The sequence below is a fragment of the Callithrix jacchus genome, chromosome 8, assembly GCF_049354715.1.
Source record: "Callithrix jacchus isolate 240 chromosome 8, calJac240_pri, whole genome shotgun sequence".
Classification (NCBI taxonomy): domain Eukaryota; kingdom Metazoa; phylum Chordata; class Mammalia; order Primates; family Cebidae; genus Callithrix; species Callithrix jacchus.
Genome location: NC_133509.1, coordinates 83,550,851 through 83,695,029, shown reverse-complemented (window position 1 = coordinate 83,695,029; position 144,179 = coordinate 83,550,851). Strand labels below are relative to the sequence as shown.

Here is a 144,179-nt window from a genome sequence, read left to right as displayed (position 1 = left end):
GTGATTTGCTGTCTTCCTCCCCTTCACCCACATCTGGCATTTCTCCCCATGCTATCCCTCCCCAGCTCCCCCACCCACTGTCCCTCCCCTATTCCCCCCAATAGACCCCAGTGTGTAGTGCTTCCCTCCCTGTGTCCATGTGTTCTCATTGTTCATCACCCACGTATGAGTGAGAATATGTAGTATTTCATTTTCTGTTCTTGTGTCAGTTTGCTGAGAATGATGTTCTCCAGATTCATCCATGTCCCTACAAACGACACAAACTCATCGTTTTTGATGGCTGCATAATATTCCATGGTGTATATGTGCCACATTTTTCCAGTCCAGTCTATCATCGATGGGCATTTGGGTTGGATCCAGGTCTTTGCTATTGTAAACAGCTGCAATGAACATTCATGTGCATGTGTTCTTATAGTAGAACGATTTATAGTCCTTTGGATATATACCCAGTAATGGGATTGCTGGGTCAAATGGAATTTCTATTTCTAGGTCTTTGAGGAATCGCCACACTGTCTTCCACAATAGTTGAACTAATTTACACTCCCACCAGCAGTGTAAAAGTGTTCTTATTTCTCCACATTATCTCCAGCATCTGTTTGCTCCAGATTTTTTAATGATCGCCATTCTAACTGGCGTGAGATGGTATCTCAATGTAGTTTTGATTTGCATTTTTCTGATGACCAGTGATGATGAGCATTTTTTCATATGTTTGTTGGCCTCATGTATGTCTTCTTTTGTAAAGTGTCTGTTTGTATCCTTTGCCCATTTTTGAATGGGCTTGTTTGTTTTTTCTTGTAAATCTGTTTGAGTTCTTTGTAAATTCTGGATATCAGCCCTTTGTCAGATGGGTAAACTGCAAAAATTTTTTCCCATTCTGTTGGTTGCCGATTCACTCTGGTGACTGTTTCTTTTGCCATGCAGAAGCTGTGGAGTTTGATTAGGTCCCATTTGTCTATTTTGGCTTTTGCTGCCAATGCTTTTGGTGTTTTGTTCATGAAGTCCTTGCCTACTCCTATGTCCTGAATGGTTTTGCCTAGTTTTTCTTCTAGGGTTTTTATGGTGCCAGGTCTTATGTTTAAGTCTTTAATCCATCTGGAGTTAATTTTAGTGTAAGGTGTCAGGAAGGGGTCCAGTTTCTGCTTTCTGCACATGGCTAGCCAGTTTTCCCAACACCATTTATTAAACAGGGAATCCTTTCCCCATTGCTTGTTTTTGTCAGGTTTATCAAAGATTGTATGGTTGTAGGTATGTTGTGTTGCCTCCGATACCTCTGTTTTGTTCCATTGGTCTATATCTCTGTTTTGGTACCAGTACCATGCTGTTTTGATTACTGTAGCCTTGTAGTATAGTTTGATGTCCGGTAGTGTGATGCCTCCTGCTGTGTTCTTTTTGATTAGAATTGACTTGGCTATGCGGGCTCTCTTTTGGTTCCATATGAAGTTTAAGGTGTTTTTTTTCCAGTTCTGTGAAGAAAGTCAATGGTAGCTTGATGGGGATAGCATTGAGTCTATAAATTACTTTGGGCAGTATGGCCATTTTCATGATACTGATTATTCCTAACCATGAGCATGGAATGTTTCTCCATCTGTTTGTGTCTCTCTTATTTTGTTGAGCAGTAGTTTGTAGTTCTCCTTGAAGAGGTCCTTTACATTCCTTGTTAGTTGTATTCCTAGGTATTTCATTCTCTTTGTAGCAAAATGTGAATGGCAGTTCATTCTTGATTTGGCTCTCTTTAAGTCTGTTATTGGTGTATAGGAATGCTTGTGATTTTTTGCACATTGGTTTTATATCCTAAGACTTTGCTGAAGTTGCTTATCAGTTTCAGGAGTTTTTGGGCTGAGACGATGGGGTCTTCTAGATATACTATCATGTCATCTACAAATAGAGACAATTTGGCTTCCTCCTTTCCTATTTGAATACCCTGTATTTCTTTTTCTTGCCTGATTGCTCTGGCTAGAACTTCCAGTACTATAATGAATAGGAGTGTTGAGAGAGGGCATCCTTGTCTAGTGCCAGATTTCAAAGGGAATGCTTCCAGTTTTTGCCCATTCAATATGATATTGGCTGTTGGTTTGTCTTAAATAGCTTTTATTATTTTGAGATACATTCCATCAATACCTATTTTATTGAGGGTTTTTAGCATAAAGGGATGTTGAATTTTGTCAAATGCCTTCTTTGCGTCAATTGAGATAATCATGTGGTTTTTGTTTTTGGTTCTGTTTATGTGGTGAATTACATTTATAGAGTTGCATGTGTTGAACCAGCCTTGTATCCCCGGGATGAATCCTACTTGATCATGGTGGATAAGCTTTTTGATGTGCTGTTGCAATCGGCTTGCCAGTATTTTATTGAAGATTTTTGCATCTATGTTCATCATGGATATTGGCCTGAAGTTTTCTTTCCTTCTTCGGTCTCTGCCTGGTTTTGGTATCAGTATGATGTCGGTCTTATAAAGTGATTTGGGAAGGATTCCCTCTTTTTGGATTGTTTGAAATAGTTTCAGAAGGAATGGTAACAGTTCCTCTTTGTGTGTCTGGTAGAATTTGGCTGTAAACCCATCTGGACCTGTGCTTTTTTTGTGTGGTAGGCTCTTAATTGCTACCTCGACTTCAGACCTTGTTATTGGTCTATTCATAGTTTCAGCTTCCTCCTGGTTTAGGCTTGGGAGGGCACAGGTGTCCAGGAATTTATCCATTTCTTCCAGGTTTACTAGTTTATGTGCATAGAGTTGTTTGTAATATTCTCTGATGATGGTTTGAATTTCTGTGGAATCTCTGGTGATTTCCCCTTTATCGTTTTTTATTGCATCTATTTGGTTATTCTCTCTTTCCTTTTTTATCAGTCTGGCTAGTGATCTCTTTTCTTGGTCTTTTAAAAAAACCAGCTCTTGTATTTATTGATTTTTTGAAGAGTTTTTTTGTGTCTCTATCTCCTTCAGTTCTGCTCTGATCTTAGTTATTTCTTGTCTTCTGCTAGGTTTTGAGTTTTTTTGATCTTGCTCCTCCAGCACTTTCAATTTTGATGTTAGGATGTCAATTTTGGATCTCTCCGCTCTTGTCATGTGGGCACTTATAGCTATATATTTTCCTCTAGAGACTGCTTTAAATGTATCCCAGAGATTCTGGTATGTTGTGTCTTCGTTCTCATTGGTTTTGAAGAAATTCTTTATTTCTGCCTTCATTTCATTATTTATCCAGTCAACATTCAAGAGCCAGTTGTTCAGTTTCCATAAAGCTGTGTGGTTCTGAGTTAGTTTCTGAATTCTGAGTTCTAACTTGATTGCACTATGGTCTGAGAGACTGTTTGTTATGATTTCAGTTGTTTTGCATTTGCTGAGTGATTTACTTCCAATTATGTGGTCAATTTTAGAGTTGGTTTGATGTGGTGCTGAGAAGAATGTATATTCTGTAGATTTGGGGTGGAGAGTTCTGTAAATGTCTATCAGGTTTGCTTGTTCCAGGTCTGAGTTTAAGTCCTGGATATCCTTGTTAATTTTCTGTCTGGTTGATCTGTCTAATATTGACAGTGGAGTGTTAAAGTCTCCCACATTATTGTGTGGGAGTCTAAGTCTCTTTGTAAGTCATTAAGAACTTGCCTGATGTATCTGGGTGCTCCTGTATTGGGTCCATATATGTTTAGGATCATTAGCTCTTCTTGTTGTATCGATCCTTTTATCATTATGTAATGTCCTTCTTTGTCTCTTTTGATCTTTGTTGCTTTAAAGTCTATTTTATCAGAGATGAGAATTGTAACTCCTGCTTCTTTTTGCTCTCCATTTGCTTGGTAAATCTTCCTCCATCCCTTTATTTTGAGCCTTTGTGTATCCTTGCATGTGAGATGGGTTTCCTGGATACAGCACACCGATGGGTTTTGGGTTTTTATCCAATTTGCCAGTCTGTGTCTTTTGATTGGTGCATTTAGTCCATTTCCATTTAGGGTTAATATTGTTATGTGTGAATTTGATAGTGGCATTTTGATGCTAGCTGACTGTTTTGCCCATTAGTTGATGCAGATTCTTCATTTTGTTGATGCTCTTTAGCATTTGGTATGTTTTTGGAATGGCTGGTACTGGTTGTTCCTTTCTATGTGTAGTGCCTCTTTCAGGAGCTCTTGTAAAGCAGGCCTGGTAGTGACAAAATCTCTGAGTACTTGTTTGTTCACAAAGGATTTTATTTTTCCTTCACTTCTGAAGCTCAGTTTGGCTAGATATGAAATTCTGGGTCAAAAGTTCTTTTCTTTAAGGTTGTTGAATATTGGCCCCCACTCTCTTCTGGCTTGTAGGGTTTCTGCTGAGAGATCTGCTGTGAGTCTGATGGGCTTCCCTTTGTGGGTGACCCAACCTTTCTCTCTGGCTGCCCTTAGCATTTTCTCCTTCATTTCAACCCTGGTGAATCTGACTATTACGTGCCTTGGGGTTGCTCTTCTTGCAGAATATCTTTGTGGTGTTCTCTGTATTTCCTGGACTTGAATGTTGTCCTGCCTTGCTAGGTTGGGGAAATTTTCCTGGATAATATCCTGAAGAGTATTTTCCAGCTTGGATTCATTATCTTTGTACATTCAGGTACACCTATCAAACGTAGGTTAGGTCTCTTCACATAGTCCCACATTTCTTGGAGACTTTGTTCATTCCTTTTTGTGCTTTTTTCTCTAATCTTGGCTTCTTGTTTTATTTCATTGAGTTGATCTTTGACTTCTGATATCCTTTCTTCTGGTTGGTCAATTTGGCTGTTGAACCTTGTGCATGCTTCACGAAGTTCTTGTGTTGTGTTTTTCAGCTCCTTCAATTCACTCATATTCCTCTCTAAGTTGTCCATACTTGTTATCATTTCCTCAAACCTTTTTACAAGGTTCTTAGTTTCTTTGCATTGATTTGGAACATGTTCTTTTAGCTCATGGAAGTTTCTCATTACCCACCTTCTGAAGTCTGATTCTGTCAGTTCATCACACTCATTCTCTGTCCAGCTTTGCTCCCTTGTTGGTGAGGAGTTGTGGTCCCTTGGAGGAGGCGAGGTGTTCTAGTTTCAGGTGTTTTCCTCCTTTTTGCACTGGTTTCTTCCTATCTTTTTGGATTTATCCACCTGTCGTCTGAGCAGTTGCTCATTTTCCAGTTGGGTCTCTGAGTGGACATCCAGATTGTTGATAATTAAGTATTTCTGTTTCTTAGTTTTTCTTCTAACAGTCTGGGCCCTCAGCTGTGGGACTACTGAGGTCCATTTCAGGCCCTGCTTGCCTCGGGTACACCTGTAGCAGCTGCAGAACCATGAGGGTTGTTACCCGTTTCTTCTTCTGCTATCTTTGTCCCTGAATGATGCCCGCCAAATTTCAGTCTGATCAGTCCTTTGTGAGGTGACCATTTGGATATACAAGAGTCAGGGAGCTGCTTGAGGAGACTGTCTGTACTTTATAGGAGCTCAAGTGCTGAGCTATGAGCTTTGTTGTTCATTCAGGTCTGCTAGGCAGGTATGTTTAAGTCTGCTGCAGCAGAACTCATAAAGCCCCTTTTTTATTCCTCATGTGCTCTGTCCCAGGGAGTTAGGGCGTTATTTATGAGTGTCTGTTGCACTGTCCTGCCCAGCAAGGAGGCAGTCTAATCACTGCCTGCCTGTAGTGGCTATGCTGAGCTGCTGTGGGCTCCACCTTGCTGCTGTGTGTGATTCCCTCTAGTCCTGTTTATATGGGTGTGGTTAGAGCTGCCATGGTGATGATGGCCCACCTCTGTAGTGGCGGACTCTCTCTGTTATGACAGGTTGCCTCAGCAACGACAGGCTGCGTCAGCAATGGCACTCCATAGGGGTCGAGCGCCTTGGTAATGGTGGACGCCCCTCCCCCTCCAAGCTGCACCATCCTGGGTTCAGCTCTGCTTGCTGTGAAACTCTCAACCCCAAGCATTTCCATTGCTGTTTTGTTTGTTTTGTGGGGGTGGGACCCGCTGAGCCTGATCACCTGGTTCCCTGCCTCAGAGCCCTTTTTGTTTTTTTTTTTTTTTAAGTTGAAAGGTTGACTCTCTCCCAGGTGTTCCAGTCACCTGCTGAAAGGACGCCGGGATCTGTGTGATTTCCCATGCAGCTACCCACTGCGCTGGCTGGAACCACATTGCTGCCCAGGAATCTCCTGGCCTGGCTTTCTGTTTAAGTCCCGTTTAATCCGATGAATGTGCTAATCTGCCTTCCGAAATCTCCAATTGCCGGTTTAACAGGGCAACCAAACCAGTTTATTTTGTATGGAGTGCCGCTGTGGTGTGGCCCTGGCCCAAACAGCTGCGCCAGCCCAAACAGCTGCGCTGGCAGCCTGTGCGGCTCCTGCACCTGGGAATCTCCTGGTTTGTGGGCAATCATGATCCTTCTGGAAATGTGGCATCCACTCACCATCTGCGGTTTCACTGGAAGCTGCAATCCTGAGTTGGTCCTACAGTGCCATCTCTTCTTTCTCCTTGAGCTGGATCCGGGTTGCAGCCAAGTCGCCTCTGCACTGCGTGGGATGCTATCTCCGAGGCTTGCAGGGAGAGAGCAGGCAGGCGTGAGCCCCACTCGTCAACTCCAAGAGTGATCTGGGTGTGTGCCTCCCTGACCTTGTCCTCTACTCTCCAGGTTAGTCTTAAGTTTTGTGTTGTGTTTGCCCAACTAGAATAAAAGAACTTTTTGGACAGTGATAATCATACAGCAGCAATAATAACTAGTACTTCTTAGGATACTCTGTATTTCTGTGAATTATCTTATGCAGTCCTCACAACAGCCTTATGATGAATAACCCTATGATACCTCTAAGCTATAGATGAACAGTGGAGGTATGGAGGGGTTAAGTAGTCATGTAGCCAGTAAGTAAGTGCTAGAGCAGGGATGTGAATGGTGGCAGGTTGATCCTAGGACATACTCATAGTTATTAATCTGTAAGTATCATTTGACATTTTATAAATAATACTATTTTGTATTCACAGTTCACACAGATTATAATTCTTTGATAGCTCACAAAAGGAAATAAAAACATGAGACAGAAGTAAACAGGTCACAAAGCAGCACTATGAAGCCTATAAAAAGGATCCACATTGTTGGCTTTCTAAGAGGAGTGGGGCTTGAGCCAGGTTTAAAAACAGATGGTCTCTACATCCTTGTGCAAAAGAATTGCTTGAGAATGCTGGTCAAAAATGCAGATTCTTAGCCTCCATCTCCCAGAGACTGTAATTCATGTTTGGGAGAAACCTGGGAATCTGCAGTTTGACAAACAACCCAGTGATTTCTGATTCCAGTGGCAGGCGGCCCATATTTTGCGAGACCCTGTCTTAAAGACTATGTAGAACTTCACTAGCAAAGGGGAAGAAAAAGGAGGCATTCAGGCAATGGTGATGATATGAGTCATGCCAGGAAGCTGAAAAATGTAACATGAGTAGAGGGAATAATGGGCAGGCCTATTTGCTCTGAGCAGTCAATTCTGATTTTGTTGCTGTTTCCCTTCTTCCAAATATTTTTGAGCACCAACTGTGTGCTGCTTACTATGAGCTCTCTAAGAATATAAAGATGGATAGCAGCGTAGTCATCTTCCTCAGGGAGCTTCATATCACAGAGGAGATGTAGACATGCACAGAAAGAAATAGCAATATAACAACCACAGCAATAGGCGCATCAATAGATGTAGCAATAAATGCATCAATAAATGTAACAATAGATGGCGGTGCAGCAAAAAATGGTCATAAATATAGTGACAATTAACTTTGAAAGACGAATGGGACTTGAATACAGAGAGACAGGGGCATAGGGTGGTCCAGACTAAGCATACATGTGTACAAAACCTTCCCCACAACGGTGGGGGTGGAAATGGAGAAATTCTGGAAATGACAAATGGTGTATTTTGGGTATAAGGTATGTGTTAAGTAACAATGGGGAAAATGATTGGAAAGATGTGTGTCGACTAGATTGCGGAGGGCTTTCAGTGTTAAGCAGGTATTGGGACTTTGATTTTGCCAGCAACGGGGGCCAGAAAAAATTTTGCCTAAGGCTCTATATTAAGTCATTCTGGTAGTACTGGTTATAGGAATCATCTGGGAATACTTGGAAAAAAATAAGTTCCCAAGTCTCTCTGCTATAGATTCTCACTCAGTAGGTCTGAGGGAAGGCCTGGAAACTTTTCTTTTAAAAACACAGCGCAAACCGATGTAATTTTCATGATCAGGATTGTATGGGCAATAATGGAATAAGGAAGGCCTGAAAGTAGGGAGAGCTGTTAGGAGCCCATTGCTGCAGTTTGATGAGGGGGTAATGGGCAGATCTAGACTTGGTGACCATCTGGATTATACTGGAGCAGATGGACTCTATAGCTATCACAGAGGCCAAATTAATAGGGCTTAGTGCCTGCATGTGAGAGAAAAAGAAATGATAATGACTAAACTAGTTTTTGCCTCAATTCCTGGAAGATGTTGGTGCCATTAACCTCATTAGGGAATCCAGAAAAGAGAAGAAGTACTTTTTCACCTTGAATATAGGAATGCTGGTTTTGAGATGCGAGTGGAGATGGAGATTTCTTCATGCAATTGGAATGTGGGGTCTACATGGCCAAAGGTTTAGAAGTGATGGTACAGATTTGGGAGCCACCAATCAGGAGGTATTAATTGAGAACTGTGGTTAAATACCAAAGAAATGAGAACCATCTACAGAACCTGGTGAAGACCAGATGGTGAAAGAAAGGAACAATCTGAGAGGAGGGAAGGTTGTAAATGAATTCAGTGTCAGGAAACCAAGAGAAAGAACATTTTAAGAAAGAGAGAACAGCCAACGGTATGAAATGGTGAAGGCAAACACTTCTGTTTCATTCTTGTTGGCCTTGTAATGTAGTTGTGACTTAATTCTCAATTTTGTGGTAGACAGGAACAATTTTAATGTGAATGCAGCTGGATCACTATGATTGACAAGGAATGTTACAGAGACACCAGAATTATAATTTCCCTTCTTTCTCACAGTCCATTGAGGATTAGAATTGTATATATCTCTTTAATTGCCTAATTCAAGATGGTTTATTTTTGTGGTATACTTCTTTCAATTGGCCAGTCATTTTCTTATATGTAGTTTTAAATGGCTTCTTGTAATAATTCAAATTTATGTAATTTTAAAAGCTTGTCCTATGAGTTGCTATGCCATTTTATATCTTGTTGTTGTCATAGCAACTGGTTATATTCACCTCCCTTACACCTGAATCTCTCAGTCTGGTCACTGAAAATTACATGCAAATGTGAGCTTCTGTATTTTACAGGAAGGGTGGGATGAATGGGGAACTTCTGATTTGCTTTTTGTCTGATAAGAAGGTTAAAATTCAGAACACTAAAGAACAACTTCTATATTGTGGAAGGTTAGAGAATAGTAAAACCCTGACTGGAAGCAAGAAACAGTGGCAGTGGAAAGGAAGGAGACAGGTCAATCCGTGGAGCCTGAGGAGGGACAGTAAGAAGGCGGTAGGGGCCATCCCAGATGTAATCATGTCCTGGGGCTTTAATGTGGCAGAGGACTGTTAACCCCCAGGGTTGCCCACTCAGAGTGTTGAAAGTGTCCATCGTTACTCCTGCCTCAGCTTGTGGCAACAACTCCCAGCACAGACTTGGAGCTAGAGGAGTCTCCTGTCCTAGAGGTAGGAAACCATGCTGGGCTGAGAAAGTCTCTGCCCTTATCCCCTGCGGGGGTAGAAAAGAGGAACGAGGGTGTCTGTCTAACCTGAACTTGGAATCCATTTTCCCATTTTTAAAAGCTGTTGGTACAATGACAATACTGTATTCAGCTACATTTTGGGTTTAATTGGCTTTTGTAGACCAGTTTGACAGGGGCAGTATAAGGATTTAAAGCATGGACTTTGGAGCCATGTGGATCTGACTTTAAATCCTTACAGGATTCTACTCATAGTATGACCTTGGGCAAATTACTTCACCGTTTAATGCCTTAGTTCTCTTATCCATAAGATTTATATATTTCTCATAGTGTTTCAATGATTTGCTGAGATTTTATGTGTACAAAGCACAAAGCATAGTGTCTAACATGTAGTAAATGGTTACTAGAGTAGTTAATGTAGTAAAATGCACTTTCTGTGTAACAAATGACTGACAGGGACTTTTTTTTGTGAGCTGCATCTACATGCAGTGGGTGAAAGGCTAGACTGAAGCACATTGACGCCCAGGATTGGCCCACCCTTTGACAAGTATTTAAATGGACATTGCTTATTCAGCGCATCTTTAGTAGGGTCAAAGAAAACTCAGTTTTCTCTTAGCAAAATTATGCCATGTTCTTTATGTTCAAACTAAGAAGATTATTATTTGTATTTACAATTATACAACATTTTAAATTTACTTAAAATTGTCTTATTTTACAGTTTTCAATAATATGTAAGTAGATAACATTAATCATATTCACCATGAATAAAGATACCTTTCATGAGTTTAGTTATATAATTTCTATAAAAATATGTACAGCAGGTCAAAATGATTTTTAATTACATATCTTCTGGGGTTATGTGGCTATGAATGTGTGTCCCTTTATTTTATCTCTAATGCATCTGGCCCCTCTCATGATCCCCCACTTTATAACAATTAAAAAAACCTCACTGTTGATTCTATGTGATGCTTTTTCAACTCTGTCTGCCTTCATGATTTAAACAGTTTGTTTGGGTAAACCTTAATCTCAAGTGGTAAAAACGATCAGTCTCTGATATTTTACATCTGTTTCCCCTTTCTTGTGTCCTTTTGAGATTGTGTCTGGATGTTTGAGGAGAGGAATATGAGGCACAACTGAATGGGGTGTGTGTGTGCGCGTGTGTGTGTGTGTGTGTGTGTGTGTGTGGTGGTGGCGGGGAGTGTCTTATGGCTCTGTGGTCTCTGAGATGATGGTCAGCATGATCACCCTGGTTGTTATTTGTCCTGCATAACCCACAGTTTGCTCTTTCCTCTCTGCTGGTTAGAGCCCACCGTGGAGAGCAGATCCTAGGGAGACCTAATATACCAGTGTTCACACCTTTGTGTAATCCCCTCTCCTTGATTTGGGGTGAGACCTGTGAATTGCTTCTAACCAACAGAATGTGGCAAATGTTATGGGATGTCACTCCTGTGAGTAGGTTACATTATATGGCAAAGGTGAAGTGATTTTGCAGATATAATCAAGGTTCCAAATGAGTTGGTTTTAAGTAAATCAAAATGAAGATTATCCTGGATGGGCCTGATTTAATCCAGTGAAAGTGCTTGAAAGGACTGGCCCTCCTTGAGGTCAGTGCTCCAAGCAGCAGAGACTCTTTGTGGATTTGATGAGGAAGCCCATGTGGTAAGGACTGGGGGTGGTCTGTAGAACTGAACGGTGGCCTGAAGCCAACAGACAACAAAAATTCGTGGCCCTCAGTACTAGACCACAATGAAATAGATTCTGCTGGCAACTTGATTGAGCTTGGAAGTGATACTTCGAGCCTCCAAATGAGACTACATCCAGCCAACATCTTGTAAGATCGTAAGTGGAGGACTCAAACTGTGCCTGGACTCCTCACCATAGAAACCGTAACATAAAAAATGGGTGCTGTTAAAACAGCACTAAATTTGTAGTGATCCATTATGCAGGAATAGAAAGCTGCTATACCAGGGAAGACCTGTCCTCCCACCAGCAGTTTCATATCTGTAAAGTTAGCTGTGACTCTATTTAGTTGAGACCTGATCTTGGCTCTGCAGCCCTGGCTACAGGACACCTTGTCCCTCACCATGGTGCTTCCTTCTGCCAGTCTTCTTGGCAGTTCCTTCAGCTACTTCTGTTGTCTCACCTGTGCCTCAGCAGAATCAGATAGCACTATGCAGACTTGTGAAATCTCAGCACCTCTCTATCTGACCTAGCTACACTGACAAGCTGATATGGCAACTCAATTTATTGGGTTGAAAGCCACACAAAAGATAATCTTTTTCAGGAGTCCTAAAAAGAAAATATGGCAAATATTTTTCTTCTGCTTTCAGTGTATCTTTACCTGTCTAATGCACAGAAACCAGGGCACGTGCTTCTAGTTGTCTTGTTCCCTCTTTCTTTTCTTCCACGATCTCCATGGGGAGGTTACGGTGGAACCTCTCACCTGCCCTCCAGCATTGCATTCTCTTTCTTTAATGGAACAACCAGTGACATGCCTTTATTATAACAGAAAGTTGTATATTCTACCCTGTCGGAGAATTCTGTGAGTTTGGCAACTCCAGTCTGAACTAGGAACTCCAGACTTGATTTCTGATATGCTAGAGGAGGAGATAAAAACGTTTATACAACTCCTTCTCATTCATTCATTCACTCACTAAATATATATTGGATGTCTGCTATGTAGCATGCTCTGTTCATAGGGGATGCAGCAGTGAACAAAACGGAAAAGAAACCCTGTTTTCTTAGAGCTTATATTCTCTAAAATGAAAGCCTGACACACAGGGTTATTTCTTGCTGCACAATTTTATGCTGCAGATCAGAAGTTGGATAGTGCTTCATTCTTTCTCTTTGCATTCTTTCCATGAAAACTCCTTTTTTGTCTCTAGCCAGATGCCAATTAAAGTGATGGTTTCATATTCAAAGGCAGAAGAAAAAGTCCATTAATAATTTTCAAAATATTCCTGGGATGGTTAATACTGAGCGTCAACTTGTATTGATCCTGGGTGTGTCTGTAAGGGTCTTGCCAAAGAAGGTTAACATTTGAGTCAGTGGGCTGGGGAAGGCAGATCCACCCGTAGTCTGGTGGGCACAAGCTAGTCAGCTGCCAGTGAATGTAAGCAGGCAGAAAAATGTGAGAAGACAAGACTGGCCTAGACTCCCAGCCTACATCTTTCTCCCATGCTGTATGCTTTCTGCCCTCAAACATCGGACTCCAAGTTCTTCAGTTTTGAGACTTGGACTGGCTCTCCTTGCTCCTCAAGCTTGCAGACAACATATTGTGGGACCGTGTGATCATGTAAGTTAATACTTAATAAATTCCCCTGTATATATGTCTGTGTGTATATGTACATATCCTATTAGTATATATACACATCTATAGTATGTATACATGTGCATGTGCACATATATAGTATGTATATATGGGTATATACAATTGAGAGGTATATACGTATACATATATAGTATGAATATATGTGTATATATACATATAAAGTATGTATATCTGTGTGTGTATGTATATATCCTATTAGTTCTGTCCCTCTAGGGAACCCCAACTAATACAATTCCCATCATTGAAGATGTTTCAAAATGGTTATTTTTCTGAATTTATTGTTAGAAAGTTAATTTTTTTTCTGTAGTTCTTTTTCACCTTTCTGGGTTTTTTTGGGGGGGTTGCTTTACAAGCAAGACAATGTATTAGAATAAAATTTGAATAATAAAACAAGTGATGTGTTTCCAGGAAACCGCGCTGTGTCATTCCGTGTTTCCTCAGAGTTCAGCTGTTTGACAACATTGGTCCAAAGTAACCATCAGCTGGCAAGTCCCAGGTTGCTTCTGTGGCTGTGGTTGCATCATCAGTTTTGCACATGTATGCTGCAAAAATAATCAAGGTCAAGTGGCTATTGATGAGATGCTTTTTGTTTCAGATTAATTTTATTGAAAAAAATTTCACTTAGGACAATATTTTGGCAGGAGTGAGGCCAGTTTCCATGTCATCAATTGTATAATGAGTTGTATGTAAAAATGTTAGATAATGGGTATGCTATTTTAATTTATTCCAGTGATGTTTTTGTACTCCCAGAAGATTAGTGCTTGAATGAGCCATCCTTTATTTGTCCTCTGTGTGCATTTACGTGGCATTGTAAAAACAAGGGAGATTGTAAAAACATGTTGGGGATTCATGTGGTGATTCCATTATTACATTTCATCTAGTCAGTAACTCAACTAGAATATTGTGTTGGCATATATTTGTGGATTTATTTCTATTATCTACTGGATACTATACTATTTTTGGCAACATGATAGCCTTTATAACTAGTCTAGCACAACATGTTATAGGATGATATACTTAATTGGGAAAAGAAGGAAAATTTGGTGAGGACTCTAGGAAATGTAAGCTTTCTTTATACTTTAAGGTGTGTGCCAGGTACCTTTTTATGTAAAAACATGAGTATGGAAAATTCAGGCCAGAGTTTTAAAAAGTGAAATGGCAAAGTGCAACCCAATGCCATTCAGAAAACTTGGAACACTCTAACTCAATTATATTGTCTGCCATGGGTTGGAAAGTTCCAATTTTCACATTCTTCACTGGCATAGCAACTGTGAACAGAAGGTAACCAAGGCGGCTTATGTGATATGCCAAAGTGTATTTCCATCTGGAGTAATATGGCAGATAAGAGAGACCTAGTTGGTTTTCTAAATATACCACATCAACACCCCATCACTTGGGGACTATTAAATAGGTAAATAAACATCTAGGGCACAGATGGAATGAGGAAGAGAAATAACTGAATAAATAAAACATAGACAAGAAGTTGTGGTCTTGTTAGAAAATTAACCATTATTTGGAAATAAAATTTCAATTATAGCACAATATTTAAAAACTGCAGTTATAAGTAATTAGTTTTCTCCCAGTTGGAATCTTCTCTAAGCTCATGGTTTAGCAAATACAAGAGTTGTGAATGTGTGGATGGTGATATGTACCAGAAACAGGCAAAAATCTGACAACTTCCAGTAATACAATGTGAAGACAATTTGTATTATTTGGTGTTTAGGGAGGTTTGTGTGTTGCTTTTATTATACGTTGTTTAGATAGATGTTGGATTGTGGAAACTCTGATGCTACAGTAACGATGGGCCAAGATAGATAAACTGATAGTGAAACAGAGAGAGCCAAGGTGGCAACTACCAACAGAAAGAATGGTTTTCCGATTCCTGGGAATGGAGAGGGTTTGGTTTCCGATATGCCTCAGGTGGAGGGCAGGTAAGACCGTAGATACTTGCTTCAGGACGATGTGATTTTCCAGAAGGGGAGGCACAACTGGCCAAGTTTTCATGGAGGAGAGCCAGCAACAAAAGAAAAAGGAAATGGCTGTTTGAAGAGGAGCTGACAGATGATTTCTGGTTATTTTTAAGACTTGGCATAAAAAGTGAAGTCCTGGCAAAGCTGAGAAAGAACACAGAAGCAAATCTTGCTGCTGGGTTTTGCATCAATGTTAGGAAAGAAGGAAAAGCATGTGGTCAAGGACAAAGATAATGGTTTTTACAGATTAAGGTCACTTGAATTCTCAAGGCTGAGAAGCAGTGTATCCACATAATGTGTAATATGCTGATATGAAGTATTTTCAGCTATTTAAGCACTCATACTTTTCTAACTTCTTAATCTGTTTTTTTTTTACATAGTACTTACCACAACCATTATATTTATCTGTTTACTATCTTTATAAGAGCAGGATTTGTTTCCGTTCATTTATATGTGTTGAATAGTATCTGACACACAGTAGATACTGAAATAAGTGCATTTATGTATAATTGTGATTAGTGCTTATCCTGTAAGTCCAGTACTTTACAGAGTTCTGAGAAAGAACAGAGTAGTTCTGGAAAGAGCAGAGAAATATGCTTAGGAGGTGTAGTGGTTTTGAAAGATGCCCACAAATTCTCAGATACTTCTCTCTTCAAAATATGGGACCTAATTCCCCTTCCCTTGAGTGTGAGCTGGAAAAGACATTGTGGCTTTTCCTTATTCTCTCTGTTTTACTCACTTGCTGTTTACTCATCTTGGGGGAAGCCAAATGCCATGTCCTGAGGATACTCAAGCAGTCTTATGGAGAGGCCCAGGTGGCAAAGAACTGAGGCCTCCAGCCAACAGCCAGTGAAAGATGAGGCTTCTGCCAGCACACACATGAGCAAGCTCAGAAGTGGATGCTCCTGCTTCAGTGAACTGACGGCTGACTGCAGTCTCTGCCAGCAATTTGTCTGTGACTTCATGAAAGATCCTGAGCCAGAACTACCCAGCTAAGGTGCTTCTGAATCCCTGCCCCCTACAGCTGAGATATTAAATGTTTGTTGTTAAGCCACTAAGTTTGAGGGCAATTTGTTATTCAGCAAATAACTGCTATGGGTGGAATCTGCCACTTAGAAACAGTTCATAAAACTGTTTTTGGGAGATGAAAGAAAAATTGCATGGACAGAAATGTACACATTGATTCCTGCATATTTTAATTTGTTTTCCTTTAGTCTTTTTAAAGCAGAAGACTACTTTCTTACATTTTTATAAGTCTGCAATGCTCAGAATCGTGTACATTATGAATGGCTAATGAATAATTATGATAAGTTTTGCATTTTTATGATAAAATTCTCAGAAAGGACGAAAGGCAGTTTCTATATCATGATGTCCTTCCTTTTTTCAGTTCAGTTCCATTTATGTAGATCAAAATATGTCACATCTGGGGAACAAAGAAACATGATTGTGTGTGTGTGTGTGTGTGTGTGTGTGTGTAAGAGAACAACCTCCAACAAGCATGTCACAGCTTCTTTCTAGAGCTGCTATTCAAACTCATATCACACACATACACAGCTTGAAGATATATGCACAAAACCCCAGAATTAAACAGCTTCAAGATGATTAGTGTTTTTTTCTTAAACATCTGCTGAAAACACAATCCTTACCTGATATAGATTAACTCCTGGTCAGATATATTTGGTGCAGAAATATGTTTTGTTTTAACTAACAAGACATTTCAAAATTTGAATGCAGAATTTAAAATGATTTAGATATTGTTCATAAACCTGGAAATAATTTCCCTTAGATTTTTGAAGAAAAAATGCTTTCTGAGAACTTGTTATGCCATGATCTCTTTCTCAGGAATCAGAAATGAAAAACTCCCATGAAGTCATCTATCTTAAATCTGGGCAGTGTTTGGCTCTGTGGTCACAGAGATCTGGGTCACATCATTTACAAGTTATAGGACCCTGGGCAAATAATTAAGCCTTGCTGATACTTGGTTTTCCGATCTGTAGCACCTCTTCTCTTCATTCACTCTAACAGTTCAGTGGATGATGATGATATATGCTGTATATTTGAAGCCAATGCACATGGAGATGGGTTGTTAGATCGACACTTAAAATGATCTTTAAATTGGAAAAAATGATTCTATTTCTTCTCCTGCCGAAATGGGATTATTCTAAAGGGGCAAAAGATCATGGCTTCAATTATAGGCTAATAATTCAATAATATAAGCATGATATGCAGAAAGGCTAAGTGGGCCCAACAAGAACTTGGGGTTAGCTTTGGCTGCTACTGGAATGTGTGTGCACTGGCATGGCACAAAAGAGCATGGCAGTGTTCCATCACTCTTGGTGTGTGTCAGGCATGTTTTAGGGTACAAATCCAATCTAGGTTTAGTTGTACATTTAAAAGTTGTTGTTAAATATGAGTGACACAGATGGTATGTATGTGTATGTGTACTGGCGATGCAGATGGTATATATGTGTATGCTGCTAAAGAGAGGGGAATTGTTTAAAAAGCTGCTACTGAGTCCTTATAGGAAAGATGATATTGACCGGGATGGCATTTCTCAGCAAAAGTTAGATGGGTATGACTTAATTATATCTTGACAAATCTAGGTTTTCCAGATGGAAACATGTCTGTGCTTGATACTTTCCCACCTGTGAGGAGACAAGGATTTTCCTCTCGTCTTTAGGCTCATACCCTGACTAGTTAGTGTGAAATGGATTTAGGAGTGATGAAGTTGCCTTAGCCTCAGTGGCTCTGGGCCAGAGCAATGTGAAAAATATATTTTAAAAAACACTCACACCAGCTAACAATTACTCAACACTTAACTATGTGCCAGGCCACATTGTTTACACAGAGCATGTTGCCTGACACACCCCACCTCCTGCCCCAGCCAGCTGAAGGGGGAGGTGGTATTTGTGGCTACCACTGGCAGGATGGCAGTCATGCTATGCATTACTGTTTCACCTCACTGACCCCAATTGCCTCACGTTTTACTAGCGTTAGCATTGTAGAATCTCTCTGTATTGGATTTCCCCTATAGTTCACTCTGGACCTCTTCCATCAACTATTTTTTTCTTTCTGCTTCTTTGTACAAATGACTCACTGTTATTGAAGAAAGTCATTTAACGTTGGTGTCTCAATCTCATGCAGAAGCAGCCCTGCATTGAAGGCACCTTGTTCTAGGCACTGCAGACAGGGCGTAGTGAACAAATAAAAGACGCCTGCCGTAGTTGAAATTCGAGTAGGGGGAGACAGGCAGTAAGCAATCTAACAAAGTAAAATCTACAGCATGAGAGAGAGTGGTGAGTACTGAGGAGGAGAAGAAGGCAGGGAGCAGGAATAAGAGGTGAGGCCGCTGGAGAAGGAGTTGCAGGTTTATGTATTAATAGCATGACCAGGGAAGGCCTCACTGAGAATGTAGTGTTTGAGTACACAGTTGTAGGTGGTATAGAACAGATCGTTGCAATAATATCAGCTGGGTCTTACTTATGAGGAACATCATCTAGCATTACCTTATCTGCCTCATTTTGACTCCGTATCACACACCGCTGAGCTTTCCCGAACTCCCTTCTTTAAGCCTCTATGTCACCCCTGCATCATCCCTGCCAGCTCTTTATCTTGAGATCAGCACACTTCTTTCCTTACCTGGTAGGGTTGACTACACGGAAATTATTCTGCTGATATTTATTAAAATCTAGTCACACAGAATAATCAAATACTCCTGATCTCCTGGAGCTAATATTTCACTGATCTTCTATTCTAGCATCACTCCCTATTCTACTTTACTCCTCTCTTCTTGAGAATGTCTCCATATTTATCTGTTGCTTACTTACGACTGTTTAAAAGAAGTACCTAACCCTTTTCCACCTATTTGTGCCATTGGCCCCAACTTGTTCTGTCTTCTTCTGGAAACGAGTGTCATCAATAAAGCTCTTTTCGTTTGTCAAATCTTCAGTCTCCTGCTTTTGCTAGCTGCTCACTTCCATACAGCTTACAGATGTGCACAGGACACTCCACTCCTAAAAAACCTTCTGATTCTGCTTCCATTTGTAAGTACATAGTGCTCACTTTCCTTCCCTTGGCAAGTATCTTGAAAGTCTTAATGGCATTGTTTTCATCTCTTTTTCATTAGGTTACTGCAGTTTCAAGTGGAAAATCAGAACACATGGTGTGTATGGGACAGAATGAACTATAACTGGGAATGATCCAGGGAATCCAGGGCTTCCTATTTATGAACCGAGCCCACCCATAATTTTACTGAAAATACTCCCTCAGTATTCCTCAATACCTTCTATTAATGACTCAAAAACATTTTTCTTACCTCATTGCCCTTGAACACTGTAAAAAATATACAGTTGTTGATGTTATTTATTGAAATCTTTTTTTCTCAGTATGTGGCAGCAAACCATCTCAACTAGCCCTCCTCTCACTTTTTTTTTATGGCTTCCTTTCCTTCACTGGCTTCTTTTGCTCTTCCCCAACCAGATTGCACATTCTTTAGTGTTTTGCTCATGGTCCGTTTCTCTCTGCTTGATGAAGAAATCTAATTTCATGTCTTTAAGTGGTTGCTTGACACTCTGCTTTGTATCAAAAATCCTGACTTTTCTCTAAAAGTAGGCCAACATTTCCAATTATTTGTGGAACACTTCTACAAGTATCTGCAATTTAACACATCTTAGGTTAGATCACTATCTGTTGGGTCCTCTCTCAAATTGGCCGATCTTTGTTTCTGTCGATGCCTTTACCTGTTCAGGCATCCAGGCTTTAATCCTTAGTGGGAATTTTGACTCCATCCTTTGCCTTTCTCTTGACAATTTACCATTGCCTTGACCCTCCATCACTCCTCCAGGTGAACTTTTCTCAATATCTTGTTTGTTTCATTGACAATTTGTAAATGATTTTAAAACTTGCTTGTAAACTTATTTATTCCTTTGTTAGGATGTAGGTTTGTGAGATTACAGACAATATCAATTTGAATGTATTCAACATAATTTTAACTCCAGCTCCTGGCACAATGCTTGGTATGGGATAGTTCTCAATAAATGTCTGTTGAATAAAGAAAGAAGTGGGATCTTGCTAATTATTTCTCAGGGATGTCTCCAATATTTGTTCCTTTGAATTGGCATCTCCACTGCTTTATTTCCGCCCTTATTACTGACTGCTGAGATTATTGCAATACCTTTCTAAATGATCTTTGGCCTCATTCCTTCCTCTGAGCAATCCCTGCTACAAATAATGACCAGAATTCTCCCCCTTTTTTAAAAAGCAAAACTTCTCAAAAAACTTTCTTAGAGAAAAAAACTCAGTACTCCCCTTTAGCTGAGCACTGAAGGTCTTCTACACTTAGTGCCAACTTACTTTTCCATTACTCTCTCCATTAGTCTCCCATTTACACTATTCTGTATAGCAAGAGTTCATCGGTGTAGGACCAGTTATGTAATTTCTAGTTACCTTTGATCAAGAGTTGTTATTCCTCCTGGCACGATAAAAACCCTAGAAGGAAATCTAGGCAAAACTATCCAGGACATAGGAGTAGGCAAGGACTTCATGAACAAAACACCAAAAGCATTGGCAACAAAAGCCAAAATAGACAAATGGGACCTAATGAAACTCCACAGCTTCTGCACGGCAAAAGAAACAGTCACTAGAGTGAATCGGCAACCAACAGAATGGGAAAAAATTTTTGCAGTTTACCCATCTGACAAAGGGCTGATATCCAGAATTTACAAAGAACTCAAACAGATTTACAGGAAAAAAACAAACAAGCCCATTCAAAAGTGGGCAAAGGATATGAACAGACACTTTACGAAAGAAGACATATATGAGGCCAACAATCATATGAAAAAATGCTCATCGTCACTCGTCATCAGAGAGATGCAAATCAAAACCACATTGAGATACCATCTAATGCCAGTTAGAATGGCGATCATTAAAAAATCTGGAGACAACAGATGCTGGAGAGGATGTGGAGAAAAAGGAACACTTTTACACTGTTGGTGGGAGTGTAAATTAGTTCAACATTGTGGAAGACAGTGTGGCGATTCCTCAAGGCCTTAGAAATAGAAATTCCATTTGACCCAGCAATCCCATTACTGGGGATATATCCAAAAGACTATAAATCGTTCTATTATAAGGACACATGTACACGAATGTTCATTGCAGCACTGTTTACAATAGCAAAGACCTGGAATCAACCCAAATGCCCATTGATAATAGACTGGATTGGAAAAATGTGGCACATATACACCATGGAATATTATGCAGCAATCAGAAATGATGAGTTTGTGTTGTTTGTAGGGACATGGATGAATCTGGAGAACATCATCCTCAGCAAACTGACACAAGAACAGAAAATGAAACACCGCATATTCTAACTCATAGGCGGGTGATGAAAAATGAGAACACATGGACACAGAAAGGGGAGTACTAAACACTGGGGTCTATTGGGGGGAAAAGGGGAGGGCCAGTGGGAGGGGAGGTGGGGAGGGATAGCCTGGGGAGAAATGCCAAATGTGGGTGAAGGGGAGAAGGAAAGCAAAGCACACTGCCATGTGTGTACCTACGCAACTGTCTTGCATGCTCTGCTCATGTACCCCAAAACCTAAAATCCAATAAAAAATTAAAAAAAAAAAAAAAAAAAAAAGAATTGAGAGCAACCAAAATGGAAAAAAAAAAAAAAAGAGTTGTTATTCCTGGGAAAGTGATTTTGACAGAGTCTAAAGACTGAATGATCATTACTAACTCTGTAATTATGAGGAATTAATAATGTAAGCTAGAACATTATTTTTACATTCAGACTCTTTTTTAGAATCTGTTTTACTAAGATGGGGAAGGAGAAGTATTGTAGGATTAGAATTAAGGAAATATCCTATGAATACACTGTAGGTATGGAGGAGGAGCTATAAATACAATTGCAAAACTGACAGAAAAGGACATAAACTTAGCTCCACAAATAGCAGGCAAGAAGCAAGTCTGTGCACTTGGGAGGTTGACTGGAGCAAGTAGGAATAAACTTAAAGTATACTTGGATAATTATTTTTTCTTGTGAAAGTAAAATTTCAGCACCTCATTAGTTTCATTTAGAGTAAGGTTACTTGAATATGGATGGAATTAATGATTTGGCATATTGCTGACCAGAAATGGTCCTACAGTAGACGTGGAATAAATGTTTGTTAAATAAATAAAGGGCTTGTCTAGGAACATTATTTCGCATGGCAATCGAAGATAGTTAATTGTGTTAGTTTGTTCATGCATTGCTATGAAGAAATAAATACCCGAGACTGGGTAATTTATAAAGAAAAATGTTTTAATTGGCTCATCGTTCTGCAGGCTGTATAGGAAGCATGATTCTGGCATCTGCTTCGCTTCTGGGGAAGCCTCAGTAAATTTACAGTCATGGCAGAAGGTAAAGGGGGAGCAGAAATGTCACATGGTCCGAGCAAAAGCAAGAGAGAGAGTGGGAAGGTGCTGTACACTTTTAAACAACCAGATCTCATGGGAACTTAAGATCACGACAGCAGTAAGGAGATGGTACTGAATAAACCATTCATGAGAAATCTGTCCCCATGATCCAATCACCTCTCACTGGGACCCATCTCCAAACCTGGGAATTACAATTCGACATGAGATTTGGGCTGGGAAAGTATCCAAACTGTATCAAAAATGTGATTGGGGAAGTCAGTGATTTGCAGTTCTGGGGGGGGGGGGCAGATTAAAAAAATTCAATGGCACGCTACTATGGTACATATATAACTGATACATAAATTGAATATTGAATGAAGAAAATGTAGAGAAGATGTTGGTTGGATAGCAAGACTTTGAAAGCCTGTAAGGCTGGTTGGGATACTGATCTGCCATGTCCTTTCTCTATGGCCTTGGAAACCACCCAATCTAGTGCCTAGTACTGTTCATTTCACCTTATATCTGGTCAGCAAATGGTAACTAATATTTAGCTGAGAATTCCAGGGATTATCTCCTTGGGAATATTCAAGCAGAAAGTAAATAATTGATGACATAGGTAGTTTAGATTTCCTCACTTCTCTGAAGATAATCCGGGTAATTTTTTATGTTCCATCACAAGTATAAAATAGCATTTTAAATGAAATACACAAGCCAGTTTCAAATAGCAGGGCATGATTATTGTCTTGGTGACTTTATCTAAATTTGGAGACATGGAATTAAATTGTGAGTAAAACATTGCCTGCCAGTTGAACCACACACACAGAGTAAAAGAACATCATTAGGATGGAAAGAGACAGGATGATATTTCTGTTTTTACAGAAAAGCAGTGGGATATGGATGAGGGGTGGTTACCCAGATGACAGCCTATGGGATGACTCTTAGTGGTTCATGGTTCATTTCCAGAAAGCTCTGTCATTAATGACTGATTTTCTTTGTTTTCATCCTAGTAGATTGTTAGAAGTATTTGCTTTCCTCACATTCCAAAGAGTAATTACTGAGTAAAGCTAAGGAATCTTGAGATATACAATTTGAACTTTTTGGGAAGCATTTTAAAATAGCCTTATAGAATAATAATTTTTTTCTAAATTATTTAATATGCTTTAATGGTTAATAAATCACATTCGCCTGAAAGGATGCATACAGTGAGTAGCCCCTCTACATGGGCTTAAAACTTCTTTTATTTGGCTATATAACCTTCACTAAAAGGTTAATGATATTTCATGACCTTCCAGTAAAGGTACTCTCTACAGTTCGTGTCTATACCAACAATATAATTATACATGTTTCAGAGTAAAATGTAGGAGACTAATAGTTTTTTCTTTACTACAACATACTTTTGTAAAAAAATGTGTTGCACTGTAGGTTATGGGTTCATGTTCAGAACATGCAGGATTGTTGCATAGATACATACATGGCAATGTGGTTTGCTGCCTCCATCCCCCGTCACCTATATCTGACAATTCTCTCCATGTTATCTCTTCCCAATCTTCCTACCCCTTGCTGTCCTTCCCCTAGGCCCCCCCAACAGACCCCAGTGTATGATGCTTCCCTTCCTGTGTCCATGTGTTCCCATTGTTCAACACCTGCCTATGAGTGAGAACATGCAGTGTTTGATTTTCTGTTCTTGTGTCATTTTGCTGAGAATTATGGTTCCAGATTCATCCATGTCCCTACAAAGGACACTAACTCATCGATTTCTGTGGCTGCATAGTATTCCATGGTGTATATGTACCACATTTTCCTTATCCAGTCTATCATCAATGGGCGTTTGGGTGGGTTTCAGGTCTTTGCTATTGTAAATAGTGCTGCAATGAACATACATGTGCATGTGTCTTTATAATACAATGATTTATAATCCTTTGTATATATACCCAGTAATGGGATTGCTAGGTTAAATGGAATTTCTATTTCTAGGTCCTTGAGGAATGTCCACACTGTCTTCCACAATGGTTGAACTAATTTACACTCCCACCAACAGTGTAAAAATGTTTCTATTTCTCCACATCCTCTCCAGCATCTGTTGTCTCCAGATTTTTTAATGATCACCATTCTAACTGGCATGAGATGGTATCTCAATGTAATTTTGATTTGCATTTCTCTAATGACCAGTGATGATGAGCATTTTTTCATATGTTTGTTGGCCTCATATATGTCTTCTTTTGAAAAGTATCTGTTCATGTCCTTTGCCCACTTTTGGATGGGTTTGTTTGTTTCTTGTGAATCTGTTTTAGTTCTTTGTAGATTCTGGATATTAGCCCTTTGTCAGATGGATAGATTGTAAAAATTTTTTCCCATACTGTTGGCTGCCAGTTCACTCTAATGATTGTTTCTTTTGTTGTACAGAAGCTCTGGAGTTTAATTAGATCCCATTTGTCTGTTTTAGCTTTCGTTGCCAATGCTTTTGGTGTTGTAGTCATGAAGTCCTTGCCTATGCATATGTCCTAATTGGTTTTGCCTAGGTTTTCTTCTAGGGTTTTTATGGTGTTAGGTCTCATGGTTAAGTCTTTAATCCATCTGGAGTTAATTTTAGTGTAAAGTGTCAGGAAGGGGTCCAGTTTCTGCTTTCTGCACATGGCTAGCCAGTTTTCCCAACACCATTTATTAAACAGAAAATTCTTTCCCCATTGCTTATTTTTGTCAGGTTTGTCAAAGATCAGATGGTTATAGATGTGTGGCATTGCCTCTGAGGCCTCTGTTTTCTTCCATTGGTGTATATCTCTGTTTTGAAAGTAGTACCATGCTGTTTTGATTACTGTGGCCTTGTAGAATAGTTTGAAGTCAGGGAGCATGATACCTCTAGCTTTGTTCATTTTGCTTAGGATTGTCTTGGATATGTAGGCTCTCTTTTGGTCCCACATGAAGTTTAATATGATTTTTTCCAGCTCTGTGAAGAGGGTCATAGGTAGGTTGATGGAGATAGCGTTGAATCTATAAATTGCTTTGGGTAATGTGGCAATTTTCACAATATTGATTCTTCCTAACCTTGAGAATGGAATGTTTTTCCATCTGTTTGTGTCCTCTGTTATTTCCTTGAGCAGCGGTTTGTAGTTCTCCTTGAAGAGGTCCTTTACATCCTTTGCTAATTGTATTCCTAGGTATTTTATTCTCTTTGTAGCAATTGTGAATGGGAATTTGCTCTTGATTTGGTTCTCTTTTAGTCTGTTATTGGTGTATAAGAATGCTTGTGATTTCTGCACACTGATTTTGTGTCCTGAGACTTAGCTCAATTTGCTTATCAGTTTAAGGAAATTTTGGGCTGAAATGATGGGGTCTTGTAAATATGCAATCATGTTGTCTGCAAATAGAGACAAATAGAGGCAATCCTTTCCTAACTGAATACACTTTATTTCTTTTTCTTGCTTGATTGCTCTGGCTAGAACTTCCAATACTATATTGAATAGGAGTGAAGAGAGAGGACATCCTTGTCTAGTGCCAGAATTCAAAGGGAATGCTTCCAGTTTTTGTCCATTCAGTATGATATTGGCTGTGGTTCTGTCATAAATAGCTTTTATTAATTTGAGATACATTACATTGATACCTAGTTTATTGAGAGTTTTTAGCATAAAGTGCTGTTCCATTTTGTTGAATATCTATTGAGGCAATCATGTGGTTTCTTTCTTTGGTTCTGTTTATGTGTTGGATTATGTTTATAGACTTGCATATGTTGAACCAGCCTTGCATCCCTGGGATTAAGCCTACTTGATCATGATGGATAAGATTTTTGATGTGCTGTTGCAATTGGTTTGCCAGTATTTTATTGAAGATTTTTGTGTCTATGTTCATCATGGATATTGGCCTGAAGTTTCCTTTTTTCTGCTGTGCCTCTGCCAGGGTTTGGTATCAGGATGATGTTGGTCTCATAAAATGATTTGGGAAGGATTCCCTCTTTTTGGATTGTTTGGAATAGTTTCAGAAGGAGTAGTACCAGCTCCTCTTTGTGTGTCTGGTAGAATTCGGCTGTGAACCCATCTGGACCTGGGCTTTTTTGGTTGGTAGGCTATTAATTGCTGCCTCAACTTTAACCCTTGTTATTGATCTATTCAGGGTTTCAACTTCCTCCTGGTTTAGGCTTGGGATGGTGCAAGTGTCCAGGAATTGATCCATTTCTTCCAGGTTTACTGGTTTACGTGCATGGAATTGTTTATAGTAATCTCTAATGGTAGTTTGTATTTCTATGGAATCGGTGGTGATATCCCCATTATCATTTTTTATTGCATCTATTTGATTCTTCTTTCTTTTTGTTATTACTAATCTGGCTAGTGGCCTGTGTATTTTGTTAATCTTTTCAAAAAAACCAGCTCCTGGATTTATTGATTTTTTTTTTGAAGGTTTTTTTTTGTGTCTCTATCTCCTTCAGTTCTGCTCTGATCTTACTTATTTCTTGCCTTCTGCTAGCTTTTAATTTTTTTGTTCTAGCTCCTCTAGCTGTTTCAATCTCGATGATAAGATGTCAATTTTAGATCTTTCCTTGCTTCTCATGTGGGCATTTATTGCTATAAATTTCCTTATTGGCACTGCTTTAAATGTGTCCCAGAGATTCTGGTGCATATTGTCTTTGTTCTCATTGGTTTTGAAGAGCATCTTTATTTCTGTCTTCATTTCATTGTTTATCCAGTCAACATTTAAGAGCCAGTTGTTCAGTTTCCATGAACAACTGAATGAATTTATTAATCCTGAGTTCTAATTGATTGCACTTTGGTCTGAGGGACTGTTATGATTTCAGTTCTTTTGCATTTGCCAAGTAGTGATTTTCTTCCAATCATGTGGTCAGTTTTAGAGTAGGTGCGATGTGGTGCCGAGAAGAATGTATATTCTGTGGATTTGGGGTGGAGAGTTCTGTACATGTCTATTAGGTGTGCTTGATCCAGATCTGATTTCAAGTCCTGGATATCCTGATTCAGTTTCTGTCTCATTGATTGGTCAAATATTCATAGGGTGTGTTAAAGTTTCCTACTATTATTGTGTGGGTGTCTAAGTCTCTTTGCAGGTCATTAAGAACTTGCTTTATGTATCTAGATGCTCATGTATTGGGTGTGTATATATTTAGGATCATTAGCTCTTTTTGTTGCATTGATCCTTTCACCATTATGTAATGCCTTTCTTTGTCTCTTTTGATCTTTGCTGCTTTAAAGTTGATTTTATCAGAGACTAGGATTGCAACTTCTGCTTTTTTTGCTCTCCATTTGCTTGGTAAATATTCCTCTATCCCTTTATTTTGAACCTATGTGTGTACTTGTATGTGAGATGGGTTTCCTGGATACAGCACACCAATGGGCCTTGACTTTTTATCTAATTTGCCATTCTGTGTCCTTTGATTGGAACATATAGCCCATTTACATTTAAGGTTATATTGTTATGTGTGAATTTGATCCTGCCAATTTGATGCTAGCTGGTTGTTTTGCCCATTAGTTGATGCAGTTTCTTCATTGTGTCGATGGTCTTTACCATGTGGTATGTTTTTGGAGTGGCTGGTACTGGTTGTTCCTTTCTATGTTTAGTGCTTCTTTCAGGAGCTCTTTTAAGGCAGGCCTGGTAGTGACAAAATCACTCAGCAATTGCTTGTTCATAAAGGATTTTCTCTGTCCTTTGCTTATGAAGCTTTGTTTGGCTGGATATGAAATTCTAGGTTGAAAGTTCTTTTCTTTAAAGATGTTGCATATTGGCTTCCACTCTCTTCTGGCTTGCAGGGTTTCTCCTGAGAGATCTGCTGTGAGTTTGATGGGCTTCCCTTTGTGGGCAACCTGACCTTTCTCTCTGGCTGCCCTTAGCATTTTTTCCTTCATTTCAACCCTGGTGAATCTGATGATTATATGCCTTGGGATTGCTCTTTCTGAGGAATATCTCTGTGGTATTCTGTGTATTTCCCAGACTTTAATGTTGGCCTGCCTTGCTACTTTGGGGAATTTCTGGGTAATATCCTGAAGAGTGTTTTCCAGCTTGGATTCTGCTTGAGGAGACAGTCTGGCTCTTACAGGAGCTCAAGTGCTGTGCTGGGAACTCTGTTGTTCTATTCAGAGTTGCTGGGCATGTATGTTTAAGTCTGCTGCAGCAGCACTCATATTGCCTTTTTTCCCAGGTGCTTGTCCTGGGAAGGTGGAGCTTTATTTATAAGTTCTTGATGTGCTGCTGCCTTTTTTCAGAGATGCCTTGCCTATCAAGGAGGTAGCCTAGTCACAGTCTTCCAGGAGTGGCATTGCTGAACTGCTGTGGGCTCTGCCCAGCTGCTGTGTGAAATTCCTTGCAGTTTTGTTTACAGAGGTATAGTTAGAACTGCCTTGGCAATGGTGGACTGCCTCGGCAATGACGAACTGCCTCAACAATGGTGGCTTGCCTTGGCAATGGTGGACTGCCTCAGTAATGACAGACTGCATCATTAGTGGCGGACTGGCTCAGTAGTGACAGACTGGCTCAGTGGTGGACTGCCTTGGTAATGGTGGGTGCCCTTCCCCCCCCCCAGGGTTGGACCATCCTGGGTCCCGCTGTGCTTGCCGTGAAACTCTCAATCCAGAGCATTTCAGATTTCTGGTCTTTGTGGGGGTGGGACCTGTTGAGCCAGATCACCTGGCTCCCTGTTTCAGCCCCCTTTATTTTCAGTTGAATGGGTAGCTCTGTCTCCCAGGCATTTCAGGCACCAGTTGAAACGACTGCCCAGATTTGTGAGAGTTTTTTTTTGGAGAGACCCACTGTGTCGGCTGAAACAGCCATGCTGGAAACTCATGGCACTTTTCAGCCCGGGAATCTCCTGGTCTGTGGGTAGTAAAAACTCATTTGGAAATGTGGTGATCACTCACCCTCTGTGCTGTTCTCACTGGGAACTGCACTCCAGAGTTGTTCCTATTCAGTCATCTTGGATATGCCCCCTACTGCAACATACTTCAAGCCACAGAACATTTTAAAGATTCATATACTCTGGAGAATATTTTATATCATGAAAGAAAATGCATAAATTTCCATAGCATTCATGATATGTGGAAGGGTAACTACATTATTTGTTTCTTAGATCTACAGTATGGCTCCCCTCCTCTTGTATAATAGCTTGAGGTTTGGAAAATATGTTTTGCTTTAGGAAGTTATGTTTTTTAAAAAAAACCTGTATTTATAAATTTGGTACATTCTGTACAAAAGAATATACCATAAGTTACATGATATGAATCTGGGAGTCAGAAACCCTTCTGGTCCTGCTTCTGTTAAATATTGGTTGCCTTAATCAAAGAAAATAGCCTAATTTATTTGTGTCTCATTTTCTAATCCATATAATGGGGATAGTAATATATTTATTTATCTTACATAGCTAGTATAAAGATAATATTAGACATGATTTGGAAATGCTTTGTAAAATTCAGGTCTCACCGAATTAATGGTGCCTTTTATTTTACTTGTCTTAATTTAAATGCAACTTCTAGTTATCTGTATTTTAAAGAGTAATGTTATAATAGTAAACAAGTTTTTATTCCAATTGAAAGTGACCTGGAGCCTTGACTCCAAACTGTAATTTAGTTCCTGTTCCCATTGTCTAATGAGTAAGTGATGAAATTACATGTTATGAAGGAGTTCTGGATTTGTTGGTATCAGATTTTGTAGAAAATTGTATAGGGACTGTTTTAATCGGAGTTTTCCAGGGAGACAAAACTGATAGAATATCTATCAATCAGTCAATTAATCAATCATCTATATCTGCCTGAGGGGGAGAGAGAGGAGAAGGGACTTATTACGGTAATTGGCTAATTTGAATATGGAGACAGAGAAGTTTTATGATAGGTGGTCTGCAGCTCTAAAGGCTTTAGAACCAATGAAGCTGATGGTGTAACTCAGTCTAAAACTGAAAGCCCAAGAGCCTAGGAACTGCTAGTGTGAGGCCTGTAGTCCAAAAATGCCAGAAAGCTCAGAGTTCTGACATTTAAGGGCAGAAAACTAGGAGTGTCTGGGCTCAGTTAAAGGCAGAACAAGAATATGTTCCCCCTCTGCCTTTTTGTTACGCTTGGGCCTCAGCCTGTTGAATGATACCTGTCCACATTGAGGGTAAAATTTCCCCACTCAGTTCACTGACTGACATGCCAGTCTTCTCTGGAAACACACTCTTAGAAATTCCTGGGGCAGCCCAATCATGCTAATTCAAATGCCAGACCACCTAAATTTCCATTTCAGCAGAAGAGGGGTGGGCCCAGTGCCTGTTTAAGCATTGCGAATAATCAATACAATGATTGAGAATAAATAATAGTTTACTACTTATCTTGGTATTAATTCAAGTTGACACCAAAATTAACCATGACAGGGACTGAGGATACTCTTTTTGATATTCAAATGACTAAAATATCTTTGATGGATGTAAGTAGCCCCAGTGAAGTTCAGCTGCAAGAAAGTACCAGCTCCTAAAAACAAAAAACTCATTATATAGCAAGGCGGCTCTGAAGTAGTATCTGGGATTGCTAGCAGGTCATTGGCTGTTGAGGAGGAATGGTTTCAGGTATCAGATGAGAATAAGAATGTGAAGCTTTTTTCTTACCAATCCACCTTGCTGTGAACACAATCTGAGGAAACTGGCTGTCTGTGTTTGAAATTAAAGATTATAACAATCAGGGAAAAAATGGCCTCCTTCTGCAGCCTGAGGAACCCATGCTACCTGGGCAAGATCTGGACCAGCAGCAGGTGGCAATGATCAAAGCAAATATCTTAGCCCCAACTAACCTCCAGCTCTCTAGGTGTTGTCAAGTAGAGACGCTGGTACATTGGCACTGGCAGGGATAAATGGAGGGATCTTTTCTATCAACATTTTGACTGCCTCTAACTTGTTCAGTGGCAACAACATCATCAGATGATTCATATCTATAGATAGGCAGTACTTGCTAGATGTTAATTTGGTTATGAATCATCTGGAGTGCTTTTTAAAATACAGATATTAATTCTTTGGATATGAGGTGAATTCTGAAATTCCAGATTTCTAACAAATTCCCAGGTGATGTGAATACAGATGGTCTGAGGACCACACTTTTGATTGCAGGGTGTGGTAGATATCTTTATGTCCCTCAAGAAGATCCCATACCCTAATCTCCAGGACTATGAGTATGTTACCTCACATGGCAAAAGGAACTTTACAGATATAGTTAAGTTTGCTAATTTATTGATGGGGAGATTCTCCTGGATTATTTGAATGGGTCCAATGGAATTATATAAACTCTTGAGAACAGAGAGCAGAAAAGAAGAAGTCAGAAATTTTATGTGTCAGAAGGACTTGACATACCATTGCTAACTTGAAGATGGAAGGACCATGTGGAGTTCTGCCAACATCCTGAATGAGCTTGGAAGTGGATTATTTTCCAGGGCATCCAATAAGGAACTCAGCCCTGCTGACACCTTGATTTTGGCCTTCTGAGACCCAGGGGATCCAGCTGAGCTATTTGCTGCCCAGACATCTGACCCATAGAAAGTGTAAGATGGTAAGTGAATATGGGTTTAAGCTGATAAATTTGAAGTGATTTGTTGTGGCAGTAATAGAAAACTATACACAAGGTAATCTACAGCACCTTTCACAGAATCATCCAGGATGAATACAGTGAATCTGAGTTTCACATCCAGGAAGGATGTGAGAGCAATCGGAATTGGCTTTTGCCTTGACCAGGCCTCTAGGGTTCTCAGAATTATTAAGGAAGGCCAGGCCCTCGGAGAACAAAGACGTTTTCACAGTAGAGAGAGATAGGGCCTTGGAGCTCTAGTGAAAGAGAATATTTAAAGAGATAGGAGGTTTTCCAACAAAACTGTGATTTATAGGTTACAAACAATATATATATAGGTTACAGGTAATATCAGTGTATTGGGAAACAGCTCTTCAAGGGTCTGTTGTATTTCTCTGTACTCCTGTGAGAAGCACTGACAACTTTTTGTTGCAGATGATCCTTCAAGGATGTTTGTAAACAGCCTTGCAAGACAGATATAGAGTCTGGCCTTCTCTGGACCAAGGGTAGGTTTATTTACTGCTAGTGTAATAAAAAGCATATTTCCTTTGGGGGTGAAGGTTGGTGGATTTGTTTGCTGCCCATTGTAAAAGATGGAGTTTCCTTTAGCCTGGTGTTCCTGTGTTCCATGGCTGTGATGCAAACCCACTGTGTGCTCAGCATCCACCTGGGCTACTTGAGACTACCCCTTTGGGCTTTGAGGGCAAGGGGAACCAGTATAAATGTGAAGCTTATGCTTGTTGTTGTGAGTAATAAAGTTTTTTGTCTCTCACCTTGGAGGCGAATCTCTTCTGCCAGCATCCATTAACTACGGCAGGCTCCCTTGTTAGCTTGCAAGAGGTTAAAACCTCAGTCCCTTTGCAGTTCATGACTGTATGCATAAAATCTGTGTGTGTGCGCGCATGCGCGCCTATGGTTCCACATATTAAAACTTAAAAAAACGATTAAAAAAGTCGAAGAAGATGTACTTATTATGAAATAGTAAGAAGTTTCTCAGTAGCATGAAGTAAATTGGTTTTAGGCTCCAATGCTGTCTTCTAAAACCATGCCCTTTATAGTGCATCTCCTGCTAACAAAGAAATATTATATTCAATCAGCAAGAAGTCCAGAAGTTACACTGAAATAAACAGCTATGCTTAACTTTTTAAAATATTTATTTTGCTACCATGGCTAGCATGTTTAATTAATATAGACCTTTCCCAAATATTACTTTATTTTATGCAAACTTTTTTTCGCATCCTTCCTGGGTTTTTAAAATATCTTTGCTTAATTTAAATAATAATAGTGGTAATGGTGACCTAAGTTCTTGATAAAAAATTTTAAAATGCTGTAGTTTAGGCTGGGCGCGGTGGCTCATGCTTGTAATCCCAGCACTTTGGGAGGCCGAGGCAAGTGGATCAGCTGAGGTCAGGAGTTCAAGACTAGCTTGACCAAGATGTGTGAAACTCCATCTCTACTAAAAATACAAAAATTAGCTAGGCATTATGGTTGGTGCCTGTAATCCCAGCTACTCTGGAAGCTGAGGCAGGCAAATTGCTTCAACCCAGGAGGCGTAGGTTGCAATGAGCAGAGATTGTGCCAATGCGCTTCAGCCTGAGTGACAGAGTGACACTTCATCTCAAAAAAAAAAAAAAAAATGCTATATTTTAAATTTTGGGAGTTGACATGAGCCTTTGGTAAACATTGCAAGAGATTATAATTATTTTCAACAACTTTTAAGAAGATTTAATTTTGTAGGAGGGCCTCAGTGTTAATAGTACTTCATTAGAAAAAAAATCAAAGTTAAGTAGATATTTATTGCTCTTTCTAGAAAGATTGAGAAATTCTGTGAACTATTGCAGCCCTGTTTTCACCTTTTAGATCCATCAAGGAGGAATGTAAGTGTGAGTGTGATCTGAAAACACTCTGTGAGTTTTATTTTTTATTTTTCAAAAATGTGTTACTTAGAGACCAGGCAAATTTCCGGTATTCAAAGTATAGCTTGTTTGGTAACGGATACCACTTGATAGTCCTCTATATCAAATTTGTCTTTTTCTTGACTCTGCCTGTTGAATATTCATTGTGTCTACCAAGACAGATTAAATATTTGCATGCAGGACTGTTCCGATTTTTATAAAAAGACTGTAAGTGTGTTGTTTTTTGTTTTGAGTCACCACTATTTCTCCATCTGCTTTTCATAGATTTCTGCCAAGTGAAAGAACGGGAAAAATAATCTAGGCCAAATGCTACCGTTTTGTGGTTGAAATTTTGTGTTTGTTTATATCAGAAAAACAATAGGAAGTAATTGTATAATAAGGAGTTCCTGTTTGCTGAGTGGAAGATGATTGCCTGGTAGGCCTGGTTAAAAGCAGATGAGTGGTGATGAGGAAAAGTATGATGACAGGTACAATTCCCTCTTATTATACAATAAAAAAGGTACCGATGTGAAGTGAGGGCTAGGCTAATTAGCTTATGTTCATCATCTCACAATGCATACATATATCAAAACACCATGTTGTACATCCACAATTGTGATTTGTTAGTCGTACCTCAATAAAGCTAGAAAAAAATTAAAAAGACTTGTTTTTATTGTATAGTCAAGGCCGATCTGATTTTTTTATTTGAAATTTTCACAGTTAAGTTAAAATAATTAATTGCTCACTGTTTTCTGAGCATCTCCTATATATAAAATACTTTTACCTAAAGAGTGCAATTATTTTTTCTCTTAAAAACGTAGCAAGTCTTGCCAAGCCCCCTTTTTATTCAACAAAGAAAAATGCCAATCTCTTTTTTTTGCAGATTTGTTTTTAGTATTTTGCATCTAACTCTTGAATAAGATAATTTGGGTTTTCCAGCAGCTCGCTGCCAGAATGCAGATTGTTTTTGCTCTTATATGATATTTTCTGTGAGAACTGCTCCTTTAGTATTTCCAGGTTACTAAAGATCAACTTAGAAGATTAGTAAAAGGTCCCTAAAATGATCTGAAAGGAAGAAAAAAACATCTCCAAGGAGAAGAGTTGTTCTTGTTTTGATAAAATGTTAGAACCGTTAACTTTATATTCGAAGTTCTCTCTCCCACTGTCATTCCCACTGAGTTAGTAAAGTGTTATGACTTGATACTGAAACCTCTTTTAGCTGATAAGACACGATTTTAATATTATGTCATGCTTTCTCTTATTCTTTGTTGTTGATGTCAATGCTTGATTTGTTTATTTCCAAACTATTTCTTAGTGTTGGAAATACAAATTCAGTACACATGACTGAAAATGTATCAGTGGTATTGCTGTTTGACATCTAGCCTTTGACAGAAATGCTTTTATTTTGTGAATTATGAATGTTATGTAATATTCCCAGGCTATGTTTTGTGAAATCATAAAAATGAGCCTTGAACAATCTGAGGCATGAAATTTTGTGTCTCTGTTGCTCTCTGGTGTCTTTTTTTGGTCCAACTCAACACGAGCCATAGTGTCTTATTAGTACTGTCATTTCCACATACAGTGTAATTTGTAAATACCTATGTAAAGAGCATTTTTTTTTTCATAAGGGAGAGAATAAGTCTAAAACACTTCTTTTTTTTTTTTTTTAAAAATAATAGAATGAGGTGAGAGTTCATAGTCTTAGTGTTTCCTCCCTTTAAGGGAAAGTAATATTGCTCCAGGAGTATAAACTCCCTTTGTACTCTACCCCCAACCTCCACCTAGGATATTTTCTATACTTTGTTAGCATGAAGGGAGTATTTTCAGCAGTTTCTTTGATCAAATTGGGAATATTCTGGGTAGTCTTCAAAATTCCGTGTGAATTCTCAACTCAGCACCCAGCTCAAGTGTTTCCTTTTCCAGTGATGTGATCCCGAACCTGACTCCACTAGAAAGTACACTCAGTTCAAATGATAACTTTTCTGAATGTCCTCAATTTTGTCTGATTTAGCCCACATTAAAGTACTCCTTTTTATTAAGTCTTATCTGCCTTAGAAGAAGGTCTTTCCTTTGTCTCTTATGCTTTTCTCTAGTTATTTGATTTGTATGTGTTTTGGCTTTTGAACTGCTATGTAAAGTCTGTGGGAGTAAGACCCATGTCTTATAAATCCTTTGCAACCCTGTGGTGCTGGAAACAGAGTAGCCACTTAGGAAAAAAATTGTTACTGATTGGATGAATGACATCCAGTGAGCAGTGGTGTTTACTTTCTCATGCCTTTGATTTCCTTTGTGGGAAGGCTCAGTGCCTTCATATGGAAGCAGCTTAAAGAATATTAATCAAATATATGAATGTGATAATGAGATGTGGTCTTTTTGGGTTTGTTTTGAATTAGGTGAGATGATATTTTTAAAAAAGTCATAGAAATGGTATAATACCTGTTTGAAATGGAGGTTTACAAATGGAAATGTCAAATATGGTGGGAGCCAGCTATACAGGACACTGAAAACTAGGCAAAAAGATGATATGATAATGAGTTTCTCCTTACAGGGACAAGACCATACGCTTAGACCCGTTCTATATGGGAAATGGAAGCTCTGATTGAGAATCTGGGCATCTTAGTCCAGTGCCTGTGGCCTGACCATGTTTTTTAATTGGTTTTCATAGCCTGACCCCTGTGGCTAAGAAAGAACCTTTTCCTAAATACTGTTAGACAAAGTGATGGGGAGAAAAACCAACCAAAAACACCCAAAGCTGCTGACTCAGCAGCAGTTCCAGCTACAGGAGTGCTGCAGCAGTAGGTCATTTGTAACAGAGAACAGCTGCCTTTGGAATATTGGTGCCAGAAATTCTTCTGCTTGAGCTTTTGTAGTATGTTTCTTGCCAGAAGAGCTGTGTTGCTCACGGGGTGCACACATTTCTGTAAGACTATTTTGGCTTCACAATCTGTTAATATGAGAAGTTATTTTTTGACTCCAAAAATGGCCTGGTGAGTGCAGCATCAGTGATGCCTTTGTGTCATTTTCCTGGGAGGCAGGTGGCTATGTTGGCTTCTTGATATTTATTTGTGCAGCATTTTGATATCATCTCGTCAGCGCTGACTTCAGTAGGGATGGAATATTTTAGTCGACGTCAGTGTGTTTTATTTGTGAAAAATACATTTAAGAGAATATAGTTGAAGTGCTGTGGCCTAGAGATCAAGGGACAGAAACTGTTTTGACTTCAGCCTGGGAGAGCTTTGTTAGGGGCTATGTTAGCAGAATTTGAACTGGTAGTTGTCTTTTGTGGTAGGAAGCACCTAGGAATACTCAGATGTCTTTGTGACTTGGAGAAGAATCTGCTACCCTAAAAATGTCCTAAGAGCTAGTAGTTATTTGATCTATTAGGAAAATTATGCTGCAAGATTTTGGAGAAAGATAATATAGGGAAACTACATAAATGTAATGCCTTAAAATAAAATCAAGTCCTTAACCCTATGAAAAGATAGATTTTTCCTTTTCTCATCTGTTATTAACTTTCAATAAAATTAATATGTGTATTAAATCTTTGCTTTTTTTCTTACTTAAAAGAAAAAATCTTTCTTCCTTTTCAAGGATAGTCCCTCCATTGCCGATGATCTCATTTATTTGGACTACTTTCAGAGTAGTAAAATAAATTTCTCTTTCTTTTATCATTTGCATATTTATTCCCTCTTCCTTCCTTGGCTCTTTTGCCATTTATGTACAATAAATTAAGGTTTCTCATCATCCTGAAACCCACTTTTTTTTTTTAACCTTTCTTCCCTTTGGTCTACTGTCCTATTTTTCTTCTTAATATTAATTGAATTCAATTTGGCTTTATGGGTTGTGCGTTGTGTTAGCTGCTGGGGTGCAGAGATGAATTAACATAGAGTGTCTGCTTTCAGACAGCTCATGGTCTACTGGAGGATGCAGATAAAACAGCTTACCTGGTAGATTATGCTAAGTACAAAGAAGACTTAGGCATAGAAGAATTGAGGACACAGAGCATGGGACATGTGACTCTATCTCAAAGACCAGGAAGCTTTCATAAAAGAGATCATGATTTAGTAGAATCTTGATAGATGAGTAGAGAAGATAGAAAGCCCTGTATGGACGGCCATATAAACATGAGGAAATTAATACATGGTTTGGCATCTTGGAAGGTATGGCTTCACCGGTAGGTACGGCCCATATAGTCCCATGCAATGGCTCTGTATGCCGTACAAAGGAGTTTTAGTTTTCTTTTGCCTTTGTAACAAATTATCATAGACTTGGTAGCTTAAAACAATACAAATTTATTATTTTACAGCTCAGGAGGTCACATGTCTGAAATAGGTCTTATGGAGCTAAGATTAAGGGTTGCCAAAATCGTATTCCTTTTGGAAGCTCCAGGGGAGAATCTGTTCCTTGTCTTTTTCAGCTTCTAGAGCCTGGCTTCTAGAGCCTGTATTCTTCAGCCTATGGGTGTTACTAGTACTGGGGACCAGGACATACACATCTTTTGAAGGCCATTATTTTTCTTACCACATAAGGTATTTGAATTTATCCTGAAGGCATAAAGAAGCTCTTGACACATAGTTAGCCAGTGAATATGGTGGTGCTTTAGAAATTTATGCTTTAGAAGAATCACTCTATGGAAAATAGACACTGGAGGAAGGGGGAAAATTAGAAGGATATTGCAGTTGTTCACACAAGAACAATGGGATCCTAAAACAAGGCAGTGGCAATGTGGATTGAAGGGGAGATGGCAGACTTAGCTAAAAAAATGGATATGGAGGCTGATCCAGGTCTTTAGGATGAGTCATCCTGGATAACTCTCAACTTTGAGACTTAGTGAGCCTAAGTATACAGCTATTCCATTAACCAAGATAGAAAATGAAAAAGAAGGTAACAGCAGATTTGGGGTAGCAAAATATTTGACTCGTTTTGGTTGTGATGACTGTGAGCAGAGAGGCATTGTACCCACCTGAAGATGATCTGGAACCCAGCAGAGAGGGTGTTATTTGGACTCATAAGATAACAATTGCATAGAAGAGATGGCCTAAAGATAATTTGTAAAATGGAAAAGTTTAAGGATCGAGTCTATATTATTAATGACTGGTCTTAAAAAGCCCTTGCTGTACTTTTTACAAGTAGTACTGAACACACACCCATGTACAGACTGTATTTTGTTCAAACTCATGGTAAATAAGAGTGGAGGATTTTTGAGGGTAGGAATAACCATTACCTTTGAATCTCCTCTTGTGTCCTCCCATTGACTGAATGAATACCCACCCACATCCAGGCATAAATCTAGCTTAGGGTTATATTGCATCCCTTTGTGTTGAAATATAAATCCTGAATTATTATAATCAGTGGCATTTTTGGCCTGTTGATACCTTTACTAATATAGACCTTTACTAATTTACAAAAAGAAATATTTGGGGTTTCTCCTATTTGGGAATTGTCTTTCAGAGTCACAATAATTATCAGTACTACAATTTGGTTAAATATAGATGCTTTCCAGGGAAGTAGTTGAAATGTGTGTGTTTTCAGGGCTGGAAATCTGAAGAAAAAGTTTATTTTATTTACCTTAGATTAATGACTATACAAAGTGGCTTTTTTTTTTTTTTTTAGATGGAGTCTCTGTTGCCCAAGCTGGAGTGCAGTGTCATGATCTCTGCTCACTGCAATGTCCGCCTCCTGGGTTCAAGTGATTCTTCTGCCTCAGCCTCCTGAGTAACTGGGATTGGGACTACAGGTACATACCACCATGCCTGGCTAATTTTTGTATTTTTGGTAGAGATGGGGTTTCACTATATTGGCCAGGCTGGTCTCAAACTCCTGACTTCGTGATCTGCCTGTCTCGGCCTCCGGAAGTGCTGGGAGTACAGGTGTGGGCCACTGCACCTGGCCGAATACACAAAATTTTTATGTTTTATGTTTTTTTTAATCACAAAGTTTTATGTTCATTCCACACAATTTTATGATACTGTTTCAGTAAGAAGTGGTAAGAGACAATCTGGAAGTTTCCAAGGCTTCCAGACTCTCCCTGGGTCTATTTTTCCAGTTAATAACATCCTTTCCTGTCTTTTAGAAACCTCAGAGCTTCAGAGTCACCTTTGGCTTTGCTCTCCTTCTCTTTGTTCAACTAGCCACGAAAATTGGTCAGCTGACCTCTGAAATGTCTCATCATTTTCTCCTTCTGATTTCTCCTGAGCTCTTGTGTTGTGCTGAATCCTTATGAACATCAGCAGGGAAGGCAACCAGTTTGAAAGGCTGAAGAACAGACCCAGAGCCAGCAAATGAGACATGGGGTTTTATTAAGGGCTTACATACAAGAAAGAGAGTCCAGGAGTGGTGGGCTGGGCTGGAAAACCACAGCCACTGGCAGACAGCATGCAGTTTATATAGCTTTTACTTACCACCCTCTCCTTAATGACTTCCACCTGGCAACCTTCATTTAACTCAAAGCTTAGGCTTCAATCTCCTCAACAGCCTGTGTTCCACCAGAAGATCCTCATACACAAGGAACGAATCTCCAGGTAGGCCACTTCTGGATTCTCTAGCTTGGAACACACATTCAGGGGCATCTGCCACATAGGGTCATTCTAAGGGTATGCTTAAGTTATTGCTGTCAGGTGCATTTACCCTACATCTTGAAATAATCTTTTAATAGCTCTCAGCATCCAGCCTATCCCCAGTGCTAGTTTATTTTGAACATTTTAAATTAGGTAGGTTTTTCTGAAACACACAACTATCAAATCCTGTACAAACCCTTCAGTAGCTCTCCATCACCTGTAAAGTAAAGCCCCAGACATCTCATATTCAAGACCCAGCTTGCCCTCCTCCAGATATTTCCAACCATGGACACCCCACTCTAGGCTTTGTGATTTTTCTCCACTATTCCTATGAGAATGGGCTTCCTTTTTCTGCCTTCCTGGCTTCTATGGTAACTTAATGAACAGTGACTTACTTTCAAAGGTCCAGCTTAAAGAGCATATCCCTTGTGTGTCTTTTATTCCCTTTTGCCATGATAAGTGTTCTTCCTATACTAACTCTCTCTACCTTAATTCTTAACCCCATTCCTCACCCCTCCTTACCGCTCTCAGATTCTTTTTTAAAAAAATATGTATTTTTATTGTACTTTAGATTATGGGGTACATGTGCAGATCATGCAGACTTGTTGCATAGTTATATACATGGCAATGTGGTTTGCTGCCTCCATCCCCCATCACCTATATCTGGCATTTCTCCCCATGTTATCCCTCTCCAACCTCCCTATCCCCCGCTGTCCCTACCCTACTCCCAACCAACAGACCCTGGTGTGTGATGCTCCCCTCCTTGTGTCCACATGTTCTCATTGTTCAACACCCGCCTATGAGTGAGAACATGCAGTGTTTGATTTTCTGTTCTTGTCAGTTTGCTGAGAATGATGGTTTCCAGGTTCATCCATGTCCCTACAGAGGACACAAACTCATCGTTTCTTATAGCTGCATAGTCTTCCATGGTATATATGTGCCACATTTTTCTTGTCCACTCTGTCATCAGTGGGCATTTGGGTTGGTTCCAGGTCTTTGCTATTGAAAACAGTGCTGCAGTGAACATACATGTGCATGTGCCTTTATAATATAATGATTTATAATCCTTTGTATATATACCGAGTAATGGGATTGCTGGGTCAAATGGAATTTCTGTTTCTAGGTCCTTGAGGAATTGCCACACTGTCTTCCACAATGGTTGAACTAATTTACACTCCCACCAACAGTGTAAAAGTGTTCCTATTTCTCCACATCCTCTCCAGCATCTGTTGTCTTGATTTTTTAATGATCACCATTCTATCTGGTGTGAGATGGTATCTCAATGTAGTTTTGATTTGCATTTCTCTAATGACCAGTGATGATGAGCATTTTTTCATATGTTTGTTGGCCTCATATATGTCTTCTTTGAAAAGTGTCTGTTCATTTCATTTGCCCACTTTTGAATGGGTTTGTTTGTTTTTTTCTTTTACATCTGTTTTAGTTCTTTGTAGATTCTGGATGTTAGCCCTTTGTCAGATGGGTAGATTGCAAAAATGTTTTTCCCATTCTGCTGGTTGCCAGTTCACTCCAATGATTGTTTAAACAGAAGTTCTGGAGTTTAATTGGATCCCATTTGTCTATTTTGGCTTTTGTTGCCATTGCTTTTGGTGTTTTAGTCATGAAGGCCTTGCCTATGCATATGTCCTGAATGGTTTTGCCTAGGTTTTCTTCTAGAGTTTTTTAGTGTTAGGTCTTATGTTTAAGTCCATCTGGACTTAATCCATCTGGAGTTAATTTTAGTGTAAGGTGTCAGGAAGGGGTCCAGTTTCTCCTTTCTGCACATGGCTAGCCAGTTTTGCCAACACAGTTTATTAAACAGGGAATCCTTTCCCCATTTCTTGTTTTTGTCAGGTTTGTCAAAGATCAGATGGTTGTAGATGTGTGGCATTGCCTCTGAGGTCTCTATTCTGTTCCGTTGGTCTATATTTCTGTTTTGGTACCAGTACCATGCTGTTTTGATTACTGTGGCCTTGTAGTATAGTTTGAAGTCAGGGAGCATGATGCCTCCAGCTTTGTTCATTTTGCTTAGGATTGTCTTCGCTATGTGGGCTCTCTTGGTTTCATACAAAGTTTAAGGTGTTTTTTTCCAGTTCTGTGAAGAGGGTCATATGTAGCTTGATGGGGATAGTGTTGAATCTGTAAATTACTTTGAGCAGTATGGCCATTTTCACAATATTGATTGTTCCTAACCGTGAGCATGGAATGTTTTTCCATCTGTTTATGTCCTGTCTTATTTCCTTGAGCAGTGGTTTGTAATTCTCCTTGAAGAGGTCCTTTACATCCTTTGTTAATAGTATTCCTAGGTATTTTATTCTCTTTGCAGCGAGTGTGAATGGGAATTTGCTCTTGATTTGGTTCTCTTTTAGTCTGTTATTGGCATATAAGAATGCTTGTGATTTCTGCACACTGATTTTGTGTCCTGAGACTTAGCTCAATTTGCTTATCAGTTTAAGGAGATTCTGGGCTGAGATGATGGGTTCTTCTTAATATACAATCATGTTGTCTGCAAATAGAGACAAATAGAGACAATCCTCCTTTACTAATTGAATACTCTGTATTTCTTTTTCTTGCCTGATTGCTCTGGCTAGAACTTCCAATACTATGTTGAATAGGAGTGGTGAGAGAGAGAGCATCCTTGTCTAGTGCCAGATTTCAAAGGGAATGTTTCCAGTTTTTGCCCAATCAGTATGATATTGGCTGTTGTTCTGTCATAAATAGCTTTTACTAATTTGAGATATGTTTAATTGATAACTAGTTTATTGAGAATTTTTAGCATAAATGGCTGTTGAATTTTGTTGAAGGCCTTCACTGCATCTATTGAGATAATCATGTGGTTTTTGTCTTTGGTTCTGTTTATATTGTGAATTACATTTAAAGGCTTGAATACTTTGAACCAGCCTTGCATCTCTGGGATGAAGCCTACATGATTGTGATGGATAAGCTTTTTGATGTACTGTTGCAGTCGGTTTGCCAGTATTTTATTGAAGACTTTTACATCTATGTTCATCGTGGATATTGGCCTGAAGTTTTCTTTTTTTGTTGAGTCTCTGCGGGGTTTTGGTATCAGGATGATGTTGGTCTCATAAAATGATTGGGAAGGATTTTCTCTTTTTGGATTGTTTGGAATAGTTTCAGAAGGAGTGGTACCAGCTCCTACTTCTATATCTGATAGAATTTGGCTGTGAACCCATCACAGGGCTTTTTTTGGTTGGTAGGCTATTCATTTCTGCCTCAACTTCAGCCTTTGTTATTGGTCTATTCAGGGTTTCATCTTGTTCCTGGCTTAGGCTTGGGAGGGTGCAAGTGTCCAGGAATTTCTCCAGTTCTTCCAGGTTTACTGGTTTATGTGTGCATTAATTTGTTTGTTGTAATCTGTGATGGTAGTTTGTATTTCTGTGGAATTGGTGGTGATATCCTCTTTATCTTTTTTTATTGCATCTATTTGATTCTTCTCTCTTTTATTTTTTATTAATCTGGCTAGCGGCCTGTGTATTTTGTTGATCTTTTCAAAAAACCAGCTCCAGATTTATTGATTTTTTTTGAAGGGTATTTCGTGTCTATATCTCCTTCAGTTCTACTCCGATCTTAGTTATTTCTTGTTGTCTGCTAGCTTTTGAGTTTTTTTTTGGATCTTGCTCCTCTAGCTGTTTCAATTTTGATGACAGGGTGTTGATTTTAGATCTTTTCTTCCTTCTCGTGTGGGCATTTTTGCTATAAATTTTCCTCTAGACACTGCTTTAAATGTGTCCCAGAGATTCTGGTACACTGTGTATTTGTTCTTGTTGGTTTCAAAGAACATCTTTATTTCTGCCTTCATTTCATTGTTTATTCTGTCAACATTTAAGAGCCTGTTGTTCAGTTTCCATGAAGTTGTGGAGTTCTGAATTAGTTTATTAATCCCGAGTTCTAATTTGATTGTAGTGTGGTCTGAGAGACTGTTTATTATGATATCTGTTCATTTACATTGGCCAAGGAGTGATATTATTCCAATTATGTGGTCGATTTTAGAGTAGGTGTAATGTGGTATTGTAAAGAATGTATATTCTGTTGATTTGGGGTGGAGAGTTCTCTAAATGTCTATTAGGTTTGCTTGGTCCAGATCTGAGTTCAAGTCCTGGATATTCTTAAATTTCTGTCTCATTGATCTGTCTAATATTGACAGTGGAGGGTTAAAAAGTCTCTCACTATTATTGTGTGGGAATCTAAGTCTCTTTGTAGGTCATTAAGAACTTGCCTTATGTATCTGGGTGCTCCTGTTTTGGGTGTGTATATATTTAGGATAGTTAACTCTTCTTGTTACATTGATCCTTTTACCAATATGTAATTCCCTTCTTTGTCTCTTGTCCTACCTTTGTTGGCTTAAAGTCTATTTTATCAGAGAGTAGGATTGCAACTCCTGCTTTTTATTGCTCTCCATTTGCTTTGTAAACCTTCCTCCATCCCTTTATTTTGAATCTATTTGTGTCCTTGCATGTGAGATGGGTTTCCTGGATACAGCACACCAATGGGTCTTGACTTTTTATCCAATTTACCATTCTGTGTCTTTTGATGGGAACATTTAGCCCATTTACAGTTAAGGTTGATATTGTTATGTGTGAATTTGATCCTGTCAGTTTGATGCTAGCTGGTTATTTGCCCATTAGTTGATGCAGTTTCTTCATTGTGTTGATGCTCTTTACCATTTGGTATGTTTTTGGAGTGCCTGGTACTGATTGTTCCTTTCTATGTTCAGTGCTTCTTTCAGGAGCTCTTCTACGGCAAGCCTAGTGGTGATGAAATCTCTCAGCAATTGTTTGTTCATAAAGGATTTTATTTCCCCTTCACTTATGAAGCTTAGTTTGGCTGGATATGAAATTTTAGGTTGAAAGTTCTTTTCTTTAAGGATGTTGCATACTGGCCCCCAGTGTCTTCTGGCTTGTAGGGTTTCTCCTGAGAGGTCCGATGTGAGTCTGATGGGTTTCCCTTTGTGGGCAACCTGACTTTTCTCTCTGGTTGCCCTTAGCATTTTTTCCTTCTTTTCAACCTTGGTGAATGTGACAATTATGTGCCTTGGGGTTGCTCTTCTTGAAGAATATCTTTGTGATGTTCTGTGTATTTCCTGGATTTGAATGTTGGCCTGCCTTGCCAGGTTGGGGAAGTTCTCCTGGATTATATCCTGAAGAGTGTTTTCCAGCTTGGATTCATTCTCTGGTCACATTCAGGTACACCTGTCAAACATAGATTAGGTCTTTTCACATAATCCCATATTTCTTGAAGGCTTTGTTCATTTCTTTTCACTTTTTTCTCTCATATTGCCTTCTTGTTTTTTTTTCATTTGGTTGATTTTTAATCTCTGATATCCTTTCTTCTGCTTTGTCAATTTGACCATTGAAACTTGTATATGTTTCGCTAAGTTCTCCTCCTGTGTTTTTCAGCTCCATCAGGTCATTTATATTCTTCTCTAAGCTATTTATTCTTGTTAGCATTTCATCAAACCTTTTTTCAAGGTTTTTAGTTTCTTTGCATTCGGTTAGAACATGTTCTTTTAGATCAAGAAGTTTGTTATTATTCACCTTCTGAAGCCTGTTTCTGTCAATTCATCAGACTCATTCTCCATCCAGCTTTCTTCCCTTCCTGGTGTGGAGTCGTGATCTCTTGGAAGAGGAGCGGAGTTCTGGTTTTTGGTGTTTTCATCCTTTTTGCTCTGGTTTCTTCCCATCTTTGTGGATTTATCTACTTGTGTTCTTTGTAGTTGGTGACTTTTGTATGGGGTCTCTGAGTTGACATCCTTTTTTTTTTGATGTTGAATATGTTTCTTTCTGTTGTTTAGTTTTCCTTATAACAGTCATGCCCCTCTGCTGTAGGACTGCTGGAGGTCCACTCCAGACCCTGCTTGCCTGGGAATCACCTGTGGTGGCTGCAGAACAGTAAGGGTTGTTGTTAGTTTCTTCTTCTGTTATCTTCATCCCAGAAGGGCACCTGTCAAGATGTCATCCTGAGTTTTCTTTATGAGGTGTCTCTTTGGATATACAGCAGTCAGGGATCTGCTTGAGAAGGCAGTCTGTCCCTCATAGGAGCTCAAGTGCTGAGCTGGGAGTGCCATTGTTCTGTTCAGAGCTTCTGGGAAGGTACATTTAAGTCTTTTGTAGCAGAACTCATAACTGCCTTTTCCCCCAGGTGCTCTGTCCTGGGAAGGTGGGTCTTTATTTATATGTTCCTGATGTGCTGCTGCCTTTTTCAGATTCCTTGCCCAGCAAGGTGGTAGTCTAGCCACAGTCTGCCAGCAGAGGCATTGCTGAGCTGCTATGGGCTCTGCCCAGCTGCTGTGTGAACTTCCTGTTAGAACTCCCTCGGTAATTGTGGTCTGCTTCAGTAATGGTGGACTGCCTCAGTAACGGCAGAATGCCTCAGGAAAGGTGGACTGCCTCAGTAATGGTGATCTGCCTTGGTAATGGTTGATGCCCTTTCCCCCCACTGAGCTGAACTGTCCTGGATCCAGCTATGCTTGCTGCAAAACTCTCAATCCTGAGCGTTTCAGATTGCTGGTCTTTTGGGGGGGGTGGGAACTGCTGAACCAGATCACTTGGCTCCCTGTTTCAGCCCCTCCTTTTTCAGTCGAATGGGCAGCTTTGTATCCCAGGCATTCCAGGTACCTGTTGAAATGGCCACCTGGATTTGTGCGAATTCTTGTGTGGAGACCCGCAGTGCTGGCTGAAACAGCTGTGCTGGAAACTCATGGCACTTTTTAGCTTGGGAATCTCCTGGTGTGTGGGTAGTAAAAACTCGTTTGGAAATGCAGTGACCAGTCACCCTCTGCATTCTTCTCACTGGAAAATGTACTCCAGAGCTGTTCCTCTTCAGCCATCTTTGATCTCTCCTTACCACTCTCAGATTCTTTATCCTTAGCACATAACTGGTATTTAATAATGATTTAATGGGTTGAGTGGTTTGATAGAAAATCTAGTTATAGTTTAGTATCAGTCCCTCTCCTGATTAACTATGGGTCTCTCTTCCTCTTTTGTTTGCCTGTGAAAGGGGAGAAAACCAAAGTACAGGTATATTAGATCAATTCATGATAGCCTGAGATCTCTACTGTAAGTGCCCCTAATTTACATAGTAAGGTTTTAAGATAAAGAATGAGAATGTTACTCAAATTCTGTTCAGTCGTTTGTGCCTGGGTGTGGCTAGCAGGTCCAATTTAACTCCAAGTCAGATTTATGCCTGTGAGTTTCAGAAGCAGCCATTCTTATTATTTTCTTCCAGGAATGCTTGGTAAAACAATTTCACAGGAATGTATACTTTAACCTTACTCAGTTTTCTGGTTTTCCCAGGAGACTTGCTCATGTCTTGCTGTTGTTCAGGGTTAAAAAGCAGGTGGGGCTGCAAGTAACCTTTGATAATGAAACCTGGCTTCTATTCAGAAACCTGAAAATCTAACCTATTTCAGATTTGAGAGTCCATTGTTTATCAAACCCCCTGAGTTCCTTAAGGCTGTAGACTCTCTGACTGGGTTGTAAGAATGTACTCACTAGGCTAAAGAACCATCTTCCTTTATCTTTCTAAGATTCAAGTAAACTGTGCTTCTGTTTTATGGAAAGCCAAAGAGGTAGACACTACCTCATGGAGAGGTGCAGTCAGAAGTGCTGTATTGATGCTGGGTGCAGTGGCTCACACCTGTAATACCAGCACTTTGGAAGGTTGAGGTGGGTGGATCACTTGAGGTCAGGAGTTTGAAACCAGCCTGGCCAACATGTTGAAACTCTGTCTCTACTAAAATATAAAAATTAGCCAGGCATAGTGGCACATGCTTGTAATCCAACTACTCAGGGGGCTGTGGCAGAAGAATCACTTGAATTCAGGAGGTGGAGGTTGCAGTGGGCTGAGATCTTGTCATTGCACTCTAGCCTGGGTGACAAAAGCAAAACTCCATCTCAAAAAAAAAAATGGTGTTGTACTGGTTTGCTAATAACAAAGTACCATAGACCAGATGTTTTAAAGAACTGAAATTTATTATCTCCTAGTGGTGGATGCTTGTCGTCCAAGATCAAGATGTTAGAAGGGAAGGTTCCTGCTCAGGCTGTGGGAGAGACTCTGTTCCATGCCTCTTGCCTAGTTTCTTGTGGTTCGCTGGCAATCTCTGCAATTCCTTGGCTTGTAGAGATTATCATCCTGATACCTGTCTTCATCCTTCATCCTTTCATACACAGGTATGTACTACCTGTGTACATACCTGTCTGTGTCCAAATTCTCCCTTTTTATAAGCATACTTGTCAGGTTAGGTTAGGGTTCACATGAATGACCTCATTTTAACTAACTTATCTCAGAAGAAACCCTGTTTCCAAGTAAGTTTATACTCTGAGGTACTGGAGGTTAGGACTTTGACTTACTGTTTTTGGGAGATCCAGTTCTACTCATAACAAATGGTTTGTGCTGGTCTGGCACACTGGCTGTAGCCCTGGAGTAAGGTCTTGGAGTCCTTTGATGCTGGATTGTGGGGATACGGAGAACTCTTAGAGAGAGGATTGAAGGGAGGTGCTAGATAAATGTGTGAAGCACAGGCTATTAACTGATTGGTAGGACAGCATTTTGATTATCATCCCTGGGTAGGGAGATTGACTTACTTTGCAATATATTTTAGGGGTGCTGAGAAGGCCACTGCCTCATAAAATTCCTATTTGTTGATGAATACTTGAACTTATATCAACCAACTCCTACAAATTTCAGAAGTTGTTGCTCTTATGAAGTGTTCATTTTGTGCCAGGCATAGTTCTTTCTCATCACAACTCTATGAGGAAGATGTTTTCATTTTTACAAGATGAGAAAACTAAGAAACACCGGTTAAACAACTTATCCAAGGCAATAACTAGTAAGACTTCCAGAGTCTGTGCTGCTAACCAATATAGTAGTGTGCCTCTATGTAAATAGCTAATAATAAGAGACTACCGTATTTTCACTGTTCTTGGGTTGGTCTCATGATATATTTTTAAATGATTTTGGCCCAATCTATTTCAGATTCATTTTGTAGTAATGAGAAACATAGAAAATATATAAAGCTAAAGATTGGCTCCCTGGAATGCAATCCACTCTCTCCTCTCCCTTTCTCCAGCAGAGGTCATAGGCCTTGGCTCTGACCATGACCATGTTGATTAGGAGCAGATATATGATCTAAGAAATTTTCCTGGCCCCAGCTTTTGATAATGTCTGAAATTTTAATCCTGGAGATTCATTGTACTTACAGGGGCTCTCAGATAAATAGTTATTGATATGATTTGCCTACACTGGGATATTCAAGTTTGAGTACCTACTCCCTGCTGTTAGTATTTTAATTGAATCTGAGATTACTTTCTTAGATCTCTAGCTATGATGAGACTCTCAAGGAGTTACATTGTTACATTGATGATGTAGAGCTTGGCTGATAGTGGCCAAAGAATCCAGGAATATTATCAACCAATTAATTAATCAATTAGTTGATGCCACCAATATTTATTGAGCACATCTTCTGGGCCAGATACTGTGCTATATGCTGGTATAGAGCCAACCATACTGTGGCAAAAAAGAGAAGCTGAAAGGAGAAGTGTATAGGGCTTTGAAAATAAGCCCATGATTTTGGGAGTTTTGTCTCAGGCTAGCTGGTCTTTCCCCAATACAATATTATTTCCAGTGGATAAAGTTCAAGATAAGATGTTTCCAGGAAGAGATGATGGGTAGTGATATGTGGAATCCTGTTGCTTTGCTTCCCTTCTGTTGTCTTTTAGTTATGCCGTAGACTATGAAACTCTGTACCAGAATTGGAAGAGTCAAGGGTAGATAAGAGCTCTTGCCAACATTCAGAGATCTGGAAAAGAAGTTGCTACTTCAGACAAAGAAAACTTTTGGAATTGTCTGTCATTAGAGTTTTTTTGTGTTGTCTTTATTATCTCTCCTGTTAATACAGTATCTGACACATAGGAAGCACTAATCAAATGTTTTTAACATTTCCAAAATTAAATAAAATACTATTTTTCTGTATGTGCAGACAGTAATTGCTTTGGTTTTCAAGGATACCTGCATTTTCAATTCCTTAGATTGTAGAACCTGAAGACTTTCATTAATTAGAGACATTAAACACATACACATGAAGAAAAATGTTGTATCCTTTATCTTAACACTCACAGAATGGGTGGGGTAAAAATAGGGGCAGCAACTTACTGAACTCAATATCTGGAAAAAAAGATTCTACAAGAAGACTGGCTGACTGAATTGAGGCATGGACATTAAAAGCATTAGACTTTGCTTTTTTCCTTCTATTATCTTTATGAATGACCTGGTAGAAGTTTCTAAATACAGTTAACTGTTTCACTTTTCTCAAAGTTTTTCGAAAACAGTACATGTCAGAACCTGGATGATGAATGTGGCTGCTTCTGCACTGCTGAGTTGATGAATGGGAACTGCTGACAAATCCATACAAATGAGAACTTTCTGGAAGGTGGGCAGTGATGAAAGACAGCTGTTTTTTGCCTGTTAGTTCCAAATTGTCCTGTTTTACTGCATGCTTGGCTCTTGCATATCTCTTTCTGTGCTAGTAATGGTAGATTTTTTGGTGGGGAACGCTGGTATTCTGAAGGATGTTCCAGCTGGGAATTTTGGGGTTAAGTACTTGTGACTGAGAGCTGGCCTTGATATTTTGGTTCACCTGCTGTTACCATTTTAAGATGCTTAAAAAAGTAGTCCTTTTAATATACATTTTAAATGTTTAATACCAATCTAAAGTGAAACCTGCATCTCTTGTGTTGATGATACAGTTACTCTATCTAGTGGTTAACTGCATCAATAATGTTCATTAATAGAATTTTTATGGCTGGTTGTTAGGTTTACCAGGAGTCTCTAGTTTTCTTGCTTTATAAATACTTGAGACGCAATTATAGAGACTATTTCTCTTCCTCAAGAGAGCTAGTTATCCCTCCCTTGATTCTATTTCTATGGTATTTTATAGTACCAAGCGGCCTGTTATGTTATCTTATTACCAACTCTTAAGCTCATTAATAATTCATGCTCCAGATGTGTGAATTGGTAGCTTTAACTATTACTATTTTCTAGAAAAGATTGTTTCACTTTTGAGTATTACTACATGGAACAAACTATTTAAGGAATGTGTGCACTTAAACATGAAATAATTTTATTTGAACGGTGTTTTAGGCTCTGAATTTATTTTCCTTTGTATTTTCATTTTATTTTAGGTTTGGAAGCTTGTTTATAAAATTTTATTTTTATACATTAGCATGTTTTATACTTTAAGTGCTTACAGTTTTTTGGGAATGCTTTTGCATTGCCTTTCCTCAATATCCCGTTTCCATTGCCATATCAAACTTCAAGTGGTTAGTTTATATTCCTTTATAGGCTATAAATTTGTAAGCCATATGAAGGATAGCTTATGTTTTTGTCTAATATTTCATAAGCCTTTGTACTCTGACCACAATTGAGTATCTTTTACAGACTTGACATGATTGCTTCCAGCCATTGTATTTTGACTTAGCTGACTCAAAGGGCACTGAGCCTTCAGTCAGGCAGAACTTGGCTCCAAGAACAATACTGCTCAATGCATTTCTATGGAAGTAGAGTCTCTATGTACATGTTGCTCTCATTATCAGAAGGTATAGCTGTTTGAGTATCCCAACAGCTGTCATTAAGATGTCCTAAAACTAAATAAGTTTGAAACCATCTTGAATGCTTCAGAATTCATAGGACACGGGGAAAGAGAAGATGCTGCAAAATCTAATACCGCAATTTGTCAATTTTTTAAGCTTTGAGCCATTGGGTTTGACCAGCGTTCCTCTGAACTGGTCTGTTTAAAGAGATGGTGGGATAATTTTATGATTGAAAAGTTTTGTAATTAAATGTAGCATAAAAGAAAACTTTTACAACTAAAAAAATTTAGGAAACTGTTTAAGTGTGGGTTTAACTTACTGGGATGAAGCAACTCTTATTTTATCTGAGTAAGTGCCTCTAGATAAACCTGAGAAAAGCAGAGAACCCATTCCCGTGATGCATTTTCATTTACTTCTGGAATGACAGTAAATAAGTCTGGGAAAAAATTCTAACTGGAAGCAAATTGTTAGATACGTAGAGGTTTACATAGATTCGCTTTCTTGTGAACTGTTTGGGCTAATGACATGTTGGAAAAGTTGTCTGAAATTCTTTTGACATTTACAGCTACTTTATTGAGTCATCTCTCTTCCTATTTTTAATTTTATATGCAGAATTCTGTGTAGTCAATTCTGAGCTTCTTTTGCTGCTATTCAAATTGAAATACAGACTTTACAATAAAAACTTTTCCTATTAGTTAAGTAGTTTTATTGATTGGTTAATTGTCTAATTTCAAATTCGGAGTAACTATATGTCTGACTTACCATCATAATGTTGCATGCAGTGTAAATAATTACAGAAAGGTCTCTGCTAGATAGTGGTTTGCCAAGTACTCACGAGCTCATTGAACATATCAGGCAAAGTGTTAATTTGCCTGTTTTATTTCTGTCTCTGTTATCAATAGCCTTCAAGTCTTCTGGGATCGAGGTTTGGTTTCTAGTCACTTGCTAATTGTCATTTGAATTGTAATTTCACAAATTACAAACAGAAGATTAAGTCTCAGTCTCTAAAGGCCATTTTTTTCTCCATGAAAATTTCTGTGAAAAGAGTGACATTACCTTTTACACTGATTGTAGTTTCTTAGGATAAATGAAACTGGAAGGAGTTCTGGTTCCTCATTAGGCCTTAAAACCCCTGGTTCAAAAACCGTGGCCATATTACATTCTACATTCCTTTTGCTGCTTTGCCTTGTTAAGGTTTCTGTGAAATGATTGCAAGGGCTGATTGCATTTCAGAGCATGTTTTAAATGGAAATATAAGTCCTCAAGGGAATTTGTGTTATCACTGAGGTACTTTAAAGAGGGAAGAGGAAACAAAGATACAAGTGAGGGGAAAGCAGATAAAAGGATCCTTTCTGTGAAGAAAGGTGCATATTTAGGTGTGCATAGGGGAAGTCGTATTAATTGATAGAGGTTTATTTTGTGGGGACTCTAAAAGGTAACTGTCAAACCATAGTGCTGCATTTTCAACTACTACTTTAGTCGGAATTCTTCTGGTTGCAAGTGACCGAAAATCCAATCTAAACTGGTTTGTGTTATAAGAGAGAGTTTATTGGTACATATGAGTCATTTGTAATATAGCCTCAACTGTGCCTGAATTCATGGCTCAAACCACACAACCAAGAACTGGGTTCTTGATACCCATTTATTGGATCAGCTTCTTCAATGTTGGCTCTATTTTAGGACCTCACATAGTTACTAGGTGCCTGTCAGCAACTCAGAGATTTAAATCCAGGACAAGAAAAAGTTGGAGTCCTTGTCCCAGTGTTCCCAGGAAATGCCCTGAGGGCCATCAGGCAGAGACTGAATTAGGCTACCTGCCTGCCCTACGCTGATCATTGTGGCCAGGAGAGGTAATACTCCGACTGAAAGAGGTTCACCTCCAGACCTGAGGATTGGCCCTGTCTAGATCATATTATTTGAGATTGGGAGAGGGTGGATCCTTAAGCAAAAATTAACGCAGTTTCTAGAAGAGGGAAGGGAGGTTGGAGAGGTGAAGGACAAATGGATACCATAATATCATATGCATCTCCCTCCTTGGACTTGGCATAATATTTAGACACTGTGGTAGGTTTGCATTCCCAGGGCTCCATAAAATGACTACAAAATGCACTAACACATGAGGTACAATTACTCAGTAGAGGAAAATTTATTCTTTTACTCTCAGGCCCAGAAAAGGCAAGGATTCATAACGGTTATCACCTTTAAACTGCCATAATATTATAATACCCAGTAAAAAGTGAATTATCTCCAAATATTTTATATTAAACATGCAGATTGAATTCAAAGATGCTCTGGAGTTTATCTAAAACAGTGTTATGTAAATTTTTAGAATCTGGTAAAAAGCTGTCAACACTGTCTAGAAAATGTACACGGACACATAGAAGATATGATGTGTAATTTGCGAATTTAGCTGTCCCAGCCCCTGAACTCCTGATGTAGTCCAATCACTCATCCAAAGCTTGAATACCTTCTGTAATACCCTAGCGGGAAGTGGTTCCAGTCTAGATGTGGAATCTCCTGGCCATGCACTCAAATATGGCCCTAAAAACTCTAGGCACAATGGCTGTCTGTGTGTACTGGTCACCTCAGGAGCTTCTCAGGGCTTTGCTTCTCATCCTTCAGTTTAAAATCAATTTCTTCCTTTCATTGTTTTAAAACAGGGTTTCTTTCTTCTATGTCTGTTTCTTTAGGGTGGATTTCTCTTTTCTTCTCTTTTGGAGAGATGACTCTTTGGGACAATTCGATAAACTTTCTGATTATGATTTCTGTTAAAGTGCTGCTGCCTCTGGATGTATCCTTTGAGGGAAATATCAGAGGGGTATGTTTGTACCCCATGTAGCCTTTGGGGGAGGTTTGAGCCCTATCTAGCCCTTTTAGACTTCTAGAGCTATCTTAGTTCAGGCTGCTATTGTAAAACACTGTAGACTTAAAGGTGGCTTAAACAGCAGCCATTTATTTCTCACAGTTCTGGAGGCTGGGAATTTTCAGGGGACACAAACATTTAGCCTACTGCAAGAGTCTTGAGATTCAGCACTTATCTGTGAGAAGGGATTTGGCATCCCCTGGTGGAGAACTCATTGCCCCTAGAAGGTGGCAACACCGTGTCTAGGCTGCCCTTTAGTTCTTGCTTTATTGAACCAAATCTGTTCTTTTGTAGTTTCTGCCCTTTGGCAGTAGGCCTACCTCTTGGAACTAACAAGAAAACACAAGGCTACACACTGGATGTAGCAGGGCATATTTACAGTCCATTTGTTCTCCTGGCAGCTCTGCCTCCCCTGAGGAGGGTCTCCCCCTGAATCATACCTGAGAGTTCTCCCACCTAGTGGTCATTTTGATGAAAATACCCAAGGCTCTGATACAGGAGAAACATTACCCTTTTTAGTGGTCACAGCTGCAATTCTCTTTTCTGTCTACCCAGACCAATGCTTCTGGAATGGGAGTTCAGTTTGAAGTTGGTCTCTTAATTCCTAGTAATCTACTTGCAAATTGTATTGGTGGGTGAGGGAGCTAGGTGCTAGAATACTGTGGGGTCAGTGCTCAGTGTCTCCTTGACATGAAGAGGTTTTATTTTTACTTTAAAAGGTGGAGCAGATAGACTTTCCAGCATGCATTAGTCCTTTTAAGCCCCATCTGCTCTGCCATCAGTAGATAAGTGAAGGACCATGGGTGTCAGCTGCCAGCGTTTTTGCAGTCTCTTGCTCTGTGTTTCCCAGAAAGATTGTCTTTGTGCCAGTGGTGTGGGCTTCTTTGAGTATCTAAATTGTCATGCTATTTAGCCACCCTGGCAGGGAAGCCACTGGCAGCAGCTTTTCAGCTGGCCCTTTAAACTGGTCAGGAGAGAGAGCTCAGGAGCAGCTCATGCCAGAGTGTGACTAGTACATTCCTCTCAGTCTTTCATAAACACAGGATTTCAGCTTTTGACTGGGACTAGCTTGCTGTAGGAATCCTTTCAGCACATAAGCAGGAGTGACATGGTGTAAACATGGCAGCCTTGGTGGCTTGTTAAGCATTGCGTCCCAGTCAGCATCTTTAAAATCACCCCCTCTCCCAGCAGCAGGTGCTAACATCACAGAGGGAGTGGTATAAGCTGGGAAACAGCCCAGGAGGAGTTATGAGTGGAGCTAGAGGAAGTTAGCTCACAGCAGACTCCATAGGAAATAAGGGAAGAGGAAAGGCAACATGACAGAAAAAAATTCTATGGCAGTAGTGAAACCATTGTGTAGTGAATTTGGTGATGCACAAACATCTGTTAATGCAGAACTGCTGACTGGGGGAAGCACCACACCACTAACTTGACCAAGTAGTTTGTAGTTCCCTTGCTTGGGCAGACAAAGCTTATGTAAACATGGTTGGAGTTTTACATCAATGCAAAGTATGCAGTGGCTCACGCTTATAATCTCAGCACTTTGGAAGGCTGAGGTGGACAGATCACAAGGTCAGGCATTCAAGACCAGCTTGACCAATATGGTGAAACCCCGTCTCTACTAAAAATACAAAAATTAGCCAGGCATGGTGGCATGTGCCTGTAGTCCCAGCTACTTGGGAGGCTGAGTCAGTAGAATTGCTTGAACCCAGGGGGCAGAGGTAGCAGTGAGCCAAGATCACACCACTGCACTACAGCCTGGGTGACAGAGTGAGACTCAGTATCAAAAAAAAAAAAAAAAAGCTTACATAAATGTGGTCAGTTTTAGATCAATGCAAATTATTAATGTTTTCTCAGATCCTGCCTGCTCTGATTTTACCTCATATAAAACTAGGACAAATGCTAGGAGAAATCCCATTAGGGAGATTCTGGCTTATCCAGAGCAGCCTCAAGGGTAGTCACGCAAATGGATTTTCAGGGCAAGTGGAGCAGACTTGTCATCCCTCCTCATAACCAGTTAACCTTCTCTGCCCCAGGAAAGGGCAGGAAATGGGCAGGGCTGGTTGGGCTAGCTAACCCCACCGCAGTTCCCAAGCCAACGGAGACTTAGGATGCACATTCATAGTTTCACCATGCTCCTTGTGTCTTGCCGTTTTCCCTTTATCCTTTTCTTCTGTCATCTATAAATATTTACTGAGCACCTCCTAGGTGTCAGGAATTATGTTTGGTGTTAGGGAGCCAAAGATAACACAGATGCAGTTCCTGCCCTCATGGATCTTAAGCTGAGAAAAAAGAATGAAATAATCATATAAATATATGTATGGTTATAAAGCTGGATAAATGCCAGGAAGGAAAGGTATAAGATGCTATATGAGTGTCTAACAAGGGGGCATGTCTGAATTTGGGGATTTAGGGAATGCTTCTATGAGGAAACAGCATTTGATCTGAGGTTTGAAGGATGGATATGAGTTACTGTTTGGTTGAGAGTGGGGAGGAATATTTTGGGTGGATTCCCTGTGTCTATGAAGGTCATATGGAGGAAGTAAGTCACGTTTGAAGATCTATGAAGACTCTAAGATTGAGAGAATAATTTGAAATGAGTCTGGTAAGATAGTAAGGATCAGTCCCTGTGGGACCATGTTAAGAATTTGGTCTTTATGACAATGGGAAGCCCTTGACATGTTTTAAGAAGTGGGAAAGGGGTTGTGGGTGGGGATACGATCTGTTCAGTTTTCTATTTCAATATGCAGAGTGGGAAGGGCTGGGTGAGGCTGCTGCTGACATACGGAGAGGGGTTGGGAAGCTGCTGTGGCCGGCTTGGGGAGGTGATAGTTGCCTGGACTGGAGTGGGCACAGCAGGTATAGAAGTGGATTGTTCCAACAGTATTTAGAAGGTAAAATTGGCAGGACTTGGTGATGAACTGAGCATAAACGGGGAGGGAGGGAGACAGGAGCAGGTTAATTGAAAGATGCAGAATGACTTCTACATCCTTGGCTGGCAGAACTAGATGGGTGCTGGGATCACTCACCTAGAAAAGAAAATGGAAGGAGGGATAGAACTTGTTGGGAGTGTAAAGTCATGTATTGTTTATAGACTTGTTGAATTTGAGAGAACCTTGCAATATCTTTTCCTCCATTAAGCTGGAATTTGAAATGAATTCACAGCACAGATGAGAAATCTTGACTAAGCCACAGCATTCATATCCTGACAACTCTACACTCTGAATCCTTACCTCCTATTCGGATCTAAGCAGTGGTATTTTCAGGCTTTGGGGTCAGCCAGACCTGAGTTCCACAGCTGTTTATGATGTGGAAAACTTACATTTATAAAACTTCGTCTTTTCTCCTACAAAATGAAAGACTTATTGAGATAAAATGTGTGTTAAATCATGTGGTAACAGTCCTGCCTCACCTGTGAAGTAATGATTTATCAGGAGAAGAATTTGAATGCTTGGTTTAGGAGAAGTTTGGGGGCATATTTATAGTTCTACTTAGCTCAGGGTTGCTAAGGAGAAATGCATCTGTGAACTATTTCTCTGTGTCCTTCCTCAGTACACAGGGATACATGATTTTATGCTGCTCAGGAAAATCCCATGCCATGATGTATTGGAACCTGTCCACCTGCTCATTCAGCACCTTTTCCAAGACAGTTTAATGCCAATAGGGCCCCTTTCCATATTATTTTGTTTTAATTTACCTTTCTTTCCCCCAAAGTTGCATTGCAAAAACATACTTTGGTTCTTCATTTTACTTTACCTTCATTTTATTTTGTCAATTTCAATATTCACCTTTTCAAATCAGTGTTGATAGTTCAGGGACCGCCTAGCACAAGGCCTAGTAGGGGTAGCTACTCAGTATTCAGTTCCCTTCTCAGCAGAAGCATGTGTCTTGCATTTACAATGACTTTCTCTAAGGGCCTAATTGCTCACAACTGACCAAGCAGCTAAGTTACCATGATGAGACTCCGCTTCGAAGTTGGGATCTCTTGAAAGTATGTCAGAAAGAGGCATTTTTGATAAGTCAATTAACATGAGAATTGGCTGTTGAATTTAGCAATGTATTTGTGACCTTGATAAGAGAAATTTTGGTAGCGTGATCAAACAAAGCCTGATTAGAGTAGGCTTAAAACAATGAGAGAAGAGGAATGAATTAGTAAGTAGAGAAAACTCTTAGAAAAAAAAGAAGCTGGGATCCCTAAGTCCAGTCTCTGGCTCCTTAGTGAACTCTCAGGCTTCAGAGATATAGATTTTTAAGGCTTCAGGAAATAAAGGGATGGGTTTAGGGGGAATTTTATTGTGTTCCTCTTGGAAGATTGGCTTTGGCTATTCTTTGAGTATGGGATCCAGACAAGTCTTTTGCCCTAGGAAACTTCTCCTGCCGTTATGTAACTACTAATATTGAATGTCGAATTCACCTCTGGTCACTCAAGGAATTCTACTGATGCAACAGTAAAATCCTATTCTTGTCAAATTTAGTTTTATTTTTTTACGTCTGTTATTAGTACTAGAAAAGTTGACATGGGTGTAGCTTTCTCATACTTATCAATGGGAAACTATTAAATTATAAATTTTCATTTAAATATTGCTAATTGGACAGTTCATACATAGCATTTTAATGATTTCTAGGACAGCTGAAGGCAACTTTTTTCTTGCATATTGATTTTGGAGAGCAGGGGGCAGCAGGGAAATATGAAATAAGAAGTAATTCAAATACATTTAACAAATAATTTACTGAACATTAGGCTTATGATACCACTCTTGCCCTTTTCCATGAATGTTAGAAAATACGTTATTCCGTAGGAATTTTTATGCAATGCTGCCACTCAGTCTCAAAGCAAACAGGAAATTGGCTTGCAGTTTTGTGCTCATCAGAATTATTTTTCAACCAGAAGGATTTTCTGAAATCAGAGTTTGGCCTTTTTAGTCTGTGTGATTTGCAGGGAGTAGAACTTGCTCAGTGTTTCTTCAAATCCTTCCCTAATGGCTGAGCCTCACACAGCACCCATATGTCAATGCATTTCTGAGTGAGGGCTTTACAAAAAGGTGGTTGCTAAAGTTTTCTTTTTATACCAATCTAAACATCGGCTTCTACTAAATGCAAATGTTATGCACATGATTAGAGTGATATCATTTTATTAAAACTCTTCTCATAATCTACCTCTAAAAGGCCTTCTGTTTCCATTATAGCTAGGTTATTGATGCTAAATAGTTCAGCAAATTGGGTTGTTGAAGCGTATCTGCCATGCATTATTCATTAAGTTCGTCTTTCACAAATCATAGCTGTCTGTTGCCTAATCCTGGAGTCCCAGCAGCACTACTTCTTGGGGAATCTGCTTCCTTTGTGAGCCAAGAAATGGAGTCGCAGGCATATCTGTCAAACACTTGGTTACACTGTTGTCTTCAAAATGTAGTGCATAATGGGGAGAAGGTTTAATTAATGTTCTACAGTAATGTGTCTGTTTATAAAGAAATAATGTACTATAAAATTAAGCAACGTACAGTGAATGTACCTCCTAATGGCAAGGCTGGCATTTTAAGTGATCAGTAAATCACTTAAATATTAGGACTTTCTTGAACAAGGGTAATAAAAGGAGACATTTGGAAATGGTAGATACCGGTACATACAATTATCCACTAAATAAAACATTTTTATTGTGATCACAGTGTTAATCACATTGTAGAACAGCCTGATCTGGAAATGTGAGAAATTGTATATGAATTTTGTCATTTCTGACACGATTAGCTTCTACATTAAAATGTAAGTCCCAAATATTTAAACCAGGATATGGCTTTCCTCAGAGGATGGCCCTGCTTTAGTTTCCTGAGGCTGAAAGATTATTTCTAAAACCACTAAAGCTGCTTCTTCCCATGATTAAACTCTTCCTTATTTGGATCAAGGTATGCAGCATGTGACTTTTCTCCAGCACCTTACCTCTGGGTTGTCTTTTCAGTGCCTGGGGCAGAACTCTATTCTTAGGCCTTTGCTGCTCCTCTCACAGTGATGGGGGCTTTTCTCCTTCTGGCGTCTGCAGACACCATCAGTCCTGCATGGTCCCACTGGCCCATTTCTTCAGTAGGTGATGTTCCTTTGTTTAGAATGAAAGAAGTCTGAGGGCTGACCAATAAGACTTAATGTTGTCAAGTTGTCCCCTGGAACTTTTAATGTTGTCTCTGTGCCCTGCCTGCCTTTGATCATGGAGGTCACACCCAAGCAAACAGAATTGACAAGGGGGCTGTATCGTTCCCCTCCAAGAGTTCAAGTTTTCCCACTTAACTCCTCTTTTCTGGCATAATACAATATGATCATCAAAATTTTCTACTTTAAATCTTCTAACATCATGCTCCCAAATCATCATGTTTCATCCCCGACCCCTCACAGTTTTTTTCTTTTAAAGAAAAACTTTTAAAAGAGCAAGTCGACACATAGTTGACATTAAATACTATTTAATACAAACAAACAAAATTCGAGATCTGCAGTCTTTGCATATTGTATATGATTAAGAGTATTCTTCAAAATGGAAATTGTATCTGAAGTGTTAAGCAAACACTAATGCCTTTAAAATGCTTTAGAAAGCATCCATTTATATTTAATCTTTTACAAGGCTAATATATGTAAGATAGACTGACTGTGGAGGGTTTTGTAAAACAAAATTGTAAATTCCAAGATATTGTGCTTAATGGGTTGTGGTGTTGGAATAGCAGACCTCTACTGATGAAAATTTGGCAGGTTGGGAAGTAAGATGAGGATTTAATGAACAAAATCTAATCTAAAAGATGGAAATTCTGTTACTCTTAAATACAGATAAATTAATGGGCTGAAAAGGGCACAGACAGTTTCCACAGTGGCACAGAGTGATTTCTGTAAAGGAAAGAACTAGGGCTGGTTGGTTGCAATGTGTATCAATGCGCTGATGGCCAGGTCTGAGCTTAGCCAGTGGGAATTACGAATGGGTTGTTATTCCCCCACCAGATCCCTTGGTTGAGTTCATACTGGTTTTCCAGAGCTCTGATGGGGTGAGGATAGGAGTGGGAGCTGTTTTAAATGCTTCTGGATGTTTGTTTCTTTAATTTTATAAAACATCATGTAACCAGAAACTTTTTTACTATGACCTTGAGTAATAAGGACATAACCACTGTTATAAGATAGAAATTCAAAGATTTTAATGAATGGGAAAAGCTTCTCTTACAACCAGTTAATTTTCTGCTCTAAATTCTTATCCAGTTTCTCTTCTAGTGTAAGTCAACAAAATCTCTGAGAAATATCCCTTGCTAGAATTTAGTTATGAACCAAAGCCAGTTGCTAGGGCAACCAGGCCAGAGGCAGTTAATTAATTAACCTCTTTCATTGCGTGCAGGTAAAGCCACTGAGTCCTGGCTAGAAAGTAAATGGGCAAGGTCAGGGTGCTTTCATGCTCTCCAGAGTGGTGAAGAATACCCTTGCCTTAGTATTCCTGCTCTTCTCCACCTCCATTTCCCAGCAGGAAGTTGGTGGCTTTTGTTTTGAAGTCAACAAGGGAGAAAGATGAAGAAGCAGGGCATGAACTCAGGAAGCTTATGGAGAAAAGACCCTTAAAGGGAATAAAATAAAACTATGGAGCGGAGACATAAGCTATTGGTTAATGCCTAGGTGGCAGGGCCCTGTTATCTTTCTCTGTCTCTGATTCATTCTCTCTCTCTGTCTCTGTGTGTGAGGGTATTGGGTGATGAGTGAGAGCTATGAAATATCTGAGTGGTTAAGAGAGAATTCCAAGTCTGTCAGTGAAGAATAAATGCCGGGGTGGTGTCAAGGAGGTCTGGATTTCTAAAGAATCACAAACAAGGCCCTAGAGAGCTAGTGACACAGTTTGTTTGCTTGTGACTGCCATTCCACAGGTGACCCATTATATGGTAAGTGGTGGGCAGTGGGTGGCTCTGTGCCTACAGTGCTGATCGTCACCAGAATAACATCAGAGGGAGTGATGGTGATGGTCAACCATAGAGTGGAGTAGGTGGTCTCCTGATCATATTCCCTCAGCATCAACATTAGATCCTATGGTAGCTTCATAGAATAGAGGTGTACTATGCTTTAGAGAGATAGTTGTAGTGATGGCCCTCTTTATTTATGCAGAAACAGTGATCTATGGACAAAAGAGCCTTTGGGTGAGCTTTGGCATTTAGGTAGGAGGTTGTGAAATCTTGGTGGTACCCAAGATCTAGGAGAGCCATTTTGAGAGGACAGATTGGGGTCCATATCTGGATCTAGAATCCATACTCGGAAACATACACAGCTCACTGCAGACTCAGATACAGCTCCATTTGGCCTTGGTCCTGCCTCCAGAGCCTTCTGCCAAGATACTGGGGAGGAGTCATGACCATTCATACCTTAGGTGACAGGTCAATCAACCTCCGTCTCAGCTGTACACCCTGAAATTGTCCTGTAATTTGGCTTTAACCCCTCTTAACTGGGTCTGAAAGCAGTTCTGCCCATTCAGTGACCTGGTAGGAGATATACCTATCCATGCCTTTGTAGGCAGGCCAGTTGATCTGGATCTCACTGCAGATCCTGACATGGTCCTGCAGCTCAACTCCAGCACCTCTCAGCTGCAGCCTGAGAGCAGATCTGACTACCTGTAGACTTGGAGGGAGACATACAAGCCCATGTCCCCAGGGGCAGGTTTGAAGACATTGGTTTCTGCTGTGGATGTTGAACTATCTCTGTTACCGAGTTCCGGCCCCTGTTAGCCATGGCATGGGACCAGCACTATCTGCCAAGGGACCTACCCAGTCACTCCGTGGAAGTTCTCCCAGGGACACCTGGAGGAAGCCGTAACCATCTGCATACTTTGTAACAGGCCTGTCATCTGCAAACCCTGAAGCAGACCCACATCTTGGCATGAGCCCTACTGACCAAGGTCCTGAAGGCAATTCAGTCTACATAGCAACTGCAAAGGATCCATGCCTGCTTGATCCCCTGGTAACTGTGAACCCAGCAGCAGTTATATGACTCAGCTCCAACCCCAATTTACCATGATTCTGGCAATCCTCTCAGCCCAGCATTCCAAGAGGAGAAGATCTTTACCTGCTGAAAGTGTGTATTAAGACAGGAATAAGTATTTGCTCCTTTAAATGCACAGACATCAATGCAAGGCTACACAAGTAATGAAGAATCAGGCAAATATGACCTACTAAAGGAAAATAGTAAAGCTTTAGTGACTGACCCCACAAATAGAGATCTATGAATTGCCTGAAAAAGAATTTAATATTAAAGAAGTTCTATGAGATGCAAGAGAACAATGATAGAAAACTAAAAAAATCAAGGAAACAGTGCACAAACAAATGAGAAGTTTAACAGAAATCAAAACAATAAAAAAGAACCAAGTGAAAATACTGAAGCTGAAGAATACAGATGCTTCCTGATATACAATGGGGTTATGTCATGATAAAACCATTGTAAGTTGAAAATATCATAAGTCAAAAATGCATTCAATCTACCTAATCTATCAAATGTCATAAATTAGCCTAACCTATCTTAAATAGGCCTACAGTTGCCCTAAAGGACATTAGTCTATGGTTGGGCAAAATCATTTGGCAACACAGTGCACTGTGGGGGTATTGGTTGTTTACCCTCATGATCATGTGGCTAAATGGAAGCTATGGCTTGCTGCTACTGCCCAGCATTGTGAGAGGGTATTGTTCCACTTTCTACTGAATGCCTATCACTTTTGCACCATTATAAACTAAAAAAAATCATAAGTCAAACCTTCATAAGTTGAGGACAATCTGTAAAATGACAGAACTGAAAAACTTAATAGAAAACTTGAAGAGTAGAATCGAAAGAATTGGCTACCTCACAGATGGGTCATTTGATGTTAGTCAATTAGAGAAACAAAAAGAAAAAGGAATGCAAAAGAGTGAAGAAAGCTTAAGAGTGAAGAAAGTATCATCAAATAAATGAGAATATGAATTATGATTTTCAGAAGGAACAGAGAGAAAAAGATAGAAATCTTACTTTAAAAAATACTGGCTGAAAACTTTCCAAATATTGGAAGGGATACAGACTTCCAGATTCATGTGTTCAAAAAATCCTAAAAACCTTAAAATACTCTAAGACATACTATAATCAAATTGTGAAAAGTCAAAGACAGAGAATCTTAAAAGCAACAAGAGAAAAGAGATACTAAGGAACTCCCATAAGGCTACCAGATTTTTCAGCAGAAACTTTGCAAACCAGGATGAAGTGCTAAAAGAAGAAAAACCTACAAAACAGTAATACTGTGCCCAGCAAAGCTGTCCTTCACAAATGAAAGAGAGATAAATATATTTCTAGACTAACAAAAGCTGAGGGAATTTCATCACCTGCCATACAAGAAATGCTAAGAGTGTTCTTCGGGTTGAAACAAAAGGATGCTAAGTCACATCATGAAAACATAGGAAAGTATAAAACTCACTGGCAAAGGTAAGTAGATAGTCAAATTCAGATGCTCTAAAACTGTAATAGGAATGTACATATCACTTTTAATTCTAGTGTGAAAGTTAAAAGACAAAAGTATTAAAATAACTATAGGTACAAGAATTCATTTGTGAATATGCAATATAAAAAGATGTAAAGTGTGACATTAATAGCATGCAATGTATCAGGGAAGGAAACAGTGAAAGCACAGAGTTTCTGTATATGCTTGAAGTTGTTTTCAGCTTAAAATAGAATGCTATAACTACAAGGTATTTTACGTAAGGCTCGTGACAATCTCTAGTTACACCCAAAGAATAAAACCTCTAGTAGATGCACAAAAGATAAAGAGAAGGAATCAAACAATGCCACTAAAAACAAATAAACAAGCAACAAATCACAAAGGAAGACAGCAAGAGAGAAAAAATGTACGAAGGAACTCTAAAATAGGAAAAAAACACAAAATGGCAATAGTAAGTCCTTCCCTATCAATAGTTACTTTAAATGTGTAGATGGATTATTTTCCCATTTAAAAGAACAGAGTTAATAGAACTATTCTATAATCAGGCAATTCTACTACTGGGTATATATCCACAGAAAGGGAAGCCAATGTATTGAGATTATCTGTGCTTTCAAGGTCATTATAGCATTACTAACAGTAGCCAAATATAGAATCAACTTTTGTCCATCAACAGATGAGTATATAACAAAAATATGATATATATACACAATAGAATATAATTAAGCCTTAAAAAAGAATAAAATACTGCATTTGTGACAACATAGATGCACCTGGATAACATCATCAGCATAGATAATGTCATCAACATAGATGGCATTGAGTGAAATAAGCCAGGCACAGAAAGACAAATACTACATGATGTCACTTACACATACAATCTTATAATGTTAAAGTCACATAAGCAGAGAGCAGAATGGTGATTACCAGGGGCTCGGGGCATGTATATAAAAGTTTACAAAGTTTCAATTCGAAGGAATAGTATCTGGAGATCTATTGTACATCTTGATAACTACAGTTAATAAATGTTTTGTATAATTGATTGCTAAGATAACAGATTTTTTATTTTTATTTTTTGGTGTTCTGAAAAGACAGATTTTGGGTTTGTTTTTATTTATTTTTTTAAATTGTACTTTAGGTTCTGGGGTACATGTGCAGATCATGCAGGATTGTTGCATAGGTATATACATGACAAGGTGGTTTAGCTTTATTTTTTGATTTGTCAATTAAAAAAAAGAAGACACAAATGTGGCAAAATGGATGCTATGATATGGATGTTTGTCACTACCAAACCTCATGTTAAAATTTAGTACCAGTTGTTGGGAGGCGAGGCCTAGTGGGAGGTGTTTGAGTTGTGGGAGCCGATGTCTCATGAGTATATCAGGGTCCTCCCTTAGGAGTGAGTAAGTTCTAACTGTATTAGTTCCCAAGAGAGCTGGTTGTTAAAAAGAAACTGACACTTTAACCCTCGCTGTGTAATCTCTGCATATGCAAGTTCCCCTTTACCTTCCACTATGTGTGGAGGCAGCCTGAGGCTCTCACCAGATAGAAATGCTACATCTTGGATTTTGTAGACATCCAGAATTGTGAGCCAAATAAACCTTTTTAAATTAAATTACCCAGCCTCAGATATTCCTTTATAGCAACACAAAATGGACTAAGCGAATAATTATAATAAAAAGATCCAACAGTATGTTGTCCACAATACTCACTTAAGCCTTAAGGACACATATAGGGTGAAAGAAAAAGGGATAAAAAAAGATATTCTACAGATATGGTAACCAAAAGAGTATATACATTGTGAAATGATTAAGTCAAGCTTGTTAACATATTCATCATCTCACAGACTTATTTTTTTTTTGGTGGCGAGAACATTTAAGATGTAGTTTCTTAGCAATTTTCAAGTATACAATACATTATTATTAATATGGTGATTTTATTTCCATCATATATATACCCAAAGCGGAACTGCTGGAACAAATTGTTCTGCTTTGAATTTTCTGAGGAACTTCCATGCTGCTTTTTTATAATGGCTATCTCAATTTGCTTTCCCACAAACGGTGGATTAGGGCTCACTTTTCTTCACATCCTTGCTAATACTTGCCATCTTTTGTCTTTTTGCTAATAGCCATTCTACCAGGTATGAGGTGATATCTCACTGTAGCTTAATTTGAATTTCACTGATATTACTGATGTTGAGCATTTTTTTTCCCCATATACCTGTAGTCCATTTGTACTTCCTTGGAAAAATGTCTATTCATTTTAATTGGGTTGCTTTGTTGTTGTTATGCCATGTGTGTATATTAATATATTTAGGATATTAACCCCTTATGATCTGTATGGTTTGAAAGTATTTCCTCTCATTCTGCAAGTGGTCTCTTCATTCTGTTGATTGTTCCCTTTGCTGTGCAAAAGATTTTTAGAATAAAAATAAAAGATGTAATTTTATTAGTCAATATTGGTTTTTTAAAAATTTGCCTGTGCTTTTGGGATCATATAAAAAAAAACAATTAGTCCCTAGTCCAGTGTCAAGAAGCTTTATCAGCTATGTTTACTTACAGTAGTTCCACAGTTTTAGGTTTTGTGTTTAAGTCTTTAAGTCATTTTGAGTTGTATTTTGTACATAATGTGAAATAAGAATTCAATTTCATTCTTCTGCATGTGGACAGCTAGTCCTTCCAACACCGTTTATTGAGGAGACTGTCCTTTTCCCATTGCGTATTACTGGCATCTTTGTTGATCTACAAATGTATGTATTTATTTCTAAACTATCTTTTTTTAAACTTCTTTTTAAAAATTTTCTATTATACTTTAAGTTCTGGGATACATGTGTAGAATGCACAGGTTTGTTACATAGATATACATGTGCCATGGTAGTTTGCTGCACCCATCAACCAGTCATCTACATTAGGTATTTCTTCTAATGCTATCCCTCCGCTCCCAACACCTGACAGACTCTGGTTTGGGATGTTCCCCTCCCTTTGCCCATATGTTCTCATTGTTCAACTCCCACTTATGAGTGAAAACATGCAGTATTTGGTTTTCTGTTCCTGTGTTAGTTTGCTGAGAATGATGGTTTCCAGATTCATCCATGTCCCTGCAAATGACATAAACTCATTCTTTTTTATGGCTGCATAGTATTCCATGGTATATACGTACCACATTTTTTTTTTTAATTTTTTTATTGCATTTTAGGTTTTGGGGTACATGAGCAGAACATGCAAGACAGTTGCATAGGTACACACATGGCAGTGTGTTTTGCTTTCTTTCTCCCCTTCACCCACATTTGGCATTTCTCCCCAGGCTATCCCTCCCCACCTCCCCCTCCCACTGGCCCTCCCCTTTTCCCCCCAATAGACCCCAGTGTTTAGTACTCCCCTCCCTGTGTCCATGTGTTCTCATTTTTCATCACCTGCCTATGAGTGAGAATATGCGGTGTTTCATTTTCTGTTCTTGTGTCAGTTTGCTGAGGATGATGTTCTCCAGATTCATCCATGTCCCTACAAACGACACGAACTCATCATTTCTGATTGCTGCATAATATTCCATGGTGTATATGTGCCACATTTTTCCAATCCAGTCTATTATCAATGGGCATTTGGGTTGATTCCAGGTCTTTGCTATTGTAAACAGTGCTGCAATGAACATTCGTGTACATGTGTTCTTATAGTAGAACGATTTATAGTCCTTTGGATATATACCCAGTAATGGGATTGCTGGGTCAAATGGAATTTCTATTTCTAAGGCCTTGAGGAATCACCACACTGTCTTCCACAATGGTTGAATTAATTTACCCTCCCACCAACAGTGTAAAAGTGTTCCTTTTTCTCCACATCCTCTCCAGCATCTGTTGTCTCCAGATTTTTTAATGATCGCCATTCTAACTGGCATGAGATGGTATCTCAATGTGGTTTTGATTTGCATCTCTCTGATGACCAGTGACGATGAGCATTTTTTCATATGATTGTTGGCCTCATATATGTCTTCTTTCATAAAGTGTCTGTTCATATCCATACCACATTTTCTTTATCCAGTCTGTCCTTGATGGGCATTTGGGTTGGTTCCAAGTCTTTGCTGTTTTGAATAGTGCTGCAATAAACATATGCGTGCATGTGTTTTTATAGTAGAATGGTTTGTAATCCTTTGGGTATATACCCAGTAATGGGATTGCTGGGTCAAATGGAATTTCTATTTCTAGATCCTTGAAAAATTGCCACAGTATCTTCCACAATGGTTGAACTAATTTACTCCCACCAACAGTGTAAAAATGTTCCTATTTCTCCACATGCTCTCCTGCATCTGTTGTTTTCTGATATTTTAACGATCACCATTCTAACTGGGGTGAGATAGTATCTCACTGTGGTTTTGGTTTGCATTTCTCTAATGACTAGTGATGAGCTTTTTTTCATATGTTTGTTGGCTGCATAAATGTTTTCTTTTGAGAAGTGTCTTTTCATATCATTCACCCACTTTTTGTTGGGGTTGTTTTTTTCTTGTAAATTTGTTTAACTTCATTGTAGATTCTGGATATTAGTCCTTTGTCAGATGCATAAATTGCAAAATTTTTCTCCCATTCTGTAGGTTGCATGTTTACTCAGATGATAGTTTCTTTTGCTGTGCAGAAGCTCTTTAGTTTCATTAGATGCCATTTGTCTATTTTGGCTTTTGTTGCCATTGCTTTTGATGTTTTAGTCATGAAGTATTTGTCCATGCCTATGTCCCAAATGGTATTGCCTAGGTTTTCTTCTGGGGTTTTTATGGTTTTATGTTTAAATCTTTAATCCTTCTTGAGTTCATTTTTGTAGAGTATAAGGAAGGTATCCAGTTTGTTTTCTGCATATGGCTAGCCAGTTTTACCAAGAGCATTTATTCAATAGGGATTCCTCTACCCATTGCTTGTTTTTGTTAGGTTTGTTAAAATCAGATAGTTGAAAATGTGTGGTGGTGTTTCTGAGGCCTCTGTTCTGTTTCATTGGTCTATATGTCTGTTTTGGTACAGTACCAACTTGTTTTAATTACTGTAGCCTTGCAGTATAGTTTGAAGTCAGGTAGCATGATGCCTCCAGCTTTGTTCTCTTTGTTTAGGATTCTTTTGGATATAGAGGCTCTTTTTGGGTTCCATATGAAATTTAAAGTAGTTTTTTCTAATTCTGTGAAGAACGTCAATGGTAGCTTGATGGGAATAGCATTGAATCTTTAGTTTGGGCAATATGTTCATTTTCACAATATTGTTTCTTCCTATTCATGAGCATGGAATATTTCTTATTTGTTTGTGTCCTCTTTTATTTCCTTGAGCACTGATTTGTAGTTCTCCTTGAAGAGGTCCTTCATATCCCTTGTAAGTTGTATTCTGAGATATTTTATTCTCTTTGTAGCAACTCTTAATGGGAGTTCACTTATGCTTTGGTTTTCTGTTGGTCTATTATTGATGCATGGAAATGCTTATGATTTTTGCACATTGAATTTGTGTCCAGAGACTTTGATGATGTTGCTTATCAGTTTAAGGAGTTTTTGGGCTGAGACGATGGGGTTTTCTAAATATACAATCATGCCATCTGCAAACAGAGAAAATTTGACTTCCTCTCTTCTTATTTATATCTTTCTCTTCCCTGATGACCCTAGGCAGAACTTCCAATACTGTGTTGAATAGGAGTGGTGAGAAAGGGCATCCTTGTCTTGTGACAGTTATCAAAGGGAATGCTTCCAGCTTTTGCCCATTCGGATGATATTGGCTGTGGGTTTGTGATAAATAGTTCTCAAACTTTTGAGATATGTTTCATTAATACCTAGTTTATTATTTTTAGCATGAAGGTGTGTTGAATTTTGTTGAAGGTTTTTTTCCTCCGTCTATTGAGATAATGATGTGGTTTTTGTCATTGGTTCTGTTTATGTGATGGATTACATTTATTGATTTGCACATGTTGAACCAGCCTTGCATCCCAAGGATGAAGCCAACTTGATTGTGGTGAATAAGGTTTTTAATGTGCTGCTGGATTCAGTTTGCCAGTATTTTATTGAGGATTTTCACATCAATGTTCGTCAGGGATACTGGCCTGAAATTTTCTTTTTTTGTTGTGTCTCTACCAGGTTTTGGTATCAAGATAATGCTAGTATTATAAAATGAATTAGGGAGGAGTCCCTCTTTTTCTATTGCTTGAAATAGTTTTAGAAGCAGTTTTAAGTGAGTTTCTTAATCCTGAGTTATAATTTAATTGCACTATGGTCTGAGAGACTGTTTGTTATGATTTCCTTTTTTGCATTTGCTGAGGAGTGTTTTACTTCCAGTTTTGTGGTCGATTTTATAATAAGTGTGATGTGGTGCTGAGAAAAATGTATATTCTGTTGATTTGAGTGGGAAAGTTCTGTAGATGTCTATTAGGCCAACTTGGTCCAGAGCTGAGTTTAAGTTCTGAACATCCTTGTTAATTTTATGTCATTAATCTGTCTAATATTGACAGTGGGGTGTTAAAGTCTCCCACTGTTATAGTGCTGGAGTCTAAGTCTCTTTATAAATTTCTAAGAACTTCCTTTATGAATCTGGGTGTTCCTGTATTGGGTGCTTGTATATTTAGGATCATTAGCTCTTCTTGTTGCATTGATCCCTTTACCATTATGCAATGCCCTTCTTTGTCTTTTTTGATTTTTGTTGGTTTAAAGTTTGCTATATCAGAGACTAGGATTGCAACCCCTGGTTTGTTTTTTCTTTCTTTCTACTTGCTTGGTAAATAATCCTCTATTTCTTTATTTTGAGCCTATGGGTGTGTTTGCATGTGAGATGGGTCTCCTGAATGCAGCACACTGATGGCTCTTTATTCAATTGCCAGTCTGTGCCTTTTAATTGGGGCATTTAGCCCATTTACATTTAAGGTATATATTGTTATGTGTGAACTTTATCCTGTCATTATGATACTAGCTGGTTATTTTGCTCATTAGTTGATACAGTTTCTTCATAGTGTCAATGATCTTTACATTTTGGTATGTTTTTGCAGTGGCTGGTACCAGTTGTTCCTTTTCATATTTAGTGCTTCCTTCAGGAGTTCTAGTAAGGCAAGCTTACTAAGTTCTAGTAAGGCAAGTTCTAGTAAGGCAAGCCTGGTGGTAACACAATCTCTCAGCATTTGCTTGTCTGTGAAGGATTTTATTTCTCCCTCACTTATGAAACTTAGTTTGGCTGGTTATGATATTCTGGGTTGAATATTGTTTCTTAAAGAATGTTTAATGTTGGCCCCCAGTCTCTTCTGGCTTGTAGGCTTTCTGCAAAGAGATCCACTGTTAGTCTGATATGTTTCCCTTTGTGGGTAATCTAACCTTTCTCTCTGGCTGCCCTTAACATTTTTTCCTAGGTTGGGGAAGTTCTCCTGGACAATATCCTTAAATGTGTTTTTCAACTGTGTTTCATTCTCCCTGTCACTTTCAGGTACACCAATCAAATAAAGATTTTTGTCTTTGCACATAGTCCCATATTTCTTAGAAGCTTTGTTCAACTTTTAAATTATTTTTTTCTCTAATCTTGTCTTTACACTTTAATAAGTTGATCTTCAATCTCTTAAAACCTTTTTTTTTTTTGCTTCATTGATTCAGCTATTGATACTTGTGTATGCTTCACAAAGTTCTCATGCTGTGTTTTTCAGCTCCATCAGGTCATTTATGTTCTTCTCCAAACTGGTTATTCTAGTTAGCAGTTCCTGTAACATTTTATCAAGGTTCTTAGCTTTCTTGCATTGGGTTATAACATGTTCCTTTAGCTCATAAGAATTTGTTATTATCCACCTTCTGAAGCCTTCTTCTTTCAGTTCGTCAAACTCATTCTCCATCCTCGCTGTTTTGTTCTCTTGCTGGCAAGGAGTTTCAATTCTTTGGAGGAGAAAAGGCATTCTGGTTTTTGGAATTTTCAGGCTTTTTGAATTGGTTTTTCCTCATCTTTGTGGATTTGTCTACCTTTGGTCTTTGATGTTGGTGACCTTCACATAAAGCTTTTTCAGTGTCATCCTTTTTGTTGATATTGTTGTTATTGCTTTCTGTTTGTTAGTTTTCCTTCTAACAGACAGGCCCCTCTGCTGCAGGTATGCTAGAGTTTGCTGGAGGTCCACTCCAGACCCTGTTTTCCTGGGTGTTACCAGTGGTGGCTGTAGAACAGCAAAGATTGCTGCCTGTTATTTCCTCTTTTCTCTGAAAGCTTCATCCCAGAGGGTCACCCACCAGATGCAAGCACGAGCTCTCCTGTATGAGGTGTCTCCCAGTCAGGAGACATGGGGATAAGGGACCCACTTGAGGAGGCAGTCTGTCCCCTTAGCAGAGCTAGAGTGCTGTGCTGGGAGATCTGCTGCTCTCTTCAGAGCTATCAGGCAGGAATGTTTAAGTCCACTGAGGCTGTGCCCAGCTGCCCATTCCCCCAGGTGCTCTGTCCCAGAGAGATGGGAGTTTTATTTATAAGTCCCTGACTGGGGCTGCTGCCTTACTTTCAGAGATGACTGCCCAGAGAGGAGGACATCTGCCTATAGTGGCTTTGAGGTGCTTTGGTTGGCTCCACCCAGTCTGAACTTCCTGGTGGCTTTGTTTACACCGTGAAGGGAAAACTGCCTACTGATGCCTCAGTAATGGTGGATGCCCCTGCCCCAACCAAACTCGAGCATCCCAGGTTGACTTCAGACTGTTGTGCTGGCAGAGAGAATTTCAAGCCAGTGGATCTTAGCTTGTTGGGCTTCATGGGGGTGGGATTCACTGAGCAAGACAATTCTGCTCCCTTGCTTCAGCCCCATTTCCAGGGGAGTGAACGGTTCTGTCTTACTGGCATTCCAGGCACCACTGGGGTAAACAAAACAAAACAAAACAAAACAAAGAAACTCCTGCAGCTAGCTTGGTGTTTTCCCAAATGGCTGCCCAGGTTTGTGCTTGAAAACCAGGGCCCTGGTGGTGTAGGCACTCAAGGGAATTTACTGTACTGTGAGTTGCGAAGACCATGCATGGGAAAAGCAAAGTATCTAGGTCAGAGTGCACTGTTCCTCAAAGCACTATGTCACATGGCTTCCCTTGGGTAGGGGAGGGAATTCCTTGACCCATTGTGCTACCCAGGTGAGATGACACCCCACCCTGCTTCAGCTCACCCTCCGTGGGCTGTACCCCCTATCTAACCAGTCCCAGTGAGATGAGCTGGGTACCTCAGATGGAAATGCCAGAAATCACCCACCTTCTGCCTTGGTCTCATTGGAAGCTACAGGCCAAAGCTGTTCCTATTTTGCCATCTTACCTAGGAATTGTTTTTTGTTCTGTGTATTTGTTTTTATGAGTATCATGCTATTTTGATTTGTGGATAAATTTGTTTTGATATAACTTTGTAGTATATTCTGAAGTCAGGTAATATGATGCTTCCAGCTTTGTCCTTTTTGCTCAGGATTGCTTTAGTTATTTAGAGTCTTTTGTGGTTCTATACACATTTGAGGATTGTTTTTTTCTACTAATGTGAAGAATGTCATTAGTGTTTTGTTTTGGATTGCATTGAATCTGTCAATTACTCTGGATACTATGGACATTTTAACAATATTATATTCATGAACATGGGACATTTTTCCTATTTTTCTCTGCTGTTTCTCATGTCAGTGTTTTATAGTTTTCATTGTAGAGATCTTTTGTTAACTTTATTCCCAGGCATTTTTTGGGTAACTATTATAGATGGTATTGATTTCTTAATTTCTTTCTCAGATTGTTAACTGCTGGAATATAGCTATTAATTTTCAGATGTTTGTTTTGTATTCTGCAACTTTACTAAAATTTATGACCAGTGCTAAGAGTTTTTTTTTTTTTCCCTTTGGTGCAGTCTTTAGATTTTTCTAAATATAAGATTACATAATCTGCAAACCAGGACAATTTGACTTACTCCTTTCCTTTTGGGTACCCTGCGTTTATCTTGTCTAATTGCTCTGGCTAGGACTTCGAGTACATTGTTGAATAGAAGTGGTGAAAGTGGGCATCCTTGGCTTGTTCTAGATATTAGAGAAAAGGCTTTTAGACATTCCCCATTCAGTATGACGCTATTGGTTTGGGTTATATGGCCTTTATTATTTTAAAGTATTTCTCTTTCATATCTAATTTATTGAGAGTTTTTGTCATAAAGATGTGCCAAATTTTATTGAATACTTTTTTGTCACCCATTAAAATCATATGGTTTTGGCCCTTGATTGTAGTAATTGGATGTATCACTTTCATTAACTTGTGAATCCAAACTTAATAATGGCGAATTATCTTTCAAATATGTTGTTAAAATTGGTTTGCCAGTATTTTGTTGAGGATTTTGCATCTATGATTACATAGACATTGGCTTATGGAGGTTTTTGGCTTGTTTGTTTTTGTGTCTTCATCTGGCATTAGTATCAAGTTAATGCCCGCCTCATAGAATGAGTTTGGAAGTATTCCCTGCTTTTCAATTTTTTGGAATAGAGTGAATAAAATTGTTGTCTATTCTTTAAACAATTGGTAGAATTTAGCAGTGAAGCCATCTGATTCTGAGCTTTTCTTTGGTGGAAAACTTTTTATTACTGCTTTGAACTTGTTACTCATTATCGGTCTGTTTATTTCTTCATGGCTCAACATTGGTAGGTTGTGTCAGAATTTATCCATTTCTTCTAGGTTTTTAAAATTATTGGCATATAGTTTCTCATAGTAGTCTCTAATAATCCTTTGAATTTCTTTGGTATCAGTTGTAATGTCTCCTTTTCATCTCTGATTTTATTTACCAAGGTCTTCTTTCTTACTTCCTTAGTCTAGTTAAAGGTGTTTTAGTCTTTATCTTTTCAATAAACCAATTATTCATTTCATTGATCTTCTGTATTTATTTGTCTAAATTTTATTTATTTCTGTTCTGATATTTATTATTTCTTGCCTTTTACTAATTTTGGGTCTGATTTTTTATTTTCTAATTCATCATTAGGTTGTTTATTTGAAGTTTGCCTGTGTTTCTGATATAGGTATTTATTGCTATAATTAGTACTGCCTTTGCTGTGTCTCATAGGTTTTGGTATGTTGTGTTTCCATTTTTATGTATTTTGAAACATTTTAAAACTTCCTTTTTAAATTCTTCATTGACTTACTCATTGCTCAGAAGCATGTTGTCTAATTTCCATGTTTTTGTATAGTTTCCAAAGTTTGATTTATTGATTTCTATGTGTTTTTTTCTCCTATTGTGGTCAGAACAGATACTTGATATGACTTCATTTCTTTTGAATGTATTAAGACTTGTTACATGGCCTAATATACAGTCTGCCTTGGAGAGTGCTCCCTGTGCTGATGAGAAGAATGTGTATTTTTCAGTAGTTGGATGAAATGTGCAAATGTCAGGTAAATCTGGTCCAGAGTTTAGTTTAATTCTCATGTTTCTTTGTTAATTTCTGTCTGGATGATCTGTCTATTGCCAAAAACGTGTTGCTGAAATCCTCTATAATTATAGTATTATAGCCTATCTCTGTCTTCAAATCTCTTAATATTTGCTTCATATGTTTGAGTGCTCTGAAGTTGGTGACATATATATTTATAATTTTACATCTTCTTGTCTAAATTGACCTCTTTATTATTATGTAACAACCTTCTTTATCTCTTTCTACAGTGTTTTTTACTTCAAATCTATCTGTCATCAGATTTTTTTTTAAGTTTGTATGAAGCTAACTTCTTGCATGGATAATTGTTCTGATATTCCTGTGTGTGTGTGTAAGAAATTGCTGGAGGGCAATTTGCTCATCTTGCTCTCCTTCCTCCCTCAATTTATTTTATCAATGTTTTACAGTTTTTGGTGTACCAGTCTTGTACCTCTTTGGTTAAAGTTATTCCTAAGTATTTTTTTTTTGGGGTAGGCATTATAAATGGAATTGTTTTCTTCATTTCTTTTCAGATATTTCATTCTTAGTATATAAAAATGCTAATGATTTTTGCCTGTTGGGTTTATGTTATTTTATTGAATTGGTTTATTTTTTTAACAGCTTTTTGGTACAGCCTTTAGTGTTATCTATATATAAGATTATGTCATCTGTAAACAGAAACAAGTTTATGTCTTCCTTTTCAATTCAAATGCAATTTATTTCTTTTTCTTGCTGAATCACTCTGGCTAGGTCTTCCAGTACTATGTGAGTAGAAATGGTAAGAGTGGCTATCCTTGTCTTGTTTCTGATTTTAGAGAAAAAGCTTTCAGCTTTTCAACATTGAGTACGATGGTAGCTCTGGGTTTTCATATATGCCCTTTATTATGTTGAGTTCAGCTTTTCCTATACCTAATTTGCTGATAGTTTTTTATCACAAAATATGCTGAACTTTAATACTTTTTCTGCATCTATTGAAATGATCACATGATGTATCCTTTATTACACTAATGTGGTATGTCACTTTTATTTAGTTGAAACTATGTTTACATCCCAGGCATATAGCCCACTTGGTCATGATGAATGGTTCATTTACTGTGCTGCTTCATTAGGTTTGCTGATATTTTGCTGAAGATTTTTACATCTATGCTCATTGGAGATGTTCACCTATAATTTTATTTTCTTGTAGTGTTCTTGTTTGGCTTTGGATTCAGGGTAATACTGGCCTCCTAAATGAGTTTAGAAGTGTTCCTTCCTGTTTAATTTTTTGAAAGACATTGAGAAGAGCTGGCATTAAATATCATTTAAGTATTTTGTTGAATACAGCAGTTAAATCATCAGGGCCTGGGCTTTTCTTTGTTGAAAAATTTTTGATTATTGATTCAATCTCCTTACTCATTACTGGTCTGTTCAGATTTACTGTTCATTCATGTTTCAACCTTGACTCATGAAAGAATAGAAGGCTGTATGTCTCTTGAAATTTATCCTCTTTTCTAGGTTATTCAATTTGCTGGGCATAATTATTCTTAGTAATTTCTTGTGATCCTTTATATTTCTGTAGTATCAGTTATAATGTCTCCTTTTTTCATTTATAATTTTATTTACTAGAGCCTTCTTTTTTAGTCTAGCAAGTTTGTTTTTGTTTCTTTTCAAATATTCTTAAGTTTCATTGTTAATTTTTGTTTTTCTACTCTCTACCTTGCAGTAATAACTCAGAATAAAGACAAAGCAATGCATTCAAATAGAAACAAAATGGGATGCAACTTAAAACAGAAAACAGATTCAAAATAAAAAATTACCTTCCCATTTTACTCGTATAAGATCAGAATAAATTAAAAAGCATTCCTCTGTCTCCCAGTAATAACTGTCTTTTTTTGAATTATCCTTTCTTAATTTTAAAATGGTAAATATTTAATGTATAAATTTTTTGATATACATGAACATAGTGGAATAATTACTATAGTCAAGTAAATTAACATATCTATCTCCTTACATAGGTATATCTTTTTCTAATTATTTCTCTGGTAATAAGAATGCCTAAAATTTCTCTTTGTAAATTTCAGTATGTTATATTATCTATAGCTATCATGACATATATTTTATTTCTAGACTTATTTATCCTCCATAATTGCAACTTTGTACCCTGACATGAGTCCAGATTTCACTTCACACCCTACCTCTGCTAACTACTGTCTACTATCCATTTCGATTTATTTGACTTTTTATTTTAAGATTCCATATGTTAAGGGAGATAATAAAATATTTTTATTTCTATATCTGGTTTATTTCACCCAGCATAATATTCTCCAGGTTAATCTATATTGCTATGAAAATAGTATGACTTCCTTCCTTTTATGTATTTATTTAATTGTACTTTAGGTTCTGGGTACATGTGCAGATCATACAGGATTGTGGCATAGGTACACACATGGCAATGTGCTTTGCTGCTTCTATTCCCGTCACCTATATCTGGCATCTCTCCCCAATCTCACCACCTCCCACTGTCCCTACCCTAGCACCCTGCAACAGACCCCAGTGTGTGATGCTCCCCTCCCTGTGTCCACGTGTTCCCATTGTTCAACACCTGCCTATGAGTGAGAGCATGTGGTGGTTGATTTTCTCTTCTTGTGTCAGTTTGCTGAGAATGATGGTTTCCAGATTCATCCATGTCTTTACAAAAGACATGAACTCATCATTTTTTATGGTTGCATAGTATTCCATGGTGTATATGTACCACATTTTCCTTGCCCAGTCTATCATCGATGGGTATTTGGGTTGGTTCCAAGTCTTTGCTATGGTAAACAGTGCTGCAGTGAACATACGCATGCATGTGTTTTTATAACAGAATCATGTATAATCCTTTGGGTATATACCCAGTAATGGCATTGTTGGGTCAAATTGAATTTCTGTTTCTAAGTCCTTGAGGAATTACCACACTGTCTTCCACAATGGTTGAACTAATTTACACTCCCACCAACAGTGTAAAACTGTTCCTCTTTCTCCACATCCTCCATCATCTGTTCTCCTGATTTTTTAATGATTGCCATTCTAACTGGCATGAGATGGTAGCTCAATGTAGTTTTGATTTGCATTTCTCTAATGACCAGTGATGATGGGGATTTTTCGTATGTTTGTTGACCTCACATATCTCTTCTTTTGAAAAGCGTTAATGCCCTTTGCTCACTTTTCAATGGGTTTCTTTCTTGTAAATCTGTCTTAATTCTTTATAGATCCTTGATATTAGCCTTTTGTCAAATAGGTAGATTGCAGGAACTTTTCCCATTCTGCTGGTAGTGGGTTCACTCTAATGATTGTTTCTTTTGCTGTACAGAGCTCTGGAGTTTAATTAGATCCCATTTGTCTATTTTGTTTCTTGTTGTCAATGCTTTTGGCGTTTTAGTCATGAAGTCCTTGCCTATGCTTATGTCCTGAATGTTTTTGCCTAGGTTTTCTTCTAGGGTTTTTATGGTGTTAGGTCTATGTTTAAGTCTTTATCTGGAGTTAATTTTGGTGTAAGGTGTCAGGAAGGGGTCCAGTTTCTGCTTTCTGCACATGGCTAGCCAGTTTTCCCAACACCATTTATTAAACAGGGAATCCTTTAGCCATTGCTTGTTTTTGTCAGGGTTGTCAAAGATCAGATGGTTGTAGATGTGTAGCATTGCCTCCGAGGCCTCTGTTCTGTTCCATTGGTGTATATCTCTGTTTTGGCACCAGTACCATGCTGTTTTGATTACTGTAGCCTTGTAGTATATTTCAAAGTCAGGTAGTGTGACACTTCCAGTTTTGTTCTTTTTGCTTAGAATTGTCTTGGCTATGTGGGCTCTCTTTCAGTACCATATGAAGTTTAAGGTGTTTTTTTCCAATTCTTTGAAGAAGGTCATTGGTAGCTTGATGGGGATAGCATTGACTCTGTAAAATACTTTGGGCAGTATGGCCATCTTCACAATATTGATTCTTCCTAGCCATGAGCATGGACTGTTTTTCCAACTGTTTGTGTCCTGTCTTATTTCCTTAAGTAGTCATTTATAGTTCTCCTTGAAGAGGTCCTTTACATCCTTTTTAGTTGTATTTCTAGGTTTTTTATTCTCTTTTTAGCAATTGTGAATGGGAGTTCACTCTTGATTTGGTTGTTAGTCCGTTATTGATGTATAGGAATGCTTGTGATTTCTGCACATTGATTTTGTATCCTGAGACTTTGCTGAAGTTGCTTATCATCTTAAGGAGATTTTGGGCTGAGATGATGAGACTTCCTTTTTAAACATGGAACAGTACATACCAAAGTTTTTAATTGATTTATCCATTCACGGACACTTAGGTTGTTCCCATATCTTTGTTACTGTGAATAATGCTTCAGTGAAAATGAGAGCACAGATATTTCTATGAAGGTCTGATTTCATTTCCATATGATATATACCCAAAAGAGAGATCTCTGTGTCACATGGCAATTCTATTTTTAAGTTTTTGATAAACCTTTATATATTGCCACCAACAGTGTTCAAGGGTTGTCTTTTCTCCACACCCTAACCAACACTTGTTATTTTCTTTCTTTTCGATAATAGCCATCATAACAAATGTGGGGTATTATTTCATTATGGTTTTGATGTGCAGTTTCCTGATTAGCTATGCTGAGCACTTTTTCATATACCTGTTGGCTTATTTTTTTAGAGAATTTTTTTTTATTATACTTTAAGTTCTGGGGTACAAATGCAGGCTCTGCACATAGGTATACATGTGCCATGGTGGTGGTTTGCTGCATCCATTGCCCTGTCATCTATATTAGGTATTTCTCCTAATGCTATCCCTTCCCCTCACTCCCAGGCCCCAGAGTGTGATGTTCCCCTCCCTGTGCCATGTGTTCCCATTGTTCAACACCCACTTATAAGTGAGAACATGTGGTGTTTGGTTTTCTGTTCTTGTGTCAGTTTGCTGAGAATGATGGTTTCCAGTTTCATCCATTTCCCTGCAAAGGACATGAACTCATCCTTTATGGCTGCATAGTATTCCATGGTATATATGTGCCACATTTTCTTTATCCGGTCTATCATTAATAGGCATTTGGGTTGGTTCCAACTCTTTGCTATTATGAACAGTGCCACAACCAACATATGTGTGCATGTGTCTTAATGATAGAATGATTTATAGACCTTTGGGTATATACCCTGTAATGGTATTGCTGGGTCAAATGGTATTTCTATTTCTAGATCCTTGAGGAATCACCACACTGTCTTCCACAATGGTTGAATTAGTTAATGCTCCCACCAATAGTGTAAAAGTATTCCTGTTTCTCCACATCCTCTCCAGCATCTGTTTTCTCTAGATTTTTTAATGATCACCATTCTAACTGGTGTGAGATGGTATCTCAGTGTGGTTTTGATTTGCATTTCCCTAATGATCAGGGATGATGAGCTTTTATTCACATGTTTGTTGGCTGCATATATTCTGGCCTTTTCCCCTTTATTTATTCATTTGTTTGTTTGAGACAGAGTGTCTTACTCTGTCAGTCATTCAGGCTGGAGTGCAATGGTGCGATCACTTCTCACTGTGGCCTCAATTTCTTGGGCTCAAGTGATCTTCCCACCTGAGCCTCTGAAGTAGCTGGGGCTACAGGTACATGCCACCATGCTTAGCTATTTTTTTTCTTTTGTAGATATGGGGTCTCACTATGTTGCCTAAGCTAGTTTCAAACTCCTGGACACAAACAGTTCTCCCTAGTTGGCGTCCCAAAGTGCTGGGATTACAAGGGTGAGCCAATGTGCTCAGATGTCTATGAAAATGAAGTGATTATTTTTTTCACTATTGGATTGTGAGTTCTGTATATATTTTGGTTGTAAACTTTTATCAGATATGTGGTTTTTTAAATATGTTCTGTCAAGCCAGAGATTGTTTTTCATTTTGTGGTCTATTTCCTTTGTTGTGCGGAAGTTTTTTGGTTCAGTGTAGTCCATTTGTTTTTTTTACTTTGTTGCCTGAGCTTTTGTCTGATATACAACAAATCAGTGCCATGGCCAATGTCATGAAGCATCCTGCCTGGATTTTTTTCCAGAATTTTTATGGTTTCACATCTTATGTTTAAATATTTCATACGTTTTGAGTTCATTTTTATGTATGGTGTAAGATAGGGGTCCAGTTTTTATTTTTTCTGTGAATATTCAGTTTTTTGATAGCATTTATTGATGAGAATATCTTTTCTTGTGTATTACTAGTTCACTTGTCAAACCTTAGTTGGCTGTATATGCTTGGGTTTATTTTTGGGCTCATGATTTTGTTTCAGAACCATACTGTTTTGATTGTTACAGCTTTGATCCAGTCCAAGGCAAAAATGCATGTTCTCACTACTTCTATTTGGCATAGTACTGGAACCAGCAAGAGTGATCAGACAAGAGAAAGAAGTAAAAGGCATCTGAATAGGATAGGAAGACATAAAAATATCCCTGGTTGCATGTGAGATAGTCCCATATGTAGAAAACAAAGACCCTACCAAAATATAGCAAATACATAAGAAGCAATTGAACAGAAGGCTGTTAGAATAAGTAAATTTAATAATAATCCAGGTTATAAAACCAATCAGTTGTCTTCTCCATACCAGTAAAAATCTACACAAAAACAAAATCAAGACAATGATCTCATTTACAATAGCGTTAAAAGATAAATACAAATAAATTTAGCCAAGGAAGGGAAAGATTTATACACTGAAACTGATAAAACATTGAGGAAAGAAGTTGAAGACAACACAGATCAATGGAGAAATGCCCTGTATTCACAAATTTGAAGAATTAATGTTGTTAAAAATGTCCATACTACCCCCAACAATTTATAGATTCAGTGCAATGTATTCTCTATCAGAATTCCATGGTATTATTTTTCACAGAAATAGAAAAAGCAATTCTACAATTAGTATGGAACCACAGAAGACCTCTAATAGCTAAAGCACCCTTGAGAAAGAACAAAATGGGAGGCATCACACTTTCTAATTTCAAGTTATGTTACAAAGTTGTAGTAATCTCCCAACAATAACTGTGACTGTAGTAGGGCCGAGAACTCTTCCTTGTTATGGCACTGGTTATAATCCTCATACCTGAATATGTCATACACACACTAGCGTCACTCTCCAGCAAAATATACTGCTGCTTTGATTTTAGGTGTGTGCTACTTTCCATCACTACCTAATAATACCATTTTCAAATTGCTGTGGATAATTCTGTGAGAGCTGAAATTACCGAAAAACAAAAAGAAAAACTCAGTAAGTGATGATTTTGGTGACACAAATTTTTTCTGAAAATATTCAGAATTAAAACTGGATAAAACTGCTGTTTTTCATTCTTTAATTAAAACAAAGTCTCCCTTTTACAAATGTGGAAAATTTTTTTCTTAATTCTGAGAGACATTTTCTTTATATAATTATTTCAAAGAGCACATGGATTAAGGAATTTATTAATGTGTTCTTCCACAAGATTATCTGCCTCCCAGTAAATAATTCCTGTGAACAATAGAATGAGCCTTTGAGGCAGGGTAATGGAGTGGCAGGCACTGTATGAATAGGATTCAGGTGCTTTAGCTCAAAGCACTGTTATGAAGTAAACTTCTCTGCATCTCTCATCTTATATTCTACTCTTGGCAGCATTAGCTGAGCTAAAATGGTGACTGACCCCCAGAAGCTGACAAAAACACTTCAGAGAGGGGAAATTAATTTATTCTGACTGCTTGTCAAGCATCAGCCTAACTAGCTTCATCTTTTTGCCCTAGAAGGTGCAAGATTCTAACCTTTGCTTCTATAGCATCTGCATTAAGTAACAAAGTGGCAAAGCAGTTTTTATCAGGAGGAATATGCATTAGTACAGCACCATTAATAGCAGTGAGTACTTAAAAGCAGTGATCTTTTGAGATCAGGGGCAGATGGTCAGATATATTGACCTTCATTTTTCTTTTTAATTCAAAATGATTTATCAAGGAAGTGACTGAATTTGCTAAACTTTCACATGTGATGCAGAGCTCTTGCAGCACATTTCTACTCAAGACAGATATAGTTGGACTTCCCATGAGTTTCGTCACAACAGGCTTCTCAAACACATTTGTGATGTGAGGAGGGTGGAACTACAGATTTGGGAAGTTCCCTGTTAACCACAGGAAAACTCTTGGTGCGCTTTTTCTTCTTTTACTTTTTCTTCCTGAAGTTCACTCTCACTGCCCTTTCTATGTGATCTAAACCAGCCATCCAAAGGGACTGGTTTTGTGTGCTATGTGGTGCTGAAGTGGAAGGCACAGGATCTAACAACAGCTATAATGACCTTTCAAAAAAGCAGGCAGAATTATGTCACTCTGTGGCTTGGGCAGTCCCACGGTTTCCCATTGTGCTCAGTATAAAATCTAGAAATCCTTAGTGTGCCTCTGGAGCCAGCTCCTTCCTGCTTTCCTGACCGCATCTGCTTCAGCCACTCTGGCCTTCTTGCTATTCTTCATGCACCCCACACTTCCTCTAGCCTCAGGATCTTCCCACCTGCAGTTCTTTCTCCTTGGAATACTTGCCCCTCAGATTCCCAGTTTCCACCAGCAGGTTCTTCATCATTCAAGTCTCAGCTCAACTATCACCCCAGCTCAAGCATCACCTTATTCTTTAGCCCTCCCCGAACACTCAATCTAATATTGCCTTTTCTTCTCACAGTCTCTTCATTCATTATGACACTAATTTATTTGTCATAATATTTATTACTATCTGTAATGCCCCCAGACAAGGATTTGAGCCTAAGTAGTTTTCTTGGAGGTGATCTTACAAAGAACGTGGAGGAGTGTAGATGTAAGTATGGGAAGCAATGGAAGCCAATGCAAGGTCCCTGCCATGGGAAATTGGGGCAGTGGCAACTGCCACTGGGGAACTCTGGGTGACATGGCAGAAGGCTTTGCTTCAAAGTTGTCCCACCTGAAAAGTGAGGGAGCTGGGGTATTTATCCAATAACTCTAACTGGTTGATTGAGGGCTGTTGCTGAGACTATCAAGGCCTCAGCACTTGATGCAGGCCTGTCCTGTGTGAGGACCAGCTTCACCACAGAGAGTCTCGAGGAAGTCATGGGTTCTTGTGGGAGGAAGCAGTAGGACTGGCACGCATGAGAATGGTAAGTATACAGTTCATATGAACAAGCAGTGACAGTGTCCACTGGGCTGTTTATTTACTGACTGTTCCTCTCCCCTAGAATGGAAGCTCCATGACACCAGGGAGGCTATTTTATGTACCCCTGGCACAGTGCCCAGAATAAAATAGGCACTCAATAAACATTAGTCAAGTGAATGAAAAGACAATCAATTTCAAGAGGACAATATAAAGCCTCATATTTATTCCATGGTAAGGTAGGCGACGCTAATATGGCAGATCCAGGAAGGAAGAGATATTAAGTGAGACCTGGCAATGTCCGAAAAATTGAGGGTGTCTGACTGGGGAGGGGTCAGAATTTGCGTGGGGTACTGGAAAGGCCATCAGAGCCTGGTCTAGATTGAGATTTAGACTTAGTAGGAATACTATCTGTGGAAGTGGCCACAGTCAAAACCTCCACTGGCTCTGGGATTCTTTTCCTTCAAGCTACTTTACCTGCTTCACAGAGATGTTAAGATAATAAAAGGAGATAATAGATTTGAAAGCACTCCTAAAAAGAAGTACTCTTATGGAAAAAGCTACTATTTAACTGTTGGAAATATGTTATGTTCGAGTTAAAATTGTTCAGAAGGGCTTAGTCCCTTTAAAAAGTGATTGCTGCTGGCAATAGCTATTTTGATGGACAGTTACTGCCTCCCAGTTGAAGTGAGTAGAATAATCAATTTCCATGGTGTGCCTGATGACCTGTGGCTGAAAAGAGAGGCTAGGGGGTGATCGGGTGACACTTATCTCATAGAAGGCTGGCAGCCTGGGAACAGGGGACCCATGAGAGGTGTGCTTAGGTGACGCTGGAAATTTGTATCTCCATCTGATCTGGAAATCCATTTTGATAAAGTCAATAAGCCAGGGGAGCAGGGAAAATAGAACTGCAGAGTGAAACAGTGAATACAGTTAGAACTAGGTAGAGAGGAGAGTTTTACTTTTGGCAAGGGAGTTTTAGTATTCTGGCTTATCGATTGAAGGACTCTGATACTTAGGCTGCCTGGACACTTGTAGGGCTGGGGTTGAAGTGAAAATAGGGTACTGGCTCCCAGCCCACCCACTCTGGCTCCATCTGCACTTCAGGGAGCCTCCAGTCAATTGCATGTATCAAGGTCTATAGAACCTTTGTCACCCCAACAGCCTGGAACTCTCAGCTCTATCTCCCTCTGTAAACAGCCAGCTCCTGGCCATCTTGGTTTAGGGAGCACACTGAGAGAGCATGCCCTAGTCAGGGGTGACATGCCAGGAAAAGGGGGTTGTACAGGCCCTGGGAATGGGAGTCTTTCCTTGAGACAGAAAGTTCCTGGGTATTGAACTGTGGTCTGTAAAGAGGCAGGCAGGTCTAGGTGGGAAAATTCCTTGATCTCTTAGACTCTTCATTGCATGGGGAGAAATATAGCCAGGAAAAGACCATCACGGTGGGCCCTCTTAAATGTGAGATCCAGGACCGGGGCCCAGGTTCCAGGTCTAAGGGAAGTACACTTGACAGGAAAATGTCATTGCCCCCTTAGTAAAAGATCTAAATGATCAAGATTAGGACAGCTAGCTGCAAAAGCCCAATTGTCCAGTGGGGAAGAAGACGGCAACTCTAGGCAGCTGCTTGCAGGAAGAGAAAGGTAAGTCGACGCAAACTCTCCAAAAGGTCTCCATGTGACTCAGAATAAAATCATAGTTGTTGCAGTGGCTACAGGGCTATGCCTGATCTGCCACTCCATCATATGGTCTTTCTGACTTCATCTAACCCCTTCCCCATTCCCTGCCACTACACTCTGCTCCATTCACACTGGCCTCCTTGCTGGACTTCAGAAATGCCAGATGCATATTCACTGGGGTTTTCTTCTGTGTGGAACACTCCCTGTGTGATGGTTAATATTAAGTGTCAATTTGATTGGATTGAAGGATGCAAAGAATTTGTTCCTGGGTGTGTCTGTGTGGGTGCTGCCAAAGGAGATTAACATTTGAGTCAGTGGACAGGGAAAGGCAGACTCACCCTTAATCTGGTTGGACACAATCTAATCAGCTTCGAGCACAGCCAGAAGAAAAGCCCGCAGAAGGATGTGAAAAGACTGGATTGGTTTAGTATTCTGGCCTACATCTTTCTCCTGTGCTGATGCTTCCTGCCCTCTGACATCAAACTCCAAGTTCTTCAACGGTGGGACACTGACTGTCTTTCTTGTTCCTCAGCTTGCAGACGGCCTATTGTGGGAACTCACCTTTTGATCATGTGAGTCAATACTTTTTAATAAACTTCCCTTTATCTAGACATCCTCTTAGTTCTGTCCCTCTAGAGAACCCTTACTAATTACACCCTGACAGCTACTTGTATGCCCTTTGTACAAATGTCACCCTATCATCATTCACCTACCCTGAGCAGCCTAGTTAAAACTGAACCCAGGAGTCCTGATTCCTTCAACCCCTCTGCTAAATTCACATACTACTGACACCTGTCACCTTCTTGGATCCCTGATGATTTACTTATGGAGTATTTTTTTCCCCCTCTATCCCTGCCCTTGGGAATGTAAGCATCATAAAGGCAGGCTCCAGAACCCAAAGGAAGGCTTGGCACATAGGAGATGCTAAACACATCTTTTTCAAATGAATGCAGTGACTTGACTTTAGGTAAGTAGCAAATAACAATAGGAATTATTTGAAAAGAATATTAATGTTTCTTAAAATATTCAGGATTTATAATTTTTTAAAATTCTTGCCATATGCAGAGGGTTAATGTCTGGATATTTATATGAAGAATTTTCCTTCTTACCCTTTCTCTTGTGGCCTTGTGGATCTTTCTTGTTAAGCCAGTAATGTCATTGTCTTTGAGGGTACAGACTCAGACCAGAGCAAAGAGCCAAAGAAGTCCACAGGAGGCTCTGAAAATCCATAAAAAAAATTACCTGAGAAGAGAACCTAGAAACATGGAGATTTGATTGTGCACATTTTGTCTCTTCTCTCTATCCCTTTTCTCCTTCGAACTTTGGATCAAGGCACTATGTTAGGACCTCAGGACTCAGGGATAGATAAAGTCAGTTTTTGGAAGATGACAGTTTGGTGGTGGAGATTTCTACAGGAAGAAATCATCAGCATTATATGGAGAGTGCTCTCATGGAGGTATGCCAAAATACTATGGAAACAAGGACCTTGGAGGATGACTAGGTTGACCTGAGAAGGGGCTGCCAGGGGAACCACTGGGGCACATGGGTAGGATTCTGTATCTTAGAGACTGGGAAGAATATGCAGTGATTATTTCCAGATTTTTAAATGTTCTTAGGCCTGAAAGGCAATTTTTGATTTAAAAAATTACCATCTTGAAAGCCCTATTTCCTTGCACAAATTCTGCCTCTGTCTAGTTACATATTAATATGTACATATCAGTTACAGTATCAGTAGATATATCACTATATCAAAAACACCAATAGTAGTAAGTGTAGGAACCATGATGCCAGGCATAGTGCCAAGCTCTTTATTCCTTACAATGTACCAAGGCAGAAGATAATATCATTATTCTGATTTTATAGTTGGGGAAACCAAAGCATCCTGAATGAAAAAACACATAGTGATATCATTATTTAACAAGTCTTTCTGAAATTGATTGTCCATGTGTTCTTTCCACATCAACAATATGTGTTCTAAAGAAACGTATATTCCAAGATGAGGGAGAGATGTATGTGCCAAAATATGCTGCTAGAAAAGTGGCTAAGCCAACAAGCATAAATGCGTACATTCTAGAGAAGTGGTTGCTTTAAGATGCTTCTAAGAATGGAGAAGACTCAGTGACTGCTGCCTGTGTCTTAAATGCCAGGTAGAGATTTTCTGTGAAGAACAGAAACAGCTGCTTTATAATAATGCTCAAAATAATGCCTAATTTCCTGATAGCAGAATACTTAAATGAAGCTATCAACATTTTATTTGGTGGTTTTAGACAATTTAAAGAAATGGTAGCATGGGGATTTTTCGCCATGATGGCTGAATAGCAACAGCTGCGGTACGCATTTCCCATCAAGAACGATGCACAAGGCAGGTGATCTCTGCATTTCCAACTGAGTTACCTGGTTCATCTCTTTTGGACTGATTAGACAGTGGGTGCAGCCCAAGGACAGGGAGCCAAAGCAGGGTGGGGTGTTGCCTCACCTGAGAAGCTCAAGGGCCTGGAGAACTCCCTCTGCTAGCCAAGGGAAGCCATTAGGGACTTTTCCTGACACTCTGACTCAGATACTGTGTTTTTACCAAGGTTTTCACAACCTGCAAACCAGGAAATTCCGTCTGGGGCCTGCACCACCAGTGCCCTGGGTTTTCAGCAGAAAACTGGGTGGCCATTTTAGCTGCAGCAGTTTTTTTCCCCCTCATATCCCAGTGGTGCCTGGAACACCAGTGAGACAGAACTGCTCATTCCTCCAGAAAAGGGGATTGAAGCCAGGGAGCCAAGTGATCTGGCTCAGTGGGTCCCACCCCCACGAAGATCAGCAAGCTAAGATCCACTGGCTTGAAACTCTCATAGTCAGCAAAGCAGTCTGAGCTCAACCTGGGACATTCAAGCTCCATGTGGGGAGGGGCATCCACCATTGCTGAGGTTTGGGTAGGTGGTTTTAACCTCGCCTGTGTAAACAAAGTTGCCAAGAGGTTTACACAGCTACTGGGTAGAGGCCATGGGAGCACAGCAAGGCCTCTGCAGGCAGACTGTGTCACAGGACTCCCTTCTTGCTGTGCAGGGCATCTCTCAAAAAGGGCAGCAGCCTGTCAGGGACTTATAAATAGAGCCCCCAACTTCCTGGGACAGAATACCTGGGAAAAAAAGGGATGGTTGTGGGTTCAGCTTCAGCAGACTTAAATGTCCCTGCCCAGCAGTGCTGAAGAAAGCAATGGATCTCCCAGCACAATGCTCAAGCTCTGATAAGGGACAGACTGCCTCCCCAAGTGGCGCCCTGACCTTTGTGTATCCTGACTGGGAGACACCTCACATAGGAGAACTGTGGCTGGCATCTGGTGGGTACCCTTCTGGGATGAAGCTACCATGGGTGGGGGGTGGGGGAAGGCAGCAATCTGCTGTTCGGCAGCCCCCATGGATGATTCCTGGGCAAGAAAGTTCTGGAGTGGACCTTCAGCAAATGCCAACAGACCTGCAGCAGAGGTGCCTGTTAGAAGGAAAACTAACAAAAAGAAATAGTTTCAACATCAACAGCAAGGACATCCACTCAGAGACCTCCATCTACAGATCACCAACTTCAAAGACCAAAGGTAGATAAATCCACGAAGACAGGAAGAAACCAGTGCAAAAAGGCTGAAATCTCCAAAAACCAGAATGCCTCTTCTCCAAGGGATTACAATTCCTCAGCAGCAAGGGAACAAAACTGGATGGAGAATGAGTTTGATAAGTTGACAGAAGGAGGCTCAGAAAGTGGATAGTAACAAACTTCTATGAAGTAAAGGAGTATGTTCTAATCCAATGCAAGGAAGCTAAGAACCTTGATGAAAGGTTAGATGAAAGGTTAACTAGAATAACCAGTGCAGAGAAGAACTAAATGACTTGATGGGGCTGTAAAATTCAGCACGAGAACATTGTGAAGCATACACAAGTTTCAATATTAAGCAGAAGAAAGGATATCAGAGATTGAAGATCAACTCTATGAAATAAAGAGAGAAGGCAAGATTAGAGAAAAAAGAGTGACAAGAAATGACCAAAACCTCAATGAAATATAAGATTATGTGAAAAGACGAAATCTATGTCTGATCGGTATACCTGAAAGTGATGGGGAGAATGACACCAAGTTGGAAAACATTCTTCAGGATATTATCCAGGAGAATGTTCCCAACCTAGGAAGGCAGGCCAACATTCAAATTCAGGAAATACAGAGAATACCACAAAGATATTCCTCGAGAAGAGCAACCCCAAGACACATAATTGACAGATTCACCAAGGCTGAAATGAAGGAAAAAATGCTAAGGGCAGCCAGAGAGAAAGGTTGGGTTACCCATAAAGGGAAGCCCATCAGAGTCACAGCAGATCTCTCAGCAGAAACCCTACAAGCCAGAAGAGAGTGGGGCCAATAGTAACATCCCTAAAGAAAAGAACTTTCAACTCAGAATTTCATAACCAGTCAAACTTAACTGCATAAGTGAAGGAGAAATAAAATCCTTTACAGACAAGTAACTGCTGAGAGATCTTGTCATGACTAGGCCTGCCTTACAAGAGCTCCTGAAGGAAGAACTAAACATGGAAAGGAACAACCAGTACCAGCCACTGCAAAAACATACCAAATTGTAAAAACCATTGACACTATGAAGAAACTGCATCAACTAACGGGTGAAAAACCAGCTAGCATCAAATGGCAGGATCAAATTCAAACATAAAAATACTAACCTTAAATGTAAATTGGCTAAATGCCCCAATCCAAAGACACAAACTGGCAAATTGGATAATGAGTCAAGACCTATTGGTGTGCTATATTCAGGAGATCCATCTGACATGAAAAGACACACACAGGTTCAAAATAAAGGGATGGAGGAAGATTTACCAAGCAAATGTAGACCAAAAAAAGTGGGGTGGGTGGGTTGCAGTTCTACTCTCTGGTGAAACAGACTTTAAACCAACAAAGATCAAAAGAGACAAAGAAGGGCATTACATAATGGTAAAGGGATCAATGCAACAAGAAGAGCTAACTATCCTAAATATGTATGCACCCAGATACATAAAGCAAGTTCTTAACCTACAAAGAGACTTAGACTCTAATGGGGGGGGGGGAGACTTTAACAGCCCACTGTCAATACTAGACAAATCAGTGAGACAGAAAATTAAAAAGGGTATCCAGGACTTGAACTCAGATCTGGAGCAAGCGGACCTACTAGACATGTATACAACTCTCCACCTGAAGTCAACAGAATATACATTCTTCTCAGCACCACATGATACTGATTCTAAAATTGACCACATAATTGGAAGTAAATCACTCCTCAGGATTTCCATTCTTTTGTATTTGCTAACAGTCTCTCAGACCACAGTGCAATCAAATTAGAACTCAGGATTAAGAAAAGGACTCAGAATCGCACAATCACATGGAAACTGAACAATCTTCTCCTGAATGACGATTGGATAAATAACAAAATGAAGGCAGAAAGAAAGATGTTCTTTGAAACAAATGAGAATGAAGACACAATATACCAGAATCTCTGAGACACATTTAAAGCAGTGTCTAGAGGGAAATTTATAGCTCTAAATGCCCATAAGAGAAATGAGAAAAGATCTTAAAATCAACACCCAAAGTCACAATCAAAAGAATTAGAGGAGCAATATCAAACTAATTCAAAAGCTAGAAGAAGACAAAATATAATTAAGATCAGAGCAGAACTGAAGGAGACAGAGACACAAAAAAACGCTTCAAAAAAAAAAAAAAAGTGAATCCAGGAGCTGTTTTTGAAAAGATCAGCAAAACAGATAGACCACTAGCCAGACCAATAAAAAGGAAAAGAGAGAAGAATCAAATAGATGTAATAAGAAATGATAAAGGGACATCACCACTGATCCCACAGAAATACAAACCACCATCAGAGAATACTACAAATACTTCTATGCAAATAAACTAGTAAATGTAGAAGCAATGGATAAATTCCTGCACACGTACACACTCCCAAACTCCCAAGACTAAACCAAGAAGTTGAATCCCTGAATAGACCAATAACAAGGGTTGAAATTGAGGCAGGAATTAATAGCTTACAAACTTAAAAAAGTCAGGACCAGATGGGATCACAGCCAAATTCTACCAGGTGTACAAAGAGGAGCTGGTACTATTCATTCTGAAACTATTCCAAACAATACAAAAAGAGGAAATTCTCCCTAACTCATTTGATGAGACCAACATTATCCTGATACCAAAATGTGGCAGAGGCACAACTAAAAAATAAAATTTTGGGCCAATATCCTGGCCCAAAGTGAACACTGATGCAAAAATCCTCATTAAAATACTGGGAAACTGAATCCAACAGCACACCAAAAGCTTATCCAACACAATCAAGTCTGCTTCATCCCTGGGATGCAAGGCTGGTTCAACGTATGCAAATCTATAAATGTAATCCATCACATAAACAGAACCAAAGACAAAAACCACATGATTATTTCAATAGATGCAGAGAAGTCCTTTTTGAATTGACAAAATTCAACAGCCTTTTATGCTAAAAATTCTCAATAAACTAGGTATGGATGGAACGTATCTCAAAATAATAAAAGCTATTTATTTCAATCCCACAGCCAATATCATGTGCAAAACCTGGAAGCATTCCCTTTGAAAACTGGCACAAGATGAATATGCCCTCTCTCACCAATCCTATTCAACATAGTACTGGAAGTTCTGGCCAGGGTAATCAGGCAAGAAAAATAAATAAAGAGTATTCAATTAGGAAAAGAGGAATTGTCTCTATTTGCAGACGACATGATTGTATATTTAGAAGACCCAATTTTCTTGGCCCAATATCTCCTTAAGATAATAAGCAACTTCAGCAAAGCCTTAGGATACAAAATCAATGTGCAGAAATCACAAGGATTCCTATACACCAGTAAGAGACAAACAGAAAGTCAAATAATGAGTAAACTTACATTAACAACTGCTACTAAGAGAATAAAATACCTAGGAATACAACTAATAAGGGATGTGAAGGACCTCTCGAAGGAGAACTACAAACCACTGCTCAAGGAAATAAGAGAGGACACAAACAGATGGAAAAACATTCCATGCTCATGGTTAGGAAGAATCAATATTGTGAAAATGGCCATACTGCCCAAAGTAATTTATAGATTCAATGCTTCTCCCATTAAGCTACCACAGACTTTCTTCACAGAATTGGAAAAAACTACCTTAAACTTCATAGAGAACCAAAAAAGAGCCCGCATAGCCAAGACAATCCTAAGCAAAACAAAAACAATCAAACAAACAACAAAAACAAAAAGCTGGAGGCATCACTCTACCTGACTTCAAACTATACTACAAGGCGACAGTAATCAAAACAGCATATTGCTGATAACAAAACAGAGACATACACCAATGGAACAGAACAGAGGCCTCAGAAATACCACCACACATTTACAACCATGTGATTTTTGACAAACCTGACAAAAACAAGCAACGGGGGAAAGATTCCCTATTTAATAAATGGTGTTGGGAAAACTGGGTAGTCTTATGCAGAGAATTGATACTGGACCCCTTCCCTACATTTTCTACAAAAATTAACTCCAGATGGACTGAAGATTTAAATGTAAGACTTAACATCACAAAAACCCTATAGGAAAACCTAGGCAGTACCATTCAGATCATAGGCATGGGCAAAGACTTCATGACTAAAACACCAAAAGCAATGGCAACAAAACCCAAAATAGACATATGGGATCTAAATTAAAGAGCTTCTGCACAACAAAGGACATACAACCATCACTACAGTGAACCAGCAACCAACAGAATGGGAAAAAATTTTGCAATCTACCCATCTGACAAAAGGCTAATATCCAGAATCTACAAAGAAGTTAAATTTACAAGAAAAAAGCAGCCCCATAAAAATGTGGGCAAAGGATATAAACGGACTCCTTTCCTCCTTTCCACTTTACTCAATTTTATCAATTCTTTGCTTTGACCCACATATATGGGTGTGTTTAATGGGAAGCAACTGAAGTTTCCTATGCCCACATTGTTTTACCTATAACAATGGTATGCTCCTCAAAGATTGTATAACAGAGAGGTTCTATAGTGGTAACACTAGGTATAATCAATGGGCGTTTTTCTGAAGAAACTAAAAAAACTTTCAGAATTAAACCTGCATACTTTTAAGAACACAGAGAAACAAATTATTAGCTCCTTGAGGGTAATTTCCGTCTCATTCATAAATAGATTCCTAATATCTGACACATATTAGGTACCCCAAATGTTTGACTCATGTATAAAAGCAATGTTTACCATGATGATGGACATGGGATAGATGTTTGGTAACTACTTATTGATTTAGAGGAGAATCCGGAATCTTCACACATAACTGGATTATCTTTTTAAGGCATGGGTGTAGGCATGGAACTAAGGTTAGACATAGGTTTTCACCTATTCTTTTCTTCCTTTTCTCCTCCCTATTTGCTCCCTTCATTATCACTTTGCTGTCATAAGCAGCTAATTCAGTCCTTTGCGATTTAACACCGTAGGCAAATGGATTTCAAAGTTCCTCCTCACAGTACAACCTGGAACCTCCTGTCATAGTATATTTTAAATTTACATCTCAAAACTCACTGTGAAGGGACTGCGTAAATTTTGAACTGTACTCAGTGCCTAGAGTTGTGTGAGTGCTAAAAATACATGCACTTATGAATAGTGCCACAATAAACATACATGTACAAGTATCTTTATAATAGAATGATTTATAATCCTTTGGGTATATACCCAGTAATGGGATTGCTGGGTCAATCCCATGGTATTGATTGGATTGGTCAATCCAATCAAATGGTATTTCTATGTCTAGATCCTTGAGGAATTGCCACATTGTCTTCCACAATGGTTGTACTAATTTACACTCCCACATTCTGCATATGTACCCCAGAACTTAAAGTATAATAAAAAAAATACATGCACTTGCCTAAAGGAGTTTACAACATTCACAGCAGGAGCTTTAAACTTTCACTTAGAGGTTATAGAAAGTTGGCTGGATGGCAAAAGCAAATTTATTTAAATACCATTTTTACACTCGTTTCATAATAGTAACATTTTATCTTTTTTTACAATGATTTATAGGCGCTGGAGCAGAATAGGGGAGTCAAGAAGAAAAGCAATTAACGAATAAAGGAAAAAGTACCAACAGTGAAGGGAAAAAAATTCTTCTGAAGGCTAAAGAAGAGAGAATAATTGATGGTTCCATTTTAGCTTAATGTTATTTCTGGATCTCTTTTATAATGTGTTATTTACTGCATAGTTTATACTTGACAGAAAATAAACAGCATTTGCAATATAATATCTTTTGCTCTGCATGCACTTGCTCATCCCGCTTGCTTGTCAAGTTAGAACTTCAACCAACATCCGTCAAAGTCTCCTGTGATAGAGTCTGTTTTTAATAAGCCCGGCACTATAATTACCTTATTGCAAAGTTAAGGCCAAATGACACTTATGATGAAGGTTTCATGGCTAAACAGTAAAGTCAGTGAAGCATATGCATACCAACTGTCAGGCAGGAAATAGCTGTTCGAGGATTTGTTTCTTTATTGCCTGACGAGGGTCACTTCATTTGTACTTGGAAACTTTGTCACAGCTACAACAGGTATCAGAGAAGGAAAAAGAATAAATAACAAAGAATAAATAACTTAGGAAGATACCATTATTAACAGATTTTTGAAAAGATGAATTACTGAGCGTTGGTGCTCAGTAATGTGTGTGCTAGTTGTTTTCACAAATATTTTCTATTTTAAAACTCCCCTATACTCCAAAGAGTTAAAATATCGTCCAAATTTTGTAGATGGGGAAACTGAGGTTTTGAAAGTTTTAAAATTGTGTGCTGGAGGGCACTTAGCTGACAACTGGCAAAACTATACCAGCAACGCAGTCTAGATTATTCAAAGTCCAATGAGGTTTTCCCGTATGTGACAGGGGCAGTATTTGGTCAAGCACGATCCAGATTGTGGTCTGGATGGAAGTGAGGTATGGTTTAGACAGGTCCACATACTGAGTTACTAATAGTAGAAAGGCAGAGAAGCAGATAAATGATGATCCTCTGTATTGCATAGCCAAGATCCATCTCTGTTTTACATTGTCAAAAGTTTTACATTTTTGTGACAATTATAATCAACTGTGAATTGATATATCAGTATACATCACATTACACATCACGGCATCTTTCGCCAAAGCAGCTCTGGAAATAAATGGAATCTTGCTTTCATCGTATGTGTGGATGACAATGACAATGACAGAATGGCACTGTGAAGGTTAGGAGCATCATTTTCATTTAACGGATGATAGAAAATGAATCACTGCATCATTTGACTTGTTGCATCATGTGACTCATTTAGTAGTCACCAGTCTACTAAATCTGGGATATTTATTCTCCATTTAGTATCTCAAGGCAGAAATATGGGACTTCTTACTCTTCTCTTGAGGTATTTCTAAGTACATAAGAGCATCAGATTCTTCTCCCAGTTGGCCTGAGGGTTCATGTTGGATCAACTTCCAGAATTGCTCTGATGCACATCTTGGAAGAGGAATGCTCTACTATTCAATGAAGTGCTTAGCATTGGTGGCATCAGACCTGAAGTTAATTTACTGAATAGGGTATTTTGATTTCCAGGACTAATCCACATCAGGGCAGGGTTTTAAAATAATGAATTGATGTAAGGTAAAAATAACTTAAATATTTTGGTTACAAAATCAATGTTAAAGAAAGTTGTATTTCAGGCTATGTGGTTAACATTTAGTCATTGCCATGATAGACTAGCAAAGATGGAGAATGTTGAAATCAAACTCTTGGCTCTTCAATGGTATCTCTGTGTAATGCCTGGCGTCTCTGTGTAACTCCTCAATTGAGTTTTCAAGTGCCAAACAATTAGGAAGTCGACTAACAAGTGGATTGAGTGAAAGCAGGAGCCCTTCCTCACTCCATAACACTGTTCACCTTTCCTCCTCTCCTTAGTGTCTGTTGCTTCTGAGATTAGGAGGTAGGGAGGGCCTGGAGATTGGAGAGATCAGTGTGGTGGTGGGAGGTCACAGGACTGATTTGGCATCTCCTAGTAATCAATGGAGGGGGTATCTGGCCGTCAGCTTTCGCCAGCTTTCTTCAGAATGTAGAGTTTTTGATGTCGCTCTCATCAGTTTTGTCTTCATGCCACTGAGTCTGAGGTAACAGGTTAAGTTCTCCCTCAACATGGTTATATTCCATGTCTTACCAGAGACATTGAGGTTTTCTGTAATTTCTCCTAAGAGTACTGGTATCAGAAACTTGCAGGCCTGGGGTTTTTATGTTGCACTACTTCCTCTAGTCACATATAATCTTTCTGTGGTTTTATCCTTGCTGATATTAAGACCAAGTGCATAACTAATGTGAATAAGATAAATTTAGTGTAGCAGGAGGGAAAATATTAGCAAGATAATCACTGAGATGCATTCTGCCTCCGCAATGGAGGGAGAGGATTTACTTCTGTTGTGTCTAGCCATCTTGTGGATTTAAAAATCATCAATCTTGAGTTGATTTTTGTATGGGGTGAGAGATGAGGATCCAGTTTCATTCTCCTGCCTGACAGTTATCCTAGCACCTTTTGTTGAAAGAGGAATCCTTTCCCTACTTTATGATTTTGTTTGTTTTGTTGAAGATCAGTTGTCTCCAAGTATTTCGGTTTATTTCTGGGTTCTCTATTCTGTTCTGTTGGTGTATTTGCCTATTTTTATACTAGTACCACACTGTTTTGGTGACTAGGCCTCATAGTATAGTTTGTAATCAGATAGTGTGATGGCTTCAGATTTGTTCTTTTTGCTTAGTCTTTTTTCGGCTAGATGGGCTCTTTTTTGGTTCCATATGAAGTTTAGAATTGTTACAAATATCAACTCAAGATGGATTAAGGACTTAAACCTAAGACCTGAAACTATAAAAATTCTAGAAGATAACATTTGAAAAAACCTTTCTAGACAGTGGCTTAAGCAAGGATTTTATGACCAAAAACCCAAAAGCAATTGCAATAAAAACAAAGATAAATAGTTGAGACCTAGTTAAACTAAAGGCTTTTACATGGCAAAAGGAAGAGTAAGCAGAGTAAATAGACAACCCACAGAGTGGGAGAAAATGTTCACAATCTATACATCTGACAGAGGACTAATATCCGGAATCCACAACAAACTCAAATCAGTAAGAAAAAAAAAATCAATCCCATCAAAAAGTGGGCTAAGGACATGAATAGACAATTCTCAAAAGAAGATATATGAATGGCCAACAAACATATGAAAAAATGCCCAACATCACTTACGATCAGAGAAATGCAAATAAAAACCACAATGTAATGCCACCTTACTCCTGCAAGAATGGCCATAATAAAAAAAACAAAAACAGTAGATGTTGGTGTGGAGGCGGCAATCTGGGAAAACTTGTACACTGCTGGTGGAAATAACAAGTACATACAGCCACTATGGAAAACAGTGTGGAGAGTCCTTAAAAAACTAAAAGCAGAACTACCATTTGATCCAGCAATCCTACTACTGGGTATCCACCCAGAGGAAAAGAAGTCATTATTTGAGGAAGATAGTTGCACACATGTTTATAGCAGCACAATTCACAATAGCAAAATTATGGAACCAACCCAAATGCCCATCAATTGACGAGTGGATAAAGAAACTCTGATATATATATATATATATATATATATATATATATATATATGATGGAATACTACTCAGCCATAACAAGGAATGAATTAAAAGCATTTGCAGTGACCTGGACAAGATTAGAGATTATTATTCTAAGTGAGGTAACTCAGGAATGGAAAACCAAACATCGTATGTACTCACTGATATGTGGGAACTAAGCTATGAGGACACAAAGACATAAGATTGGACTTTGGGGACTTGGAGGGAAGAGTGAGGGGAGGTGAGGGATAAAAGACAACAAACATGGTGTAGTGTATACTGCTAGGGTGATGGGTGCACCAGGTTCTCATAAATCTCCACTAAAGAACTTAATGATGTAACTACCACCTCGACCCCTTAAGTTTTCCATAACTTATGGAAAAATAAAATTGAAAAAATAAAAATAATATTATTGTGTCACTTCTAACATCCACATTGGATATAACAATAAAATGACAATAAGATTACTTTTATGCAAATGTACCACATTATTTTTTAGACAGGGACTCCCTCTGTCACCCAGTCAGGAGTGCAGTGAGGTGATCTTGGCTCACTGCAACCTCCACCTCCCAGGGTCAAGGGATTCTCCCACCTTGGCCTCCTGAGTACGTCAGACTAAAGGTGTACACCACCACACCTGGCTAATTTTTCTATTTTTTGACAGATATGTGGTTTCACCATGTTGGCCAGGGTGGTCTCAAACTCCTAATCTTAAGTGATCCACCCACCTCGGCCTTCCAAAGTGCTGGGATTACAAGCCCAAGCCTGGGTTTCACATGGAATAATTTCTGTAACAACACTAAGCGCCAGAGATGAGAAAACGAAGAAAAAGCTGTTTTGAATTTGAATAGTTTGAAAAAGGCTTCTTAGAAGAATTAAATGACTTACGATGCAGAGTGGCAGAGCATGTTGGATGTTCTTGATTGTGGTGGGGGATAAGAAAAGGGAATGCATGAGCAAAATGATGAGATTAAGCAGGCCCTCTCTTACAATGTTCTGAGTTGAATTTTAAAACTCTAATTGTAATGAGTCTCTAATTACTATTCAAATTCAGATTATGGAGGCCACATTACTTGCCCATTAACACATATACTTTGTGGACACCATTTTTAGTGTCAGTTTGAAGAATGGTTTTCAAAGTGTACTCTTGGATACAACCACATCAGAATCATCTGGGGTACTTGAAAAAAAATGCACATTTCTAGGCCCTCTCCCAGACTTTTTGGATCTGAATCTTTGAGGGTGGGGTCTCTGAATCTGCATTTTAAATATTCTTCTTTAAGGGAATTCTTAAACTCACTGAAGTTTAAGAATTACTAATGTAAAAGAAGCTGAAAGCCCATGTACACTTGTGATAAAAATGACTTAGGGAAATGTCATCGTGATAAAAGCCCTGTCATGTCACTGCTGAGTGTTGCAAAGAGATGGTTTTTCTTTCAAAACTAGAGTTGTCAAGAGACATTAGTTGACTGTCTCAGGAAGAGCCTCATGGGATGAAGTCTTCATGGTTTTGAGGCCTGGACCCTTACTTTGCATAGGCAGAAATTACATTGGATGTTTTTGTCTACAGGGAGCCTGACTCATGCTAGAAAATTCATAAGAGAGTTACTGGTAAACCCGACTACTGCTTTATGAATTTGTGGTAGAAATTATACCTGATTTAAGAACCAAGACCACATTGGTGGGTCTCCAGGAGAGAGGATATACATCAAGTGACTCAGTGAACAGTGAGTTATCAAACTTGATAGTAAATGTCTCTGTACTCGTCTACTTCTCTTACTAGACTGAACTCTCTTCGAGCCTTTTATTTCTGGTATCTCCCTCGTGGTACTGAGGTATCCATTACAAAATCAACACCTAAGAGAACTGTTGGATGAACAAATGATTTATTCTAAACCAAGGGGATCAAATGATCAGAGGCATATTTATATTGATCTGGCCAATAGATACTTCCCTTCTCATTGTTACAAAAAATGGTTAGGGTCTACACAGTTGGATTTCTGATTGGCCCTAATGAAAATTTTATGACATCGCTACTATAGAAGTTCAGGACTAAAAACATGTCGTGTATGTTTTGTGGAATCTCAGAGGTCAGCAAGGTTCTGAAATTTGAGCATCGTTCTTTGGTTAGTCTGAGAGGGTACAGATGGGACAGCTGGAGAGAGCACAGAAGTGAAAGACAGAGCACAGCAGCAAATGGGCTGGACAGGAAGAGAGGGTTCTCAGCAAACCTATCGGCTGTGGAGGTTCGGGTTCTAAGAGAGGGCTTTTAGAATTTCCCAGGAGAAGTTTGTATTCAGAAAACAGGCAAAAAGTCAGGATATAAATTATATATTGAAAGGAAGAGAGGAGTGTGAAGAATGTTTTGGCCTGATGGTTGGAGCAGATGGGGGAGAGACTGAAATCAGTCCTCCTGTAAGGACAGACACCTAATTAGTGGGTCTGCCCCAATATTTGCATAACTTTAATTCTATTTTCTCTTTCATTATTTAAGCCCATTGTCTTCCCACCCTGAGCTCAATCCTGTTCTGAAGGGGACTTCTGGTTTATACCTGTGAACATTCGAGTGTACAAATCCAAACTGTCAACCACCTTCACTCTACCCTGAAGTAGTATGGTCATGAGTTAGAGCTGTGGACATTGTTACTTGTGCTACTGTCTGCCCTTAGGAGAATGAACCCAGGAAGACACATATGTAGGTTTCAGCTCTGGGTTGTTTCGGTATCTGGGGTGATATCTAGAAGGGGAGACACAGCTCTAGGTAGGTTTGGGCTTATCACCTTGGCCTCAGTATCCTCTTCAGCCTGTGTGGAGAGAGGCTCAGCTGGTCAGAACAGGGTCCTACCAGCAGGGGCCTGAGTTACAAGCCCTAGTTGACTGGTTCTAGGTATAGTACTGCTTATGAGTAATGTTTAGGACCTGGGGGCATTATGATACATTTATAGGTATCTTGACCTACCATTTCAATCTTTTAATTAACTTTCATAACTCTGGTATGTCTTTGGGAAAAATAGTTTTTGGGACTAACTGAGGGAATAGTTTCTTATTTTTATTGGACTTCTCAAAAGATTTCTTATGGTTTTTCTAAAAGGGAAGGAGGAGATAAATAGGGCCAAGCCTTGCCAATTTTCCATGTATGGCTCTAATATTTTTCTTTCATTTTTTTAGGAATTTATTGAGCACCTTTTCTATAGGGCATCTTTCAAGATCTGTACTAAGAGCAGATCCTACAACTATAAACAAAATAGACACAGCTCCTTTTCTCCAGAAACTTACATTCCAGCAGGAGAGGTAGTCTTTAAGTAAATAATCAAAAGATCACACAAATATAATTTCAGTAGTTGGTGTATTTAATGACAATGTAGGTAATTTTAAAGGATACAACCAAAGGATATGACATAGACTGCAGGGTCAGAGAAGGCTTTGTTCAGGAAGTGACTGTTAAATTAATTGAGGGGTAAACTTTTATTTCTAGAGCCCACAGCTGTTGCTAAGACCATGGAGAAATATTGATTGTTCAAGGAACCACAAGAATGCAGAGGAGGAGGAAAAAATGGGGCATGATGAAATAAACAGGCAGCAGGTAAAATATGTAGATCATTTAAAGAACTTGGAGGTCTTTTAAATGTCTATTCTACAAGAAATAGTAAGCCATGGAAAAGCTTATGTAAAAAAAACCAGGATGTCATGGTCAAATTTGAATATTTAAAGGACATTTCTGGCCTCATAGTGGAGAACATTAGAGAGGGGATGGGGTGCAGGAGGAGGCCAGTGAGGAGGTTTGTACAGTACAGGCAAAGATGATTATAACTTGGATAAAAGATGGTGATCATGGAGATGGGGAGAGGTAATGGATTTGAAAACTAGGAGGCAAAATTAATCAGACTTGAACAAGGAGATTCCAAAGATGATTCTCAAGAATGTCTTGGAACTTCTCTACTTGTCAACATTTAATCACTGGTAGAACAGAATGAGCCCACAAATAAATATAAGATGAAGCAGCTGGAGGAGGAGAAAGGAAACTAGGAGAGTATGATCCACAGGCCAAAGGAAGATCAATTTCAAGAATGTTTTGGAGTGTGTAAAAAAAAATGAAGTCTGAGGAACATCCTTTGGATTTAGCACTGTGGAGATAATTGGTAACCTTGGCAAGTATTGTTTCAGTAAAGTAATGGAAGAAGGAGGCAAAATTAATTGGCTAAGAAGAAAGAGGTAATGCAAATATGGATTACTACCGACATCTGGCTGGAAAATGAAAATGAGACAGTTATCTATATGAATGTAAAGAATTTTTTTTAACTATAGCAACTTGAGGATGTTTGAATTTCTACAGAGAAAGGGGATCCAGGAGAGAGGGATAAATTGAATATACTGCAGAGAGAGGCTTTCCCCTATCTTGGCATTCACCAATATTCATTGCTTCAGAAAACTTTTCATACCCTAGACAGATTCTGAGAGTAAGAATTTGAGAACTTTGTAGCAACAGCAATAGCAGTTAGGATTTTGCTGGGGTAGAAAAACCATCAAGGAGAAGGAGTGACAGCTTTGATAATTGAAGGACTGATTTAGAATTCAAACACTCCATTGTTTGCAACTACAGCAGAGCTTCTGATTATGCTGAGTGGGGATGTGACTTATATAGACAATTTCATAAAGTCTTTTATTCCTTGGGGTCCCCAGAACAGTGCTACTGTAAGTGTCTGTGCCAGTTTCTGAAGCTTGACTTACTCCATTGAAACCACAGGAAGAATGTTATTTGATTTATGAAAGGAGTTAGCCAGCCATGCACCTAATTTTGGAACAGTGACAGGAATAGGAGGAAACAAAAAGGATATTGAACCAGAACTGTACAACTTGCAAGTTATCGAGATGCTGAAGGAAGACAAAGATTTTTTAATATTTAGGGTCATAACTCATTCAAATAAAGTTAAGAAATCAATTTTCAGGACAATACAAACTCACTAATGCAGACAGACTTTAAGGGGATGATATCTTTCAAAAAGTTTAAACTATAGAATATATGGAAAGCTAGGTTAGCTACTTCAAATCATTCTGGAATGAGAAAAAGAATTGGTTTCAGTATATGAGGTTACTCTATTAAAGCAAAGCATTAGCATTTCTAGTTAATAAACTGGTAACTTTATTATTTGCATAGAAAAAAATAATTTGGTTTCCTTCAGTCGGTTAAACATGCCTTCTGTAGCTTCACCCATGATCATTTGCATAACAAGCTTTAAAAATAGATAGTGTAAAAATAGATTTTACCCAAGAATGAAGTGTCATATCCAGCAGAAACCAAACTTTGACTGCTTTATAAAACATTCACCATGCCCTAGACTATCAGAATAAAAATAAAGTCTGCACTAGATCCTTATATTTGAAAGTACCAAACATAATTTCCATAAAATTAACACATTTGAGTGATTTAATGTATTTATGAAGGTGATGTATTTGAATACTTACATCAAAATAACTTAAAAGAGTCAGGGTATCTTGGAATATAACTTATCTGAATGTATTGGGTGCCACCTGTGGTTAATATTGATAGAAATAATATGATTATATTTGCAAACAGGACCCTGATAGGTCTAAGTTGAATTATATGGACATAAAGCTAGATTCCCTGAGCTATAGATGACTGGGTCCACTGGTTGTAGTGGACACAATATTGACATTTGGAAATCCAGCCTCCCTCTTTTACCCTGTTCCAACATTTATGAACTATCAACCAGTCTCTAATTTTATGTCTTGCTCCATTCTAGAAACTATTATTTCAAAGAAACGTTCTTAAAAAAATAGTCCAAATAGCAACTGCTTAATGTTGTATTACTAATATGTCCATTACTGAAATAAGAGAATTTGGGTCAAGTTTTAAAGACTTGCAAGTTTTAGAAACCTACGTTAGACCCTTGTAAACTGAGTGTGACAAGAATGGTCCCCAGTTAGAGTAGGCCAGCTCTTCCTTCCCCCTCAGTTTCTGAAGCCATCCAGATACAACAGCAAATCCCTAGGAGCAAAGTTCACTACACGTACCTCAGGGGGAAAAAAGAATAAATGGTTGGTAAATTGAAAAACAAATTTAAATCCAATGACTGGTTTTAAGTATAACCTGAGGAAAATGTTTCACTCCATGAAGCCATAGGTATACAAAAGGACTATCGAATTCCCAAGTGAATAAGCAGTAAACATGGATGCATTTAATGTTTCCAGATTTGGTAGAAATTATTAACAAAACTCTTGATTGCTGTATGAAATATGTTATTTGTTAACATGTGCAACTCTTAGAACAGCTGTGGGCATGGATGCTAATTAAGGGTATATCCATCACTTTGTAAGAGAATTTATCGGATGGATGCTTATTTTTAATGTCCCAAGACATACAGTCCTTCATAGTTTTTAAAGTTCAACTTGAGCTTTCATGATCCATCTTTTCTTTGTTCACCTGGTTTGCATAGCATCCAAGAAAGTCCTATGGTACTGCTTGCTGCTATTCACATGGGGTATTTCTATTGGGCAGAAACTGCTCTGTAACACCGTGAAAACCCTCATATCTAGCCTTTGGCTTGAGCCCCTACCATTCCTGTTTTTTTTGGCAAGGACGGCTAGGTCAGTTTCTCTCAACACACATGCCATATGCCATAGAAACATACAGAAAAACAGAGAGAAACAAAACAAGAAAAAATCGAAACGACCTTGGACTTCTAAGGATGGAGGCAGTATGTAATGGAGATTACAGAACACAGACTTTGGCTTCAGAGACACACAGGTTTCATTCAGGCTCTGTTGTTTACTCTCTCTGTATGACCTTGGGGAAGTGACTCTAAGCTTCATTTTCCTTATCTGTAAAATTGGACTTGTAACAACAGTTTCATAGGGTTCTCATAATTTAAAAGTGGTTTATTACTATAAATACATAATGAACACTGCGTCAGCCAGAGTCAAAGCAGAAACAGAATTCATGTTAGAGTCTGCACTTGTTTTCTATTGCTGTGTAATAAAATACCACAAACGTAGTTGTGTAATAATGGTGTAAATACTGAGTTACTATCTCATAGTTTTTATAGAACTCATAGTTTAGAGTTAGCTAAGTCTGTTCTGGGGCTCATAAAATTGAAGTCAAGGTGTTGGGCAGGGCTGTTATCTTCTCTGGAGCTTGGGACCCTCTTCCAAGCTTCTTTGGGTTGTGGTTGTAGGACTGAGGTCCCATTTTGTTACTGGCTTTCAGTTGGGACCACTCTTAGCTCTTCAACATTGCCTGCCAGTCCCTGCCAGTGGCCTTTTCCACAGTATGGCAGTTTGCTCCCGCAAGGCTGACAGGAGAGTGTCTACTGCCGTTTTGAGTATCTCTGATTTGTTTCATCTCAGACTCCTAGATCTTCTCTCTTTAAAGGACTCAATCATTGAACCAGTCTCACACTTAAAGGGAGAAGATTATATAAAGTGTGCAAACAAAGAGGTAGGGTTCTTGGGACCATCTTAGGATTATGCCTCCCACAAATGGTTCAAATGAATAGACATTAATAAAGAGACAAAGTACAGAGGTGAGAGCAGAATTAATGAAGCAAAGGGGGAACAGAGAAGCAGTCAGACCAACCACAAGAGGATGTCATCATCATAACCCAGTGAGTCTTTGGATTGTAGGGAAATGCTCTGCTCCTGGAGGAAAGTAGCCACTGCCAGAGTTTTGTGCTGAGGAAGGATAGAACAGAGAAGGAAACCCCTATGTCTCTCTCTCTGCCTTCTGATCTTCTGTAGATGGCTCCCATGGGCCCAACCAAACCAGAAGCCAAGGGCTCAGAACTTGGACTGTGCAGTCCATAGAGGTCAACCTCCTAGGGCCCAGAGGGACAGAGAAGAGTAGTGAATTGACTTGAGGTGGCAAATAACTAGCACATTGCTTAAGAAATGGTAGTTATTATTAAAACATTATCTCTGGTTTATGAACATATTTCTGAGTCTACTAGTGTGAAGGATTGGCCTACCCTTTTAACTTTATAAGTGGTTCTGAGTGGTGGGCAAGAGAGGAACTGGCCTTTTTTTTTTTTTTTTTTTGAGCTACCTCTAGCACATTTCTTTTCCTGGAGGAGATAATTGACATATATTTGTAGCAACCGACAGTGTAATAACGAGGTTATAAAAATTCATAATGAATTGGAACTTACTCCATAAATATATATTAAAGGAGGCAAAGAGAATGTTAAGTTATATTAGTATTTTAAAAGAAATAAGTTGATTTTTAAGAAAAGAATTCTATAGGTTCCATTGATAGATTAACAAAAGGGTAGAAAGTTGCTCAAAGGAGGGAGGCAAGAGCGTGTGTTCCTGTTTTGGTCTTCATTGACTGAAATACGTGATTATATTTACAATATCCATAAACAATGGGTTACTGAAAGCATCTGAGTAAACTTGGGAATCAAAATGATAAGACTTAACAACAATCACATTGAACCCACAGCCAACCAAGAAGAATGCTCAGAGTTAGGGTCTTTTATGAATTCCTTTAGTTGAAACAGTGAAAATAGCAGTATGTATTATAAACTTTTAGAACCAGAATTTAAACATTTATACTTATCCTTCCTCTGGTGAATTTAATTTTTATCTTTATGTGTAAAGCATAAAGCACTTCTGTTTCCTTTTGAAAGTCTAATTTTTAAACTTCACCTAGTTTGTATTTGGGATAGGGCACCAGGGGCTTGCTTGGCTTGTTCGTTTCTACCATGCTGACAGTTGAACATGGAAATGGAATCTTTTGCAATGAACAGGAAAGAGGAAAATTTAGACTCTCATTTTTATGGATAGTATCTCTTCGTATTACATATTAGAAATCAAAATGAGAAAATAGAAATCATTTTCTATGGGAGTAATTCTTTATAGTATTTCCAGTTGTTTTTGGTTATTCATTAGTGAGCAATGGATTTAGATTTCCATCCAAATTAATAATGCACTTAGAGTGTTAGAAAGCAAATAACATATAATTTTCTTTTCAAACATGCAAAGTCTGATTTAAGAACTTTCAATGATCCAGTGCCTACACTACTTTTTTCTAAATGCTCATTTGCATTGAAAAGATTGCCTTAATGTTCCAATTAGCATTTCCATCATATTTGCTCACATATTTTTACACTTATGTAGTGGAAAACTACAGTCAAATATCCCCCTAGGAAAATTATAAGGTTTTTCATTTTGGATATATCTTTTCCCAGCATGTCTTGTAGCAGGAACATTGGTTTGGCATTCTGAGGACAGAATAGAAAGTCTGAAGCTAGAGACATTCTAATATTATGTTAATTTTATCTTTAATATTGGACCTGGAAGTTCTTCTGATCTACTTTCTCCTTTGACTACCAAATTCATATATACTCCTTAAATTGGTCCAGTGAATATAAAAATTTGTCTCTGAATTGTATGTAGAAGATAGGTTTGTACCAATGTTAGACCATCTTGGATTGTTTGAGTACCAGTGGAAAGGTTGCTCTATTTTTATTCAAAAGACTTATCTTTACTTCCTTAAATTTTATGAGTAGTTCAAGTTAATCTAAACCTGTTTCTCTCCAAATTTCATTATTCTTGGATATCTAGCCTGAACAGCAAGAATATAATTTTATTTTGTGATTAATGTTACTCTAATTCAAAATTGTCCTCAACTCTAGTTATTCAAGAAACAATAAACAGACTAATCTAGAATTTTAATAGTAATATAACTTACCCCTTTATAACTTAAAAGCCTCATTTAACATATTTTAAAAGATAAACACTTTAAAAATAATAAATATTATACCTTTGCTAATGACTTTAAGATAATCCAGTACATCTACCCTTTGTGATTTTAGTATTTCCCTCTCCAAAAGTCTAATTCTTACTGGAAAATTCTTCATCAAAATAGGATGGAGTATCTCCAGAAGTAAGTGCTACATTAGTATAATTAGGTAGTAATTCCTTTCTGCATTGAGAAGGGAGGGAAATAGAAAGTAATATTATTTTGTGACCCTGGAAACACTGTTTAACTGCTACATTGGGAACTTTTATGTCACGTGGCCACATAGTTACCTGGAAACCTTGTTCTGCATACTTGTATTTGTTTTGGAATGAGAGAGTTTACAACCTTTGGGGAGTGGAATTTATGATTCTTTACTCTTGGGATTCTACTCCATTATATACAGTGTGATTTATGTTTTTGCCCTCTAGAAAATGTGGTCATGTCATAAAATGGAAATTGTAATCTCGAAAACTGAAAGGAAATTGCGTAGCTGGATTACAGAAAATCCATTTTTTTCAGGCTGTTTGACTGCAACAGAAGTAATCTATTTGTGGATGTTAATAAATTGCAGTCTGCCAGGGTTTAACACCACTACCTATTGTGCAGTTTTAGATTCACTTAATGTTTGCTTAACCTGTACTCTGTTCCAGAATTTCAGCATTCTGGATACTCTAGAAATGTAAATATTTCCATAAAGTACAAATACAAGTTGACTGTTTAGTAACAGTCATAGTAAGTGATTGACAGTAAACTTCATTGTTTTCCTGTTATTCCAATCTCTGCAGAAACAATATACTTAATTATCTTAGGAACAATATTTAGGTGCATGGTATTTATATTCTTGTAACTATGAAGTTTGGGTAGACAATTGAATTGTTTTGCTTTGTATTATTTAGTAAATTTGTCTAGGATAAGTTTATTTTGATTAGTGGGCTAAAGTGATTTTATCTTTATGCCCTTGTTGTTTCTGGCATAAATTCCAGGTCAAGGTAATTCTCAAACTGCTAAATGAGTATTTTTCAGTGGAGTCTTGTAGTTGTGGACAGTGCTCTTAAATCTTCCTGGCTGAGTTGCCATCCATTGAATCACTGGGCTGAGATAGGATCAAAGTCATTTTTTACACCTAAAAAAGGTAAGTTTTTATAAAAAAAAAAACAGAGAATATCTTTAGTGACTGAAAAGGAAGGTCACAGTGTACTTTTTTCTAATAAATTATATGCTGAAGCATTTGGAATAATTCTGTAGAAGAAGAAATTCACATTTTTTAATATAAGAAAATATAGCTCTTGTTAAAACATTCTCCTGATTTGTGTTTTTAAGCAGTTTGTTGTTATTATAGTTAATCCACCTACTATCTCTGAGAAGTAGGTTAAAATTATTAACCCTGTTTTACAGACTGGGAAATGGAGACACAGTGAGGTTAAGTGAAGTCATCAGCATCCTACATTAAGTCATTGCATAAAGAGGATTAGTCTGGTTTTCATGTGGTATATTCAGTCCTCAATGTCTTTGATTTCACTTGTAATGAGTTACACTATTGCACCCTTAGTTTATATTGGAAATAAAGCACTGACACTTGACCACCACCTTTCTTTCTTCTGCTTAATGATCCTTGTGAGCCCTTGAAGATAAACTGTTGTGACTGTTGAAAAACGACAGCTTCTCCTAGCTTTTGAAAATATGCATATGTTACAGCCATCGTTGACTTTGATTTTTCATGTTAATGTTAAAGGTCTCAGACTTGGAACTTAAATTGAGATTTAACCCATGGTATATTTTAAGTGCTAGCCTTTTCATGTCTAGCTCTTTGGGGATAATCTACCAAGTAACCAATCAACTAGTATTTACTGAGCATTACATTTGAGTTGCTTGATTTTTGGCCACAGATTTTCCTAGGTGATTATGATATCTTTGTCCCAGGTATTGACTGAACCTGTGGCAAATTTTGGGTAATAACTCAGCCTTCCTCAGTTGGTACTGGCTGACTTAACTAGGGTAAGATCATATTATAAAACCTCAGGATGGAGGGTTTAAAAGCCACTATTCTCTCTCATATCATGTTGCTCCTCTCTGATCCTCCCACCACACACACAGAAAGATCGGCATAGCTTACCCACAGATGGAATTTGTTCTTCACACTCTAAGCTCCAGCCATTGGGGAGATGCCATCTCTCTCCTCTTAGGGCCAGCTTCTGTACACTAGTCTCCCTAATCCAGTCATCTCTCTCCCCTCTCCTTTTACCCTCCATTCCCTGCCCCAGGATGACTTCTTAACACTTAACTCCTATTCCGTTTACATCTTCACCTAGGTTCTACCTCCTGAGGGAGGTGTTTCTCCAACATTTGGCCAAATCAAGTCCCTTGCCATAGGAGCTCCAATAACAAACATGTAAAGCTTTGTCTTTGGTGTGATACTGCTACCTCCTGCTAGCGACTACATTGCAAACTCTGTGAAAGCAGAGACCGTGCCTTTCTTGTTTTGCATTGCATAATAAATTCTTAGTACAGTCCCTGAGACATGATAAATACTACTTGGTTGGTGGGTTGGTTCATTATCTCTAAACATATGAGAATTAAAAAAAATAGCAATAATATATACCTGTGGTAACACTTCCAATAAGAAAAAAGTATGAGAACTTCTTCCCCCATCCTAGAAAAGAGGTTAAAGAAAAAAAACCAAATTACAGAAATTAAGACAAAAGCATGGATTATAGTTTTCATAATAAACAAAGTGGAATTTATGACAAAAAGCATTTTTTTAATGAGAAAAGTTAGATGTCATAATGAATATAATTATAAATAGATTTGCACTAGGCAACAAAAATATTTCCACTTAGTGAAAAATTGGGACCAAGGTTTGGAAGACAAACAAGATAAATACCATCATAATACAAAAGAAAAAATAAGAGATAAACATGACAAAATACAAGAAAAGAGCTGTGGAAATTCAAGCTTCGGATGCAAGTAAGTATTCTGGAAGAACAAGACAAAAAATGAATGTAGAGTAAATAGTCAAAGAAGTAACAGAAAACTTCTGTAGGCTAAAAGAAGATCTGAGTTTGGGAATGAAGTCTCCCTATGATATATATGTCATTGAAGAAAAGAAAGCCATATTTAGACTTGTTCCAGTAAAAGACAATCATATATCCAAGAACATAACCCAAACAAATAAAAATGAGTTTGGCATCAAGTTTCTTTTTCAGAACACCATATATCTTGAGATGGTATTTAAAGAGTATTTTGGACAAAAAATTATGGCCTCAGAATTCAGTTTCGCTCAAAGTTGAAGTCCATGGATAAGGGAACTTTTCTGCTGTGCAAAGTTCCAGAATATATAGTACTTTGGAGAAATTCCATCCTGGCCTTTATAGCAAATAACTTGTAATTCTTCTAAGAAAATTATCCATTTTCATATCCATGAATTGTGTAAGTACAATGGCCTTTATTTTTAAAATTCTGAACAGTTTTATTATTACTGCCATCCTTATAATTCTGTATTTAAGAGTATCATTAATGGATTTTCTTTTTACATTGATTGTATAAATGGCAAGAATAAAATACATTAGAGGCCTAACGTGATGAGATCAAAGCATCTGGTTACCCACTGTGTCTGTTGTTCTCCTCCCTTATACAATACTAGAACTTGTAGCTGAGTACATGAATGCCTAGGTAAAGATTTTGTTTCCCAATCTTCCTTGCAACTAGGTGTAACCATGGGAATACATGGCCAATGAGATAGCGTGGAATGGATGTGTGCAGTTGGAATGCAAGTGTAATGAGCAACCATTTTGAACAGTGTGAATGTAGACTATACCTTTGGGATGACAAACCACAAGGTACACCAATAGGATGGGCCTCCAAAGACTGTAGAGCAGATCCACTTTGTTTAAAATTTTCTGTGACAGGGAAATAATGTTCTATCATTTAAATTCATTGTTATTTGATTCTCTGGCACACCAGCTGAATTTCAATTAATACAGGTAAAAAGTACATACAGTGCTTTAGATGTCTGTCCTAGCACTAATTTACGTCCTCATCATTGTTTTTCTATTTCTATTTTAGTATTTCCTATTATTTCATGTGCCCTTGCATTCCTGCTTAAATATTCTAAATATAAATAAATACATTTATCACCTGGGTATTCTTCCCAATGAAACTACTTAGAGCCATCCTCTAACCAAGAGATGAATCGAAATTTAGACTCAGAAGTTGGGAGTTATAGTAAGATAGGATTAGTATGAACATTGAGTTAAAATATATAACAAATATATATTTTAATATATATATTTCAATTAAAATATATAACTGTAGATAGAGCCAGATTGTCTTTTTCTTCCGTCTACCCTTTGCTTTTTGGCCATGGGACATAATGAGGTTAATGTAGGAGAAGAGAGTGTCTAGCAATAATATTCAAGCCTCTCCCTATCCCAGCCTTGTCATAAAAAGAATAAAAATGAAAGCCTGACCTTCAAATATCTACTTGGAAGGAACAGAACAGTATTCCCATAAAATCCTTCACTAAGACATTTATGACCTTGAAGCCTAGCTTGAGTCTCATCATCTTCAACCACTGAAGAAATACGCAAACCACCTAAGGCACTTTGTTTCAGTGTCCACTATGTCTGATGTTAATGTTATCCCTCTACTCTCTTTGTTCCCATTTGCTTGATTTACTTTGCCTATCTTTTTAACAAATTTTGTTCTAATAGGAATGGCTTTGGCTTTTTATTTTGAGCAATTTTGTCTTTTAATTAACTAAAGTTCTGAGCACTTTAATTTTGGGTGAGACTCACTCTTGGAAGCTGGGGAAGGCAGTCATGTGTTAGGTAGAGAACTGTGACATTGTAGGCCACTGAGCAGCTAGGTAATTCTTTCCAGTGTACACTTTCATTAGATAACTTGTTTGTGTTGTAGTTTTTGCCTTCTGGTGACAGGAAACCTGCTGATCTTTTTTATCATTACAAGCCCTAAAAATGTAAAAAGGCTATTTTTACAATTTTTCATCTTGTTTTAGGCACAGTATTATTTTGGGTATAGCATCTTGTTGACCTTAAAATGATAATCTTTTGAATTAAGAAAATAAAACAGATTTTGGTTATTTATTAAGGGAAAGTGAATTTCACTTTATTATAGGTTGTATTAATAAAAACTGATTTATTGTGTTAAAAATTGTTACTACATCAGCAGTATTGGCTGATTTTCAGTAGTATTGAAAAATTATTCTAATGCATATTTTTTCCTAAAGGATAATACTTTAAATCTACTACTTAATGGGGATAATCTAGGCTTACAGTGTCCTGTGGTTTTGATGATCTGAAAAACATAGTTTGGGGTCTGCAGATATCCTGCTTTGGACAGCCTATGCATATAGAACTATGATGAAAATACACACTGGCTGGAAGACATAGAGATGATGGTGGTTTAATTCCCACCATTAAGTTTATGACATTGTTGAGGGTTAGATCTCACTCATAATGGTGGTGATATCTCACATTTACAAGGCACTTTCATCATGAAGGATCCCACAGTGCCCTCTAAGCGTATGTCAACAGGAATGACTATAATGCAGCCATTTCTTAGGAGAGTGACACCACCACCCACTGGTGGCTGTACTCAGTGAGGAAGGACAGGGGGATGGTGACACTCAGGCCTTAATTTTAAAGCAATAAATTGCTTTCATTCACGTTTATTCACCCACTTTCACTAGCATACCAGTGGTAACATTCTTCAAAAGATTTTCAGAAAGGTTGCGATGATTGTGAAGTCAGAGGTTAACTTTTACATGGCCCTTGGTAGGACTGTTTCTCAATATCATTACAACTTAATATTTGTGTCTTCTGATTTAAAAATAGATGTTCTGTGTCCCCTCTACTACTCTTATGTTCCCTTGGAGGTTTTTTTTTTGTTTTTTTTTTTTTTTTTGAGAGGGAGTCTTGCTCTGACCCTTATGCTGGAGTGCAGTGGTGAGATCTTGGCTCACTGCAACCTCCACCTCCCAGGTTCAAGCAATTCTCCTGCCTCAGCCTCCAGAGTAGCTGAGATTACTACTCTCTAGAAGGTGCATGCCACCAAGTTCAGCTAATTGTTGTATTTCTTTTAGTAGAGACAGAGTTTCACCATGTTGGCCAGGCTGGTCTGGAACTCCTGCCCTGAAGTGATCTACCTACCTCGGCCTCCCAAAGTACTGGGATTGCAGGTGTGAGTCACTGCTCTTGGCTGGAAATTTCTAATTTCTTTATTTCCCTTGTGTATGTCTAAGTGGGTTTTCTCATTAGGAAATACTTGGTAATCAGGAAAGGACACCAAGAGGTTTTTAAATTCCTCCCAGATAACTGCCTTTGTGATGGCAAATACAGTTTAAAAATAAGAGGCTTACTTCTCCCTGAGGAAAATAAAGACAGACACTTTCCTTCTCCCTTTTCTTAGAGAATATGTTTTATAAAACTTGTCATTTTAAGATGTTTTTCAATCTCTTCAAAATGCATGTAAACCTTTTTAACAGATAAATTAGCCTCTTACCAGTTTTATGGCCCAAGAATGTCTTTAGTAAGGATCAGAGCACTATCTTTTTGAAAAGGAATCAAGAGAGAAAGATAATGCACATATCTTCCAGTCTGTGTGGGAGGTGACGTTCTAGCATGAGAGGATGCCTGGCTCCACAAACACCTTCTGTCATAAATTTATTTTTCCTTTGGGAAAAGCCAAGTAACTAACATGACTTGTCACCCCAATTAATAAGTCAATTTTGTATGAACTTTGCGTGAGAAATGGTGCCATCAAGCCCTCTCATATGAGGACTACTTATTATCTACTTGGAGAACGTGTCTGTAATGGGTTGTATCTGCTTGGTAATATAAAGGAAGGAAGTTTCTTCCTGTCTTTGCATTCTCTTTGCAGATTGGCTGGGATGAGCACTGTATTCTGGTTTAATGCTTATTTAGTAATACAACTTTTCTTTCTTTTCTTCTTTTATGGAGAGGTTTTCTGGGTTGGCAGGAGATTGTTCTTTATTTTCCCAATACCTTCCTTTGCTGCAGTTACCATTGGGCAATTGCTGAAGTTTTATTAAAATAGGCTACACACAGCTGTTGGCATCACTGTGGGAGGGTGTCATGGAAAATAAGAACAACTAATCTTGGCTGAAGACTCACGACGTACTAGGCACTTTTCTACATGCCTTAATGTATTATTTTCTCTATAGCTCTGAGAAAACCTGTGAGAGGTCAGTTCAATTTTCTTGTACATTTTCAATGATAAAAAGGTAACTATTAAAACAGTAACATATTAGTTATATTCAATATATAAATTTTATAAAATATCACATAGGGCTACTGTCAAAAATTCTTAAATTTCGCTTCTGAATGCCTTTGTTTTATTCTCCAGCCATCTGCCTCAAGCTTTAACATGTGCTCTGAATTATTCCTTCCTTTCTTCCTTATTGCTCTTGGGAGAGGCCTCCCTAGGAGGGGAGGAGATAAATTTCAGGTACAAAAGCCCAGGATGCAAGCTTCCTCCACAGCCAATCCACTAACTCACAGGTTTGCTGTAACCAGTGCTCAGGACGCACTTAATAGTGATGCATCTCAGCACTGGTCCAAAAACCAACTTCATCAGAAATGCCTAGAGTGACGTCATCAAGCCCATGGGAGCAGAATCATCAGGGGTGGGGCTTAAATATTTGCATTTGAAAAACTTCCCAGGGATTATGTTCATTGTATTATAAAATCATTTTTTTCTTTTATTAGAGAAAGGCAACTAAGGTGGCCAGATGTTAATCCAAGTCCAATTTCCTTCTGCTGTTCAGTATACCTTTTCTTGCCACTAATTGTCATCTGTACTTTAAAAATGTGCACTAATTCTAAAATTAGCTTAAGCTAATTTAGCAATTGTGTTGCAAAAAAATTGCAGATATTCATTCTAAGGTCAGAAGTCTGTCTTGCGTTTGGATTACACACCTCCTCTGTTCCCTGTGAGATGCGAACATTGCTCTTCCAATATCTCAATCTCCTTTTGCATCAGAGGGGCTCTGCTGTCTCACCTCAGCACCAGATAGTGGGACAGTGTGCCCTGCAAGACACTGGATTATTGCCCCAGAGGCCAGCTCTTGAATTTAGTGCTGTGTTATCACCCTGACCAGGCAGCTGCCCCCATCCTTCCTCTGCTTCAGATTGTTTCCAGTGTGGAGCAAGAAACCACATTCCTGCGATCTACCCTTCAAAGCATATTTGTACCTTGGCAGTGGGTGCAGTACACAAGGCTAAATGTTAAGTATGGAATTTTCTCGGTGAACCAAGCAAAGAATTTTTCCTTTTATTCATCATTTGCCTCCACTGCAGCAGCTTCTCACAATCTCTCCCTAACTTTTAATACAAAAGATGGAGATGGGGAAGGGTGTGAAGTATTGATGTTATGGTTAGAGAGTTCAACACACTGAACAGAGGCAGAGAGATTTCATTTTCCAAAGAGCCACAGAAAACAGCCCAGACCGAAAAGCCGTACTTCTGTTTATGAAACTAGGAATGAAAGTCTGAGATGACTGCAACAGAGGGAGGCATGAGTCTGCCTGTGTTCCAACATGCTGAGAAAACATTATTCTACCAAGCAAGTTTATTTCTAATGTCAGTTGTATCGCTCAGGATCATTTCTTTGCTTTGTGCTTGAAGACATATTAGTACAAATGGGGAAAATAATAACTATCCTCTATTGAGCTACTATATTTTTCCAGGCACTTCATGAGGAATAATATGATACAGCGCAGTGGTGATTCTAGCAGTACCTACTTCATGGGTTTTTTTTAAAAAAGTGAAATGAAGTAATTCAAGCAAGATGCTTAACAATACCCTTCATAAAGAAAGTGCTTGATAAAAGTCAGTTATGATCGATTTTATTACTGATGCTTTGAGAGGCAGTCTTAGTGTAGTACAGGTTAAGAAAACAAGCTCTGACCCTGGAGTGGCTGTTTTAAAGTCCAGGATCTCTGAGCAGGAGCAAGTGAACATTTCTGGGCCTCAGTTTCCTTACCTGTAAAACAGGAATAATAATAGTATCTATACCATGAGACTATTGTAAAGATTCCATGTATTTAAAACAATGCTTAGTATATGACACAAGTGTTTGCCATATTTAAATGTTTTATATGCTCTATTGCTAATCTCAGAAAAACAAGTGGGTATTATCAACACTTTATAGATGAGGAGGAGGAGGAGAAAGTGACTTGCTTAGACTGTGGCTTAAAAGTGCCAGAGCCACAACTTGATCTGTGATACCTGCTGCTGCTTCCAAAGCCTACATGCTCACCGTAAGCAGGACTGCACTTACAGCAAACACAATCTGTTTTAGAATTCCATAATTTTTAAATTTTATCCTACATTTGTTTCTTTGGCTTATTACCCTGAAAAATTACTATATTATAGTCATAAGATACTTGGTTTGTAACATTTTTTACTAGCTTATCAGTTGATTTACTTGAGGTCAAGTGTGAATTTTTATTATTACTATTGTTATAGTTATTTTTATTTTAGAACTTGGTTGTAGTGGCCCCTAAAAACAAAAATTTAAATTTTTATTACTTAACAATACATCTTATATAGTGGGGCAAATTGATATTTATATTTCTTATTTTCATAATTTATTTTTATTTTTCCTAAGCACATTTAATGATGGCAGTACATTATTTAAAACTTTGTATTTCTATGCCAGAATTCAGGGAATGGCTAAGAGAGAAAGTGCCCATATCTTTGCTCAGTTTCTGTGTAACAAAGGAATAGGAGAGAAGGTACTTCAAGTTTTGAGGACAAGTTACATTATAACAAACTCCCATGGTAAATTAGAAAATTGGAAAGAGTGGTTCCTTAATATACCAAAGGTTGCAGTGTTCTCAAAGTGCAGGTGCTATAATCAAGGCATGGCTGTATACTCAGGAAAGCTGAGGGAAATGAATTTACATAAAACAAAACATACATGTGGAGGATTTTTGCCACCATCTAGTAGATGTAAATCCACTGCTATGGTTTGAATTTGTCCCCTCCACAACTCCTGTTGAAATTTGATCCCCAGTGTGGCTGTGTGGAGAGAGAGGGCCAAATGAAAAGTGTGGGTCAAGAGAGGCATCCCTCATGAATGGCTTGGTGCTGCTCTTGAGGTAGTGAGTTCTTGTTCTTGGGAGACTGGATTAGTTCTTGCAGGAATGGATTAGTTCCCACAAAAGTGGGTTGTTATGAGGCCAGGACACCCTGCAGGCTTAGCCTCTTTTTACATGTCTATTTCCCCTTTGACTTTCTCCACCATGTTATGACACAGCACAAAAGCCCTTGCCAGAAGCCAGGGCCATGCCCCTGAGCATCCCGTCCTGCAGAACTGGGAGAATAAACTTTTTAAAATAAATTACTCAGTCTCAAGAATTCTGTTACAGCAACACAAAACAGACCAAGACAGCTACTTACTCAGCAGTTCCTCTCATCCAATGATGCACCTAAAACCTGGCATCAGAGAATCAGAGGTAAAATTATTTTCTTTTCTCATCAGTGGTAGTGCTAAGAGGTGACTATAGCTATCAACTTCCTCCCCAACATCCCATTTTTTTAAATGCATAATTGATGTTTAAAAGTTCTTATGTAAAGTCTAAAGTCTAGGCAAACATATCTGAAGACAAGTTTTTGACTTCCTTCCCACCCATATTGTGCCCCCAAATCCTTTCTACAGAGAAACCCCTGAACTGCCATTGTCTTACCATTAGAGCTTTTCTGTATGAATCTAGCTTTCTGAAGGGATCTAACTTTGATCTCCATTATTTAAGACACTATAATCTGACCTTTTATGGTATTTTCCTAGTGTCTATTCCTCCCTGCCAGTTACCCTGTCTGGAACATGTAGGTGTTGATGTATTTGCAGCTGATGTTTTCTGAAACCTTGCAGCTTTATTACATAGTCCTTGGATTTCTGGTTTTGTTAGCTCTTCAGCGAGCACTGAGATATAGTTATGTTAGTGGAATGAACTGCTCTGACTCTTTACTAATGAGGAAAGTAAATTTCAGTCATAGATCAATTAAGCAGATATATTGATTTCTTGTAAATTTTACTTTAGTCTTCTTACATAAAAAATTGCATAGATTCAAACTGCACAGTCTATCAACATTTTACTATCCACAAATGTTTATATCCATCCCCCCATCTCCTGCCCCACTGTCCTTGGCTCTCTATTTGTCCTTTTAACTTAAAAGTCACACAAATGCTATTTTACTTGCAGAGTAAGAGAGACAAGATGCTCATATATTTTTCTATCTCTACCTCCAAGTTTTTTGATCCTAAAAGTCATTTATCACCTATAAAGTCACTTTGAATAAAAGGGACATATAGTATAAATGCCAACCATGTGTCATTTCTCTACATCTGTAATGAAGCTATTGTTAATGGTTTTATAGCTATATATTTAAAATACAACCTGAAAAAGATAGCAAAAAATTTATAAAAAGTCATCTCTGGTATTCTTTTCTGAGAATTCTCTCACATCATAAACCATCATGAGGGGATGATCCAGCTTACGGCAAATGAAACATCAGCGAAAGATGCTATATTAATGGATGTAGGGACAACGAAAATGATGTGTCTGAATGAGGAATAAATTGGTTCACTTTGGTGGTGCATAAATTCTGTCAGGCCATTTGGACACAGTTTAACGAATTTTGATTCATTGCATGAAATGGTTTCCCGTTAGCTGGAAAGAGTCGCAGTGTCTCTGGGAAGGAATATTGGGGACAAAAGTAAATCATAAAATGTGCACACTAGATTAACCCACCAACCCAAGAGTCAGTAAAAGTCCGAGGAATAGGAAACATGGTGTGGAAGACAATGAAATGCTAGCCTGTGTTGGTTTGGCATTCTCTACAACCTGAAGTCCTATTTTTCAGGTTGGTTAGTATATTTGGTTGGTTAGTATATTTGTTTTATAGGTTTGGTTAGTATATTCATTTTCTATTACTGTGTAACAAACTATCCCAAATTTAGTGGCTTAGGACAGCATGCATTTATCATCTCACAGTTTCTGTGGGTTGGTAGTGCATGTAAGACTTAGCTAGATCCTCTGTAAAGATACAGTCAAGGTGTTGGTCAGGGCAATGGATCCGCTTCCAATCTTGCTCAACTAACTGATAAATTTCATTTTCTTGCCGCTGGGAGACTGAACACCTAGGCATCTTGATGACTCTTGTTCAGAGGCTGACTACAGCTCATGGAGGCTGCCCTTAGTCTCTTGCCATGTAAGCATCTTTACAAAACCACTCTTAACGTGGCAGTTTGCATCTTCAAAGTCAGCAAAGGAGAAAGAAGCAAGCCCCTATAGCAAATCTCTTAGCAAAATGTAATTAGATATAATGTCATCTTAGGTATGGCATCCCATCTTTTTTGCTTTCTTCAGTTGGTTAGAAGCATGTAACATGTCTTACTAGGAGATAAAAGAAAAAAAAGGAAGGAATTCACAAGTCCTACTGACACTCACGGAGAGAAGATCTCGCGCCAGGGCAAGAAAACCAGGAGGCAGGATTATGGGGCAGCCTTAAAGTGTGTCCACATTTAGTCAGGACATTTGAGTCACACAGAAAAGTGGCTATCACGCCCTTCATAGGACATGAAAATGTCTCCAAGACACTGATGTACCTGCAGTAACTACGCAAATTATCAGTGAACCTTCTTTGAGTAGTACCGGAGGTGGCTACTCTTTGGACTTTTTTCTCCAATATCAAATTTTGTCATCGTGAATTGCAGTGTTTATCTGCAGTTGTTGATGTTCCACCTTTAGAAGTTTTGCTGGGTGGGAGAGTTGTAATAAACTAAAAACTGCCTTGGATTGCTACCATCTATTTGACATTTTTGTAGAGGAAAGAGAATAGGTATTCTTTTGAACTATATCAAAGCGATTATGGTATTCCCTAGCATACAAAATAATTCTTAGTGGCTAAGAAGAAATGATATACAAAGATGTCCTCACATGTATCCACTACCACACACTGGTTAAAGTTTTTGCAGAGCCTGCCATATATATAGACTTTGCAAAAACGTTGGTGTATAGATATATATCATACACTAATTACCTCATACTATATATAGTGTATTTTACACTATATATATATATATGTATGCTTAAAAATAGAGGGAATTCGTTGTTGTAATCAAAGGCAATAAATTCACTGACCCTAGGAACAAGGTGGCTTTTTACTGAAAGACGTTCAAAGCTGGTGATGATTTATGTTCAGGATGATGATCATTTAACTACTTAAGGATCTGAGAATGGCGTATTGCTCACAGAGGGTTGGTTCATAGAATGCCACTCCTAAATTTGTTTTGATGGTTTTCCTCTAATAATGTTAATCCATGTTTTCCTTCCCATTTTTAGTTGCCCCATCCCCAGCCATTTATTATCCAAATTGCTTTTGGATTCTCTCTAATACTCTTGTTACCACATCTACAGACCTAATATGAATAGCACATTCTGCCTTGAAAGTGAACACTAATTGAATTTGCTTGCATTCAGTGATTTTTAATGGGGCTCCGGAGTATTATTTAGTGACAGCTTTTATATGGAAGACACTGAAAAAATTAACATATTACATTTAGTAAATTAGCAATTACTTAGCTCCATTATATCAAAACCAGTCGCCTACATTTATTATATTTTAAAAGTGTGGCTTTTATGTGAAGCTTTAGGTTTCTTTGTTTCCCTGGGATAGTGTTTATGTCAGCATCTTATTTTCTCAAAAAAAAAATAAAATAAAAAATAAAAACTCCCAAAGAATGTAGCAAATGAATTCTTAGGTGAAAAAAATCCCTAAAATATAAAAACTACTATTATTCATTTCGCTGTTTTTTTCCTTTCAGACATATCCTTCCCAAATGATGTCAGTGAAAGCTGATTTGTCCCCAACTGTAGAAATAAATGTTGGTTGTCCATGTTCATGTTCTTTTCACCATGTTCATGTTCATATTTACGCAAAGGAAGTGAGCTGTGCAATGAGGTCTGCAAGTGAGATTTCGGGAAATTAATTTTGCTGTTACAAAGAAGCCAAAGAAGAAATGGCCCTTTGCTTTTTTTGAAGTTGTTGTGTTTGCAGGTGATAGTTGGAACTCTGGCAGCCATCTTGAGGTAGGTTATGAGGGGAGGTGACATGCAGTGAAGGCAGAGAGGAAAGAGGGAAGGAACTTGAACCTTTATTATGTTATTTAACTTCTGAATGAGCCTATCTTGGAGATGTCCCACCTTGGTACATCATAATTTCTAAGATAATAATAAAAAGTCATTATTATTTAAGCCAGCTTAATCATCACTCTTTCTTCCTCTCTTCCCACTTGAAACCATGGGCATGAATCATGACTGATTCACAAAAGTATCTGGAAATATCTATAAAGTATTTATTCAAAATGAGCATCTTATGAAACTTTCTACCTCCTGCTGCTGCCACCTAGGAACTGGAGACTCCTCGTTATTGTTTATTTTTAGGTCAATTGTTAAAGGACCTAACAATTTTCTTGGTGTGTGATAAGATTAAGGAGCAAAGGACAAATGAATCCACTGCCAAGAAGCTGTTTATCCACTAAGTGGATTTAGAATCCAGCTCTTTATTAAAAAACAATTTAATGAAGGTTTTTCAACTCTGGCTTACACTTGCTTAGTTACTAAAGTCCAGCCTAGAGCCAACAAATCTGGATCTAGACACCATTCTGCTCCTGCTTGAGGATCAAAAGAAGGATATTTTCAAAACTCTAGCCTTGGATCCTGCCTAGGGAATGGAGACTGCTATATCGCTGTTTTCATACTTCCATGATGACAAAAACTACATTTTCCACATGGAATAGTGGATGGGAATGTTGTATCTAGCTGTTCTACTCACAAGCTATGGGATCCTGTTAACCTCTGTGAACACTGGAATGAGTCCTTGCTTACAAAGTGGAAATAATGCCTCACAGAGTATGGTGGGAATAAAATAGAATGTGTATATGAAAATAAATACTTTTGTAAATAACAAAGTGCTATATAAATGTAAGCTGAGGTGAGAATATATCGTTACAATTATCATCATAGCCTATCTTTTGTAGTTCCTTGTGAAACCTATACCGTCTTTTTCTTTTTAAAGCCAGTCTCACTTGGTCACCCAGGCTGGAGTGCAGTGATGCGATCATGGCTCAGTGCAGCCTTGAACTTCTGGGCTCAAGTGATTCTCTTGCCTCAGCCTTCTAAATTGCTAGAATTACAGGCATGAGCCACGATCCCCAGCTTGCATTGTCTCTTTAGCTCTAACTTGTTACTATTCTTGGTCTACTCTAGCAGGGTTCCCAAGATGCTTTTTAGAGAGTCTCTAAGGTCAAAACTGTTTTCATAATAATGCTAACGTGTTATTTGCTGTTTTCACTCATTCTTTCACAGTTGGAGTTTTCTAGAGGCTCCATGATTTGTAATATCACAACAGATTAAATGTAGAAGCAGATATGAGACTTCTAATATGCCAGATTCACAAAAATATAAAGCAGTGCCACTCTTTTCACTATAGTTTTTTGGAGGAGAATATAGTTGCCTTTCTTAAATACATATAATTGATGTTGGCATTGGGTTTACTTTATTTAAAATGAATATCATTTTCATAATTTCTTGGTTTTGTTTTCAATACACCAAATGTACACAGATATAACCCACATTAGAAAAAGATGTTTGAAGTCTTTGATAATCTTTAGGTTTGTAAAGGGGTCTTAATGATCAAAACGTCTGAGAACCACTAAACCAGACTAGGTTCCTTTCTTCTGACTCCTTATTTTACTGCTTTCTAGGCCAAATTTCTTTGTCAGCCACACTGATTGTTCTTACCTAATAACCTGCTTCTTGTTTTCTTTTTTTTCTCTCGCTTTCCTGTGTTTTCTACTTGACCAGTGACTTGAGGGTGATCTCTGTTTTCTGGTTCTCATAGTCATTTTTCTTTTTCTTGATAGGTTAGCAGCCCTGGGAAAGTTCTCTTCCCAGCAACTTAGAAGAGTAGCAGACTTCTGTTTGGTTTGGCTTTGGTTTTTTCCTCTTGCATATCTAAACTCTCTTCCTGTTCTGAAGGATCCCCACAGTGCTGAATCTTGGTAGGAGGCAGAGCCCTATCTCCCACTTGAGGAACTAAAGGGAGTGGATATTTCTCCCCACTGGTGCTTGGTGGTTATAGCTAGGTGACCAAGGCTTGGCCATTGAATACCCTGCCTGGGGCTTCAACTCTGGAGCTCGTGATATAAAGAGGGAGGAAGGATCAGTTAGGACTTATTTGGGGTAGCATAAGGTGTCCAGTGGACAAGGGGCCAGACACACTGCCTGGCAGTAGCATTGTCCTGGGGTGATGGGGTCGTGCTGGTGTTTGGAGCGTGTTACATCATTTGGGGGATCCTGCTGCATGTTGTCCTTGTTCCTCTCCATTTTATGTGCTTTTTTTCAGCTTTCCTGTTGATTCTGCAAGATACTTAATTTCCTTTAAATATACTTCTTCTCTGCCTGAGTTAGTGACAATTTCTGTTGTTTATAAGCAATAATAGCCAACATTTGAATAGTGCTTACTCTATGCCAGGCAGTGTTCTAAGCAGTTTACATATATTAATTCATTTGATACAACACGTGAGAAGGATACTATCACAATCCTCTTTTCATATATGGAGAAAATGTGATAGAAGTGAAATGAAGTTCCCCAAATCTCAGATAGTCAGTGACCATGCCAGGATGCACACCCAGGCTGACTGGTTCCAAGTCTCTTTTTGAGCTCTCCGTACGGCCTGTGACTGATGCACACACACCTCACTGAGACAGATTTATGTTTAAATCACCCCTTGGCAAGCAACAGGGGCTAGTTCCATATGACATCTGCATCATTTTGTCAACTCTTACAACTATACTCTTTTTAACATGCAGACATGTACCTTAATTTGCAAATGAGGTTAAAAAATAGAAAAGTAATTAATTGTTGTCTATTACAGGTATTTTTCTAAATATGTATTTTTGATTTTCCTGTCCAGCTATGCTTTATACGGATAATAAAGAAAGACTATTTAGAATCTGTCAAATAAGGATGGTAACAGCTACGGTACTTAAAAAATTATATATATATAAAACATACACATGCATGCATGCATACATATTTAATATAGTTAGCTGGCGATTGCACTTAGTGCTGATGGCTTGCTGGTAGTGGGAAGGAAGCAACAACAAACGGTGCAGTGGATCAGCACCTCAGCCTGTGCTCCCCCAGAACTCAGAATAATTCAGTCAGTGACAGCCTCTTCACTTCCATTCCCACACTACCTCACTCTCCAGAGGCTAAGCCAGGGAATACAGATGTTATAGCTTATTTTATTTCAACACAAAATGCACACCAGGCCATGGAATTAATAAAGAGGAAGAAAAAAATCAAACAATTAATAGATTTCAGGGCATTAGCTCAGATCCATATACTGCATTATGTAATTACCAACCACAGGGCTTCTCAGCAATTACATCATCCTGAACAGGGAAATTATATTTCAATGATCATTGTAAAGCTAAAACAGTGGCAATCCAGTATTGATAACTCTGAACGTGATTTTGAAAAATGTCTATGTTTCAGTAAATACTACTATTTGCAGTTAGAGTTAAATTTTCATTTACCGGAGGTTTAACATGCTACTGCTTTAACCTTCATCGATGTCTTCCTTGTACTTTAAGTTCTATAATCCCACTTAAAGGCAAAAGGTAGCACCACCGCCCCCTGACACATAACAGACAGCTGGACTTTGAGAGCAATGGAAGGGTATTCAGGGAGCCTGCTTTGCAAAGTTCCCAGGAAATGATTATGTAATTCTGCCATATTGACAGCTCTGATAACTTACTGAGGAGGAGGCAAGAGTGGAAATGAATTGCGATATGATGACGTGAGCTGTGTTTGAATACAGGCAGAGTATGGGACTGCTGGCCAGCCTTTTCTCGCTCCATGTGAAGATGACAGTACACCATGTTCTCTTTTGGAACACAGAGAAACAGGACTTCTGTTCATTTAAATTTTCATTATTCTTCCCTGAATTGTCAGAGCTATTTGACAGCCTAAGACTCATATTCTGAACTTTAGGAGTGGCCGAAGTAAGGGCTTCAGGCAAAATTTTGCTCCAAGGATATTGATCCAGGGGAGGGTTCGGTTTAGATTTTTGCGTTTGGTCCAATTTTATCAGAGGGCTACACTTTGATCACCACTGTGTTTAAGGCTGTATAATTCTAAGCCTTTCAAGTGCTGCTTGTGAAATGCCCTCACTCTGCTAGGAAAACTGGGTCAAGCATAGCTTATGTTCCTCATGGAAATAATTTCATAGAAGTATTTATTTCTCTCTGTCATAACTACAGAAAATCAGGAAAAGTACTTGCAACAATATAATTTCTTGCTGGAACTTATAGATAATATAAAAAATCATAAATAGAGAACTGTATTTCTCTATTAGCTTTCAGGGTATACACTTTAGATTTTAGATGCAGCCACAGAGCAATGAAACTGCCTTATGTCACCCTCTCTTTCTTACTGTGCTTGACCACTATTCCTCACAATGTACACACATATGTGTTCCAAGGATTCTATTTTACAGCTGTTGGTCTGTTTCTGTCTCACCCTGCATTAGGCAAATCTTCAGAATGTTAAGAGAGATGGGAGACTGACACGGTATACTCTATCTTATTGCCTTCCACTGTGTTTTGAAAAGCATCCTAGGACTTGTGTGTGTCCTTCAGAAGTGTTTCTCCTGTTGACTTTTTGAGAATTTGGGTCACTGGCCTATGCCAGGGAAGATAAGAGGACATTGAATTGGCTCCCTGGAGTAAAGGATCAGGGTGATAAATTGGACTATCAACACCTACAGGACTGGGAATTGCTTTCGATTTGTCTTAGGTAGGTTGTTCACCTGAGTATACCTTTTATACCAACAGCACACTTTGCAGTAGATACTCACATGAAACATTTGTAGTGTTGAAATATAAGAAGAGATGAAACTAAGTTCAAGCATTTTTGAAATTGAATCGATGGAAATCCCAGAAGATCCGGAGTAATAAAAGCTGTAAAATGAGGAAAAGTACATGCCATAGATTTATGAAAATTAATGCCTTAATTGTAAGAATCCATGGGCCTTGGAACTTGGCACTGTTCATAAAGCACTGCAACCCAGTTGGGTCATGCTCAGGGACCATGGTTTGAGTCAAAGCCCAGGGTATTCTGGGGCAGCTAAACTTTGTAGTCGCTGAGTAGAAGAAAAAGTAGAAAAGTGAAATAATTATCCAATAAGCTGTCTGCTGGATACTGGGAGGAACTGTCAGATTGGTGGTAAGTGATGAAGGTTTTGCCAACAATTGATAGTCCACAGTCCTATGCAAAGTGCTAAAGTATTCAAAGTATTGAATCTAAACACAAGTGAATAAACACAGGCAGCTCACGCTGGCAGACAGCTGTTGGAGCTATCAAAGACACTGTCATTCATTCATTTCACAAGAATTTACTGAGAATCTAGAATATGCCAGGCATTCTTCTAGACACTAGGGATATAGCAGTGAGTAAAACAGTGAGAATCCTTTCCATTCGAGTAGAGGGACATAGATAGTAAAGTAAGTAAAATCTCCAATAAGTCAGATGGTGCCACAAAAAAATTAAAGCAGAGAAAACAGATAAGGATCACCGGGGTAGGGCTGTAGTTGTACGCAGCCTGTTTATAGAACCCCATTCTAAGAGGAACAGACAATGAGGAAAGTATACTAAACTATACTTACCTTTTGGTTTTTTGGCTTGAGGAGAGAGCTAAAACTATTCAGTAACACATATTCTCTACTTTCCTGCTCATTATTTAGAATAAAGAGGATCACTGAAGAAATAAAAGGGAGCCAGGAAATTGAAGATTCTGAGGCTATAGAGGAGTCAGAACCAGAAATAAGAGAGAGTGAGTCGATGAGTGTGTGTAGAGAGCCAGATGAAAAACTGATCAAAGGAGTTCCAAATGTGATGTGATATTTTCCAACATAAAGAACCAGAATCTGCTGAAGAGGAAGCAGATACAGAACATGGGACTTAGTGTGAAAAAGGAAGAGAAGCTGCCTCCTGTCCTGTGTGTACTCTCAGTGTGCATGTCCCAGTGGTCCCTCCAATTCAACCTCCAATGCATTGAAATAATGTGCTGATTACAAGAGGAAATCTGTGCTTTTCCTATCATGTTGGTCTAACTCTTTCTACAGTATTTTATCTAGGTCAGGGCATCACAATTCAAGACAGACAATGGCAAACTGGTGTGTATTCAGGAAAGTGTGACTGCTATGGTGAGAAGAATCAAAATTATATCACAAAAAGAATAAATGAAAGAAGTAGAGATATTTAATTTATTGAGTAGAGTTAGGGAGCTGATCTATTGGCTGTTTTCAGAAATTTCAAAGTTCTTATGGGACGACATTTTCAGTTTGTTTTATGTGACAAGAAAAGCTAAGAAGAAAACCAGGATCAGGCAATAGAGATTTCTGGGGTATACATTTCAAATGAACACCTTGATGTTCTCTAAATCTCCAGATCTCTCAAAACTGGAACAAAATATCTTAGGAGACAGATTTTACTACCAGAGGTGGTGTCTTTTTAGAGTTAGTCTGGCCACTTGAGGGGCTATTCTAGATGAAATAGAAGCCTCTGCTGCTGTAGGGTTCAGCTTCAACTCTGCAGCTGAAAGATGAGATGTTTGGATGGGTCACATTGCTGTTCTGGAAGAGGATTGTGGGAAGAATGGGGTTATTGTTGTTAGGGCTGGATTCAGTGTTTGCCCTTGCCACAGCCACTGTCTACAACAGGTGTTGTCAACCTGGCTGTCAATCAGAATCAACCTAGTCTCCCTCCTTGAGGATTCTGATGCTGATGGTTGGAATGGGGCCCAGGCATGGGAATTTTAAAGAAGCATCTCAGATGATTCTAATGTTCAGACATAGCTGAGAACAACTGATTAGAAGCAAGCCCACATTGGCATTCAAAGTTTTCCACAATCAAGTCCCATTCTGTTCTCTCACTTGATCTTCCACTATTTCATGAGAAAATCCTAGGCTGCAATCAATTTCACCTGATTGCTGTTTTCCAAATCTCTGTTGGTGTTTTCTGTGCCTGGTATACGATCATGCCCTTACTTCTGCCGGGAATATGACCCTCTTAAACCCACATTCTGTTCTCCCCTGCCAGTACCCTTCCATTCATGGATACACTTCTTAAACTTCTTTCAAACTTTCAAGGGTTAGCTCTTATGAGAAGTGTAGGGCCCAACAAAAAAGTAGTGGTCACTGGTGCTCAACCTTTACCTTAGCCTGAGCTGACTGTTCCCTTCCTTTTCATGACTGCAGACTTAGTAAATGTCACATATTTGTTATTATTATTTGCTAATGTTTATGCTCATATTTGCCTATGTGTCTTTTTATTCCAACTATATTACATGCTTCCTGAGAACAGGGCCATGACTCAGGCATTTTAAATCTTTAAAGTAACAGATGATATTTTCTGAAAGCATCTACAGCAGTTGTTCTTAACCAGCAGAGATTTTGTAGTCCAATTGACATTTAGCAGTGTTGTTGCTGCTAGCATTTAGTGGCTAGAGACCAGAGACACTGACAAACATTCTACCATGCAGAGGGTAGCCCCTCAGAACAAAGCATCATTTAATTGTAAATGTCAATAGTGCCTAGTTGAGGAATCCTAATCCAGAATAATGTACCTAGTTCATTCTGCCTACTCCAGAACTCAAGTCCTGGTTTTAACGGCTAAAACCAGGATTTCCAGTTAAAAATTTGGGTTTAAATTTTTTTATATTAACAAAATAGGCTGAGTGTAGTGGCTCACACCTATAATCACAGCACTTTGGGAGACTGAGGTGAGCAGATCATCTGAAGTCAGGTGACCAGCCTGGCCAACATGGTGAAACCCCATGTCTACTAAAAATACAAAAATTAGCTGGGCATGTCAGTGCAGGCCTGCATTTCCAGCTACTTGGGAGGCTGAGGCAGGAGAATTGCTTGAACCTGGAAGGTGGAGGTTGCAGTGAGCTGAGATCATGCCATTGAACTCCAGCCTAGGTGACAAGAAACTCTGTCTCAAAAAAAGATGTAAATAAAATTTAAAAAAAAGAATAAAAACAAAAAAAATCTGTAATCTCACCAATACAACACAATCTGTTATCCTTTTTGTATATATTTGCTAATAATTTTTATGTATATTTTATGTAATTTTAATCACATCATGAACTATATATCTAGATATTTCACTTAAAATGATACAATAATCAAATAGGATGTATCCAAGATGGCCAAATAGGAGTAGCTCTGGAGTGCATTTCCCAGCAAGAACAACACAGAGGGTGAGTGATCACCACATTTCCAAATGAGTTTTTACAGCCCACAGACCAGGAGATTTCCAGGCTGAAAAGCACCACATTTCCATCATGGCTGTTTCAGCTGGTGCAGTGGGTCTCTGCACAAAAACTCACACAAATCTGGACAGCCTTTTCAACTGGTGCCTGGAACACTTGGGAGACAGAGCCGCCCATTCAATTGAAAGATGGGGGTTGATACAGGGAGCCAAGTGATCTGGCTCTGCAGTTCCTGCCCCCACAAAGACCAGCAATCTGAAAAGCTCTGGATTGAGAGTTTCATGCCAAGCACAGCTGGACCTGGGGTGGTCCAGCTCTGTAGGGGAAAGGGTGTCTGTCACTATTGAGGCAATCCACAACTACCAAGGCAGTCCGCCATTACCGAGGCACTTCTAACTATACCTCTGTAAACAAAACCACAAGGAAGTTCACACAGCAGCTAGGCAGAGCCTACAGCAGCTCAGCAACACCTCTGCTGGCAGACTGTGACTAGGCTACCTCCTTGATGGACAGGGCATCTCTGAAAAAAGGCAGCAATACACCAGGAATTTATAAATAAAGCCCCACCTTCTCAGGACAGAGCATCTGGGGGAAAAAGGCAGTTATGAGTTTTGCTGCAGCAGACTTAAATATACCTGCCCAGTAGCTCTAAATGGAACAATGGAGCTCACAGCTCAGCACTTGAGCTCCTATAAGAGACAAACTGACTCCTCAAGTAGCTCCCCAGCCCCCTTATATCCAAAGAGACACCTCATAAAGGAGAGCTCAGGCTGACATCTGGCAGGTACCCTTATAGGATGAAGATAACAGAAGAAGAAACCAGCAGCAACATTTGCTATTTGGCAGTCACTGCAGGTGATCACCAAGAAAGCTGGGTCTGGAGTGGACCTTTAGCAGTCCTACAGCAGAGGGGACTGTCTGTTGAAAAGAAAACTAAGAAACAGAAAGAAATAACTTCAACATCAACAAAAAGAACATCCACTCAGAGACCCCATCTGAAAGTCACAAACTATGAAGACCACAGGTAGATAAAACCACAAAGATGGGAAGAAACAAGCACAAAAAGGATGAAAACACCCAGAACCAGAATGCCTCTCCTCCTTCAAGGGAGCACAACTCCTCACCAAGAAGGGAACAAAGCTGGATGGAGAATGAGTCTGATGAACTGACAGAAACAGGCTTCAGAAGGTGGGTAATAAACTTCTCTGAACTAAAAGAACATGTTCTATCCCAATGCAAAGAAACCAAGAACTTTGAAAAAAGCTTTGACAAAATGCTAAAGAGAATAAACAGGTTAGAGAAGAATATAAATGACCTGATGGAGCTGAAAAATACAGCAGGAGAACTTCATGAAGTGTAAGTTTCGATAGCTGAATCGACAAAGGAGAAGAAAGGATATCAGAGATTGAAGACCGACTGAATAAAAAAAATGAGAAGGCAAGATTAGAGAAGAGTGAAAAGAAATAAAGCCTCCAAGAAATATGGAATTATGTGAAAAGACCTTATCTATGTCGGACACATATACCTGAATGTGACCAGAGAATGAATTTTAGCTGGAAAACACTCTTCAGGATATTATCCAGGAGAACTTCCCCAACCTAGCAAGGCAGGCCAACATTCAAGTCCAGGAAATACACCGAACACCACAGAGATATTCCTCAAGAAGAGAAACCCCAAGGTACATAATCGTCACATCCACCAGGGTTGAAATGAAGGAAAAAATGCTAAGAGAAGCCAGAGAGAAAGGTCAGGTTACCCACAAAGGGAAGCCCATCAGACTCACAGTGGATCTCTCAGCAGAAACCCTACAAGCCAGAAGACAGTGGCGGCCAATATTCAACATGCTTAAAGAAAAGAACTTTCAACCTAGAATTTCATATCCAGCCAAACTAAGTGTCATAAGTGAAGGAGAAATAAAATCCATTATGAACAAGCAATTGCTGAGAGATTTCATCACCACCAGGCCTCCCTTACAAGAGCTCCTGAAAGAAGCACTAAACATAGAAAGGATCAACCAGTACCAGCCACTCCAAAAATGTACCAAATCGTAAAGAGCATCAAAGTAATGAAGAAACAGCATCAACTAATGGGCAAAGCAACCAGCTAGCATCAAAATGACAGGATCAAATTCACACATATCAACATTAACCTTAAATGTAAATGGGCTAAATGCTCCAATCAAAAGACACAGACTGGCAAATTGGATAAAAGGTCAAAACCCATTGGTGTGCTGTATTCAGGAAACCCATATCATGGGCAAGGACACACATAGGGTCAAAATACAGGGATGGAGTAAGATTGATCAAGCAAATGGAGAGCAAAAAAAAAAAAAAAGCAGAAGTTACCATACTAGTCTCTGATAAAATAGACTTTAAACCCGGAAAAAGGAGGGCATTACATAATGGTAAAAGAATCAATGCAACAAGAAGAGCTAATGATCCTAAATATATACACACCCAATCCTGGAGCACCCAGATACATAATACAAGTTCTTAATGACCTGCAAAGATACTTAGACTCATACACAATAATAGTGCAAGACATTAACACTCCACTGTCGATATTAGACAGATCAACAAGACAGAAAACTAACAAGGATATCCAGGACTTGTACTCAGACCTGGACCAAGCAAACCTAATAGACATTTACGGAACTCTCCACCCCAAATCCACAGAATATACATTCTTCTCAGCACCACATTGTACTTACTCTAAAATTGACCACATAATTGGAAGTAAATCACTCCTCAGCATATGCAAAATAATGGAAATCATAACAAACAGTCTCTCAGATCACAGTGCAATCAAATTAGAACTCAAGATTAAGAAACTAACTCAGAACTGCATGGAAACTGAACAAGTGGCTCTTGAATGTTGACTGGATAAACAATGAAATGAAGGCAGAAATAAAGATATTCTTCGAAACCAATGAGAACAAATACACAATGTGCCAGAATCTCTGGGACACATTTAAATAGCATCTAGAGGGAGATTTATAGCAATAAATGCCCACATGAGAAAGGAGGAAAGATCAAAATTGATATCCTATCATCAAAATTGAAAGAATTAGAGGAGCAACATGAAAAAAAATGTAAAAGCTAGGAGAAGAAATAACTAAGATCAGAGCAGAACTGAAGGAGAGAGAAACAAAAAACCTTTCAAAAAAAATCAATAAATCCAGGAGATGATTTTTTGAAAAGATCAACAAAATACACAGACTGCTAGCCAGATGAATAAAAGAAGAATCAAATAGATGCAATAAAAAATGATAAAGGGGATATCACCACCAATTCCACAGAAATGCAAACTACCATCAGAGATTACTACAAACAATGCTATGCACATAAACCAGTAAACCTGGAAGAAATGGATCAATTCCTGGACACTTGCACCCTCCCAAGACTAAACCAGGAAGAAGCTGACACCCTGAATAGACCAATAACAAGGGCTGAAGTTGAGGCAGCAATTAATAGCCTAACAACCAAAAAAAGTCCAGGTGCAGATGGGTTCACAGCTGAATTCTACCAGACATACAAAGAGGAGCTGGTACCAATCCTTATGAAACTATTCCAAACAATCCAAAAAGAGGGAATCCTTCCCAAATCATTTTATGAGACCAACATCATCCTGATACCAAAACCCGACAGAGACTAAACAAGAAAAGAAAACTACAGGCCAATATCCATGATGAACATAGATGCAAAAATCTTCAGTAAAATACTGGCAAACCAACTGCAACAGCACATCAAGAAGCTTATCCACCACCATCAAGTAGGCTTCATCCCAGGGATGCAAGACAGGTTCAACATAGGCACGTCTATAAATGTAATCCATCACATAAACAGAACCAAAGACAAAAACCAGATGATCATCTCCATAGATGCAGTGAAGGCCTTCAACAAAATTCAACAGCCCTTTATGCTAAAAACTCTCAATAAACTAGTTATCAATGGAATGCATCTCAAAATAGTAAAAGCTATTTATGACAAACCCACAGCCAATGTCATACTGAATGGACAAAAACTGGAAGCATTACCTTTGAAATTTGGCACTAGACAAGGATGCCCTCTCTCACCACTCCTATTCAATATAGTATTGGAAGTTCTAGCCAGAACAATTAAGCAAGAAAAAGAAATAAAGTGTATTCAGTTAGGAAAGGAGGATTGTCTCTTTTTGCAGATGACATGATTGTATATTTAGAAGACCCTATCATCTCAGCCCAAAATCTCCTGAATCTTACAAGCAACTTCAGCAAAGTCTTAGGATACAAAATCAATGTGCAGAAATCACAAGCATTCCTATACACCAATAACAAATAAACAGAGAACCAAATAAAGAACAAACTGCCATTTACAATTGCTACAAAGAGAATAAAATACCTAGGAATACAACTAACAAAGGATGTAAAAGACATCTTTAAGGAAAACTAGAAATCACTGCTCAAGGAAAATAAGATAGGACATAAACAGGTGGAAAAACATTCCATGCTCATGGTTAGGAACAATCAATATTGTGAAAATGGCCATACTGCCCAAAGTAACTTATAGATTCAATGCTATCCCCATAGAGCTACCTATGATCCTCTTCACAGAAGTGGAAAAAACCATCTTAAACTTCATATGAAACCAAAAGAGTGTCCACATAGCCAAGTTGACCCTAAGCAAAAAGAACGAAGCTGGAGGCATCACGCTCCCTGAATTCAAACTATACTATAAGGCTACAGTAATCAAAACAGCATAGTACTGGTACCAAAACAGAGATATAGACCAATGGAACAGAACAGAGGCCCTGGAGGCAAAGCCACACATCTGCGACCATCTGATCTTTGACAAACCTGACAAAAACAAGCAATGGGGAAAGGATTCCCTGTTTAATAAACTGTGTTGGCAAAACTGGCTAGCCATGTGCATAAAGCAGAAACGACCCATTCCTGACACCTTACATGAAAATTAACTACATATAGATTAGAGACCTAAAGCCATAAAAACCCTAGAAGAAAGCCTAGGCAAAACCATTTAGGACATCGGCATAGACAAGGACTTCATGACTAAAACACCAAAATCATTGGCAACAAAAGCCAAAATAGACAAATGGGATCTACTTCAACTCCAGGGCTTCTGTACAGCAAAATAAACAATCATTAGAGTGAACAGGCAACCAGTAGAATGGGAAACATTTTTGCAATCTACGCATCTGACAAAGGGCTAATATCCAGAATCTACAAAGAACTAAACAGATTTACAAGAAAAAAACAAAAACTCCATTCAAAAGTGGGCAAAGGATATGAACAGACACTCTTCAAAAGAAGACATTTATGAGGCCAACAAACATGAAAAAATGCTCATCATCACTAATTATTAGAGAAATGCTAATCAAAACCACATTGAGATACCATCTCATGACAGTTAGAATGGTGATCATTAAAAAATCTGGAGACAACAGATGCTGGAGAGGATGTAGAGAAATAGGAACACTTTTACGCTATTGGTGGGAGTATAAATTAGTTCAACCATTGTGGAAGACAGTGTGGTGATTCTTCAAGGACCTAGAAATAGAAATTCCGTTTGACCCAGCAATCCCATTACTGCATATCTATCCAAAGAATTATAAATCATTCTGTTATAAAGATACATATACACGTATGTTCACTGCGGCACTGTTTACAGTAGCAAAGACCTGGAACCAACCCAAACGCCCATCGATGATAGACTGGACTGGGAAAATGTGGCACATATACACCATGGAATACTATGCAGCCATAAAAAACGATGAGTTCGTGTCCTTTGTAGGGACATGGATGAATCTGGAAACCATCATTCTCAACAAACTGACACAAGAACAGAAAATCAAACACTGCATGTTCTCACTCACAGGCAGGTGTTGAACAATGAGAACACATGGACACAGGGAGGGGAGCATCACACACTGTGGTATGTTGAGGGGGACCAGGGGAGGGACAGTGTGGGGTAGGGAGGTTGGGAAAGCATAACATGGGGAGAAATGCCAAATGTAGGTGACACTGTGATGGAGGCAGCAAACCACATTGCCATGTATGTACCTATGCAACAATCCTACATGATCTGCACATGTACCCCAGAACCTGAAGTGCAATATATATAATATATATATAAAATATTGATGTAATAAAAATGATACAATATTTTTATAATCATAAAAATTATAATACGTAATAATTACAATTGAAATTATAAGAATATTACACATTTGTTGTGTAATATTTAATCAGTTATACATATATACCATAATTTGCCTAACCAATGTATTATTGGTAGACATTTAGATGGGTTTTAATTTTTCACCATTATATATTAAAATGTATTACGATAGATGTGTAATCACAAAACTGTGATGGTTAATTTTATATGTCAGCTTGACTGGGCTAAGGGATACCCAGTTAGCTGGTAAAATATCGTTTCTGGATATGTCTGTGAGCGTGTTTCTAGAAAAGACTGGCATCTAAATTAATATACTGAGTAAAAAATATCTACCTTTACCAATGTGGGTGGGCATTATCTGATCCACTGAAAGGCTGAATGGTACAAAACGTTGGAGGAGGGCTAATTTTCTCTCTGTCTTCTTAAGCTTGGACATTTATTTTCTTTTGCCCTGTGACATTGGAAAGGCTGGTTCTTGGGCCTTTGAATTCTAGGACTTACACTAGTACCACCCTACTCTGGTTCTCAGGCCTTCTGACTCTGAGAGTTATACTGTCAGTTGTTTTGGTTCTTAAGCATTTGGACTCAGACTAAATTACCTGGCATTCCTGGTTCTCTAGCTTGCAGACGGCAGAAAATAGGACTTCTTGGCTTCCATAATTGTATGAGCCAATTCCGGTAAGAAATACACACATATGCATACAATATGTGTGTGTATATATGTATGTGTGTGTACATGTGTGTGTTTGTATAGGTTACCAGGTTATCAAAATTTTATCCTTCAGGGTGCTAAATTTGATGGTTTCTGGGTACGCAAAAGTATTCTGAATCAATGAGTGGAGGTAAAGAAAAAACAAAACAACAGAGAGAAGTCATTATGTAAATATACGGACACTTAAGGCTATCCTTCCCTGAGAATATGGTGTTAGATATCTAGCCCATAATCTTTGTGAGCAGATTTGTGTACTTCTTGTACATTCCAAGTCTCATTTGAATGTTTCCAGAAGTTCCCTGTAACATCAACTTTCTATGACAACCTTTAATAGACCTCAATATTTCTGTTCCAATCAAGCTTTTCTCAGTTACCACTGCTTTTCTCATATGCCTGAAGTCTAAACTTGCTTCTTTACCTACATTTAAAGAAATTGACAGTCTCTCTCTGCACCTTGATTTTTCCATTTTTATTCCCGGGAAGTCTTGCCTTAACTGATCGTAGGCAAATTAGCTGATGGAGCTCTACAGTTGTGATTTTTTAGAAACTGCAGCATAGAAAGAGGCAGTTTTTTCTAGCATTAGGTGCTTTTTAAATGTAAGTTTATTAAGTGATAATGGGCCTATAGATTGGTTTAGCTGCTTGTTGTTCTCGAGGGTGTAAAACGACTCACAGTCTTCTCAACCACAAAGATTTTGTTGCTTTTACGGTATTGTTATTATTTTTTGAGACAGAGTCTTCCTCTGTCTCCCAGGCTGGAGTGCAGCGGCGCAATCTCAGCTCACTGCAACCTTCACCTCTGGGTTCAAGCAATTCTCCTGCATCAGCCACCTGAATAGCTGAGATTACAGGCGCATGCCACCATGCCCAGCTAATTTTTTTTTTTTGTATTTTTAGTAGAAACTGGGTTTCACTATGTTGTTCAGGCTGGTCTTGAACTCCTGGCTTCAAGTGATTGCCCACCTCAGCCTCCCAAAGTGCTGGCATCACAGGTGTGAATCATTGTGCCCAGCCCTGCCTGTTGCTTTTGTACATGGCTGGAATGGAGGATCTTTAAATGCTATCAACAGACCCTTGAACGTTTCTGTTTCTGGCTGGACAGCACAAAATATTTATCTCTAATTAACATTCAGGGATAAGTTGCTCCAACTATCTCTTTTAGTCACTTCTGTATTGGGGAAGCTCCAAGGCCACTCTCAAGTTTGATGATTAACTAGATTCACAGGATTCAGAAATACCCTCATGCGTCTGGTTATGGTTTACCATAGTAAAAGGATACAGATCAGTATCAATAAAGGAGAAAGATGCATCGGTAAAGTCTAGTAGAAACCAAATGTAAGCTTCCAGGAATCCCCTTCCAATGGGGTTGCACAAAGATGTGCTTAATTCTCCCAGCAATAATTTATGAAAACGTGTAATGTTTTGAGAACCAGAAAAGCTCACTGGAGCCTTGGTGTCCAGGGTTTTTATTCAGGATCCTGCTAACTTTAGCTATTCAGAGTCTAGGCGCTCCTTCACCCTCCTACCACTGCCGAGAGGTCAAACTAATATAGGGAATCCCAGAGCCTCAGACATGCAAAAACAGTTACCACAAGTCACTGCTAGCATAAGCTGTCTAGTCAAACTGACACATGGTAGCCTCAGGAATGCCAAAACAGTCTTATAAAGCAAGACATTCTAAGGGGTCAAAGGTTATCTCACAGGCTCCGATCAGGGCCAGTTCTTTGGAATGTATAGATTTAGAGTAGTTAGGACATGATGAATTAACCCTCTACTGTACATTGTCCATCCTGAAGTTTCTGAAAGACCAGAGTGGCAGACTAACCACAAAGTCAGACCCAATAGAAAGGCGATGGCCCACTTTTGAATGGGCTTGTTTGTTTTTTTCCTGTAAATCTGTTTGAGTTCTTTGTAAATTCTGGAACAGACACTTTACGAAAGAAGACATATATGAGGCCAACAATCATATGAAAAAATGCTCATCATCACTGGTCATCAGAGAGATGCAAATCAAAACCACATTGAGATACCATCTCATGCCAGTTAGAATGGCGATCATTAAAAAATCTGGAGACAACAGATGCTGGAGAGGATGTGGAGAAAAAGGAACACTTTTACACTGTTGGTGGGAGTGTAAATTAGTTCAGCCATTGTGGAAGACGGTGTGGCGATTCCTCAAGGCCTTAGAAATAGAAATTCCATTTGACCCAGCAATCCCATTACTGGGTATATATCCAAAGGACTATAAATCGTTCTACTATAAGGACACATGTACACGAATGTTCATTGCAGCACAGTTTACAATAGCAAAGACCTGGAATCAACCCAAATGCCCATTGATAATAGACTGGATTGGAAAAATGTGGCACATATACACCATGGAATATTATGCAGCAATCAGAAATGATGAGTTCGTGTCGTTTGTAGGGACATGGATGAATCTGGAGAACATCATCCTCAGCAAACTGACACAAGAACAGAAAATGAAATACCGCATATTCTCACTCATAGGCGGGTGATGAAAAATGAGAACACATGGACACAGGGAGGGGAGTACTAAACACTGGGGTCTATTGGGGGGAAAAGGGGAGGGCCAGTGGGAGGGGGAGGTGGGGAGGGATAGCCTGGGGAGAAATGCCAAATGTGGGTGAAGGGGAGAAGGAAAGCAAAGCACACTGCCATGTGTGTACCTACGCAACTGTTTTGCATGCTCTGCTTATGTACCCCAAAACCTAAAATCCAATAAAAAATTAAAAAAAACAACAAAAAAACAAAACAAAAAAAAAAAAGAAAAGAAAAGAAATACAGCTCAGCAATAAAAAAGAAAGGCGATGGCCAGGCGCGGTGGCTCAAGCCTGTAATCCCAGCACTTTGGGAGGCCGAGGCAGGTGGATCACAAGGTCAAGAGATGAAGACCATCCTGACCAACATGGTGAAACCCTGTCTCTATTAAAAATATACAAAAATTAGCTGGGCATGGTGGCGCATGCCTGTAGTCCCAGCTACTCGGGAGGCTGAGGCAGGAGAATTGCTTGAACCCGGGAGGCAGAGGTTGCAGTGAGCCGAGATCGCACCACTGCACTCCAGCCTGGCACCTGGTGACAGAACAAGACTCTGTCTCAACAAAAAGAAAAAAGAAAAAAAAAAAAAAGAATGGAGATTCAACTTAAGGTTAAGGTTAGGGTTAGGGTCAGTGTATAGTTCCTCCTTGACCTCCAAATTTCTTTTGCTCTTTTTTTTTTTCTTCAGTCCTAAACCATCTTTCTTCAAATCAAGGCACCTTGCTTCCTAGTCTGCGGTGGTTACCTGAAATAATGGTTGCTTCATTTTAATCGTGACCAGCCCATAAGAAGACAGAATTTTTACGTGTATTTTTCATTTTGGGGATATTGTAAGTATAACTAAATGATACAGCAGGAAACGCTTTGTTCCTGCATGGAAAAAGGGCTGGATAACTCCAAAAGAATACTGTGATTGTGGAGAATTCACTTAGAGAAGGTTTCTCAAAGCTAGATGTCTTCCTTTTCCTTCTCTGAAACAGCATTTTTAGTTGCTCCCAGTGTAGCAATATATGATAAGAGTTTTCACTTACTGTGCATGAGGAAAATTGCAATCTTGCCAAACAGTTACCCTAAATGTAGCAACTCAAAAAGTTATAATAGAAATGAGTTGGAAGTATAAAGACAGCTCCCTGCCTCCAAGTAGGGGTTGTGTAAAGTAGAATGTGTATGCCGGGTTTATGAAACAGACATTGTTGACTAGAATTAGAACTGCTATTAGCTCCCTGGCAAAACACATGCTTTACAAGCCAAATACTTTAGTGATAGTTTGAGAAATGGTAGTTTCTGAAAAGAAAACAAAATGTGTCTATTTTACAATAATGAAAATCAGGCTTTTTGTACCTTGTGTGTGTGTGTGTGTGTGTGTGTGTGTGTGTGGCAGTGAGGGGGGAGTGTGATGCACCACTGAAGCCCTGATTAAAATAATCTTGGCACCCACTTTTGGGAACCAGAAGCTCAGGATTATAGGGAAGTGATGGCCTGGCTGATAGGAGACGCCTGCTTTCAAACTGAAGCCCAGGCTTCATTTCTCAGGAGCAAAGTCAATATAATTGAACAATTCCCAGATGCCTTAAAACACTACTGTGGATTTTGGAAGGAGCTTTTAGATTTTACTATCCTTTTGTCATGTTATAATTAGTTTGTACATCATGCAACTTTCGTGAGTTATATTAAATGATACAAAGGAGGAGGAGAAAGAGGAGGAGGAGGAAGTGGAGGAGTAGAAAAGGTAGTCATGGATATTATGGTGCTGTTTTCTGATTCTGAGATAGTTTACAGAATCAGTCCAATTCTCCTGGGGCTAGTTAACAAAATTTCACTGTGCTGTTGGCCAGGGATGAGATGAGGTAAGAACTCAACTAGAGATTCAGGAGTAGTATGTGTGTTCCAGGTAGTTCTGCTGTTAAGGGGGCTGTACTGAAACAGGAGTCCCAGGCCTAGCATATGGGATGTGATTGCTTAAGCCCTAAAAAGCATACCAGCAAGCCGGCTTCTGAAGCTCTGCCACCCCCACAGCTTTGCCTTCCCTCATATCTCTCTCAGATATTGCCATGGAAGTCCATGGACAGCAGAGATCCTACAGGTGAGTACCCTGGAGTGACTCAGCTGATGAAGGCATCACTTTACCTTTGAGGCAGTGAGTCCTTATCTCTAATAGAATGGGCAATGCTATAAAGAGCTAACTATTGAATGTGGCTTCCTTTTATCTTTCCCAAATGGATATCACTTGTCTTTATTCTATTTTCCTTCTATGTCTGTAAAGCAAGGTGAAATTATTCAATTGGCCATAGGTTGCTAGGTCTTAAGGAGCCATATTCAAATCTGATGGAAAAAGATACATAATATTCAGAAATTCTAAGTATATGAGAATTCAGATTATGTCCCTTGAGCAGAAGGTTAATGTATTTTAGGTTTTGTGTGAATATTTGCATATGCTAAGTGAAATACTTTTATACATATGACCAAAAAAAATTGTAATATGCTTGCAGGATAAGGGTGATGAATGTAATTGACATCTCTTGATTTTGCTTGCCTAGAATTCATTTTCCACTTTCTCTAGAAAGATAATACTTTCATATATATATGGCAGACGGT

At 38.7% G+C, this 144,179-nt stretch overlaps 1 long non-coding RNA gene across 1 annotated transcript; it reads left to right on the top strand.

Annotated features, from left to right (window-relative positions):
* Positions 1–35,118: 35,118 nt before the first annotated feature.
* On the top strand, positions 35,119–97,108 carry LOC103795750 (uncharacterized). Its single transcript, XR_008474394.2, has 6 exons — positions 35,119–36,710; positions 39,337–39,460; positions 87,841–87,880; positions 88,180–88,275; positions 88,641–88,764; positions 96,405–97,108. It is a non-coding gene; the product is annotated as an uncharacterized LOC103795750 (long non-coding RNA).
* The last annotated feature ends 47,071 nt before the right edge of the window (positions 97,109–144,179 follow it).